The sequence below is a fragment of the Sapajus apella genome, unplaced genomic scaffold (genome assembly GCF_009761245.1).
Source record: "Sapajus apella isolate SASKATOON/1434 unplaced genomic scaffold, GSC_monkey_1.0 scaffold4, whole genome shotgun sequence".
Classification (NCBI taxonomy): Eukaryota; Metazoa; Chordata; class Mammalia; order Primates; family Cebidae; genus Sapajus; species Sapajus apella.
The window spans coordinates 27,405,929-27,550,107 of NW_022436944.1; the positions used below are offsets into that span (position 1 = coordinate 27,405,929).

Consider the following 144,179-nt stretch of genomic DNA (forward strand, 5'->3'; position numbering starts at 1 on the left):
CCCAACCACTACCTAACAGTTTTCTGCCTCCTTGGACTTCCCCACCAACCCACCATGTGTAATGGGGACATGCCCAGGTGATGTACCTGGTTAGCAAATGCAACCTTAGGGAAGGACTCGAAAAGGGATAGGAGCACATGAAAGGACACAAAGGTCAACTTGAAGGTGACCCCATTGGCCAAAACCGGAACAAATTGAGAAATAAGTAAACAAGCAAAGTATTGCATTATAATTCATAAAATAAATATCCGTGAATCTTTATTGGTATAAAAATAAAAATTGCAAAAATAAATTGGGAAGAAAGGATAGTTCTTACAGAAGAATTACAATTAATAAATGCAGAGTAAATGGGAAAATATTTTTTAAAGTCACCATTAGGCAAACACCACAGTAATAATTATTACAGGCAAAGTCTACCAATGGATGCTCAAATTCATATGAGAAAGTTTGAGGAGAAACAAAATACTTGCATAGTCTCAAAATATGTCCTTTAAGATATTCACTAATTATAAAAAGAAAAATGGTAACTTTACAGTGAAAAAAGCCAGCAGATGTCGCCTTAACCAAATGATCAAGGTTAATTATCACCAGTAATAAGACTTATTGACATGATGCACTCCCTGATCCATAGGCTGAGAAGGTCATATCACTGTTGTATGCCTGCCAAAAATACATAGCCTCAATTCAATAGTGAGAAAACATCTAGTGAAACCCAATTGACAGTTATTCTGCAATTTAGCTGACTTGCCTTCTTAAAAGTGGCAAGGTCACAAAAGGCAAGGAAAGGCTGGAAAGACTGAGGAAATGTCACAGTTTGGATGCGACCAAGGAGCCATGGCAACCAAATGTGATGTGAGACCCAGTTAGTGAAAGAACTGGTGAAATTGACATTAGGCCTGTTGTTTCATTAATAACAATTAATAACACTCATTATAACATCAGTAATAGCACCCATGTTCATTTCATGGTTTTGATCACTGTACTATTAGTTACTTAACATGTTACTTTAACATTTAGGGAAACCAAGCAATGCATATATGAGTGCTCGCTGTACATTTTTGCAACTTTTCTGTAAGTTAAATTTTATTTCAAAAGAAAAAGTTTAAAAAAAAAAACAGCTACATGTGTAAGTAAAGTTGAAAGTCTCCTAACTACTGTGGTCTGAAGGACACAGGTGTGAGTCCCCTACCTTCAACATTTTTCACTCCAGCAGCCTGTCAAAATGCCTGAAATCTAATACCACCATTCAAGACACCCTTTTCTTTCTTTCTTTTCTTCTCTTTTCTCTTTTCTTTTCTCTTTCTTTCTTTCTTTCTCTTTCTTCTTTCTTTTTTTTTTTTTTTTTTTGAGACAGAGTCTCATTCTGTCTGCCAGGCTGGAGTGCAATGGTGTGATCTCAGCTCACTGCAACCTCTTCCTCCCAGGTTCAAGCAATTCTCCTGCCTCAGCCTCCCGATTAGCTGGGATTACAGGCAGCTGCCACCATTCCTGGCTAATTTTTGTATTTTTAGTAAAGACAGAGTTTCATCATGTTGGCCAGGCTGGTCTTGAACTCCTGACCTCAGGTGATCCATTACTTTCAACTAACATTTCATGTTTCCAAAAGTTCAAAGAGTCACATAACAGATATTGAATAAGCACTTTCTATGTTCAGGCACCTGCTAGGTGGTGGATAAGGCAGACAGCACCTCTGCCTGCCGAGAGCTTATATCAGCTGTAGCATCTTAGTACGATGTTAAGATGAGTTGGTTTGCTTCAGTTTCTACAGGAGCCATAAATCAGCATCCTAAGAAGAGGTAAATTGGATAAGTGAAAGAGGGAAGGACAAAGCTTAAAGCATATAGCAGATGCTACCTGGAGAAGGCAGGCCTGCATAGGGGCTGCTGAAAGACTCAAGAACTAAACGTGACACTGAGACAGGTAGGTTGGGGCACTGGGAGAAATACAGCTTGTGGAATTGAATACACATGAGATCTGAATTGAACCTAAAATAATAACAACGGCCAACCCCTGGAAAGCACTGGTTATGTGGCAGGGACTGTTCTCACGAATTTATACATGTGATAACTCCTTAGACCCCCACGGCAGCCCTGTAGGGCAAGGTACTGTTATGATCCCTTTTTGCAGATAAAGGAGCTGAGGCACTGAGGGTCACACAACTGGTACCTGCTGGAGTTGGGCCATGGGCCTGGGCGGTTTGTCTCTAGAGACGGTGTGCCTCACACGGATACTCTGCTGCCATTCCCAGAGCTAAGTGACAACACTTTGGCACAGAGAAGGAAGGAGAATGGCAGAGCCAAGATCAAGCCCTCATATCTAGGTCTAAAGGAGAAAAAAAGGAAGATGAGGACAAGTCTTGTTTTGTGTGAGTGCTGCTGTGTCTTAGGCAGGACACCCAGTGCTTTCCCTATATCAGTTATCTAAAATTCATGCTTCTGAGATACCGTCATTCTGATTTTACAGAGGAGGCTTAGAGAGGTGAAGTATTTTTCCCAAGGTCACATAGTTCTAGCAACAGGTGAAGCCAGGATTTAGCTGATTTGTGGAACACTTTAGACTTGGTTGCTCTCAGTCTCACCCTTGGCCTCGCGCTAAATAAACATGTGTTTCTTTCTCTCATTCTTTCTCTCTCTTCTCTCCCCTCACCTTCACTCTTCCTCTCCCCACTTCTCTCCTCTCACAAAGTTAATTATTTAATGCCCATAATATATATCTTGAGGATGGCGTTTTGCAGCACTGAGCTTTAAACTGTACATGTTTAAATACATTTAATCCAATGAATATTTCAAAGTAATTAATCTCCACAGGGTGAGAGAATGCTCAGGTTTCCCAGCATATCAAAATACATCTGAATCAGCTGAGGAAATGATTTGCGCACTCTGCAGTAGGCTGAGAAAGATTCGCTTAAAGACTTAGATCTGACTCCCTGGTGTTAACAATGAGCAGAAAGCCTGCTAAAGAGAAGGATTAAGGCGCCTCCTAGTGATTGTATTTATGCAAGGAAATAATATGGCTAACAACTATTGGGCAAGAGGACTACTTGCTTGAGTTTGCGGGGGTGGGGGGCTTTTGTTTTCTTTTGTTTTCTTTTCTTTTTTTGGAGAGACTGTCCTGCAAATGTGTGCACATACACATATGTACGCACATGCATAATTCACATAATTTTTGTGTATCAAGTGCACATCACCATGGTACATGACACCTGGTTTCTATGCTACTGTTTTATGAGTGTGGAGTATGGCGGGATAACAGGGGGTGAGAATTTGCATGGGTGCCCACCCACATGATTTTGCCCGGACCCTGTAGCCCTTCTGTGAGGTGCTGAGATGACCATATTTGTTGAAGATATAGTTTGAGCCCATAGAACTCGATGGATGGAGTTAATTGACCTGATTTGCAACTCATGACGTTAGTAGTAGTAACAGCTGAAGGATTATAGCTGTGGCGAAATCTATGTGTTTCATATGCTGTATCTATATATTACTATACATAGAGTTATTACTATAACCATACTAATATATAATACAGCAGTTATTACTATATTACTATTATAACTATAACTAGTAATATACAGATAGCTATATACACATATAAATGTATATATATAATCCCATGTAATCCTCTTGCCAATTCTGTGCAAGATTAGTGTCATTAATCCACATTGCTAATGAGAAAACTGAGGCTCAGAACTTAGGCAGCTTTTCCAAAGTCACACAACTTGTCAAAACCAGGCCTGCTGATTCCTGAGTCCACGTTATTCACCTTATACCACCTTTGCACCTCATTTTGCACAGCAGTGAACTTGTGCTAGCAGTATCAAATCAAGTAATATTTATTATTTACCTACTAGAGGCAACCTACTAGTACAAGACACTGCTAGGTACCATTGAGGGAACACATACACACACACGCACACACAAATTTTGATGCCTATCCTCAAAAATTTAATAGTTTTATTGGATAGGATAATAAAGGCTTTAAAATTTCAGTCTTTTTTTAAAAAAAGACTTGAAGCAAAAAAATTATTTAAGGTGACAGAATAACCTTAGAAGATAGGACAGTAGACAGTACTTATTTAATTGCCAAATAGATAAGAATTACCATGGGGAAGGTCAATTCGTGGGTATTTGAGTTGGGTTTTGAAAGTTGTGTGAGCTGAAGAGGCAGGTAGTGCTTTCTTGAAAGGAAGCTACTCCAGAGAGCCATGAAACATGGTAAAGTAGCCAAGAAAACACTACGTTGGGGGCCTGAAGTCCCAGAGACTCAGTCACAGGCCAAGTGAGGACACTTAGGCAAGGCATCCTTGCCTCTTTGCACCTCAATCTCACCATCTGTACATTTAGGCAGTGGGCCCCACTCGGAAGCTCTTTGGCCTAAAATTCTTTATTCTGTAAGTCTAGAAATTTGAACCGAGTCATAGTTCATAAAGGACTACAGAGTGTCAGGAAGTTTTATTGGTGGTGAAGTGACTGAGCTGTCATTTCAACCTGCTCACTATCTGGAGGAAGAAGGGCAATGCCTCCCATCCACACTCATACACATGCTGAAGGGTTCCCTTCATGGTTAATAGCAGCACACCCTCTGGTACGTACTGAAGGACAAAAGACATGCAGAACCATTACCTCGATGGTGGGCGTGGCAATACATAGAAAGATGTTTTTCCTAGTATCATGATTTGGTGCCTTACACACATGTCACTGTGTAATAGAAAAAGCACAGTATGAGTGGCACCCCGACCTGAAGAAACAGCCCACTGGTATACTTTCCCATGAATGGTTTGTAGTTCTCCACATGCACATTCTCAGTTTATCTCCAGACCCTGGAAAATGCTGCCATCGCTGCTTGGAAGAAACATACACACTCATACTCATGCACACACTCCTGTGCACATATAACTTTACTCATAATGTTCACTGGCATTTGTTAGGGGTATGAATCTCCTGACTAGCATTTATTAGGGGATATGAATCCCAGACCATAGCTCAAGAGCACAAGAAACATACTTTATTTATAGGTTAATATAGAGCAGAGCCCCTATTCTGGTAAGTAGGAAGCCAGTTTGGAGCATCTCTCTGACTCTTGATTACATCTAGATTCTGGGGCAGACCGAGGGAGAGCTTATGTAATGTCCTTGATGTTTCCCGTCCATACTGGCTAAGAAGTCCCCTGATCTGTCTGTCAGGGAGCTCACTGTGGAAATGTTCCTTGTTCCCAGCCCACAAGCTTTCTTAGTGGCTTCTGTGCCCAGTCTCTAGCATATAAAAAATTACTCTGCCATGCCCTGCCATGCCACATATGATGCCTTCTCTACTCCCTCAAACACCCCTCACAGCCACCCTCATCCCTCTCTGGGTAATTCCAGCCCTCCTGGGCCTTTATGCAGAAAAAGGGCACATGTCTCTTCAGCTCTTGGGCTCCACAAGTCTATTTGGGGCTTCTGTGGTCTTTTCCCCAGGGATACATCTAAAAACTCAAAGGAGAAGACTCCCCTGCAGGATGAGCAGTAGCTTGACTTTCCTTCCCCTCTCCTCCTTTCCCTCGGAATTCTTTCTGAATTTCAGAAGTTGGGAGCTTTCAGATGGCTTCTTCGTGCAAGAGTTCAGTCCAATCAGGAGAATGCCCTAGGCAGGTGTGTAATAGGGAACATAAAATAAAATAACTGATCTTTGGAGGTGTCAAGATCACACAAAAGACAAAGAGAAACTGAGGAACAATTGGAGACTGTCAGAGAACAGGGAGAAATGACAACCAAATACAGTGTGGTACGTTGAATGGGATCCTGGAACAACAGCAACAATACAGTAGTGGAGGCCGGGCACAGTGGCTCATGCCTGTAATCCCAACATTTTGGGAGGCCGAAGTGGGGCGGATCACCTGAGGTCAGGAGTTCGGGAACAGCCTGGCCAACATAGCAAAACCCCATCTCTGCTAAATACACAAAAATTAGCTGGACATGATGGCACACACATGTAGCCCCAGCTATTCAGGAAGCTGAGACAGGAGAATGGCTTGAACCTGGAGGTGGAGGTTGTGGTTAACTGAGGTTGTGCAGCAGCTCTCCAGCCTGGGTAGCAGAGTGAGACTCCCCCCCCAACAAAAAAAAAAAAAAAAAAAAAAACATTAGTGGAAAAACTAGTGACATTTGAAGGAAGTCTTGAACTTGGTCAATGGTATTGTGTCAATGTTAATTTCCCAGTTTTGATCATTTTTCTATATTTACATAAGATGTTAATTAGGATTATACAGGTAAGGAATATATAAAAACTACAATTTTGCAACTTTTCAGTGGCCACAGGTTTATTGCTAGTACACAGCAATAAATTGATTTTCGTATGTTCATCTTGTATACTACAAGTTTGCTAAACTCATTTATTATGGCTTTTATGTAGATTACTTGGGATTTGCTATATAGACTACCATGTCTCTATTTACAAATAGGGACAGATTTATTTCTCCTCTCTAATATATGTGCTTTCTATTTCCTTTGCTTGCCTTTTTGCTTGAGTTAAAATGCCTATCACTGTGTTGAATAAGAGTGATGAGAGCGGAGATCTTCGCCTCATTCCTGATGATAGCGGGAAAGCACTCATTGTGTCATCATTGTATTTTTCAGTTCTAAAATTTCCATTTGGTTCTTTTCTATATCTTTTATTTCTTTGCTGATGCTTTCTTTTTACTTTTCTAAGACTTTTAACTTTTGTTTCAAGTATGTTCATTCATGCCTCATTGAAACACTTTTATGATGGCTGATATAAAATCTTCATCATATAATTCTAAAATTTCTGGCATCATGGTATTGGCATCTATTGACTATCTTTTTCATTCAGTTCAAAATCTTCCTGGTTCTTGATGTGACAAGAGATTTTCAGTAGAAACCTGATCGTTTCTATTGAAACGATCTTTATTTTATCTGAACCTTCTGTTTTAGCTGACTTCTGACGCCGCTCCAGCAAGGTGGTGAGGGGTAGAAGCGCATCTCATTATTGCCAGGAGTGGGTTCCTCACTCATCCTCTGTGGACACTTGAGGACAGGATAGGGATTCTTTGCTACTGCTAGGTGGGATTAGAAGTTCCAGCTTCCCACAAGGCCTCTACTGAGACTTCCCTTGCTGGGAGGAGTTGGAGTACCTCATTGCTATTTCCCACATGGCCTCTGCTGATGCCATGGGGGTGGCGGGGAGGACGGCTTTCATACTGCTAGGCCTTCTCTAATACTACCCCATTGGGATGATGGAGGGGCACCTCCTTACTGATAGTTAAGGGAAGAAGTCCAGGCTTCCCACATGGTCTCCACTGACACTGTAGAGGGATGGGTCTCCTTATCACTCAGTGAGGATTAAGATCCCAACTCTCTACTTGGCCTTCTCTGGCACTACTCCAGTAGAAGGGTTGGGACACTTCATCACAGCTGGGTGAGGGTGGACATTGAAGCTCATGACTGACTCTTTGTTGGCGTAAGTGGGGTGGAGCAGCATTTTTTGCCTGTCGTGCTTAGCTGGAGTACAGAAGCTCTTACAGTTATGAACTAAAAGTTTTCTCCCTTGCTGAGCTGCCTTTTCCTGGTCCACTAGTTAAAGGGAATAGGCTTTTATTTGGGCTACTTTTGTTTGTGCCCATTGGTGTTTCTATGTTGCTGACTTCTTCAGCTCCAAGTCTGGGAAATATCATACAAAAAAGAACAGCCAGAGAACTCACCATTGTGTCATTGTTTGAGTTCTGACGTCCCTAGATGGTCTTTTATACTTAGGGAAAGAAATAGGGGGAAATATGTCTACTCCATGTTCCTGGAAGTGAAAGTAGAGAACTGATTTTACAAATTTAAAAACAATCTCCAATCATTAGAGTTCCCTAGTCTATATCCTGAGTCCTTTCTTTCCCTACCCCCACCATACTAGAAGGGACACCTTGTGTATCTGTTTTCCCCAGTACATCTTGTCTCTGGGGTAATAACTATAGAATAGCACCATACATAAAAGGAGAGGGGAAGGGGAGTGAGAGCACAAAGCGTAAACGGAAATACCAGGTGCAAAAAAATTAGGTTAATTTTTTATTTTTTTGAGATGGAGTTTTGCTCTTGTTACCCAGGCTGGAGTGCAATGGCGCGATCTCGGCTCACTGCAACCTCCGCCTCCTGGGTTCAGGCAATTCTCCTGCCTCAGCCTCCCGAGTAGCTGGGACTACAGGTGTGTGCCACCATGCCCAGCTAATGTTTTGTATTTTTAGTAGAGACGGGGTTTCACCATGTTGACCAGGGTGGTCTCAATCTCTTGACCTCATGATCCACCCACCTCAGCCTCCCAAAGTGCTGGGATTACAGGCGTGAGCCACCGCGCCCGGCCATTAGCTTAATATTATTAAAAGATACCCTCATCTAAAAATATAGTATCATTATATCCTTTGCAGCAAGATATGATTTAGGTGTTATTATCATTTTATGCTGAAAGACTGAGGTTGCTGAAGGTGTCAAACTTCTGTAAATTAAGAGGGCATGAAGAGATGAAACCAGTTAATTGTTTCCTTTTTATTATGTAAGCAAAGATTTTCCAAGAACCCCTCACCAGCAGACTTCTACTTGCCTCTCACTACTACGACAGCGATGGGCACATGGCCATCCCTCACTGGAAGCAAACATGGAAGAGCTAGTTAATGTTTCAAGTGGATGGCAAAGAGGAGAAGGTGGTTGAGAATGGCTGTCAGATCCACCCATCTTCAGCTTTGCCATCATCTGTGACTATTAATAAGGAGCCTCCTTCCTAGTCAGGTTGACCCAAATCTCCAGGGAGCCTGCTGCATTTTTAAAGGCATAGTCAATATGCTTCCATATTTGAAAACTTTAAAAACGAATCATATTTATAAAGAAAATTAAACTTAATATCTACTTGATGTCTGGAAATCTGTGAAAGACATAGTGTTTAATATATGGGACAGAATTTTTACATGTAACCAAATGGGGCAAGAATTTAAACAGGTTAAAAAGCATTGTATTAAGAAGTGAGCACTGGCTAGGCACAGCGGCTCACACCTGTAACCCTAGCACTGTGAGAGGCTGAGGTGAGCGGATCACCTGAGGTCAAGAATTCGAGACGAACCTGGCCAATGTGGTGAAACCAGGTTTCTACTAAAAATGGAAAAATTAACTGGGCGAGGTGGCAGGCACCTGTAATCCCAGCTACTTGGGAGGCTGAAGTGAGATAATCACTTGAACCCAGGAGGTGGAGGTTGCGGTGAGCCAAGATCGCATCACTGCACTCCAGCCTGGGCAAGAAGGAAGAAACTCCATCTCAAAAAAAAAAAAAAAAGTGAGCACTATAAAGAGGCACTATCCAATATCCTAAGATTACTGGAACTCCATTGGCCACAGGCAAAGATGGGCTGACCACCCACCCTCTTCGTCAGCTGCAACTTATCTATTACAGAAGGCCATGTTCTCTGGACCTGTCGAGTGCTAAGCTGCAAGGTGTCATAAATAGTTCGGTGGGCCTGTTCGTGTTAGCTGTTCTTAAAGTGCCAAGGAGATCCACAGGGGTGGGGAGAGAGGAAGACACATGCTGTCAGCCACAGCCAGGGCTAAATGCCTTGTTTGGCAGCATTTTCCTTCAGGGTAACCCAGCACACAGAGTATCCAAGCTCAGGTAATTTTAGGAAAAGATCTTCCACTCCACATGATTGCTAAATGCCTACCAAGCAAAGTACATTAGAAATAGCAGGCAGATATGAAACTCCAAATGTTGGTGATAACTGTATTTAACCTCTCCTAAAGGAACACTAAAGAGACTTTAATACTTTTGTGGGGGGAACCCCAATGTGTGAAAAGAGAAAGAGCAATTGCTGACAGAGTCACTTTCCACCTAAAGGAACTGTGCCAAAATCAATTTCTAATAGGAGGGAAGGGTAATAAGAGTGCATTGAGGATTACAGTCACATTCTACATCTCTAAAAGCTTCTCTGGACAGACTGTAAATTACATTGACCTTAAAGAGAATGTTCACACTAAGGCTTTGGTTTTTATGAACATTCCTCCTGGATAGTGTGACCTGGCTTTAGATAAAATAAGAAATAAGCCAAGAAACCAACTGAGCCATACAGAGTCAGCAGTCAGGACTGGTTTGATGATTGACTCTGACTGTTTACTTCCTGCCCATACATCTAGAGAGCAAAGAATATTATTTCCATAAATGATATCCAAATCCACATCCAATTTCAAATGATTATTTGAAATCCCAACCTTGCTTTGACAATTGCTAAAATCAGTGTGATATTTGGGGCATTAAAAACAGCAGACACCGACTCTGGGAAACTTAAACCTAAAAGGTGTGTATCAAAAGTATATTAGCTGGGTAACAAGACAGAGCCACGATCCTACCACAGGATCTGTTTGCTCAGCACAGCATCATGGGTGTTACAAGCACTGTAGGTTTCACTGCCTCCAAATCTTCTCCACTGGCGCTGTTGCATTTTGGTGCCCTGGACATGCTCTCCATGCTATGACTCCGCTGCAAATTATCACCAGTCGACCAGCCTCTCAGTTCTGGCAGGAACACCTGTAAGGTGCTACTACAACAACCTATAAGGCTGTACTGAGACCACATGACCACATGTAAGCACAAGATGCCAGGGGATGGGGAATTCTCCATACAGGAAAGGTATACCTGGCAGCCAGAACGACAAATCCACTGTAGATGAGTTTAAAAAAAAAAAAAAAAGAGCTACTCCTATATGATATCCAAATTTCTAAATATATGACGCTATATATAACATTATTATATTCCATATATATATATATATATATATATACACACATATACATACATTCTCAGAAAAATTAGTGTTTTCTGGAAATCGATCAATATTTATGGTCAGGGTTACCACGAGTAGGTTTGGGCCCTGTGAAGACCGTATTTTCAAGTCTCAAGTCCTCAGCAGTAGAAGACAGGCTAAAAATCTTTTTTTTTTTTTTTGAGATGGAGTCTTGCTCTGTCACCCAGGCTGTAGTGCAATAGCATGATCTCAGCTCACTGCAACCTCCACCTCCCGGTTCAAGCAATTCTTTCCCTCAGCCTCCCATGTAGCTGGAATTACAGGCACCCACGACCATGCCTGGCTAATTTTTTTTTTTTTTTTGTATTTTTAGTAGAGACAGCATTTCACCATCTTGGCTAGGCTGGTCTTGAACTCCTGACCTAGTGATCCACCCACCTCAGCCTCCCAAGGTGCTGGGATTACAGGCATGAGGCTAAAAATCTTTACATAGGAATTGCACTGGGCCCTTTTTCAGACTTCCAGGCTCCAGTGATTTGTACCAGTTCCCTGCTCTCTACACCGCCACCCCATCTTCTACCCCACTTTTTTTTGACCCTTCTTTTTAGACATGTACTTCTGACCAAGGTGTTATAGGAGACATGGTACAGAAAGAAGGAAAGAGAAGTAACATTTTCAGAATATTTAATGAGTATTTTAGGAGACTACTTAGCTTAACATTATCCTTATAAGAGGTAGAGCTGTAACTTTACAACACCCATCTGGGTTTAAGGCCCAGCTCAACTAGATATTGTGACCTTAGGCAAGTTATTTAACCTTTGTGACCACCGTATTTCTTACCATAAAATGGGGAGCAAGATGGCAGAATACAAGCCTCCACCTATTGTCCCACCTGCAAGGAAACCAATTTAACATCTATATACACAAGCAAAGCACCTCCATAAGAACCATAAATCAGGTGAGCATTCATAGTACCTGATTTTAACTGAAAGAGACACTGAAGAGGTAGAAAAAAATAGTCTTGAAGCCCCGACACCACCCTTCCCTCACCCCCCAGGAGTGCAACGTGGTATGGAGAGTATTTCTGGGTGCTGTGGGGAGGGAGAGCACAGCAAGAGTGAGGCATTGATGAACCCGGTGCCGTCTGTTAGACCAGAAAGGAAAATCAAACCAAATTCAGCTTATATCCACCCACAAAGGGAGCATTTGGACCAGCCCTAGCCAGAGGGGAATCACTGATCCCAGAGGTCAATTGCTACTGCGGGCTAAAAGGCTCTGCGTTTCTAAGTAAATTTGAAAGGCTGTCTAGGCTGTACAGGACTGCGACTCTTAAATAAGTCCTAGTGCTGAACTGGGCCCAGAGATGATGGACAGGGGACCATGTGACTACTGAGACACCAGCAGGGGTAGCTAAGAAAAGTGCTGGCATCACCCCTCCCCTAACCCCAGAATGCACAACTCATGGCTCTAAAAGAGACCCCTTTCTTTCACTTGAGGAGAGGGGAGGGAAGAATGGAGGGGATTTTCGTCTTGGATCTTTGATACCACAGCAGAATAGGGCACTGGTCAGAGTCATGAGGCTCCTGTTCCAAGCCCTAGTTCCTAAATGACATTTCTAGAAACACCATGGGGCAGAAAGGAATCCGCTGTCCTGAAGGGAAGAACCCAGTCCTAGCAGTGTTCATCACCTGCTAACTGAAGAGCCTTTGGGTCCTGAATAACAAGCAATGATGCCCAGGTACTACGCTGAGGGCCTTGGGTGGGTCTCTAAAACTTGCTGGCTTCAGGTACCAGCTTGGCCACAGAAGAGTAGAGCACCAAGGGGGCTTTTGGGGTTCCCGATTCAAGGACTTGACTCTTGGATGGCATTTCTGGACCTACCCTGGGCCAGAAGGGAGCCCATTGCTATGAAGGATGAATCCCAGGCCAGACAGCATTCACCACAAGCTGACTGAAGAGCCCTTGGGCCTTAAGGGAATATCTGGCAATCTGGCAGAACTCCCCATGGCCTGTAATGGTGTTAGCTACAAAACAAAGCTTTTCTGCCTTTGTAAAGGGGAGGGAAGAGTGGGGAGGATTGCTGTCTTGTGGTTTGAAAGCTGGCTCAGCCGCAATATAATAGAATACCAGGTAGACTTCTAAGGATTTTGATTATAGTCTCTGACCCCAGATGGTACCTCTGGACCCATCTGGGGCCTAGGGGAATTCACCAACCAGGATACAGGCCTGGCTGGCTTTCCTACCTGCAGATTGTAAAGCTGCAAGGCCTCGAGCGAACATATGCAATAGCCAGGGAGTGGTTCTGCAGGACCCAGTCTCGATTACCTGAGCTCTCTGAAGGTGAAGAGCCTTGTGCTGGGCCCAATTCACAAGAACCAGAAGGATGATGTTGCTGGGACTGACTTGCTGCAGATCGACCCTAATTTTGGCTCCAAGGAAGATTTTGCCAGTCTCTTGCAATCTGCCAAAAAAAAGAGCATCCGCGTCATTCTGGACCTCACTCCCAACTATCAGGGTGAGAACTCGTGGTTCTCCACTCCGGTTGACACTGTGGCCACCAAGGTGAAGGATGCTCTGGAGTTTTGGCTGCAAGCTGGTGTGGATGGGTTCCAGGTTCGGGACATAGAGAATCTGAAGGATGCATCCTCATTCTTGGCTGAGTGGCAAAACATCACCAAGGGCTTCAGTGAAGATAGGATCTTGATTGCAGGGACTAACTCCTCCGACCTTCAGCAGTACTGGGTGAGACCCAGTACTGTGCTGGCTTCAGCTCTGACCCAGTGAATCATAGTGGTGGTGGCTGCAGGAGTTAGTGTGTCATTGCACACCCAGCTTTAGGCGGCTCAGAACCGAAAGAGAGAGACTCTGTTTGTCTGGGACAAAGTAAAATAAAAAGAGTCTCTGATAATACAGAGAATTCTCCCAGATCTTGTCCAAGATCATCAAGGTGGTACCTCTATGAGTCTGCAAGAACCATAGTGTTACTGGGCCTGGGGTGCCCCCTAAACAGATACAGCTTAGATCTCAACACCTAAGTTCTTTCAAATATCTGAAAAATCTTCTCAAGAAAGACAGGTACAAAGAAGCCCAGAGAGTTAAAGCTGTGATAAATACCTAATTCCTCAAGGCCTAGACATCTACAAGTATAAAGATAATCCAGGAAAACATGACCTTGCCAAATGAACTAAATAAGGCACCAGGGAGCAATCCTGGAGAAACATAAATTTGTTACCTTTTAGACAGAGAATTCAAAATAGCTGTGTTGAGGAAACTTAAAAAGATAACACAGAGATTCAGAATTCTATCAGCTAGATTTCACAAAGAGATTGAAATAAAAAGAATCAAGCAGAAATTTCTGGAGCTGAAAAATGCAAGTGGCATACTGAGCAATGCATCAGAGTACTTTAGTAGCAGAATGAATCAAGCAGAAGAAAAAATTAATGAACTTAAAGACAAACTATTTGAAATTAAACCATCAGAGGAAAAAAAAAGAATAAAAAACAATGAAACATGCCTACAGGGCCTAATAAATAGCCTCAAAAGGACAAATCTAAGAGTTATTTGTCTTAAAGAGGAAGTAAAGAAAGAGATGGAGTAGAGGCCGGGCATGGTGGCTCATGCCTGTAATCCCAGCACTTTGAGAGGCCAAGGCAGGTGGATCACGAGGTTCAAGAGCAGCCTGGCCAACATGATGAAACCCCATCTCTACTAAAAATACAAAAATTAGCTGGGCATGGTGGCGTGTGCCTGTAATCCCTCCTGCCTTGGGAGACTGAGGCAGAAGAATTGCTTGAACTGGGACCCAGGAGGTGGAAGTTGCAGTGAACCAAGATCATACCACTACACTCCAGCCTGGGCTACAGAGCGAGACTCTGTCTCAGAAAAAAAAAAAAAAAAGAAAGAAAGAAAGATATAGGGGTAGAAAGTTCATTCAAAGGGATAACAACAGAGAACATCCCAAACCTAGAGAAAAATATTAATATCCAAGCATAAGAAGGTCATAAAACACCAAGCAGATTTAACCCAAAGAAGACTACCTCAAGTCATTTAATAATCAAAATCCCAAGGACCAAGGATAAAGAAAGGATCTTAAAAGCAGCAGGAGAAAAGAAACAAATATACAATGGCACTCCCATACATCTGGCAGCAGACTTCTCAGTGGAAACCTTACAGGCCAGGAGACAGTGGTGTGTGACATATTTAAAGGGCTGAAGGAAAATAACTTTTACCCTAGAATAATATACCTGATGAAAAATGTTTCAGACATGAAGGAGCAATAAAAACTTTCTCAGACAAGCAAAAGCTGAAGGATTTCATCAATGCCAGAGCTGTCCTACAAGAAATGCTAAAGGGAGTACTTCGATCAGAAAGAAGAGGATGTTAATGAGCAATCAGTAATTACCTGAAGGTACAAAACTCACTAGTAATAGTAAATACATAGAAAAGCACAGGATATTATAACACTGTAACTGTGGGGTATAAGCTACTCTTATCCTAAGTAGAAAGATTAAATGATGAAGCAATCAAAAATAACAATGACAACTTTTCAAGATATTGACAGTACAGTAAGATATAAATAGAAACAACAAAGAGTTAAAAAGTGGAGGGATAAAGTTAAGGCATATAATTTTTATTAGTTTTTTTTTTTTGCTTGTTTGTTTATGGCAAATAGTGTTGTTATCAGCTCAAAATAATGGGTTATAAGATAGTAGCTGCAAGTCTCATTGTAACCTCAAACCAAGAAACATACACCAAATACACAAAAAATAAAAAGCAAAAAAGTAAATTAATTACCAGAGAAAATCACTAAAGGAAGACAGGAAGGGAAAAACAAAGGCCACAAAACAACTGGAAAACAAATTACACAATGGCAGGAGTAAGTCCTTACTTATCAATAATAAATGTAAATGGACTATACTCTCCAATCAAAACATAAAGTGGCTGAATGGATGAGAAAGCAAGAACCACTGATCTGTTGCCTCCAAGAAACACAATTCACTTACAAATATACACATAGACTGAAAATGAAGGGATGGAAAATGATATGCCATTCTAATGAAAACCAAAGAAGAACAGAAGAGCAGAAGTAAATAGAGCAGTAGCTATATTTATGTCACACAAAATAGATTTCAAGACAAAAAGTGTAGGAAGAGACAAAGATGGTCACTATATAATGATAAAGAGGCCAGTTCAGCAAGAGAATATAACAATTTTAAATACACTGTACCCACAGTGAAGCATCCAGCTGTATAAAGCAAATACTGTTAGAGTTAAAGAGAGAGATAGGCCCCAGTGCAGATTCAAACATCCCACTTTGAGCATTGGACAGACTTCCAGGCAGAAATCAATAAACATCAGTCTTAATATCCACTATAGACCAAATGGATCTAATAGATATCTACAGAAAATTATATCCAACAGCTGCAGAATGCACACTCTTTTCATTAGCACATGGATTATTCTCAAGGATATACCATCTGTTTGGTCATAAAACAAGCCTTAAAACATTAAAAAATATATATATATAGATATATGTGTATATCTATCTATATATATATATATATATGTGTGTGTGTATATATATATATCTCAAGCATCTTCTCTGACCACAATAGAATAAACCTAGAAATCAATAGCTAGAGGAATTTGTGAAACTATACAAATATATAGAAATTAAATAGTATGATCTTGAATAACCACTGGATCAATGAAGGAATTAAGGAATTAAAAAATGTATTGAAACAAATGATAATGGAACACAACATATCAAAACCTATGAAATACAGAAAAAGGAGTCCTAAGATGGAAGTTTATAGCTGTAAGTGTATATACAAAAAAAGAGGTAAAACATCAAATAAACAATCAAATGATGCATCTTACAAAACTAGAAAAGCAAGAACAAACAAGACCCAAAATTAGTAGAAGAAAAGAAATAATAACTTCAGCAGTTTCAGGTTACAAAATCAGTATGCAAAAATTATTAGCATTTGGGAGTTGGGGAGAATACGGTAGACAGGAAACAGAGCTGATGTTCGGCTCCCACATAGACAGACCAAACAGTATATGGAGACTCACACTGTAATCTTTTGCTCCAAGAACCACTGCAGAAACATGCCAGGAAAACCAAAAGAATTCACAGATCCTTTGAAAGAAGTGGCATACCGCTGCAAATACCATGAAACAGGCAAACAACTGTGAGTTCCCAAGGTGTGCGGGGGGCAAACCTGCCTCCAAACACACATCTTCACTGGGGAATCTAAAAATCCAGATCCCAGGAGAAGGATTTAATCTTACCTAGAGATGAAATTGATTTAGGGAGTTGCACAAAATATAAAAATAGAAGTAGCAGCAGGAAGTGTCTTGAAGGCACATCCACCAGCTTGAGCCTAGGGAAGCCATCCCTGAGTATATCTCACATGAGCCCTTGGGGAAGGCAGCCAGTGGTATTAAGGAGAGGTCATAGCGCAAAGGAAGTTCCCAACAGAAACTGGTAGTGGTTTCAGCTGGGCACATATTTTCTCGAGTGGAGTCTAGGGGATGAGTGGGAGCTGCTGCAGGTACAAGTGTAGGAGCACAGGAGTTGCCAACAGGGTGGGCAGGTGGGGAGGGGCAAAGTCCAAAGACTGTGCTTTCTTTCTCTATGGGATAGCTCACAGCCTGGGGCAAGGTCTGAGCAAGGCACCATGGGAGCGAGACCAGGCTTGCCAACTGCATGGGAGCTCTTGTTGTTACCAGCCATCCCCCACTCCCCTGGCAAACTATACGACACAGCAGAAGTGACCAAAAGTCCCTCTGGACCATAACCCCATTAGCCTGAGAAACATCCCCACATGCCCTACAGGGGACACAACCAGCCCCACCCAAGAAGAGTCTGAGCCCAGACCCACCTAATTCTACCCCCACATGATAGCATTTCCCTACCTACCCTGGTGGCCGAACACAAAACGTAGAAACTCTTGGGAACTTTATGGCCCCACCTATCACCTGAGAAACCAAAATACTTACCCTGGCCATTTTAGGGCAAGTTTAGGGAACCGTACTACTAACACAGCCAGCAGTCTTTTGAAAGCACCACCTCTTGGGTGGAGGCCAACCAACTCAGGCCATTACAGCAGCTCATAACAGAATAACTATGACCCCAGGAAGGAGAAGACAACACCTAATTCCACGGCCTGAAATATCCTGGCTAACCAGAGGTCCTGAGTATGTCCACATAACAACCTCACTGCTAGCAAAACCAGCATTCGAAAAAAACCAACACACTAAGCATATCTACAACCACAGAGTCCACTTCAGTTTTCTGCCACCACTACAAGAGCAAGTACTTGTATCCATAGCTGGGAGACCTGAAGACAGATCAATCACATCACAGGACTCATTGCAGACATCTCCCAGCACCAGCCCAGAGCCTGGTAACCCTATTGGGTGGCTAGACCCAGAAGAGCAATAACAATCATTGCAGTCCAGCTCTCAAGAAGGACCATCCCTAGGGGAAGGGGAAAAGCACTACATCAAGGGATCACTCTGTGAAACAAGAGAATCTGAACAGCAGGCCTTGCATTTCAGACCTCTCCACTGAAATAGTCTACCCACATGAGAAGGAACCAGAAAAGTAATTCTGGTAATATGACAAAATGTTATAGAACCCTTTTATAGGATCCAAACCAACAAGAAACCTCTGAATTGTCAGATAAAGAATTCAGAAAGTTGATTATTAAGCTACCCAAGGAGATAGTAGAGAAAAGTGAAACCTAACTTAAAGAGATTTTTAACAAATGTAGGATATGGATGAAAACTTCTCCAGATAAATAGATATTATAAAGAAAAAACATTCACAACTTCTGGAAATGAAAGACACACTTGGAGAAATACAAAATGTACTGGAAAGTGTCAACAGTAGACTAGAACAAGTAGAAGAAAAATCTTCAAAGCTCAAAGACCAGGTTTTTGAACTAACCCAATCAAAGACTCAGAAAGAATTTTTTTTAAATGAACAAAGTTTCCTAGAAATTTGCGATTATGTTAAATGGCCAAACCTAAGAATGATTGGCATTCCTGAGGAAAAAGAGAAATCTAAAAGTTTGGAAAACTTATTGGAGGGAAAAATTGAGGAAAAATTCCCTGGCCTTGCTAGAGATATAGAAATCCAAATACAAGAAACTGAAAGAACACCTGGGTAATTCATCATAAAAAGATCATTACCTAGGCACACAGTCATCAGGTTATCTAAAGTCAAGATGAAGGAAAGAATCTTAAGAGTTGTGAGGCAAAAGCATCAGATAACCTATAAAGGAAAACCAGTAAGATTAACAGCAGACTTGTCAATAGAAACCTTACAAACCAGAAGGGACTGAGGTTCCATTTTTAGCCTGCTGAAATAAAATAATTGTCGGCAAACAGTTTTGAATCCAGCAAAACTAAGCATCATAAATGAAGAAAAGGTATAGTCTTTTTCCGACAAACAAAGTCAGAGAGAATTCACCACTACTAAGTCAGCACTACAAGAAATGCTAAAAGGAGTTTGAAAACTTGAAAGAAAACCTTGAAATACACCAGCATAGAACCTTCTTAAAGTATAACTCTCACAGGGCCTATAAGACAATAGTAGAGAAAAAAAACAGGGTATTAAGGCAACAACTAATGTGATGAATAGAACAGTACCTCACATCTCAATACTAATATTGAATGCAAGTGGCCTAAATGCTTCACTTAAAAGATGCAAAATGGCAGAATGGATAAAAATCCTCTAACCAAGTATATGCTGGCTTCAAGAGACTCACCTAACTCATAAGGACACACATAAACTTAAGGTAAAGGCGTGAGAAAAGATATTCCACACAAATGGAAACTGAAAGCAAGCAGGAGTAACTATTCTTACATCAGACAAAAGAGACTTTAAAGCAAGAACAGTTAGAAAAAACACAAAGAGGGATATTATATAATGATAAAAGGATTAGTCCAACAGGAAAATATCACAATCCGAAATACATATGCACCTAACACTGAAGCTCCCAAATTTATAAAACATTTACTACTAGACCTAAGAAATGAGATAGACGGCAACACGGTAACAGTGGAGGACTTCAATACTCCACTGACAGCACTAGACAGGTTATCAAGACAGAGAGTCTCCCAGCACTTTGGGAGGCCAAGGCGGGCAGATCACGAGGTCAGGAGATCAAGACTATCCTGGCCAACATGGTGAAACCCCGTCTCTACTAAAAAACACAAAAATTAGCTGGGCTTGGTGGTGCACACCTGTAGTCCCAGCTGCTTGGGAGGCTGAGGCAGGAGAATTGCTTGAACCCGGGAGGCAGAGGTTGCAGTGAGCCGAGGCACCACTGCACTCCAGCCTGGTGCCTGGCAACAGAGAAAGACTCTGTCTCAAACAAAAAAATAAAATAAAAAGACAGAAAGTCAACAAAGAAACAATGGACTTAAACTACACCATAGAACAAAGGGACTTAACAAATATTTGCAGAACATTCTACCTAACAACTGCAGAATATACATTCTTTTCCTCAACACATAGAACATTCTCCAAGATATGCCATGTGATAGGTCACGAAACAAGTCTCAATAAATTTAAGAAAATCAAAATTATATCAAGTATCCTCTCAGACCATAGTGGAATAAAATTGTAAATTAACTTCAAAAGGAACCCTCAAAACTGTATAAATAAATGGAAAGTAAATAACCTGCTCTTGAATAATCTTTGGGTCAACAGTGAAATCAAGATGGAAATTTAAAAATTATTTGAGCTGAATGATAAATAGTGACATAAGTTATTAAAACCTCTGGAATACAGTAAAAGCAGTGCTAACAGGAAAGTTCATAGCATTAAATGTCTACATCAAAAAGTCTGAAAGAGCACAGATAGACACTCTAAGGTCACACCTCACAGAGCTAGAGAAACAAGAACAAAGCAAACCCAAACCCAGCAGAAGAAATGAAATAACCAAGACCAGAGCAAGACTAAATGAAATTGACAAAAAAGAAAAAAAAACATAAATGAAACAAAAAGTTGACTCTTTGAAAAGATAAACAAAACTGATAGACCATTAGTGAGATTAACCATAAAAAGAAGAGAGAGGATCCAAACAAGCTCAATTAGAAGTAAAATTGGAGCTGTTACAACTGATACTACAGAAATACAAAAAATTATTGAAGTCTAGTAGAGGAAGTGAATAAATTCCTGGAAACATACAGCCTAAACAAATTGAAACAGTAATTAAAAAAAAGTTGCCGACAAAAAAAGTCCAGGACCAGATGGATTCACAGCTAAATTTTATCAGACATTTAAAGAAGAACTGATACCAATCTTACTGAAACTATTCCAAAAGATAAAGAAAGAGGGAATTCTCCTTAAATCATTCTATGAATCCAGTGTTACCCTAATTCCAAACCATGAAAGGACGTAACAGGAAAACTACAGACCAATATCCCTGATGAACATAGATGCAAAAATCTTCAACAAGATACTAGCCAACCAAATCCAACAGCATATCAAAAAGAATATACCATGATCAAGTGGGTTTCATACCAGAGATGCAGAGATGGCTTAACATACACAAATCAATAAATATGATACATCACATAAACAATTAAAAACAAAAATCATATGGTCATCTCAATAGATGCAGAAAAGGCATTTGACAAAATCCAGCATCCCTTGTGATTAAAACCCTCAGCAAAATTGGCATAGAAGGGATATACCTCAAGGTAATAAAAGCCATCTATGACAAACCCACAGCCAACATTATACTGAATGTGGAAAAGTTGAAACCTGCCCCCTAAGAACTAGAACAAGACAAGGATGCCCACTTTCACCACTTCTATTCAACATAGTAGTGGTAGTCCTAGCCAGAGCAATCAGACAAGAGAAAGAAATATAGGGTATTTCTAATATCCAGAATCTACAAGGAACTCAAATAAATCAGCATGACAAAAAACAAATAATTCCATCAAAAAGTGATCAAAGAACATGAATAGACAATTCTCAAAAGAAGATATACAAATGGCCAACAAACATATGAAAAAACGCTCAGTATCACTAATTATCACGGAAATGCAAATTAAAACCACAATGAGATACCAACTTACTCCTGCAAGAATGGCCATAATTAAAAAATCAAAAAGTAATAGATGTTGGAGTGGATGTGGTGGAAAGGGAACACTTTTACACTGCTGGTGGGAACTTAAACTAGTACAACCACTATGAAAAACAGTATGAAGATTCCTTAAAGAATTAAAAGTAGAACTACCATTTGATCTAGCAATCCCACTACTACTGGATATCTACCCAAAGGAAAAGAAGTCACTATATAAAAAATACACTTGTGCACATGTGTATATAGCAGCACAATTCACAATGGCAAAAATATGGAACCAGCCTAAATGCCCATTGACCAATGAGTGGATAAAGAAAATGTGGTATATATACACCATGGAATACTACTCAGCCATAAAAAGAATAAAATAATGGCAATTCCATTACTGGGCATATACCCAGAGGTATATATATTCTACCATAAACACATATGCATGTGAATGTTTATTGCAGCACTATTAACAATAGCAAAGACATGGAAACAACATAAATGTCCATCAATGACAGATTGGATAAAGAAAATGTGGTACATATACACCATGGAATATTATGCAGCCATAAAAAAGAACAAAATCATGTCTTTTGTGGGAATATGGATGTAGCTGGAGGCCATTATCTTTAGCAAACTCATGCAGGAACAGAAAACCAAATACCACATGTTCTCACCTATAAGTGAGAGCTAAATAATGAGAACCCATGAATGCAAAGAAGGGAACAAAAGACACTGAGGTCTAGTTGAGGGTGGAGGTTAGGAGGAGGGAGAGAAGCAGAAAAAATAACCACTGGGTACTAGGATTAATATCTGGATGATGAAATAATCTATACAATAAACCCCCATGACATGAATTTACCTATAAAACAACCCTTCACATGTACCTCTGAACCTAAGATAAAAGTTTTAAAAAATTGTACATTTGAAAATGGGTAAAGAATATAATTGGATTGTTTGTAACACAAGGATAAATGCTTGAGGGGATGAACACCCCATTCTTCATGATGTGATTATTATATATTGATAACCTGTATCAAAACATCTCATGTATCTCATAAATATGTAGACCTACAATGTACCCACAAAAATTAAAAAGAAAAAATAATAAAATGGGGATACTTTCAGGGTCGCTAAATGAAAAGCACCAAACTCTGTGAAATATGGCCAACTGCTATTATTATCTCTGCCTTCTGAAATCTGGCCCATTTTTAAACTTTTATTATTTTTAATTAACATTTAATAAGTGTACATATTTATGACGTACAGTGTAATATTTCAATACATGTATACAATATGTAATTATCAAATCACAGTAATTAGCATATCCAGCACCTCAAACATTTATCATTTCTCTGTGTTAGGAGCATTCAAAATCTGCTCTTCTCACTATTTGAAAATATACAATAATAATTTTTAATTACGACTACCTTACAGTGCTATAGAACACTATAATTTATTTCTCCTATCTAGCTGTAATTTTGTGTCCATTAACCAATCTCCGGCTATCTCCTGCTACTTCATCTTTCCTAGTCTCTAGTAGCCACCATTCTCCTCTCTACATTTTTTAGATAAACATTTCTAGCTTCTACATGAGTGAGAACATTTAGTATCTGTCTTTCTGTGCCTGGCTTATTTCACTTTACATAATGTCCTCCAAATTCAGCCATGTTGCCATGAATGATAGAATTTTGTTCTTTTTTATGCATGATTACTATTTCATTGTGTGTATATATACCACATTTTCTTTATTCATCTTTTGATGGACACTTAGGTTGATTCCACATCTTGGCCATAATAAATAATGCTGCAATAAACACGGAATGCAGATGTCTTCTTAACATACTGATCTCCTTTCCTTTGAATATATACCCAGTAGTGGGATTGCTGGATCATGTGGTAGCTCTATTTTTAGTTTTTTTGAGCCACTTCCATACTATTTTTCACAATGTACATTTCCACCAACAACGTATAAGAGTTTCCCTTTCTCTGTATTTTTGCATTTGTTGTATTTTTATTTTTTGCATTTTCAAAGATTTTCTGTCTTCGCATTTTTTCATACACCTGTTGGTTATGTGCATGTCTTCTATTGAGAGATGTCTATTCATCTCATTTGAATCTGCCCTACTCTTAAGTGTCTCCTTCTCCATGAAATTGTCCTTAATCTCCTAAGGCAGCAAGTATCCCCAGAAATTATATGGAAAAAAAATGTACATATGTATATTTCTCCCCTTGGGAGAAGATTCTGCTCTAACCAGGGAATACCAATGACTGCTACGAACCATTCACACATATTCTTATCCAGGTGAGAGAGGGAGCAGTGACAGAGAGAATGGAGGCAGAACTTGAGGCAGGTGATTGAACAGAAGCTGTTACAGAGCCAAGGCAATGAGATGCTGGGAGAAAATAAGAATATAACGAAATATAGGAAAAGTTCTTGCCAAATATGTCAAAATTTTATACACCCAAAGATCATCACCCAAAGATAAGTTCCATTTTCAGGGGCACTGGGAAGGCCTCTGTCTCACTTCCTTTTAAAATGTAGCTACTATTCCACTATGCAGCTCCTTGCCAATTAAGCTCTGACCTCTTTCATCTACTGTAAATCAAAATAACTTATCTCTATTTTTGTCTTTCATCTTTAAAATGCTTTTATCAAGACTCAATTATAAACTCCCTTGGAGGCTTCTAGTTTCTGGTAATAGCAGGCTAGGTTATTCAGATCAACATGCTTGCTGAAAACAGCAACAAAAAACGCTGATAACATATATTTAAACAAAAACCACCACCGTAAAATAATCAATAGTTGAAAACACAATTAAAAACTTCCAGGTCAACATTTGGATAAAAGCCTGCTACCAAAATAGTAAAAAGACTATTGAATGATCAAAACCCTTAGAGGCATCTGTCAATACTGCTGTGGTCACTAGGGGCCAGATGGATACTAGTCAAGACTTGGGCCCACAGAAACTGGAGAGCCTTATTGAGTACTCTTCCCAAATTAATACACATGCAAATTAAGGATAAACCAGACCTAAATTTGCCTCCCTTACCCCTCAACCTGAGAGGACTGCAGGAAAACCTGCCTTGGTACTAAGCAAAAAAAGGAACAAAATGTCCTTGAGAAGCTGTGGCCATAGACCAAATTCTTATGGCTTTGTACCATGGGTACACTTAGCCTGGGTGAGCCAGAGACTTTAAACCATGCATGTGCTGTGAGAAGATCTCAACTGTTCTCCCCACGTGCCTGTTAAAAACAAAATAAAGCCTCTCTAGAGAAGGACACACCCAAACTAGGTTTCAGAGTATGCCCCCAAATAATTTGAGGACAATTACCAGTTATCTATAACCAGTAACTAAGGGAACAAGAACCAGCAAAATAACAGAAAGAAGGAATAGAACTACAAAGGCTTCAGCTATTAGACCCAGGTTAAAAAGCAACTATGCTTACTATGTTTATAGAAATAAATGGCAAACTTGCAATTAGCTACAGGTGACTATAAAAAGTCACATATCACGTCTGAAAAGAAGCCAAACTAAAAATAAAAACATAGTAACTGAAATAAAAACTCAACAATTAGATTTGCAACATATTGCTAATACCTGTATAAGGGGAAATAATGAACTGGAGAGCCGGTTGTGGGGGAGTCGGGTGTGGGGTCAGAAGATCATATATACAATGCAGTGCTAAGAGGAAAGAAAAAAACCACATGTAGATATTATATAGGAGGATATAGTACAAAGTTCTAACACTGGCATGCCAGGAAGCAGTGGATAAGAGAATAGGGTAGAGCCTGAGAATTTTTCGTAACTGGTAAGACACCAATTCACAGATTTAAGACTCAGTCAATTCCATGCAGAAAAGAATGAAACGCATGCTTAGATAACTGGTTATGAAAGTGCAGGAACCTAAGACAAAGAGAAAATCTTACAACAGTCAAAGAGAAAATTCCCTTCAAAGGAGCAACTGACAGTAGACTGCCTAACAGCAAGTTGGAAAAGGGTAGACTGATAAAGTTTAATGTGGTCAAAGAAAATTAGCGCTAACCTAGAATTCACAACAACAACAAAGAGTGCCACTCAAGAACGCATTTTGTCCCTGTTCTTAGTCTGTGATCCCCTATAAAGTTCTAGACACTCTGGGAGAGGCTTGAAAAATCCACATTGATTGCATTTTAAGAGTAATGATTAAGGTCATAAACTAAGCAGATCCATGTTTGAGAAAGTTGTAGAACAAGGCCCTGCCACGGCACACAAAGTTGGTGAAAAGGGGTGAGCGAGTAACTGACAGGTGGGAGGTGGCTGACACAGACCACCCAGGCCTACCTTAAAATTTTCCCTGCTGTGAATATAGCTTATTGGTGGAAAATACCTGCTTTCTCCTTTCCTTGACTCCTCATAATTTGGTCCATCAAGGACCAGTTCCTTATCCCTTACCAGCAGGGGTGACATTCAAAATATTTAATAATGGTAAGTACCAGCACACATCAATCAGGAAAGACATCTAATGTAAATCCAGATGCTGGCTGCTGCATAGGATCAGAATCCTGGGGGCCCCCTGTGGTATAAATTATTAATCACTTTAGTGGCTGGATTGTGGAGAAGCCCCTGGAAGGAACCTGATCCGCTAGGATAATGCAGATATTCAAGGCAGAGGCTCTTTAGCGACAAGTATTTCCATATTTTAATACACATATTGGCAATGCTAGTGCATACAACTGAATATGAGCCCTGCTTATAGCCCTTCTTCCACCAGGATCCTTAACAGCTCTCATCCTTCTGCTCCCAGATCATCTGCCTTACGATTCCCCTTTCAACTTTAAACCTTCTGATAATGTTGCTTTCTTATCTGGTTCTACCAGGAATACCCCTTACCATAAAATCCTTTTTTTTTTCTCAGAACCTAGTTCTGAGTTCCCTTGAAATACTGAGACAGAAATTGCATATTCTTTTTTGGCGGACTGTTCATTCCTGAATATGACTGTATCGTTTTGTTGCACCCTAGGGGGCTTTATAAAATGAGACTCTAGATTTACGCAGAAAATAAGAGGTATTTCTTTGCTATATTCAGATTTAAAATAAGCTTTCTTCAAAACAGCAAGCTCCTTTAGTACACTTTATGTTTGCTTAAAATAACTTCATTTATTACATAGTATATATTTATAATAGAAAAATACAAAATACAAATAAAATCACTTGTAATCTACCTTTTTCAGATATTGACTTTGTGTCTGTTCATCTATCACTATGTCTGTATATAAAGTGAATCTTACACTTCATAAAAAAACCCTTTTAGGATAAAATTGTATCTATATTCACTGTCAGTGTCAGATGCACCAAAGAATGGCTATATTTAGCTAAAGGAACAATTTCTTCTTCCTAGAGACAATAGCTTTATTTGGATTTTAGTGAATATATAAAATACTATCAATGTGAAGTTGCTTTGAAATCAAATGAAAAGTCCCGTCATAGGGCCGCTCAGTATGTTTCAGATTATCATCTTCAGATACAAAAGCATATCATGAGTTCAGAGCCCAATGACTTCATTTTCAAACCTTGGGACCTGAACTACATTTGAATTCAAATTCAGTAATGCCCTTAGATCAACTTAAACTGACAAATTCTGTAGAAGAAAGAGGAATAAAGCAATTTGATGAAAATTGCACTAGGCAGTGCCTTGTCACTCCAGATATTTCACTTTTACATTAATTTTTTTTCAATTAATTTAAAGGTAACTGCTATGTGCCAGACAGTCAAGCTATTCATCATTATTATTCATTTATTTATATGCAGCACTGTCACTTGCAAGAACATAATTCTTAAGGAAACATAATTACTCTAAACCTATCAACTTGCTTATATAAAACTTCGTGAAATCTTTTTTCTAGAAAGAAAGCTAAACACTAGTTGAGAGAACGTTCACCAGGAACTTCTACATACCAGGCACACTTGGGCCTCCATTTCTTGACCCCTCATGCATACCAGGCTCCTTGTCCTGAGCCTCAGGAGCCCCAGGTTTATAGAGCATTGTTCTAAGCATAATGAAAGCTCAACAAAAGTTTGCCGATGGAAGGTGGTTTCCAGAGAAAAAAGAACAATGCATGCTATGAAATAAGTGGGAAAAGCTACTACACTGGCACATGAATTAAGTAAAGACAAATGTCCATTAAAACATCCTGGCCGGGCGCGGTGGCTCATGCCTATAATCTCAGCACTTTGGGAGGCGGAGGCAGAGGCGGAGGTGAGCGGATCACGAGGTCAAGAGATCGAGCCATCCTGGCCAACGTGGTGAAACCCCGTCTCTACTAAAAATACAAAACAATTAGCCGGGCATGGTGGCACGCGCCTGTGGTCCCAGCTACTCGGGAGGCTGAGGCGGAAGAATCGCTTGAACCCAGGAGGCAGACGTTGCAGTGAGCCGAGATTGCGCCACTGCACTCCAGCCTGGTGACAGAGCAAGACTCCGTCTAAAAAAAAAAAAAAAAAAAAAATCCTGCAGCCACTCCTCTCATCCACTTCATTTGACAAGAACACAGAATCATAGACTCCAAAGTATAAAAAAGCTTAGAACAGGAAGAGACTTTGGAGTTAATGCTGTCCATTATTTTGTAGGTAATGAAACTAAGACCCAGAGATTCACTTCACCTGACAACCCTGGTGCAGAGAAGTACCCAGAGCCCACTGGTCATGACTTATGGGGTCTATACCCCACGAGTGAAGAGTTGGGTACAGAATGAATCCTCAGGTGGAGCACTGTGGAGGTCACTAACAAACTCCCCAAACTCTACTGCCATATTTAAAAGGTCTAGCAGTTCCCATCTGTGAAATCACCTTCTTTGTTTCATTCAAAGCTCACTTTAAACTCTGACTCCTCTAAAAATGTTCACTAGAGAAACATAAGATTAATGTAATTTTTAAGGTAAAATTACACACAAGTCAAACACATTACAAATAATCTGGATTTTTACACTTTTAGGTAAACAAAAGTGAACATCTTCTGCATTTAAAATCCTACATCAAACTCCCATGGAGTAAATTTAACAAATTCTAAATGTTTAGAAGGTAGTCATATGAAGTGTACAGAACATTGTGCTTGGTCAACGCTATTGTAATCAGTCCAACATTAGCTTTTAAGTGTTAGGCAACCACAAACTCCATTTTTCTTGGAAGACAGTTCAGTGATTCTCCAACTCAATTTAGTCTGCTGATGGCTGCTATTTGACTGACCAAAACTTTCTCTTTCATTCACTTCATACAAAAATTCAGCTGATAATCTTAACATTTCCTCTAATAGGAAAAGTAACTGACATGCGATAATGAATCAGTAATGGAGCATGAAGATTACCCTACTTAACATTCTTCAATGGTTCCCAAGAGCCTGCAGTTTAAAGTCCAGACTTCTTTAACTGGCTATCATAGACCTTCAGAATCTGAACCTCATTTATCTTTTTATACCATTTCTCAATCCTCCCGCTTCTTACTCTCTGGCCCAGGCATGCTAAGCTATTCTTAGCTCTCTGGAAAAGTCAAATGCTCTAGATATACGCTCTTGATATTTACCTGGTTAGTTCCTACTCACACTGCAAAGGTCCATTTAGTGGCCTGCATCCATTTGGAGCACTATCATAATTAAATCAAGCATGCCCTAAATGCAGGAACAATCAACCCACTACAGTGAGACATGTCTCAGCTCAACATTGGCCTTTCTTCAATAATCTCTTGGTAAAATAATTTATACTGATGACCTCCACTTTTCTTTTTCATCCAATAATTTCTAAACCCTTTGTAAACTCGCTTCCCCTAGAATTACTCAACTTTTTTGAAAGCTGCTAGTGTCCTCATAACCATTTAATTCATTGGCAATAGTTTTTGCAACTACTAAGCCTCCTTAAATTCTCTAAAGCTATCAAGATGCTCGTCACTCAGTTACATTTTCCCTTTCTTTTCCTTCTGTGACAGTTATTCTGGGTCTCTTATTCTGATTGTTTCTTCACTGACTCCACTTTTTCTTTCACTCTTTCTTCTTTCTTGATCTCTTTCTCTGATTGTTCCTTCATTGGCTCCACTGTCATTCACTGGCTCCACATCTTCCTCTGATTAAAGATATTCTTCTGGGTTCATTAGATCAAAAACATCAGCAATAGGAGTCCTCCTACTCACTCAATTCAGCAAACTCATTTTTGTATCCAGTTGATTCTAGCTTCTCAGGGAAAAAAGGAGAAATTACCATCCAGTAAAAAGGGTGTTAATATCATTAAATATGACTTAGGTTCACATCTCAGGTCTGTCATTCATGAGCAATGTGGCATGAGGTATACTACATAATCAATTTAGGCCTCAGCTTTTCATCTATAAATTGAAGAAAATAATCCCTATCTTTTAGAATTACTTTATAAATTGCAAAGTAAGGATTCCAATGGCAGGTAGCTACATAGTGGGCATTTAATAAAAGTTTTTCATTATTGCTGTTATTTCCATACTCACTTCCACCAAACTTGTATAGTCCCTCTGTTTCAACTTCTTTCAATGTGTCATACATATCAACAAAAGATACATCTTCTGGAGTACAGATATAAACAGATTTCTTTTCTGGCCCAATGAGTCCCAACTGCTTGAACCAAAGCCCAATTCCTCCCGATTTAAAAATCTTCAGGTTCTAGCCCAAATCTTCCTCTTCAACCGTCTCCCTCATTGTTCTTCTAAATGAATACCATTATCCAAACAAATTGGACCTTTTTTGGTTCTCAAACGTACCACATTCTCTTCACCTCTAAGTCCACTTCAGATTCTACATCCTTCATGTAACTTATCTCCCCGGCTGCATATTTTATCTTCAGAGTATTTTATTGGTACTTCTCTCATTAGGGAACTCATATTCTGCCTGATATTCAATTATTTGTGCACAAATAACCTTTCCTGCTTATAGATTGTAATCCCTTTGAAGGGAGAAACTAGGTTCTTATTCATGTTAGTACTTACCACTTGGCTAAGTGATGACGCGTGTATATTTTAAAATAATAAACAAGGCTAGGTGCAGTGGCTCATGCCTGTAATTCCAGCACTTTGGGAGGCCAAGGCAGGCAGATCACCTGAGGTCAGGAGTTAGAGACCAGCCTGGCCAACATGGCTAACCCCCATCTCTACTAAAAATACAAAAATCGGCTGCGCGTGGTGGCTCACGCCTGTAATCCCAGCACTTTGGGAGGCCAAGGCGGGTGGATCATGAGATCAAGAGATCGAGACCATCTTGGTCAACATGGTGAAACCCCGTCTCAAAAAAAAAAAAAAAAAATCAGCTGGGCGTGGTGATGTGGACCTGTAGTCCCAGCTACTGGGGAGGCTGAGGCAGAAGAATGGCTTGAACCCAGGAGGTTGAGGTTGCAGTGAGCCAAGATGGCACCACAGCACTTCAGCCTGGGTGACAGAGTGAGACTCCATCTCAAAATAAATAAATAATTACAAATAAAATGATAAAAACCCTGACTCTCTCAAGGAATTATTTTCATTTCCTCAATTTCTTATGAAGATGTAGAAATAGGATGGGGAGGGAAAGGTGTATGTAGGGTACTTACAGAGGCACTGCAGCCTGAATTCCCACTTGGAATTCTACCAGCACCTGCAAAAAGGCAGGGCTGAAACAGCTATCCTAGAAATTGACCAGGTAAGACTTTCAGATGTTAGTCAATTTCAGTCAACTTCTGGGGAAACTCTTTACCAATTTGCCAAGCTTGTCTATATTTCTTTTCTTCTGAAGGGCTATTTTGCCTAACACTCCAGTCTCCTCTAAACCAACAAGTAAACAAAACATTTTATTTTAAACCCACAGTTGAACATGTAGTGAAATACACACGTATATTTAATATTAATGTATTAGTTCCTATTTGAGAATTTTCTTTATAATTTATTTCAACCAAAATCCAACATCAAATTTTATGAGTAATATCATAAGGCAGCACCTGGTATCGTGCTTCGTATATAGTACAGATTCAGTATCTAATGGTTAAAAGAGTGAATTTACAGTCTACAATTTCAGGACTTAATTTTGGCTAATTGCAGTGGAAAAAATGGAAAAAATATAGTCCAAGTAAGCATGACACTTGGGGGTTCAGGCCCACAACACCAGCTAGGTAGATCCTTAGGTGCCCAGTAGTATATGAAGATTTAAGTATTCCCAGCTGAACCCCTTAACAATAGAGACACATCATTTTATTTTGTATTACTTAGTACTGTGCCAAATCCAAAAATACTCTCTTGGGTGCAAAAGTATTCAGGAACTAGAAATGTAGAAAGTTCCATCATTATTCAAGCAAATTAGGTATAGTTCATATAATTTTTTCAACTCAGGATCCTCAGTCACTTCACAGAGTAAGCAAAGTATGCAATTATCAGAATTATTAGTCTCAATTTACATTAAGAACACACTGCTGCCACTAAAAGCCAGTTCGAGACTCTTCTTTCTACTATTGAATGCCAAAGAAACACAAAAAAAGAAATAAATGGAAGGATCTTTAGAAAACATGCAACTTGATTTTTTTTTTTTTTTTTTTTTTAAGATGACAAAAACTGAGGCCCACGAAGACAGTCACATTGGCTCAGGGCTTCTACTAAAGCCAAATAATTTCATGCAAAATCATCTCCCTCTGATTAGCATTACCTACACACATACATATATATAATTTTTCTTTTTGCCTTTCTGAAAATCTGGAGGTCTAAAAAGACTTCAAGATTTCTCCAAGTTAAAGATACATGTTTGCACGTGTAACCAGAGGGCAAATTTTATTTGGTCCACGTGTCTTCTTTTAAAAGAAAAAAAAAAAAAAAAGGAACGAGAGGGGATGTGAAGTGCAGTAGGCAAATATTCTCAGACTTTATTGTTCAACCCGTATAGCACTGGCTCTTACTGCAGAGTTCAGTCACATTAATGAAAAGATATTTTCATGTAGTAAAAGGAGCACAAATGTTGAGGTTTTTTGTTTTGAGACAAGAGTCTTGCTCTGTTGCCCTGGCTGGTGTGCAGTGGCACGATCCTGGCTCACTGCAACCTCCGCCTCTTGGGTTCTAAGCCATTCTCCTGCCTCAGCCTCCGGAGCAGCTGGGATTACAGGCGCCCGCCACCAGGCCCAGCTAATCTTGTATTTTTAGTAGAGACGGGGGCGGGGGGGGGCGGTTCACCATGTTGGCCAGGCTGGTCTCGAACTCCCGACCTCAGGTGATCCATCTGCCTCGAACTCCCGACCTCAGGTGATCCATCTGCCTCGGCCTCCCCAAGTCCTGGGATTACAGGCGTGAACCACCGCACCTGGCCCAACTTTGAGGTTTTATCTACCACTTACTATGCAGTCTTGGCTAGGACACATCTTCTTTGAGCCCTAGTTTCCTCATCATTAAATGGAGATAATTCAGGTTTGATGTGAACATTTGAGAGGAAAGTATGTCTAGCACACTGCTGAAGATTGATAAATATTTGTTGAATGAATAGCACAGCCGATGCTCAACAAAAGACACACACACACACACACACACAGTTGGGTAGTTGTAGTCTCCCGAGGAGCTCCAGAACTGGAAGCTCCCGGCGCGCCTCCTCTCAGCCTTAATCACTGCCCTTAATCAGAACTCCCTGGGCCTCGCACCAGGCCTCCAGAACACCCTGGAGTGTCATTTCGCCTTCTCTCGCCGTTCCTCGCCCTTAGGGCCAGAGTCCGAGGAAGTCCTATAGCGCTTCTCGGCCTCCGAGACAACTCCAGCACTGGGGAGCTTGCCCTGCAGTTAGCGTCCAGTGGGGATTAGGCACTTCGTTTTCCTCATTGTTTCAATCTCTATCTTCTGGTCGGAGTCCAAGTTCAGCAGCCCCAGGACCCTTCCAACAGTGGTCTAGGCCACACCCCGCCTTCCCGGCGGTACCAGGTCCATTCCCCGCGGTCTGAGTGGCCCACGTTGCCTAGGAAACTGGGGCGGGGCTTTGGAAACGACGGCCCGGCGCGCCATTTGCGCAGGCGCTCCGGCCCTGGCCTCTGACTCTCGCGAGAATAGGCTCCCGGAAGTTCCACGTCAGTCAGTCTGACGGTCAGCGGGGCTGGTGGGTTTCTCTCAGGCTTGCGTAGCCGGTGACAAACGAGGGTGCCCAGGCTCGGACCAACACAGCCATGGTAGGTCCATTCCCCATAGAAGGGAACGGGATAGGCTACGGCCGATTCCTGGGGTTTCTGGACTGAGGGCCGCGGTAAACAGTGGTCTGGGCTCCCGCTGCGGCCGCCGCCTCCGGCCTTGCAGGGTCTTAGGCCAGTTTGATTCCAGGAAGGGAGAAGGCGATGGGGCCCAGGGAGCCGGGATGATTTGGAGAGGCGGTGCCTGCTAGTGAGGGGTTGTCTCCCCAGTGCTTGGGGCGCTTGCCGGAGCTCCTGCACTCTGCAGCGTGGTCGGTGGTGTAGGGAAATACGGAGGCCGAAAATGTTGAACTCGGTAGGAAGCTTTGGTAAAACTACTTAAATTTGCCTTTAAAACGGTGGCAGTTAATCTCCACTCCTGTCGGCCTTATTCCGGGAATGGTGGTGTGTGCTGGCTACAAACTATAAACTTAAGCAGAGAAGCCAAAAAAAAAAAATGCATATGGGGTCAAAAATGGAATTTCAAATGCTTGGTTTCTCCGCTCTTAGGTTTCGAGGGGGAGAAGCAGCGTTGGGAGGAAGTGGGTGCTGTGTATAACACTGGCTGGCATGCTTTTATGCATTTGCAAATACAGTGGCTGGTCAGAATAGTAATTGAGCACTTTGTTATTATCACCATAACCTTAAAAAACGCCTTAGAATAGTTTGCACAGGAGTGTTATAATAATAAGGAAGGAAAACAACAGCGTAAGAGTATCTTTCGTCTCTGTTAAAAATACCAAAAAAAATTAGCCAGGCGTGATGGCACGCATCTGTAATCCCAGCTGCCCTCAGGAGGCTAAGGCAGGAGAATCGCTTGAACCTGGGAGGCTGAGGTTGCAGTGAGGCGAGATAGCGCCACTGCACTCCAGCCTGGGCAACAGGGCGAGACTCCATCTCAAAAAGAAAGAATTTTACATTTAAATGTTTTTCTGCCTTTAAGAAAAACGTGTTTATGAAGCACAGAATCGAACATTTTGGAGCTTGAAGACGCTAAGGATTAAGTCCCCCCTCTTCAGTTAAAAAATCTTTTTAAGTTTCTGTAAGGCTAGCTGTGGCAAAGTTGGAACTGGAAACAGTAAAAAGTTATGAATACTCCCATAAAAAATGCACAGTGTAACAAACATTTTTGCATAAAATGCAATGCATTCTTCACCACCACAACGCCCCACTCTCCCCCATGGACTTAACATTTTTTTTTTTTTAATTTATTTTATGAAAGGTATGGAACGCTTCAGGGATTTGTGTGTCGTCCTTGCCCAGGGGCCACACTAATCTCTGTGTCCTTCCAATTTTAGTATATGTGCTGCTGAAGCTGGCACCATCCATGAACTTTCTTGGACACCCAGGTTACAGACCCTGAACAAGTCCTCAAGCCTCTTAATTAGAGCACTTCATGTTACTAACTACCTGCTCTAGTTTGGGTTTGATTTGGTTGCAGTAATGGACGTTTTTGGAAAAGGCCCGTAGATCTGCCTAATTTCGTTTTCTTTTGCTGTCTTTACATTTACCAATGTATTTGTATAAGGAAATATTGCCTTCAATTTTTAATGTATTTTAAATCCTTTGTGGAAAATAAAAAACGTGAATTTATTCATTTGCACATTTACCATAGAATATTTACTCTGTGCCGTGCACTTTGCTAAACATGGCTGCCTAATTCTCACAGCAGCTGTGAGAGTTATACGTTTATGAGGTGGTTACTGTAGGTCAGGCACCGCTGTAACTGGTTAACTCTGAATTTAATTCTTAAAGCACCAAGAGGTAGATAAGATCGCTGTTTTATATAAGTCAAACTTGAGAGGTTAAGTAAATTTACCCAATATCGTGCATCTGAAATGAGTGGTGGAACTGAAATTTAAATCCATCATGACTTAAACCCCCATACTCAAATATGTAAGGTGATCTGGAGATAAAGATATGTATAAGAAATGACCCTACCTTTAAGGAGCATCTACTCTAGAAGCAAGAAAATATGTGTACACAAGTGTACCACGGACAATTAAAATGAAATCCTATAGGATTCCCTAGGAAAGAATGCTTCAGGCTAGGGTAACTAGAAAGGTCTTACTGGTGGCAGTGGCATTTAAGCTGACTTCAAAATGCATCCAGCTTTTGGAAGATGGAGGGAGACATTTAGAGTTGAGGATACAGTGTGAGCATCCTAGTCATCTTTGTCCCAAAGTATCTTATTCAAAATAATCACTTAACTGTTTAGAGAAATATTATCACAACTTTTTTTTTTTTTTTTTTTTTTTTTTTTTTGAAACGGAGTCACTCTGTCGTCCAGGGTGGAGTGTTGTGGCACCATCTCAGCTCACTGCAACCCCTGCCTCCCAGGCTCAAGCGATTCTGCAGCCTCAGCTTCCCAAGTAGCTGGGACTACAGGCATGTGCTACTGCCTGAGCTAAGTTTTTTGTTTTTTGTTTTTTCCATTTATAGTAAAGATGGGGTTTCACCATGTTGGCCAGGCTGGTCTTGAACTCCTGACCTCAGGTGATCCGCCTGCCTCAGCTTCCCAATGTGCTGGGATTACAGGTGTGAGCTACCACACCCAGCTGCCTGTTCTGTTTTAAACTGAGATTTTTACTTTGAGAGTATTAGAGGTTTACTGGGGTTGCTCAGAGTTCTCTGGCTCAACTTATGTAGCATCACTTTTACTCAATAATCAATAATTTAAAATGTTTTAAAGTAAAATGTTCACAATTTATAAGTGTCCAATTTCCTCTTTACTAGAGGAAAATTGTGAGATATGCTGGTTTGTGTGTAAACCCTCACCATGGTTCCTGCCTGGTACGTAATAGATACTTCATACTTATTAACTCCGAAGAGATTTAGAAAGAAGTTAAAATTTGTGATAGTAATTTATGGGGCAGAATTCAGAAATGGATAAAGTAGAAAGCCTTTGTTTTTCTGAACTAGCAAGGAATGTGAAGATGATGATTTGAAAGTAGAAAACTGGGGTCGGGAGTTTGAGACCAGCCTGACCAATATGGTGAAACCCTGTCTCTACTAAAAATATAAAAACAAGCCAGGCGTGGTGGCAGGTGTCTGTAGTACCCGGCTACTCGGGAGGCTGAGGTAGGAGAATTGCTTGAACCTGGGAGGCAGAGGTTGAGGTAAGCCAAGATCGCGCCACTGCACTCCAGCCTAGGAGACAGAGTAAGACACTGTCTCAAAAAATAGAAGAAAAAAAAGAGAGAAAAGAAAATTGGAGATAGAGAGGAAAGGATTGATGACAGTGAAAACGTTTTTGAAGAAATTGAAGAGCCAGAGAACTCTGATCTTTTAAAGAGGTAAAGGTTGTTGCTGAAAGTGAAGGAGGTGTGGATAGAACAAGAGTTGAAGTAGTCAGTGACCCAAATTTGATAGCGATCCCCCAAAAAGATGCGTAAAAGCATTGAGGTGTTTTGTCTTAGGAAATTTTCTCTGCTAGATCTTCCTTTTATATTCAAAAGTAACCTTAAATTTCTGTCCCACTTATGATCATCATAGAATATCAGAGCAATAAAGATTTGACAGTAACTCAACTTGCCAAATGAGCTTTTAAGTTGTGTTTAAGACACGTTGAAGAGGAAGTGTATTTTAAATCAGTCTTTTCACAGCATGCCTCCTAGAGAGAATTAAGCCCATTGCTCTAAGATATCATTGTATACAATGAATTAACTTTTCTCCTACAATGGCATTTTTTTTTTTCAGAATGGAGAAAATAGTTATTCAAATCATTGTCTTTTCTGTAGTTCAAAGGAATAATTTGGCTGGAAAAAGGCTATTATAAACTATTAGTATTTTCTGACTTGAGAGAATGTTTTTGTTTTAAATTGTTCCAGTTTTCATTAAGTTTCTGTAATTTAAATCCATTAAAATATTTTCAACATTGCCATTTGACACCAGAGGCTGTCATGCACAGGGATATAACCTTTATTGATCACATATTACATTACCTAGCACTTACTAATATTTTCCCAAGATAAATCTACCACTTTTCCCCGAAGAACTTAATTTAATATTATGCTTTAGGGTTACTAAGACTTCATGAATAACACTTCAGAATATTTTCTGATATGACACTATTGACTGGAGCACAAAATTGTGATTTGTGAATATTTCAAATTTATTTCCTAGTTAATTCTGTGAACCAGAGCTTTTCAAAATGTGGTCTGGGATTTCTTAAGAGTCCCTAATACTCTTTTAGGAGGTCCACAGTTTTAAAACTGTTTTCTTAACAGACTCTATTGACAACTTTCAAAATGTTCATATTTGCACTGATGGTGTAAAAGTAATGGAAGGTAAAACTGCTAGTGAAGTGACACCAAATTGTACTGACAGTATATTCTTCATTGTTACACAATTTTTTAAAAAGCCAGTTTCACTTAAGAATGTCATTGATGAAACAGTAAAAATTTTATTACCTCTTCACACTTCAGTATGCATCTTTTAAATTCTGTTTGGTGAAATGGAGAGTATGCATAAATCAGTTCTACTGCATAGTGAAGTATGGTGGTTGTCTCAAAGAAAAGCACTTGTACTGTTTTAAGTCGTAAGCTTTACTTGAGACAATGAGAAACTGCTTATTCAGACTTGAATATTTGGTAGACATTTTTTAAAAACCTGAAAGAGGTTGGCTGGTCCCTGTATTGTTGCCAATGATAAAATTAGAACTTTCAAGTGAAAATTAGAACTTTGAAAAACTCTGAACTTGATGGATTTCCAGTGGTTAAAGGCTTATCAGTTGACATAGGTGGTGAAATTAGTGAATGTAATTTTTTTATGAAGTATAATGATGTCAGCATCTAGAAGATGTGCATAATTCAGTGAACTGGCATTTTCCACATGATCAATGCTTAATGTTACAAAAACATGCATGAGAGAAAGACCCATTCAAAGTATGGACTAAACCAATGGATTTTAATGTAACAAAGTATAAACAGCTTATTGATATGGTTTCAGATTTTACCTTGCAAGTAACCTTTAAGAAACTACTACTTCTTGAATTTTGAAGAATAACATCTTATTACTTGAAAAACCTATTAAGATATTCCTCACTTTCCAACTAGGTATCTGCGAGACTAGGCATTATTTTGTATATATTAACCAAAACAACATATCACAACATATTGAAGGCAGAAGCAGACATGAGAAACTCTCTTCTGTTAAGTCAGATTGTAAAGAGTTTCGCAAAAATGTAAAATACAGCCAATTTTCTTAATCTTTTTTTAAAACAGTTATTTTTCATTAAAACGTTATTTTAGCTAACATTTACTAGATCTATTTTTGTTGAAAATGAATTATACGTAAAGTTGTCTCAGGTTTAATTTTTAACATGGTAACATATCAACAGATAAAACTCACATGAACAAAAGCTCTTTGGGGTCCTCGAAATTTTTAAAGACTAAAGGAATCCTTAGAGCAAAAAGTTTGAAGACTGCTGCTATAAATCTTAAAATGTTAAATATTCTGTTTTTTGTATGTGTGAGTGAAGAAATAGGTGCTTAGACTTGAAACTGTGTCAACAACTTAGCAAAGTAGTAACTGATTGTTTTATAGGCCTGTTAATGCACTGTTTTAAATGTTTCTTTTTAGCCTCTGCGACTTGATATCAAAAGAAAGCTAACTGCTAGATCTGATCGAGTTAAGAGTGTGGATTTGCATCCTACAGAGCCATGGATGTTGGCAAGTCTTTACAATGGCAGTGTGTGTGTTTGGAATCATGAAACACAGGTAGGAATTTTTCAAGACTTTATTAGAAATAAAATACTATGTTAGACTTTTTATAATGAAAGAGAAGAAATAACAGAATCCAGAAGCTATATACAAACTGCTTTCTCAAATTGGTACACAGTATTTTAAATATGAAGGAACTAACATGTATGAAGGGATAGTTTATAGGAGAAACTGTCCTGGGTATGTATATTTAAATACACAGTATTTAAATATAACAACTCTGACTTAGGTAGTATTAGCTTTTTTTTGAAATTGAGAAAACTGATGCTATTATAGGATCACTTGTGTTAGAGTATTTAATTGTTAATTTCCCATTCAGTAAGTATTGTGTCTTAAGAATGATATTTTAAAATTTATTTTTTCCCTTAAATGTTCAGTGTAATGATATGCAGATACTTCTTTCAGCATTATAGATTATATCAGGGAAATATTTATAGTCAGCTTTTGATTATACACACATCTTACAGATTGTCTGCCTAGATGCTTGACTCATTCTCTTTCACCTGAGTAAATAACATATCCTTCAGATTAGTTTATCTCATATTTTCCAGTCTTCCTAGACTATATTTAAGAATACAAAGCATATAGTTAGCACTATACCATACATTTGTGTCTAAAGTTAAGTTCTTGAAATCCAGGTAAAATTGACATTTGAGGAATTTAAAATGGCAAAATAGGATCAAGGAACCAAAGCCAGAAGTAAACCTAAAAACACCTTTACACTTTTATACTCACTGTAATGAAATAAAATTGTCTGTACACTAAAATCATACCCTGTGTGAGACCTGACGGTTTATAAAACTGTTCTCACACTGCTGTAAAGAACTACCTAAGACTGGGTAATTTATGAAGGAAAGAGTTTAATTGACTCACAGTTCCACAGGCTTAACAAGAAGCACGACTGGGAGACCTTAGGAAACTTACAATCTTGGCAGCAGGGGAAGGGGAAGCAAGCACCTTCTTCACATGGCGGCAGGAGAGAGAACGCGAAGTGGGAAGTGCCACACGCTTTTAAACCATCAGGTCTCATGAGAAGTCACTATCACGAGAACAGCAAAGGGGAAATCCACCCCCAGGATCCAGTCACCTCCCACTGGGGCCTTCCTCTAATTCGACATGAGATTCGAATAGGGAAGCAAATCCAAACCATATCATAGTCCATCAGTGAGATTTTATACAAATTAACATTTTGTTTTCTGCTGTATCCCAGAGCCTAGTAACATTACCTGGTACATAGTAAGTGCTCAATAGTTTATTTGTTCTATGAATGAATAATACTCATTTCACTTATCACTAGTTCAGAATTTCTGTTCTTGGCAATTTCAGATCTTGTGAAATCTTTTTGCTTTGATGCAAATGACCATTTTTTCCCCCTTTTGGTTTAGTTCTTTAGATGTTTAAAATATTTCTGATTTTATGTTTAACAGATATGTTGGTGTCTCTCTCCTTGATTATTCCTAGGGATTCTCTCTTATCAGCTACATTTACCTGTCTCTCAGCTCTATCACTTGACTGTCCTATGTTCTAAAGCCCAGGCATACTTTTCTTATCTTTCTCTAGGCTTTATTGTAATATATCTCTGCTTTATCTGCATTTCCACTTTGCCTCCTTTTTCTCTTCTATCTCTACCTTTTTGTGCCATATAACAGGACCATCTGCTGTACCCTTTCGTAATTCATCTCATTGGTAATTTCACATTTAATTTCCTCATTTTATCCAAGAATGGAGGTTCTGTGAGGACAAGGATTACCCTCATCTTGTTTCCCACTGTTGGTCCAGTGCATGGGGCACTACCTGACACACTGTCAGGCTCAAAGTAGATACTCAGTAAGTCTTTGTTCAATGATTGCTCTGTCTTTGGTTCTCTCTGTTTTTTCCTCTGTGTTTATAGCACCAACAGGAGTTATTTACCACTCCTATATTGAGAGCAAATTCTTGAGAGAGCCAAAAACGTTTTTGGAAGTAAATTCAGATGTATTTGAATTTCAAATATGGAGATATTATATACTCTTTAAGTTGGTACATGTAGTGGTTTAAAAAACAGTATTTTAGGATTTGAAGCCACTTGCTGATTAAATTATATAGGCGAGCCTTTTAACCATGCTGAGCCTCTGTTTATTAATCTAAAGTGAGGATGAAATTATTGCCTTCCCTACATCACAGGATTGTCAAAATGATCAAATAAAATTAGATAAAATTTGCGAATGAAACCTATAAATTACCGTGTAACTATTAGTCATTAGACATACTTTCCTAATCTACATTGAGCATTTGTCTATATTGCATATGTAGCCTTTCTTACTCTTCATTTGCATCAGTCATATCCACTAACATGGTCTTGAACCTTGGCTGTTTGTTCTGCATCTGCTTTATTTTTACTGCTCAGCAGATCCCTGGGTTTGTTGTCTCCTCATGAGCTTTTGTGGATTTTTCTGCTGTGTTATAGATTGCATGTTCTGTCTACTCTCAGTGTATGTATCATAGTCAGCTGGTAGTAATTCTACAGGTTGGAGATGAAGTCCCTCTTCATTCAGCCTGTGTCTAAAGAATCGTTGAACTGTGTCTTGAAAAGCCAGAATAGGCTCAACAGTCCCTATTACTTTTTTAGCACACATGGTTAATGAGTCAGTAAGATTATATTGTGTTTCTTAGTTATTTCATTTTTGCCATCTGATACAAAAAAGGACTGGAAAATGATAGTTTGACTTTCAGAATTTTAAGAACAGGCATCAAAGAAGGAGGACAAAGAGGTAGCATTATTTCTCCTTTTTAAGGAGGGTCTCCTAGTTTTCTACCTTTATGCTATATGTGTAATTCCATTCTGAGCAGCTCGGAGGAACAAATAAATCACTGTATTTTCATATTTTACTAAAAAGAAATAACATTTATATGGAATCATATTGCCAAAGCATGCAAAAGAATTATACCTTATTCATGAGTCACTTTTATGGGTTTCAATTTCAAAAAGACTGACAAGGTGCAGTGGCTCATGCCTGTAATCCCAGCTCTTGGGAGGCTGAGGTAGGTGAATCACTTGAGGCCAGGAGTTTGAGACTACCCTCGCCAACATGGTGAAACCCCATCTGTGCTAAAAATACAAAAATTTGCTCGGCATGGTGGCGCACACCTGTAATCCAGCTACTTGGGTGACTGAAGTATGAGAATCACCTGAACCCAAGAGGCAGTTTGCGGTGTGCTGAGATTGTGGCACTGTACTGCACTTTAGCCTGGGTGACAGAGTGAGACTGTCTCAAAGAAAGAAAAAAAGAAAAACTAAGAGCTAATTCATTCAACAAATACTTATTAAATACTAATTGTGTGCCAGCCATTGTTCTAGCTTCTGCATATACAGTGCGAAAAATATACTGCCTTCGGAGAGCTTAGCAGGAAAGATTGTCACTAAACGTAATTATGAGGTGCTACATTATGAAAGAGAAGTACAAGGTTCCACGGGTGGGTTTTCAAGGCAGAGGGAACAGGAGGAGAGACGAGGCTGGGAGTAGCCAAAGGTGAGGCTGGAAAAGGGAGGGAAGGGCTGGATCACAGAGGATCTGGAATATCATCTTGTGGACATTTGCATTCTCTTGTTTTTAAAAAGTGTTTTAATTTGGAATCTACTAAAAGACAATTGGTCTTGTTAAAAAATTTAAATGTTAAGCTTTCATATTTTAAGCCTGAGAATATAAAATGAGAAGTGATTTTAAAAATTGGATGTTTGAAATATAGCAGAGTAGATTTTGTGGTTATTTTCGAATAGCTCAGTTTGTGTATTCTTGTTACACTTTAGACACTGGTGAAGACATTTGAAGTATGTGATCTTCCTGTTCGAGCTGCAAAGTTTGTTGCAAGGAAGAATTGGGTTGTGACAGGAGCAGTAAGTAATTAATATGAATCTCTATTCCCATTTTCTGAGTTGGTCAATGATTATGTAAATTAGTTGCAGGATTTTGATTACCAGTTTGTTAATTACAGCAATGTTTTGCAGCATAGACTTCATTTCTTGAGCCTGTAGTAGTATTTTTGTGTAATTGATAATAGAGATGATGGTTTTAAAATTTCTGTTTCTAGGATGACATGCAGATTAGAGTGTTCAATTACAATACTCTGGAGAGAGTTCATATGTTTGAAGCACACTCAGACTACATTCGCTGTATTGCTGTTCATCCAACCCAGCCTTTCATTCTAACTAGCAGTGGTAAGAGATGACCTCTTTTGATCATGTGTGTCTCTTTGGGTAATTCATTTTCATTCACTGACACATGCTATTCTTTAACCGCTGTTACAAATAGAATTCTAATTCCAAGCAGCCTTTAAACCATTTAGATCCATTACTGTGCTATTGATGCTGCTTGTGTTTGTACTTCAATGAGATATCAACTGTACTTAGGATTTGTATAATGATTGCTCCAATTCCTGTCAGAGAAGACCTGCAAGTTTAGATGTTTAAATATCTGAACAGAAAGGTCATTTACATATTGATGAGTGAGTTTTTGGCAGATTGCCATAGACCCTAGTCAGTTGACTCTTTGTATTTAAACTAGTTTGGTCCTTGATATTATGTATAAACAGTAGATAGACCTCTTGGAGGACTGGTAAAAGAAGTAACACTGAATTGGTAATAGCTCTTTGAAATGTTTCTAGACTAAAAATTGAGAACTAATTAAAAACTTTTTAAAAACCAGTCTTGTCAGGGCAAATGCTTGTTCTCTACATGTCATTGCTATCACTATTCAGTCATGCTTAGATTCTAATCAAATTTTTATTACTCTTTTGCTTTCTTTAATGCCCACTGAATTTTTAAGTTTTTTCACAAAATTTTTATATTTGCTATTTTTAATCTATTTTGTCTCCACTTTTCTGTAGAGAGTTAAATGCATTTTTAAGATAAGCATTTTGAAAACTCTGTTCGGTTTTGATTCTATTTCTGTAGGTAGTGGATTATGTGATTTGTGTTAGGTTTGCTTCCCCTGAAGACTGTGTCTTAGTTCTGAAGTAAAAAAAATATGGAATTAAAACTAACCTGAGACTTTCGTTTGGCCTAGATGACATGCTTATTAAGCTCTGGGACTGGGATAAAAAATGGTCTTGCTCGCAAGTGTTTGAAGGACACACCCATTATGTTATGCAGATTGTCATCAACCCCAAAGATAATAACCAGTTTGCCAGTGCCTCTTTGGACAGGACTATCAAGGTAGGGTGTTCACATTGTGTGTCAGTTATCATTATTAGTGAACTATACTTGCCTTAAGTGTTTTACTGTTGACTGGCCAGAAATTTACCCATCTTAAAAGTTTTTCTCAAAAGTCTATTTTGAAGTCAGAATAGGACTTCTCATTTTAATCTAAAGGACCTGTTCTGTTTGGAAAAATATTGTGGCAACTCCGTGCTCTTAATGAAGGAGCATTTTTCTTTGTGGAAGCAGCATGTTATAAAAATTTTTTAGGCTTTGGAAACCCAGAATAAGAAAATGCCAGTATCTTTTCTAGGTTACTACTTTCTTCTCCTTTTAGTGTATTCATTATTGACTTCTGCTCATTGTTCATCTATTTTACATTTAAATTCCATATGCCTCTATTCTCTCTTTCTTATCCATTTCACCACACTGCTGTCTGTTATCTTTCTAAAACACAGAATACATCTTGTCAGTTCCTGATCTAAGGATAAAGTCCAAATGCCTTAGTGTGGAATACAAGGATTTCCAAGACTAGCCTGGGCTATTATTATGCGACATCTCCTACTGTCTACTCACCATCCTCTAGAGAGGCCATGAATGTTCACAAAACCTTACTTTATTGAACTGTTCCCTCTACCTGCAGTTCTCTTTGTTTTCCTGTTTTGATATATTTTCCTCCAGAGAACTACTCGGCTTTTAAGGCTTTGCGCAAATATTTACTCTGGAGGAGCTCTTGTCAGACATCCACTTCACCTCTAGACAAAGCAAGTTATGCTTATCGCTTCCACTGCTTTTTGCCTCTGTTTCAGCCTTTCTCAGATTGAATTATAATTACATCTTTTTGGAAATCTTTCTCCCCTGAAATGCTGGATTTGGAGGGTAGAAACTATGTGTCACCTGCTTCCCCCACACATTCAGTAGCAAACAGCAAAGCGCCTTACCTGTCCTAGATGCTTAATACATGTTGCAGTGAGTGCAATCATGCTCCTTTTTTTAATCATAATATTTAAAATAGCTCCCTATGCATAGACTTAAATTAACTTTTGTTAATTACACATTTGCTTTTACCTATGTAGCACTGTTACTAGTTTTCCTTTATGTAAAATGTTATGTGTCCGAATATCTTAGGGCTTTGACTTTAGTTATTTTGCCTTTCATTGGATTATCCTTGCTTTTTTTTTCTTATTTTCTTTTTCTTTTTTTTCTACCAATCAGCATTATATCCTTGTTTTTGACATAGATTAAGTTTGAAATTAGTTTTAAGCTTTTTTACTAAATTAGGTTTATCTTGAGAACAAGAATTGTCTTCAGTTCCAGTAAAGTTTATTTTATACAGTAATTGATAAACATTTGTTACACATCTTTATACTCCTCACAAGGCACCCCATATCGTGGGCACTCAGTAAATATTTGTAAAGATAAAGCTTAATCTTGTGCTGTGGTAATTTTTAACCATTTTCTACATTTTAAATTTTTAATTAAGCAGTAATTATCTCCTTTTTAATATATCTTTATTTTTATGTATTTATTTATATATTTTTGAGTTATGGTCTCTGTTGCCTAGGCTGGAGTGCAGTGGCATGATCACAGTTCATTGCAACCTCCAATTTCTGGGCTGAACCGATCCTCCTGGCTCAGCCTCCCAAGTTGTTAGGATTACCTACGTGTGCCATCATGGCCAGCTAACTTTTTACTTTTTTGTAGAGATGAGGTCTTGCTGTGTTGCCCAGGTTGGTCTTGAGCTCTTGTGCTCAAGTGATCCCTTCCATCTGGGCCTCCCTAAAGCGCTGGGATTACAGGTGTGAGCCACCATGCCCAGCCACTTTTAATATATCTTACTAAATCTGCTTTCATGAGCTGTATATTAAATCTCTAATAAAATAATTTCATACCCTTCAAGTAGTATTTCTCAAAGTCTTAAACACTTAGATTCCTAGACTTCACTGTGGATTGACTGAGTTATAATCTCTAGAGATAAAGCCTGGAAATTGGTGCGTCCTTTAGAGAACACCATAGTGATTTCACCCCCTGAAAATTCAAGTAAAATGAGAAAGAACAAAAACCAAACAGGTTTAAAAATAAAATTTCATAGCTGTTCTCTCCTGAGCTTTGGCATTTTACATAATATGTCAGAAATGTGGTGGATTTGCCTTTTGAAAAGCAAGGCCCCATATTGACTGGCAGGTGCTGTTGCTCTCTGAAGGTGTGGCAGTTGGGCTCTTCGTCACCAAACTTCACTCTGGAAGGACATGAGAAAGGCGTGAATTGCATTGATTACTACAGTGGTGGGGACAAACCGTACCTCATTTCAGGTGCAGATGACCGTCTTGTTAAAATATGGGATTATCAGGTACAATTTTTCATAACCTTCTATATGTTAGATATGTCTCTTACTACTTCTTATAGGACAGTTAAGACTTTGGTTGTCGAAATCTGTTCACAGCATAATAACTTAAGGTATCAGTATTTGCACCTAAACTGTGTTCCCAGAATTCTCCATAAAAATGAAAACAATGCATATCAAGATTTTAAAAATAAAGTATCAGCATGTACATATTTCATTTCATAACAGCATTTAGAAATTTTAACATTTTAATGTTGAATTTTCCTCCATAATCTTCATTCTTATTTGTAAGCCAGCAGATCAACAAATACCAATCATTTTGCCACACAGAACTCTTGTAAACCTAGTTATGAACTCTTGTTAATATGCGTCCTATCTCTAAGATTTTCTTATATTTTGATATTTTTTTCACAACAAAAGTTCTCATAAGCAATTAATAAAATGAGGCCTAGAAAGTGAGTTTTACCTTGAAACATTTTCAAATTTGTACTTATCCAGAATAAAAATATTAAATGCTAAAGCAGTACTGTCTACTTAGCCAGTGATAGTTCGTGTGAGTTTTAAGGGGAAAATCTATTATCCTGAGAATTTGAGGGAATAATATTCAGATGAAAGCCTGCTTGTTTTTTTTCCCCCCTCTTTAAATATGATAGTTATATTTACATTTATTTATTTTATAAAATAATTAGATAAAATATATGTACAACAAGATCATCCTTGTTTCAAATTTCTGTATTGGATATTATTTAGATTGTCATAACTAATTACTATCGTTTATAATGTATCTATACATTGAGGAATTTAAGGTTGTTCTGGTTACATGGTTTTCACTAATAAGAAATGTTTTCTATGTCTTGATTACAGAATAAAACATGTGTGCAGACACTGGAAGGACATGCCCAAAATGTTTCTTGTGCCAGCTTTCATCCTGAGTTGCCAATTATTATTACAGGTTCAGAAGATGGTAAGTTAGAAGGGTATGTTTATTCCCTGTGTTGGTAACTACTGAGTGGGCATTTAAATCAAGTAATGTCTCTGCATTGTAATTGGAGATTTCCAAGGATTTTGATTGAAGTACTAGACTTAAGCTGTAAAGAAAAGAGTAAAGGGACATTATTTTCATCAGCATCATTATCATCATTCTCATGTATTTTGATTCTGTCACTTAAATAAGAGGACCATCAGATGTCCTAGAGAAAAATTGAAAAAGCATGTGCTTTGGAGTCAAACAAACCTGTCAGGCTGTTACTTCATGAATGTGTGGTTTGGGCAAATTATGAAATGGAAACACATATATCCACTTCGTAAGATTATAGTGAGAAGAAATCATGTGTTGAAAGCATCTGGCACATAGGAAACACTACCCAGAAAATCCGGTTATTATTTCATGTTTAAAATTGTAATTCTTAGGTTTTGTTTCTTGTACATTGTCTGTTGTTAGTTTATATTGCTTTTTAAAAACATTTAAAGACAGTAGATCAAAAAAATTGGTCATTAAACTGCCGAGAAGTGTTATCTTTTTGAATAGAAAGACTTCCATGGATGTCTTTCACCTGACACAGTTTATTGTCAGATGTTTGAATCAAAAGGGAATATTTACATTGTTGTTTTTAGGAACAGTACGTATTTGGCATTCAAGCACCTACCGGCTAGAGAGCACACTGAATTATGGAATGGAGAGGGTATGGTGCGTGGCCAGTCTAAGAGGGTCCAACAACGTCGCTTTGGGCTATGATGAAGGGAGCATCATTGTTAAGGTAATTAAACTATCCCTCTCACTAGGTGGACATAGGTAAAGCCATTTTCTTTGTATTTTAATATTGTCATCTTCCAAGTCACCAGTTTTGTAAAACTGGCACTTCTTTCATTGAGCACTAGACATTAAGCAATGAAGATTTAAAGTGGGAGAAAGAAAACAGAGCTCTCTGTTAGGTAAAAAAAAAAATCTGTTTTATTATGCTTTTATTCATTTTTCTTTTCTGTCTTTTTTGAGACGGAGTCTTGTTCTGTCACCAGGCTGGAGTGCAGTAGTGTGATCTTGGCTTACTGCAGACTCTGCCTCCTCAGTTCAAGCGATTCCCCTGCCTCAGCCTCCCAAGTAGCTGGGGACTACAGGTGCACACCACCACACCCAGCTAATTTTTGTATTTTTAGTAGAGATTGGTTTCACTGTGTTGGCCAGGATGGTCTTGATATCTTGACCTCGTGATCCTCCCGTCTTGGCCTCCCAAAGTGATGGGATTACAGGCGTGAACCACTGTGCCTGGCTTCATTTTCCTTTTCATTGCTGAGAGCTGTTTGTCTTTCTTTCAGCTTGGTCGGGAGGAACCTGCCATGTCCATGGATGCCAATGGAAAGATAATTTGGGCCAAGCATTCAGAAGTCCAGCAGGCCAACCTAAAGGCAATGGGAGATGCTGAAATTAAAGATGGGGAAAGATTGCCACTGGCAGTAAAGGATATGGGCAGTTGTGAAATATACCCTCAGACTATTCAGCACAATCCTAATGGGCGGTAAGCCATCACCAAAATTTGTCTCTCAGCTTCTGTGTATGTTAGAACAGATTTGCAGATCCACAGTCCACTCTTAACTTGTGGTTGGCATCTCTGATCATTCCTCTGTGTGCTTTTGCCCTGGCCCCACAATTCTCAGCACAGCTGCAGGTAGCCATGCCAGTTGAACAAGTTGGCATGAAAGATAGAGCATGTTTGCCCTCCTGGCCTTGTTCTATACCACACAATTTTGAATAGTTAAGTAGTACTGTTTACTGTTATTTCACATGCATTGAGTTTGTGTTCTTGTGTGCTCCTTTGAGGGCAAGTATGTCTTATGCTGAGACTTGGTAGGTGCCCTCTCTAAATGCTTGCTGACTTATTGCTCTTAAGAAGAAAAGCTGACTCTGAGATGTGTGTCTTTTGAAAAAGCTTTGAGATTGATAATAATCCTGTTTCTTATGTGTAATTTGAACTGTGAGTTGAACTTCTCCCTTAAGATTTGTAAGTCACCAAACACCTGGTGAGAGAAGAGTTTCTAGCACAGTTAAGTCTAAACCTGTGGAGCTTTAAATATTATTTTACAGTAGACCTGGACATCTTGTAATGCTGTCCTGAGTATTAAAAAGACAAAAAATACAAACCAAGTATGCCGCCTCGTTCAGTAAACAGTATTCAGAATTATTTGTAACATAAGTCTCTTATGAAAGTTAAGAACGCATTATGAGTATTTCCCTTAATATCATAAAACATTTTTTGCCATGAGTTTTGCCTTTGGCAGTCTTTCGATACCAGCCTTTACAGTGTTATAAATAACTTTAAAGAGAGTTGTTTTATATCCATTGGGAAAATTTTAGTTGACTATGCAGCATTCTGTTTTTACTCATTATTTAATTGTTAAAATATATTCTGTGTTTTGATAAATTTAACAGTCTTTAAAAACTGGAGTGAGATATTTTTATTCATTTGAATGATCTGCTTTAAAATGAAGATAGTCTTTGCAATAATATAGTGCCTTCCTGTGGTATAAATGTCATGAGCAAAATGCTAGGCATCTTGGTGCTCAACAAGTACTGGTTGAATAATTGGAATCCTCCTCCCTTGCATCTTCAGCCATTCTCACCTTCCTGTCTCCAGTTGCCTTTATTTATGAGAAGGCTATTCCAGTAACATTTCAGCAGTAGTGCCATATTCATAATTTACTTTTTGATTTGTTGGCTAGAATTTTTCTTGTAACTTTGTATTCAAAGATATGCATAACATTTAAAAGATGTTAAATTGTAATAATGAACTAAAATAACATTTGTTATTAGAATTCTTTTACCATAACATGAATTACTGTTTCTTAACTTCTATATGTCTTTGGTCCTCTGTACTTCCCTCCCTGGCTTCGGTGATTTCTAGGTTTGTGGTGGTATGTGGTGATGGGGAGTATATCATCTACACAGCAATGGCATTGAGAAACAAGAGCTTTGGATCTGCTCAGGAGTTTGCATGGGCCCACGATTCTTCAGAGTAAGTTTTGGCTGTGTGATAGCCAGCTTGCCCTGATTGCAGATGTGTTATGTGCTGCTTGAGAGACTCGAGGCTTGATGTTGCCTGTGCTTCTCCGTGTTAAAAAACAGTTCTCACCAGAGCTGTCCGTTGTAAGATTAGAGTCAGAGGCAACTATGTAGCCTGAGCTGTCTTTGCCCTTTCTTTGTTGTGTGTTGAGCTAGCTCGCTCAAGCTGATATAATAATCCCATTCCTGTGGGGACCCAGCACCCATTTTGTTGATGAAGCCCATGGCAGGACCTGTTGCTTTATGAGCTTAAGGCACAGTAGACCCTCAAGTCTGCTTTGACAGGCCTTGGCGTGCCCTTCCTATCATGTGGTGTCCTGAGGTGCCACTGCCCCTTTATGAGCTACTTGGGAGAGATGTTATGGTTTGATCATTTTGATGAGAAATTTATTAAAACTTATTTTCCGTGATAGTACCCACTGCCTGTTCTTAACTTACTTCTGTCTGAATTCAGAGTGTTCATAAAATGTTCTCATTAAAAGCAGGAAAGATGGTTTAACTCTGGCTTTTTTACTAGTCATTGGCTCTGGTTCCTTTCTTTATTCCTGTTTAGTGCATGTAATAAACATTAGGGGTTTGGTGTTTTCAGACCACACAACTGAATTACATTACAGTTTTTTTTTTTAGTTTTGTTTGCCCCACATTTTATGTTTCATCTTGCCCCCAACAGTGGGGTAACTTAAGCCTCGGCACTGCAAAAGAAGATACATTCTAAAAAATAACAGTAGATGAGAGGTATGGAATTGTTCTGATCTTTTCATAAATTTCCTAAGTACACTTATACAGTTTTGTGTATTCAAAGGTACTTTTATCTTAAGCAAAGTTGCAGTTTATGAATTGCTTTCTCTCACCAAACCTTCCTCTGTTTTGATAGTTCCCTTTTTTCAGCGTTATCCAGCTAAGACCTTGCTCAGCATCTTTCCTGTCGTGAGCAAAGCCCTCATCACATCACTTCCTCACACAATCTCAAATATCTAGTGATAGCCACAGCCCCTTTTTTCAAGGCAGAGGTCTGAATATAAGCAGTTTCCTACGTTGTTGCTGAGTATGACTGACTAATGAGCCATTTGTCACGGTTATTATTTAAGTCACCCTTATTGAGGTATAATTTACAGAAGACAGAATGTACCATTTAATTGTACAGTGGTCCCCCTATCTGTGGTTTCCCTTGCTGCAGTTTTAGTTACCCACAGTCAACTGTGTTCCAAAAATATTAAGTGGAAAAGTCCAAAAATAAACAACTCATAAGTTTTAACTTGCCCAGTGTTGTGTGTTGCATGATGAAATCTTGAGCCATCCCACCTGGGACATGAATCATCCCCTTGTCTAGCATATCTATATTGTATATGCTACCCATCTCTTAACATTATAGGAAAAACATAGCATATACAGGGTTCACTGCTGTCTGGAGTTTCAGGTATCCATTGGGGCTTAGAACGTATCCCCCATGGATAAGGGAGGACTGCTGGTCATGTCAGTAGATTTGGGCAAATGTATGTAATCCTTAACCACCAACACAGTCAAATGAACATTTCTATCATCTGCCCAAAATCCCCTTGGCTCCATTAACAGTCAGCCACAACCACTACCCACAGATTCCCCAGTCCCATCAAACACCAATCTGCCTTCTGTCACTATATGGATTAGATTTGTCTTAAGAGTTTCATATAAATGGAATCATACGGTATGCACTCTTGTGTCTAGCATCTTTTGTTCAGTATGTTTTTGAGATTCATCTATATTCTTCCCTGAATTAGTATTGTGTTTCTTTATTTGCAGAGTACTATTTCTGAATACACCATAGTAGTATACGAATACACCATAATTTGTTTAATCATTCAACTATTATGGACATTTGGGTCATTTTCAGTTTCTAAAATGGTTTGTAAGCCCTAGTAATTCATGTCATACACAGTGTAAAACCCTTTTATCATTTCTCCAACTGTAAGGAGTTCTCTGATCTCTTAGGAAAACAGTACATCAGAGAATCTTCAAATACTATTTTATATTTTTGCATAATTATTGAAAAATATTTGAAGATATTTCCAACATTTGGTGGAATTATGATTTAGTATATAATATGTTATATTTGCCTTCCCTTTTTTCTCCCAGGTATGCAATAAGAGAGAGCAACAGTGTTGTAAAGATATTTAAGAACTTTAAGGAAAAAAAATCATTTAAACCAGATTTTGGAGCAGAAAGTGAGTGTGGTCTACGTATGATACATTTTTAGATGCTTTTTAATGGCTCAAAAATGCCTAAGCAAAACTTTTTTTATGTTCCCTTTAGGTATCTATGGAGGCTTCTTACTGGGAGTCAGATCCGTAAATGGCTTAGCCTTCTATGACTGGGACAATACAGAACTCATAAGAAGAATTGAAATTCAGCCCAAACATGTGAGTTTCCCCTCCATTGTTGTTTCTGGAATATTTTTGTGATGAGTTCTGGGTCCCTAAGGCCAAGAAGTGTCTTTTGTACTCTGCTGTCCCTCTTCCATTGTCAAAAGACATTTAAAATATAAAACAGCACTTAGAATTTATATAACTTTTTATACTTTTGAAATATACAATGTCTACGGCCTCATTAGGATACCACAATCCTGATTTTCTAGGCAGTTGAAGGTAAGTGGGAGTGCCATTTTGACAGAAGAAAAAAAACATGCTTTGAGAACAAGAAGTCAGAGAATTCTTGACTTGGAAAGGCCTTCTTCCACATAGTTCAGAAAACCTTTTCATATGTTTTGATAATAGCTGCTTGAACTTGAGGTGCCATCTCCAGTGACAAAGCGTTTGCCTTTAGAACTGCCCACTGCTTTGACAGTTTCCACTGTCAAGAGATTATCTTTAGAAACCAACCAGCTGTCCTGAGGTCTGGGTTCTAGAGTATGCATTTTCTCTCTCTCTCTTTTTTTTTTTTTTTTAATTGTACTTTAGGTTCTGGGGTACATGTGCAAATCATTCAGGATTGTTGCATAGGTACACACATGGCATGTGGTTTGCTGCCTCCACCTCACGGTCACCTACTTCTGGCATTTCTCCCCATGTTATCCCTCCCCAACCTCCCCAACCCCCTGCTGTCCCTCCCTTGGCCCCCACCCAACAGACCCCAGTGTGTGATGCTCCCCTCCCTGTATCCATGTGTTCTCATTGTTTAACACCCGCCTATGAGGGAGAACATGCCATGTTTGATTTCCTGTTCTTGTGTCAGTTTGCTGAGAATGATGGTTTCCAGATTCATCCATGTCCCTACAAAGGACACAAACTCATTTTTTATGGCTGCATAGTATTCCATGGTGTACATGTGCCACATTTTCCTTGTCCATTCTGTTGTCGATGGGCATTTGGGTTGGTTCCAGGTCTTTGCTAATGTAAACAGTGCTGCTGTGAACATATGTGTGCATGTCTCTTTATAATAGAATGATTTATAATTTTCTGGGTGTATTACGCAGTAATGGGATTGCTGGGTCAAATGGAATTTCTATTTCTAGGTCCTTGAGGAAACGCCACACTGTCTTCCACAATGGTTGAACTAATTTACACTCCCACCAACTGTGTAATAGTGTTCCTGTTTCTCCACATCCTCTCCAGCATCTGTCGTCTCCAGATTTTTTAATTTATCAGATTCATTCTCCATCCATCTTTGATCCCTAGCTGGTGAGGAGTTGTGATCTTTGGAGGAGGAGAGGCTTTCTGGTTTTTGGTGTTTTCATCCTTTTTGCGGTGGTTTCTTCCCATCTTAGTGGCTTTATGTACCTGTGGTCTTTGTAGTTGGTAACTTTCAGATGGGATCTTTGAGTGGATGTCCTTTTTGTTGATGATGAAGTTATTTCTTTCTTAGTTTTCCTTCTAACAGACCCCTCTGCTACAGGACTGCTGGAGGTTCTCTCCAGACCCTGCTTGCCTGGGCATCACCCACAGGGGCTGAATAACAGTAAGGATTGCTGCCAGTTTTTTCTGTTATCTTTGTCCCAGAAGGGTACCTGCCAGATGTTGGCCTGAGCTCTCCTTTATGAAGTATCTCTTTGGGTATACAAGGGGTCGGGGAACTACTTGAGGAGACAGTCTGTCCCTTAGAAGAGCTCAGGTGCTGTGCTGGGAGCTTTGTTGTTCCATGCAGAGCTGCTGGTTAGGTACTTTTAAGTCTGCTGCAGTGGAACTCATAGCCACCTCTTTTCGTAGGTGCTCTGTCCTAGGAAGGTTGGCTTTATTTATAAGTTCCTGTCATGCTGCTGCCTTTTTTCATAGATGCCCTGCCCTGCACAGAGTAGTCTAGTCACAGTCTGCCAGCAGAGGCGTTGCTGAGCTGCTGCAGGCTCTGCGCAGCTGCTATGTGAACTGCCTTGGTAGTGGTGGTCACCCTTCCCCCCACTGAGCTGGACCATCCTGGGTCCAGCTGCACTTGCTGCGAAATTCTCAATCCAGAGTGTTTCAGATTACTTGTTGTGTGTGAGTGGTATCTGCCAGGCCAGATCGCCTGGCTCCCTGTCTCTCTGCCCCTTCCCTTTCAGTTGATTGGGTGGCTCTGTCTCCCAGGTGTTGCAGTTGCCAGTTGAAACAGCTGCCCAGATTTGTGTGAGTTTCTGTGCGCCAAGCCAGCATCAGCTGAAACCACCATGCTGAAAACTCGTGGCACTTTTCGGCCCAGGAATCTCCTGGTCTGTGGGCAGTGAAAATTTGTTTGGAAATGCCGTGGGCACTCACACTCTGCATTGTTCCTACTGGGAACTGCTCTCCAGAGCTGTTCCTATTTGGCCATCTTGGATCCCCAAGCATGCATTCTTAATGGGTGTAAAAATTGGCTTGGGGGGTTTACTTTTATGAATACAGCATAGCCATACATACGTATATTCATTACATATGTATAAACATATACAGCGTATATGTGGTATTAAAATTTCGCTGGGGGAGGTGATTAGAAAAATGTCCAGAAAGACTTCTAGGGAGGGTGAGTGAAAAATGAAAAAAAAAAAAAATGATAAACACTGTTCTAGAGCAATAGGAAATAGACTATTGGTCCTCTAAACTGTAGCACATTGAGTGTTTACTGACAGCTCTCTTTTCCTTTTGGTCTTTCCATTGCTAGGCTAAATAGCATAGCTCTGCCCTGGCCACCCTCCCAAATAATACCACATAAAATTGTTAAGTGAATACTTATCGTCTTGATATAAGAAGATAAATGTTGTTAGAAACCAAGTATATGCAGTTTGTCATATCCACTCACAAATCCAAATCAGTTGTCTATGATTTTGTTGTGTTGCAGATTTTCTGGTCTGACTCTGGAGAGCTGGTCTGTATTGCTACTGAGGAATCATTTTTTATCCTTAAGTATCTGTCGGAAAAAGTCTTGGCTGCACAGGAAACACATGAGGGAGTTACTGAAGATGGCATTGAAGATGCCTTTGAGGTAATTGCATCAGCACAACTTTTGCTTTTAGCTTTGTTTTTAAATGATTTATAGTCTTACAACAGACTTTACTGATTTTAACATTTAGTTATAAATTACGTTTGGGGAGACAGCATTTAAGGGTTTCTGGTGAAATGTGAAAATTAAAATTGACTCAGATCAAAATTTGAAAATATGTTTAAAAGAAATTTGTGCTTTGATTTTAAGAATTCTTTAGACTTACTTTGATATCTTTCAGTAAGGAAATTGTAGTTGTTTTGGTCCTAAGACTATTTAGCTAGTGATTTAAATGAGCTCCCAAATGGTAAATCATTCATTGTGCAGATGTCACAGATTTTGTGAAATATTTAATATTTCATTTTCATGTTTTGAAGGGTCTAAGTTTAGATCAGTGTTCTTTTAGATCACAGTTTTGACCCAACAATGAGAATTCATATTATAAATACTAATTTAGGAATCTGTTCTTTTTTTTTCTTTTTTGAACCTAAGAGTTAAATTGGGTAGGAATCTGTTCTTAAATGAAGAAAGAAATTCCAGCCAGGCACAGTGGCTCACACCTCTAATCCTAGCACTTTGGGAGGACGAGGCAGGTGGATCACTTGAGGTCAGGAATTTGAGACCAGCCTGGCCAACATGGTAAAACCCCATCTCTACTAAAAACATAAAAATTAGCTGGGCGTGATGGTGGGAGCCTGCAGTCCTAGCTACTTGGGAGACTGAGGCACAAGAATCACTTTAATCCGGGAGGCGGAACTTAGCAATGAACAGAGGTTATGCCACCATACTCCCGTACTCCAGCCTGGGCGACAGAGACTCCATCTCAGGGGGAAAAAAAAAAGAAAAAGAAAAGGAAAAGTTTTCTTTCTAGAAATAGGAAGGGTTTTACTTTGCATTTTTTTATTCTACCATATCATCCTCAAATGTATTCAGCTTTTTATTGAGAAATTTCTAATGTTGGATAAAGTAATTATTGTCTTTCTTTCTGCAGGTTCTTGGTGAGATTCAGGAAATTGTGAAAACAGGGCTTTGGGTAGGCGATTGCTTCATTTACACAAGTTCTGTGAACAGATTAAATTATTATGTTGGAGGAGAAATAGTCACCATTGCCCATTTGGACAGGTAGCTGAGTTTCATTTTGCATTTGTCCTAAATTTTAAAGTGTGTTTTTTAAGCAAAATCTGTTGCTGGCTTGTAGCAATAATAGGCTGATTTTTCAGTATTATAGCTTTAGTAGGTTGCCTATTAACCAAAATTGTATTAATCAAATGGGAAGGTTTTGAGCACGAGGCAGTTTGTAGGGGTATGTGTTTGTGTAACTGCAGATTTGAACTTCTAACTTGGTTTCTGTTTCTATTATAGGACAATGTATCTCCTAGGCTACATTCCTAAAGACAACAGACTTTATCTGGGGGATAAAGAATTGAACATCGTTAGCTATTCCCTGCTGGTTTCGGTCCTGGAATACCAGACAGCCGTCATGCGGAGGGACTTTAGCATGGCTGATAAGGTCCTTCCTACCATTCCAAAAGAACAGAGGACCAGAGTTGCACACTTTTTAGAAAAGCAGGTAAGAGGTTTTGTTTTGTTTTTTCTTTTTGTTTTTTAAAGCTAGCAATTTGAAAGCAAATTAGTATGGATTTGAAAAGCTTTATTTCTTAATTGCCAACTCATTTCCTATGGCAATGGAATTTCTCCTGTGAGTTTAAGGCACTTGTTACAGCATGTCATACACCCTTCATACATTCTTCCTTCTCCTTTCACAGTGCCCCCTTTAAATGTTGGAGGTGACTTATCAGTCTTCTTCTGTGCACCTCTTTTCCAGTCTCCTGATATTTTCATTTCTACACTGCATTTTTCTCTTTATCCCATCTACTTTTTAAAAAAATAGTGATTAAAATACATATAGCATGAAATGTACCATTAGTGGCATGCCTTTTTCTTAATGTAGTGTTTTTTAAGCAAAGTTACATATGTGCAAAGCATAAAATAAGTTTTGCAAGGTTTAAGAAAAAATCAGCCCTCCCTCCTTTTTCCTTCCTAATCCCTTGAGGTAATTATTTTATCTGATTCTTTGGTATTTACTTCCATGTTTCTAAATAACATGTAATATAGCAGTTTCTTCATTTCTTAGCTTTAGGCATTTCTTGTGACTTCCCCCTCGGTAGATGAGGATTTCACTTTCTTTCATTCCCCTGTGTCTACCACATACACGCCACTTTCCTATCTTTATCCTCTCAGAATAGTTCTAATGTTGATTGATCAGTACTCAAATGTTTACATTATGGCTATGTAATCACTGCTTACAGGTGAACCATGTAGCATATTATCTAGCTTTCCTTTCCTGCAATTGTTTGTTTCCCTTAGAGTTTATAATTGTCTTTTTCCCCACTTTGCTAAATTTTCTATGTACCTGTGGTTAATCCTCCCTGGACTTTGCTGGTTCTTCAGATGTCCTGAAGATCTCCTTTCAGTTTGTTTAGACTCCTTCAGACGACACTGGTTTTCCGGCTATCTTCATGGATTTCCCCTCACCATCATGTTGGGGCTTCTTTTGCCTATCTCCTGTTGGATCCATTGTTTTCTTAATACCCCTGTCTCCCTTCCTGCTTTGCTCCCTCATTTTGGGGGAGCATGCCCTTCAGCAGTTTCTTGAGAAAAGGGTTGTTAATGGGAGATAAATTGTTCTGTGACTTTGAATCTCTGAAAGTACCATTGTTCTACTCTAAAACATATTTGACCAGTTAACTGGTATAGAACTTTGTTAGAGGTAATTTTCTCTCAGAATTTTGAAGGCATTGTTCTATTGCCTTGTAGTTATTGTTGAAGTCTAAAGCCGTTTTTATCCTTCATTCTTAGAACATGACCTGGTTTTTCTCTGTAGAAACTTTCTGAATGTTGTCTCTGTTGTAGTGAAATGTTATAATCATGGTGGGCCTTGGTAGGAATCAACTTTCATTCATTCTGCCGGTTATTAGGTGAGCTTTTTTAATAGGAAACTCATGTCCTACATTTCTGAAAGATTTTCATGAATCAGTCTGTGGAATTTCCTTCCTTTGTTTTCTGTATTCTCTCTGTCTGGAACCATTACTCAAATCTTGGATGTCCTGCACTGATATTCTTATTCTCTTTTAAAATCTTGTTAATAGATAAAAGTTTCTCATTTCTCTACAGATATGAATATTTTTGTTTTCAGATTTTGAAGTTTTCTCTTCCGCCTATATGGTACGCTTCCTTCAAGTTCCTTTTATTACTTCATTTTGATCTCCATCTTGTCTCTTAGTGATTTTCCTCAAGTATCTGATGTCCTTGGGCCCTCATTTAAGAGTGAAGGCCCAAGCAGCAGATCAGAAGGTCTGAATTTGTGGGTGGGCATATTGGGGTTTGGACTTCATGATATCTGGTTGGCCCATTTGATTAGAGAGTCTCAATGTCAGTATCTTTAGCCAGTGAATTTTTGATGACTTTCCATTTATGTAATGAATTTAACAAGCACTTAAACAGTGGTGCTAGGCACCGTTCCTGCTAACATGTAGCCCTCATGGAGTTGACATTTTAGTATTTTTAAGTCTTTTCCCTTGGGCTCAGATTTTACTGAAAAGCTCCCCAATCACCATCTTTCTGGGGTCTCAGTAGAAGATAGCTTGGAGTGTCAGTATTTAATATTTCATTGAGTCTATGTATCCATTTTCATAATCTCCTGTTTTCCTTTGATACTCCATACTTCTTCCTCCAGGCATGCTTGGAATCTCCTAGTCTAGAGACCCTTTAGTTTGCCCTCTCCAAAGCATAAACCTGCCTTTGTTTGTCAAGAGGTGGGAGAGGGAGCGGATCTAGAGTTTCCAAATGCTTTTAAGGCACTTTGTTTTTAGCACTACCATTCATGAGACACACTGGGTGTAAATCAGATTGTTTCTATGCTGTTCTCACTCCTGATTCAGTATTAGTTTTCTCTGCTGTTTTAACAGAATGTTTATATTCATCCACCAGCTTTCCAGCTTCCAAACTTTTGTTACTGTTTCCTCTCCCTTTCTATGTATCCTTGGGAGTTCATACCTTAAAAAATATATATATACATAATCTCTTTAGTGTGATTTTATTAGTAGTAGAGAATTAGCGGAAAACAGAAGTATGTATATTTAGTCCACCTTATTTCATCTGCTTTGCCCTTGGCTGTATCTGACTAGTTCCAGATATCTTTCATCCTCCACTCTTGGGTTTTATGTTATCTACATCAATGCTAGTGAAGAAAAGTAACTCCAGTTATTTAGAATGTCTTATTTACATTGTATTCATGGATGTATGGGGACAGAGTGGCAGCCTGTATAAGCTGAGAAGTTAAAACATTTCAGACTTGACGATAAAGCCATTCTGAAAATACAGCCAGACAGAACCCAAGTTGTCCAGCTTCTCAATGTTGACTATCCTGTAAGTGAATATTCTCCCTCAGTCTGGTGAAGAGGTAAATTATCCCTGAACTTTTTGTCTAACACATTACATACCAAGAGCCGAAACTCTTGCCCAAAGGGCAGACCTCATCAGTACTGTTTGTCTTGGAGGAGAAGCTAGTTTAATAATTCCAGTAGCTGATTTAAAACAGTGGTCCCCAACCTTTTGGGCACCAGGGACCAGTTTCATGAAGACAGACAATTTTTCCACAGATGGGAGGGAGTGCGTTTCGGAATGAAACTGTTCCACCTCAGATCATCAAGTATTCGAGTGTCATGGAGCTCGCAACCTAGATTCCATCAGATGCATAGTTCACAATAGGTTGACGTTCCTTTGAGAATCTAATGCCATCACAGATCTGACAGGAGGCAGAGCTTAGGCGATAATGCTTGCTAGCTAGCCCACCCACCCACTGCTTACCTGCTGCTATGGGGCCTGATTCCTAATAGGCCACAGACCAGTTGGGAGACCCCTGGTTTAAAAGCTTATTCTTAATGCCTTAATGGAGCATTGGAAGGAAATTTTAGACTTCCTGTCTTTTGGATACTTGCTAATCAACTGGACTTGAGACCAACAATAAAGGAATAGGTATTGACACCTGATCAGTGACAGGACCTGAATATACGGTGTTTGCTATGACCTACAGATGATAGAAAATTGAAAGGTTTTATATTTGACTTCCTTTTCTTTGCCCATTTACTGCTAATAGTCTCATCTGCAAAAAGGCATTGAACTAGATGATCTCTACATCCCAGCCTAGTTGCGTAGATTACCAACAGCTAAGTTTACACTGCTGTGCCTAGTTTTGTTCTTTTGAAATGATTGAGTCAGCTTTGCAAAATTCCTTCCTTTTTGACACATCTGTTTATATTTACATTTCCAGTTTTAAGTTAACTTGAGTTTAGCATTGGCCAGCTTCCATTAGCCTAAAAAAATAGTAAGAATTCTTTCACTGAATATTTTGTCTGCCAGGTTTATTCTTACCAGACTCCTTAAGTTTTCCATCTTCTCATTAAATAGTGGGGTTTCTAGTTTGAGAAGGAAATGATTTGCTCTGTGGATGGTGTGCATTGTAAATATGTACAAAAAACATACATACATTTTTGTATGCATAGATTACATACATATATATATATATATATATATATAATTTTAAAAAATCTGTTTAGGGCTTCAAGCAGCAAGCTCTTACAGTATCCACAGATCCTGAGCATCGTTTCGAGCTTGCTCTTCAGCTTGGAGAGTTAAAAATTGCATACCAGTTAGCAGTGGAAGCAGAGGTATGTACTAATTCATGATTTTTCATAACTGATGGAAAAGTCAGTAGGTACTTGTATGTGTTTGGTGTAATGTTTTGTTATTAAAGTTTTCCCAAATGCAAATAAGTGGCTCATTTTTGTGAAGTCATTGTCTCTCTTTGAACTTTTCAAAAGATATGTTAAACTTTGCATAAGTTAAATTGATTACATTGGAGATATTCTTAGCACTCTAAGAAAAATTGTTTTCATATCTTATGTGAGATCTATTTTGCAGTATAAGGAAAGATGTAAAACAGTATGTAGACTAGTCTGGAAAGTCTAAAGAGTACAGACCTAGCAGTAATTTGCCAGTGTCTCAAACTAGCTAGAAAGATAGATACTGGTTTTAAAAAGGGGTTTTGAAAGACAACCCAACCCTTTTGTCTTTTGGTGTTGAGTAGAGCAGGCAGTCAGAGAAGGATAGTGCTGCTTTGGTGGCACTCACCTTTTGCAAGGGATGCCCTTAGCACATCTGGTCTAAATGGGCTGTTCAGGGAGGCTCAAATGGGAGAAATGTTAATACCAGTTTTGTAATGATATTTTTACAGATCTTTGCTCCCAATTGTGGTTTAAGAGTAGCATTTACTGGTAAATTAATTTTAGATGTGCAAAATAAATTTTAGCTATGTTAAGATCATCTCAACATGCAGCATTTTGAGTTTTGAAAAGCTACAAGTGAAACATATTACTGTGAAATACCTAAGGACATAAACAGTTTGGTACATTTTTAAAAAGTAGTATTAAATCACTTGTTAAAATAATTGGAATCTAATTACCTTAAAATGCCAGTGACATGGTTTTACTTTCCCAGTGTAGTTACAAGATAAAACTATAATGGGTTGATGATAATTATTCACACATCATTAATATTGATTTGTGTTTAAATTCATTTTGTATACATGAATAATTTCCAACGAGCACAGCTCTCTGTATATATAAATATCTTCTATTGTCAGCACAGTTAACAGAATAATGTTGGAAGTGTAAATGCTTATTTCCAAATATATTTTGACTTGGTAACTTTTCTTACAGTCGGAACAGAAGTGGAAACAACTTGCTGAACTTGCCATTAGTAAATGTCAGTTTGGCTTAGCCCAGGAGTGCCTGCACCATGCACAGGATTATGGGGGTCTGCTGCTTTTGGCCACTGCCTCTGGAAATGCTAGTATGGTGAACAAGCTAGCAGAAGGTGCAGAGAGAGATGGCAAAAATAATGTGGCATTCATGAGCTACTTTTTACAGGGCAAGTGAGTATTAATTTAAAAGATTAATTAATTCTACACTAAGGATGGTTTTTGGAGAGGGATGCAAAGAATGAACCCTGGAGAGACCTGATGGATGGCCAAATGGTGTTGAATAGAGCAGGCAGGCAGAGGACAGTGCTGACCGCCTGTCAGTGCAGCAGCCTTGGTGGCACTCACCTTCAGCAAGGGATGCTCCTAGCATACAGTCTAAATGTTTGAACGAAATGAGCTGAACTCAGGGAGGCTCAAGTGGGAGAAATGTTAAACATTTCTCTCAACAGCCCTGCCAGTTAATGGCAGAGGCATTTTACTTTATGATTGCAGGAGGCTATTGAGCTGCTCTAGTGGGTACCTGAAAGGTGATTTTACCCAAATTGGATAATTTGGATCTATTTATGGCAAGAACAAAAGGGGAGAAGTATGCCAGTTACTTTTAGATTTGGGCCTACTATAAAGCATAAAGATGTCACATAATAAGTCTAACACCATAAACCAAATCATATGGACATTAGTAGGCGGTATTATGAAATAAAACACAAAAGTATTTTAAAAAAAAAAAAAAGGGAGTCTCACTCTGTTGCCCAGGCTAGAGTGCAGTGGTGCAATTTCAGCTAATTGCAGCCTCCATCTCCTGGATTCAAGCCATTCTCCTGCCTCGGCCTCCCAAGTAGCTGGGATTACAGGTGTGCACCACCACACCTGGCTTAATTTTTGTATTCTTAGTAGAGACAAGGTCTCCTTATGTTAGCTAGGCTGGTCTCAAACTCCTGACCTCAAATGATCCACCTGCCTCGTCCTCCCAGAGTGCTGGGATTACAGGCATGAGCCCCCACGCCTGACCTGAAAGTATTATTTAACCTTGCCCTACATACTGATTTAATTTTTTTACAATTCCATACTTCATCATAAAACTTTTAATGTGCACCCATCTTATGTATGTGAATGTATTTATGAATTTATATACCTATAAAAATAGACCCACTATTCCTTATTTGTAATTCAAAAATCCTAAAATATTCTGAAAATGGTTTTTGATAACTGTTTTGATGGCAAACCTGAACTGAACTCTGTTGTACTATTTTAGTTGCTTTTATACCAATTTGGTGTACTTTTATTGCATTTAACATTCCTCCGTAAGTTATTGCAGTATTGTTTGTGGCTTTTATTTCTTGCTGAGGATGTTAGGTAATCCATAGTATACATACTCTATCACTTTTTGAAAATCCAAAAATTTCTGAATTCTAAAAACACATTGTCCACTTCATAAAACTTACACAGAGAAAAAATGACATTTTGATATTGTGCTGGGCACCACTGGCTTGTCTGGCCCTTCCCATGTTGGAGACACTGCCCTAGGTATTTGTCTTGTGGAACTGAATTTCTATTGGCATATGTCCTGATGCCTTTAAAATTTGTTAATCTAATTTGCCTTAACTCCTCTTGAAAAGCCCCTTTAGGTTCTTAGGAATTATTAAAATTAAGTAGATTCAAAGTGGTCAGGAAAGCTGTCATATCCCTCGTATCCTTGGAGTGTGTTGATTATGTAACAACCATTAAAAGACAAGTGACAGAAATGAGATGTGTGTTAAGATTGGGGAGATTTTTGGCTTTGCAACACTAAATTTACTTTTCTCTGTGTTAAGTACTATTATTATAGTGTTAGTATTCTTGGTAACAGTACCTCTCCTTTATGTTTAGGGTTGATGCCTGCCTAGAGCTCTTGATTAGAACTGGACGGCTGCCAGAAGCTGCCTTCCTGGCCCGAACTTACCTACCCAGTCAGGTTTCAAGGTACAGAATTTTAATTTTAGGAAGAAATGATTCCAATAAAAACAGCACACTTACTTAGTCTCTTTTTGGTTCCCTGATGTAGGGTAGTGAAACTCTGGAGAGAGAATCTCTCAAAAGTCAATCAGAAAGCAGCAGAATCCCTTGCTGACCCAACAGAGTATGAAAACCTGTTCCCTGGATTAAAAGAAGCCTTTGTTGTTGAAGAATGGGTGAAGGAAACACATGCCGATCTGTGGCCAGCCAAACAATACCCACTTGTCACGGTGAGTGGCCAGGACGTCCGGCTTCATTTATTGTAACTACAGGATGGAAATGTATTCATGACTTCAGATTTTGAACTGCAGTAAATACGTTTTTTAAAATTAAAAGCTGATAATCTGGGGTTTAGGCCAAGTTCATAGGTAAATTATGATTTCAAAATATCTCATTTCATTATTGCTTTATTCTCTGATAGCCAAATGAAGAGAGAAATGTTATGGAAGAAGCAAAAGGCTTTCAGCCCTCAAGATCTACAGCTCACCAGGTCAGTTAGAGTACTTCACGTGAGAAATTTGGCTGAGATGGTTGACTTCTAAACATTATCTCCCACTTCCCAATTCCGATCATCCTTCTCTTGGGGGAAAACTAAATTCCTGAGTAAATTCCCTTGTCTTCATTTGGGCTTTCAGGAACTTGACGGGAAACCTGCTTCTCCTACTCCAGTTATTGTGGCCTCCCACACAGCCAACAAGGAAGAAAAGGTAGTTCAGACATCATAGTCAAACATTCCTCTGTCCTATCCTCCTCCCCATCAATATCTGGAGGATATATAGGCCTCTGTGGTTTAAGTGATATTATCAGTTTCAGAGCAGGGGCTTTGAAATGAGAAGATGCTGTTTTTGACTGTTAAGAAAATTTTAATTCTCATTTGGATCTTATACCCACAGATAACTTTCCTTTAACAGTACTGTAAAACTTAATTCTCTCTTGCTTTTGTTTGCAGACTTTACTCGAACTAGAAGTAGATTTGGATAATTTGGAATTAGAAGATATTGACACAACAGATATCAATCTGGATGAAGATATTTTGGATGACTGATTGTAATGTTTTCCATTTACCTGACTAAACAGATCATTATTATATATAGGTATTGATTGTTACCCTGACCACAGTGCTTTGGACTATGAGAAACTTCAATTTTTATATGTAAATGCTGTGGATCACTGGGAGCACAATGCCCACATCATCTTAAGAGTTTATGTGCAGCATTTAAATCACTGTTTTCCTTGTTAACTAAAACAGACATGGGCTTTGATTTTTTTCATACTATTAGACCATATCTCATAAAACCTTTTGAATTAATGAAGATACTTGTGTTTCCTTTCTCAGTAAGGAAAATAGGCCTCTAGTTTTAGAAGGCTGAGCCGAAACTATACCTTGTCTAGGAATCAGCCCCACTTTTTCTTTGCATGACTAAATCTGCATTTTCAAGTGTTGTCAATCACATTTTTCTTAGAGCTGAATATCCATGCTGCAATTCTCTAAACCCTTTTTATTGACCTCATTGCGTCATTCCACAGGTCTTGCCCTGATTTTGTCTAGCAGCTACCCATTTCCGGATTCAGATGTGAAACCTCTGTTCCTCTGAACTTATTAAGCTGAGATCTGTCTAAATTACTATTTGCCCTATTTGGTAACACACACACACACGCGAAAAGTATCTTTTAACTGTACACTCATCTAACATGATTCAAGAAATTCATAACCAGGCACTCAAATATCCTTGTAGCCTAGGAAAGTGAGTAGGGTAACAATTTTTGTTTACCTTTGGTAAGCAAAATTGGTACCTTTTAATCTCACCGTTTTTAATATTTAGCTCAATATTAACAGACAAGTGTAGTCAGTATTTAGTAAAATAAATGTATTTTAAAAATATTTTCAGGAAGCTGCAGAATGGCTGAGTGTTTCTTGATGATAAGTTTGCAGTGTTAGTTCTATATATGCTCCCTTCTGTGCTTCTGTTTTTGCAAAGACCTGTTTAAATTAAAAAAAAATTTAAACCAATTGGACATATGATATTTATAAATTTTTCAGTTTTAAGATATCATTAGCATTTCTGTAGTAGCAAAGAGTCCTACTTAAAAAGGTCTTTCAAATTTCACAATTTTTCCTGATCATAAATACCCATGGACAGAAAAACAGTACCCAGCACATTTCAAGCAATACTAATTCTAAACAGCAGAAGTATCCCATTAAGACCCTGACATTGTACTAATATTAATACTTCCTGCTAGAGCAAAACAAAACCATTAGGTTAGAGAGAAACCTGGAGGCTAATTTTTCACTTCAAAGAATATTTTCTCCAAATGCATTTTGTTTTATCTGGTTCATCAGAGAAAATCAATACTGTAGTTTCTCTCTACTCTTCCTAGGATGTCATCACAGGCCACTGTCCCCTTAGTAAGATTTAAACAGTATTACTAGGATAGAAGCCAGTATATTTTCCACAAAACCATGTATATTCTGAGCATTAGAAGAGACGAAATTATACAATCATCTCCTCTTCTTTCCTTCCTGAAAAAATCATCTCAGCATTTACAGATAGATATATATAAGCCCATGGTTTTGAGAGGTGGGCAGCTCCAAAATGACAATACAACTAAAGCTTGGTGAAACACAAGCACCACATTCTCCATTTCTTGACACGTGCCCATTTCCCCCAATGTGATGTGACCACACTACAACAGGAAGCTGCTCTGGAAGACACGTGCTACCTTCTCCTCTACCCTGTCCTGTTGGTGACTTGATCACCTCAGATGCAGCTCAGCCCTTCTGGTGCTCCAAAGAACAAGGGGGTTGCTGCCCCCATTGTCCAAACTTCCCTGGACTCCAGCTGCTAGGATGCCCATCACTCAACCTACTTTACTGTATCTACCCCCCTCCTGTTTCTATTGCCCAGGCTGAAGAAATACAGGAACAAACCAAACTGATGTTTTCAAGACTACAGATGTCCCATATTCACAAATCTGTTTAGTTACCATCAATTATGACCCAATTCTGAATTTTTCTCAACTCAGTTACTACCACAAAACCAATGTGGAAAGAAAAAAACTTTACCTTAATTAAATTTATTCCCTCAGCAGCCTGATCCTTGGCCTCTTGAGCCGACTGGCCGTCTGGATGGAGTATGTGATACAGCCGAACCAAGCTGATGGCATCATCGATTCTGAGAATGAAAGGGCTTAATGTTATCTAGGGGTTTTCTTCATTTGCTTCACAGTCCTATAAAAGTATGTGCCAACCTCAAACTAAATTACATTCAGACTTTCCTCAGGCTGAGGGGTTTGGGGAGGGACCTTCAGTTTTATAGTTTCAAAAGCATTTTCAGGAAAATTGACTAATTTAGGTTTCACACCAATGCCGTGAGGCAGGTAGGGCAGGAGTCACTGCAGGAAGTGTCCAAACATGGCTATATTCTTTTTGGAAAAAGAGCACCATTTCTCACAGAAACAACATTCCTAATGGTAGATAATTTCCAGGCCCGCCCACTTCACCAGCATGTAATAGTCTAATCCAACTCAGGGGACAGAAATACAGCTTCATCCTACATAAGTAGGAGGGTGGTGGTCACAGAGATCTCAAAGTCACTCGCTTCTAAGTGATATCTGCTAACGGAGACAAATGCCTCTACAAGAGGCCCCCTAAGATTCCCAGGAAAGACTCTCGGGCCACCAGACTATTCACAGGAACGTATGAATAAAAATTAGCATCTAAAGCTAGCATCCCAGTGAAGCAAATTATACACACACATCAGACAAAAAGGAAAGTCGGGTTCTACATCAGCAATCTGTCTAACTTCAGCATCACACAACTACCTATGAAGAAGCCAGAACAAGAACTCAATTCTTCCGGTTTGTACTTCTTAGAAATGTATAAACAATTTTTATCAACATTACAACTTCCCCAAACCAACCAATCACCATCTTCTCACACAGCTGACACTTTGCTACTATTTGCCATCTCATCACTGGAGAGCATATAAAAATGACACTCAGAATGTTTGTGCTTTTGAGGCTGTGCCATTTATACTTAGTGAACTACTGGCTTGCAGTTGGGAATAGAGGGCTGAGGATACCCTAAGTCAGTGCTTCTACAGCTAGCACTCTTTGACCTTCCCTGCTTTCCCCTTACCTGAGCTAGGGGATGAAGAACAGGATGACAGTTGGAGTAAGTACAGAATTCCTCAAGCCCTGGCAGCCTTAGAGAAATGCTCTGGGCTTATCCTGAGGTTCATCGACCCTAAAGGCCATCTCGGGGAAAACAGAAATCAGAGCTGTTTGTATAGTAAAGCTTTTCAGGAGGAAAAAAATAAAAATGTTCATTACAAATCTATTGTGCTTGGTACAATCTAACAAAGTCCAATAAATGCAGCAATGAACTGTCTCCCCAGTAAAAAAGTAAAATTCCCTTTTAGCCTAGGCATATGGCCTTATAAAGAGCTTAACTGGATTACTACCTATTGGTATGTTTAGGGCTTCACTAGGTGCATGCTGAAGTATAATGCCTGTGCCTCACAGAACAATTTAAATTTAGCTTAACACCCCACCCATACTTCAAGAGCAAATAAATTGTACTCCAAAAAGATTTTTAAAGGATATCAATATGAAAACCAACAGTGGGACCTGAGTCTGAAATAAATGTGTGCAGAATCCTAATTCTTGCCTAAGCTCCATTCAGTGAGGATGTGCACCCTCTACTGTCCAGCCTGGGATCTGCAGTAGGCTCAGTGTCCTGCTCAGAATGACCACAGGAGGGCTTTTACCTAATAGTAGGAAAGGCTAAGTACTCAAACTTCCAGCAAGCATGAACCACTTCAGATGTAAAGCGTACATGTGATGAGTAATACTATAATATCATATATTAATACACCACAATAAAGAACTTTTTCAAACATTTCTGTGTTGCTCTAATTTTTTATAAGAACATACTGTTTTAATAATAAAACAATTTCAGGCCAGGCACGGTGGCTCACACCTGTAATCCCAACACTTTGGGAGGCCCAGGCGGGCAGATCACCTGAGGTCAGGAGTTAGAGACCGGCCTGACCAACATGGAGAAACCCTGCCTCAACTGAAAAAATACAAAATTAGCTGGGTGTGGTGACGCATGCCTGTAATCCAGCTACTCAGGAGGCTGAGGTAGGAGAATCGCTTGAACCCAGGAGGTGGAGGTTGTGGTGAGCCGAGATCGCACCACTGCACTCCAACCTGGCCAACAAGAGCGAAACTCTGTCTCAATTTCAGAAATGATCAAACTCAAGAAACTTTATAACTGGAAAATTCATTCATAGGCGATAATGCACATAAAGACAAGTCACTTGAGCATCCCGATCACCACCAGCCCAATTATGGGGTATGAAGGTATATTTCTGCTCTCTGATTTACATTACACTACATATGCTGGTGAAATGGGCTGGTCTGGAAATCATTATTAGGACTATTGTTTCTATGAGAAAGGATGCCCTTTTTCGAAGCATGGGCTGTATTTTATTCTGAAGATAAGTTCTGTAGAACTCAGTTCCACATGCCTTAGCTTATTGTCTGTTTATTAGGATACTCTGTAAGTCAAAAACAGGTTGAAAGTGGCAATAATCTCAAAACTGTCTTGTAGTTCAGACTTTTGAGTCCGGCAAGGGCTTTTTGTGGAACACTGACCTTTCTGACTACAGCTTTGCTGGTTCCTTGTCATTTCGGCCTTCCTAAACCAACTGATAGAAAGATGCTCAAAAACTATTTTCTCTTCAGTTTTATCACAAGTTGTTTTATTATCGCAAATTGTATTATTTCCAGTTAGAAGCCTGGGAGCACACCAGCCTGATGCTAAAATACAACAGATATTTTTTGTTTCACACTACTCTGAAAAGAAGCTAACTTTTTTGATGCCTTAAAAATCTTGCAAAAGCAAGGGATATCAAAAGTATTTTCATAACTTAAAGGATGGTGTTTACTGAAAAGCCCTAGAAACAGTTCTACCAAAAAAGAACCACAGAGCTTATTTCTACTTCTTTACATTTCCCATTTAATCCCCCTTTCAGTATCTGGAAAGTTCACTGACTCAGGGGCATTAGTGAGCCCAAGATAAGCTAATATTGAGGGTTTACAGCACAGATCCAAAGCCACTTACCAAGAATCTAGCACTGTTTATATAAAAGCAAAAACTAGGAGAGCTAGGTTATACTCAAAGAGCAAATCCATAAACTAAGGTAAGCAAGCACTAGACAATACACTGTTATCATTGGAAAAATACCATAGCTTAAATACAGATGAACTGTTAGAGCAACAAGAATGATTCTTTCACTTACTAAGATCATACTTACAAATCTCTCTGAATCTGGTCAATCAGCAAACCATCAATCCTTTTATTATTGACTAAATACCACACCATTCCACCAAAGTATCTTGTTGAACGTAAAAGGTCGTATTTTCCATGTTTATCTATATCTTCGTAGGTCAGGTGATGAACCTATCCACATAAAATGCAACTCTTCAGAAACATGAAAATAAAAAGTAGGCAGCATTATTCAATGTACACTGATGAGCATGAGTGCTGCCCAAGTAAGTAAAACCAGGTCTACTTACAGTTGCCTCCATACCATTAATCGACAGGTATGATTTAAACCATTCCTAGTACAACCCACCTTAGGTGGAAGGAGGATTCTATTAAGAAAGAATGTTGGCCAGGCACAGTGGCTCATGCCTGTTATCCCAACACTTTGTGTGGCTGAGGTGGGAGGACTGCTTGGGCAGTCCTCATCTCTAGGAAAAATTTTTTAAAAATTAGTTGGGCATGGTAGGCCACAGAACAAGACCCTGTCTTTAAAAAAAAAAAAAAAAAAAAAAAAAAGAAGAATTTGTCTAAGTGACAGCAAGTCTGTCCCTTCTCCACTACAGAAGTATGCAGCAAAGCCTGGAGCAAGACACCAAACATTTATAGCCATATTAACACATTTTGGCAAGCCAACTACAATTTATTAAGCACCAATTACACATATCGAGACCACTAGGAATAATGTAGCACCCACTTCTTGGTCACTATGGGAGAAAAGAAATTAAGAATATTTTTTCACTACTTTCCCTTTCCCCTATCCTTCCCATCAACTACCCTATTCCAACAGCTAGCCTATTCCATCTTATTAACTGAAAGTCTTTCAGTCCTCCTTCCAGATTGATCTTCCTAAATGAAGATTCTGAGGGGTGTTCCTCGGTTCAAAAGGCTTTCAAAAGTCTGCTGAATGAATTCCAGATTCCTCAGCCTAGCATCTGAGGTCACCTATGATGTGACTGCATCCACCTTCCTGGCTTAATCTTTAATCACTCCCCTACATATACACTGAATACACAAGCAAACCAGATCACTGGCCATTCCTCAAGCCCTACTTTATTTCCTGCCTGATGCTTATACTGTTCTCTCCACCTCAAACACTCACCAAACTCCGCCTGCCACAATGTTTCCTGCACTTCTAGAACCCTCCATAACACCCCTACGAAGCCTTTCCTCAAAGAATTTGTAACCTTCTCTTAGTGCCTAGCATTTTAGGTCTGAGGAAATAATTATCTGTTACTTACTAGCTTCTTTCCTCACCGCCATATCTGGACTGTTGGCTTTGGCACAGCATACCTTATCCTAGTTCGTGGCATCACCTATACTACACAAGACAATACTTACACATAGAAAGTACTATGAATACTTACTGGGCTGTAAGACACACACTGTACTTTGGCAAATTTTAGTAAATAACTTGATTCCTACATGGTAAACTGAAAAGAGAACAGGCTTTGTCATCAAACTTGGGTCCTAACCCTACCACTTAGTAGCTATGCAACTTTCAGCAAGCTACTTAACTCTACAAGCTTAAATTCCCTCATCTTTAATCCAAGGTTGTTGTGATAAAATATATTATCTGGCACACATCTGTACTCAATAGATTTTCAGATATTTCTCTTCCCTTTCCCCCTTATCAAAACTTGTGACCAAATTCGTTGTACTTGATTAAAAATCTTACTCATAACCATAATTAAGCCTCTATTTTAGAAACTAAAATATACTCACCTTGATATAATCTGCAGAATCTGGCTCAAACTGGGCAAAGCAGAAATTGAGGACATCAACATGCCTGTCCTGGCTATACACAGTCTAAAACCACACAACAGAGTTAGCATCGTATGGGAACACAAAAGTTCAGCACCCGTCCTGATGCCGTGACAGGCCTGCCCCCCAACATACTGGACACTCTGTGCTCATCAATAAGCATAAAGAAGTAACACAGGCTTTGTAATTGTCACACCTAGATTCAAATTCCAGCTAAGCCAATTATGAAAGCGAGAACCCTAGTACAACCCACCTTAGGTGGGAGGAAGGATTTTATTAAGAAAGAAGTCAAGTTACCATTAGAAATGTTTATCTGGGTCAAGGCAAAATGCTAACCAACAACAATGCCAATTGGTTCTACAAATAAATCATCAACACTGACTCTAAAATATAAAACCTAAGTCACCTTACCGTAATATTTTCTTCCTTGAAAATTACTGGTGTCAAAACTTTACGACCTTCTTTTGGGAAATAAATTTGTATCATTCGGTCCCGTTCTTCCCAAGAGGCTTTGCGTAGTGTGCCACTTGGTTCTCTGACGACAATAAAACGCTCCTAAAATAGAAAAAACATAATCAAGGATGCTTTGTGAGGACTTATTTTTAGTTCCTGTGTCCCACTAAGACCATTATAAAAATTTGCAATCAACAATATAAAAAGCGACTGAGAAACATAAAATGCAATCATGCATATGAGTTCAATGATAATTTTAAACCTCAAAAACTTAGCAAGGTTTGATACTTCCTTCACTAATCACTGCCTGTGCATCTGACAATCAGAAATCTAAAATGAAAGTATTTAGTAAGTACCAACTATGGAGCTAACGTGAGTTCGATACAAAAAAAGCTGATCTGAGATTCGTCTGTATCCATTTAGAGGAAAGAAGTGCTATAAGACCTTTCTAAACTTTCATTTCTCTACCCCAAAGTCTCATCTAAACAGACTTTACTACTTTATGATCTATGTTTGACGTCCTTGGGATAAAAGGAACAAACCCAAGAATGTGGAGTCTTACTTCTGCACTCCTATGATTTCTCATACTGGCATTAGACATAAACATGCCTGACAAGACTGCCTGGCCTACCTGTCTCTGGTCACTTCACTCTTCCAACTGCCAAGTCCCAGGCCATGAGATCACTTCCTCTTCTAAATTCTACCTATTTTTTTATGCCATTCAACTGGGAATTTACCCTGGGCAAGATTTTCGACAGCCCTCAGATATTGCTCTGTAACTGCAAAACGGCAGGAAATGTGAATTATAATTCTTTGCGATACCCAGAGTGGCATACATGGAGCTTTGCACATTGCTGATAATTGATACACACCTGATTAATGTATTAAATTAACCAAATGGTACTAACTCTCAACTTTTCAGAGGTGTAGGAGTCTCTAAATGCATTCTCAATACAATTAAAACTTTCATCAACACTGTCAACAGGAAAAAAAAGCACATGCCAAAATAATACAATTTTCCCTCAGAAGTATTTTGGTAATTTGAGAAACCTGAATTCCAAGTTCCCTTCTCCTTTTCACATTATAAAATGCTTCCCAACCAGCCTTCATAGCACTGTAAACATATATTAAAGCATCATAAAACAAAAATTTTAATTAAAGTTGAAACTCTGTGACGAGTTCATTAGGTCAAGTATACAGATGGCTGTTGATATTCACTTGGGGTGGCTGGCAAAATATTAAAGATATATTAGGAAAAATTATATATTATAGTCTCAAACCTTTTGGAAGGCCAAACAGATTTAATGGGGCAGGCCAAAAGCGGCCAGCTGGTCCATTAAGTTAGGGAGAGGATCAGGACTATAAGAGACTTTCCCAGTTTAAGTCTGTTTATCCTACATCCCTTTGTCTGTACTCTGTTTACTCATGTAAACTTTGTGCTGGATGGCCCTCTCAGGGGAAGATCAAAGGGGAATTACCCATTAATGGTGTTTAGTCTGGGCCCGGAACCTAAAGCTTTTATCATTTGTAAAACCACTCACTTAACCATGTTAATCATCCACAAGTGTATTAACTTAGAGCCTCTGTTGTAAAATTCACACTAAATAAATGTAATAATGGAGAGGGAGTCTTAGTGGATTGGTTGCATTTCACCCTCTAAAAGCAGCCAACGGCCATCCCCAGCCCACTCAAATCACTGAACAAGGTGTGAAAGTGCATTCATTCAACCATGGCTGAGTCAGGGTCTGCAGGCCAGACTTCTGCAGGTGGTGACCCTGACATGATCAAGGTCACAGATGGCTGGTGCTGAACATAGGTCAAATCATTTTCTAAGCATAATCATGCATAATAAAATATTAATATGGAGTGGACCTTCTCCCAAACTCAGCATTCTATAGTGTTCTAATGTATTCTGTGGGCTGAATTGTAAACTCTCCTCTTTTTATTCTTAACTTGCAAAGGCTCAAATAAAAAACTGATATATTTCTAAAATGCCAGAGTGTTCTTTTAAATTGGTAATCAAAGAAAGGGGAGCCAGAGAATAACAAGCACAACAGAAGAAGTGGTGATGCCTGGAAATTATCTGAGAAACATCTGTCATTCTTACTGAAAATTCGGGAAAGTGAAACTCCTTTATGAAGTCTGAGTTTCTTGGCATCATCAAGGAATTTACAGGATGAAAACAGTCTATCTTCTCAAAAAGCTTTTGCTAAAGGTATCAGTCTAACTTAGGCAAAAAGAGTCTCCTGCTTCTATTGTCTTGCCGATTTTTGTCCATTTGTGGTTTGGGATGGGTTTCTGTATCTGTGTATCTCTTGTTCTGTCTCAGCACATCTGGAATCTGGAATATATTGTGTCTATTATCTGCAGGGAAACAGTAACATCATGACTTGGGGCTGGTCTGCATTTCTCATTGCTCTTTTTTTTTTTTTTTTTAATCTTCCAGAAGGGTCTCACCCAGTCAGAGGAAATCTGGTTTGGAAGCATAAGAGACAGCCAGGTCACATCATCCCTCAGGCCCTTCTCCACATGGTATTTCAAAGATCATTCTGCAATTAAACATATACTCACCCGGTGTGGTATGCTATATGATATATCAGTAAACACGTATTTGGCCGTTTCTGTTCCTTCCAAAATCTTATCTTCAGCTAACACATCATTTATTGGTACTCGCTCTTCCAGAACTGGTGGCATTTTTAATTTTACTTTAGCTGCCTCAACTGCCTGTCTTGTAGCCTAATGAAAGAAAATATTTATTAAGGAACACCACAAGGTTACGTAACAAAAAGATCATCCAACAAAAGCAGATACTAATAAAAAAAATGTGAAAAACTGCAAAGAAAAGAAGCTGTAGCCATGAATCAGTTAAGTAAAAAGCCAAACCTGTGAGCCCTGGCCTTTGCCTCTGCAGTGTGGCTGAGACCACCAGCTATAGGCTCAACCATTATCAAAACCACAAAGGAATGATCTGAGACAAAGCCAGGCTACAAAAGCTGCTTGAAATAGAATAAGGAATGTAGTTATTGGGTGCTTACTATGTACCAGATATGGTTCAAATACTCTAAAAGTATTTGGCTCATTTAATGGCAATTACCTTATGAGTTAGGTCCAATTGTTACCATCTCCATTTTACAGAAGAAAAAACAGAAGCACACAGATGTTAAATAAATTGCTAGGAAATTGCAGCACTGGTATTTGAACCTAGACAACCTAACTTCAAAGCCCATTCTCTTAACCACTGACTACACTGCATCATGCCACACTGTTAACAGCGGTTACCTCTAGGAAGTGAAAAGGGGGACTTTTACTCTTCATATAATCTAATATTGGAGATATATAAATTTGCTATGACTATAAATTACTTTTGAATCAGAAAGATGAGTATTAATGCTTTACTTATTCATACATCAAAGTGTTTTTCACAAAGGACTCAGTACCTATGGCTCCAGGAGGACACTGGTGCCTGGGAAACATGCTGTTTCCATGCAAGATCTCATAATCTCACCAAAGCTTCAGCCCCAAGGCAGCTCACAATAGACATTTCTCCAGGAAGGAAGCTGGAGCAGGCAGGAAAAAGGAAGGGTGCTCAGTCTGGCTTGAGAGCAGAGAGGGGACTCTCTGAACACCCAGACCTGATCCATATGCCCTAGTCTGCTCAATTCCAGCCATGCTCCTTGCTGCTCTCTGGCTGTCTATGCACACTTCCTTTCTCAGTTCTTTCTATGCCTGGCACTACCCTTCACTAGTGCCTGTGGAAGAACAGCTATAAGCATCTGCAGGGGCTTCCAGAAATGCCGTTTAACCCATTAAAGAAAGGTACTCTAACAATATTCCTGCATTAACCCACCTCTTCCAACTGTGCCTGAGTCATTAGCTTATAGGTTGGTGGTTTCAGTTCTTGAACAGCTGGCTTAAAAGTCTTCTGCAAGTTCAAGCCTGTCATTTTCGTGAGTATGCTCTGAACTTCTTCATCCATAAATGTAGGTTTCTTGGTCTCTGGGCTACCAGATTCTGCTAAAATCAAGTTTAGTAAATAAGAAGGTGACAAAAATGACAAGCCAACAAGACCTCTAAATAGAAAACTAACAATAAAAAGTATTATCACAATGTCTACCTTGGCACTGCAAGATGCTAATACCTATGAGATTCATTTATTCTTTCGTTCATTTAAGATTTACTGAGCATTCATTATGATGAGGTGATAGACTCAGTCTCTGCCAAAAGGACAGGCTACTGGAGGAAGTAACAGGAATAAAGTATATAATGTTATAACTGTAATGGTTGCTGCCATTTACAGAGCTGTCTCTATATGGTAGGTATAACATACATTTTCAGGAATGCTTACAACCACTCACAAAATAGGTACTGATATCCCACTTTTAGAAATGAGGATGCTGAGGCCTACCAAAAGACAACTAACTATTAAGAGTCAAAATTTAAACCAAGGTTTGTCTGGTTCTGGATACTAGATGGTTTCCAATTTATCATAGTACTCCTTGGTGTAAGTGAAAGATGTGAGGAGACATAATGTGAGAGGTATGGTATACAGGACAGGTATGGGGCTTGGGTGACTGCAGAGCAAGAAACTAAGCATAGCCTGGACTAAGTAAGGATGGACATGACGGGGTCAAAGAAAGCTTCCCAAGAGCCTCATCAGGGCAGAGAAAAAAGGGAGGGAAAGTCTAGGTAAGAGATTGCAGCTAGGAAAGAGAGGCTTAGATCACTGGGCATGATACTGTAGAGACCATGTGGTATCATGGAAGGACCTTTCACATAAGAGGGGAATAAAATCTTAGCTCTGCTTCATACAGTTTGCCTATTGCTTTGTCTAACCTCTATTTCCATTTCCATTAGCAAAAAAGAAAGAAAAAGCCATTTGTTTCTAGTCACCTTTTCCTCTCCCAGTCCTATAAATGTTGGTATCCCTCAAGATTCTGAACAATGTCCTTTGCTCCCTTCTCATTCTTACTCGGTGATTTCTCCAAGCCTCCCATGACTGCAATTGCTTTTTATATGTCAGAAACTCTAAAATCAGAATCTCCAGCCAAGATCACTTTCCATCCAATTACCCAACATCTCTCCTGTACTTATACTACCAAATTAGAACCCATCAACTTTCCCTTGTCTCAAACCTGCATCTTCTACTGTTCCCTATCTCGGCATCATCCAGTAGGTCATACAGGCCAGAAATCTTACAGTCATTCCTCAATTCTCCCTGATCCTCCAGATCTAGCCAATAGCAGTAATAACAACAATAATCAAACAGCTGTAATAATAATAATAAGAGCTGCCATTTATTAGCTATTTACTATGTGCCAATACTGACTGAGCTAAGTACTTTACACACTCAGCCCATTTAATACTCACAACCACCCATGAGGTGAACACTACGATTATCCCCATCATACAAAAAAAAGAAAAAAAAAAAAAAAACACTGGCAGAGAACATACTGATTGTTTGCCTTCATAAATATCATTTTAATCCTCCATTTCCCATTGCCACTACTCTAGTCAAGGTCATCCTCATCTCTTGCATCAGCCCCCCTTCCTCTATTCTGGCCCCATTGCAGATCATTCTCCACTGAGCAACCAGGGTAATCTCCCTAAAATGTAATCAAGATTACTCCCAAGCTTAAAATTCACAAATGGCTTCCAACATCATTTTAAAAAAAACTTAAAGCAGTGTGCTTACTTACACTATGTCTCTCACTAGGTGATGTGCTCTATGAAGACCAGAACCTTGTCTTATATTCATCTCTGGCACCCAGGGTCCCTCAGGGTATCCAGCACACAGCAAGTACTCAGCACTACTGTCTTCACAATCTCACCCATTCGCCCAACTTTAGTTACCATTTTTACTGCGATGTTCCTCAGTTTATATCTAACTCCATACTGAACACCTGACTTTCAAAGTCACCTTAAATTTAATTCATCCCAAATAGGTTTAATTCCTCCTTTCCCATCTCCCGACCTCATCTACTCCTGCACTACCCCCTCCCCTGCCCCCAAAATAATGATTCCAGCAATTAATCTCCATCTTGGTGTAAATGGGACAACCCTCCATTCAAGTCAAAAACTTAAGAAACAATCTTGATTTTTCCCTTTAAACTCATATTCAAAGCCTTAACCAAGCCTTATCAATTTTATCTCCAAAATGAGCTTCCAAATACCTGTGCTCAGTCTAATTTCTGGACATTCATACTGTCCCCTGTGCTTGAGAAGCTTCTTGCTATCTCCTCAGCATGGCTAACCCGATCGCAGCCTTGGTCAAATTTTCCAGGAATCCTTCCCTGACCTCCCAACCTAGTTTGAGTCCCTCTACTGTGTGCGTGCCCTATAACAGCCCGCGTCACAATGCACCAATTCCCCATGAACAGGAGTTCCCACAGGGAAAGGTCTGTGCCGGTCTTAGCTTGCCGTATCTCACAAACACAGTGCTCTGGTAAGGACCGGAACTCAGGCACTGTTGGCCGAGTGAGTGAACGAATGAACAGATGCAGGTGATGACAAACTCTGCAGGTACAGAAGGAAGCCAACTGAATCTGAGGAGGCGCCACGCTAAGTGTCGCAGGGGCTGCCGCGTGGTTTTCGCCAGCCAGAAAACAGGATCTACGTCTCCCAGAAGAACGCCCCAGCGAAAAGTCCGGAAGGTCACTTACCGGCCTCGGAGCTGAGCCAGCGGCGTGGCAGCCCGGCCTCGAAAGAGGAAGGTAGTGCTTGGAGCAGGCCACAAGGCCGGGGCTCGATTCGGTCCCGGAAACAGACCCACTCCACACCCCGAGAACCTCTCAAGAGGCTCCACAACAACGCAGTGCTTCTTAGAGGTGCCATGATTATCAGAGTGCACCGGAAGTGGATGAGAGAAATTTCCGAGTCACGCCCAGTGTCTTGCAGCATTCTGGGAAATGTAGTCTAGTTAAAGGCGGAAAGCGCCGGAAGTCTTCTGGGCCTTTACAGACTGTTTCTACTAAACCACTTATCCACAGGTGGACGGTGTTTATGCCCTTCCCTATGAATAAAGTTAAAACACCTGTTTTTCTGTGCTAAGCACTTATCCTAAGGCCTGGCAAACAGAGTTGTTAGTAAACTCGTTTCCATCGTTCTAAATAACAAATTTCGGGCCAGGAGCGGTGACTCAAGCCTGTAATTACAGCACTTTGGCAAACCAAGGTGGGCGAATCACCTGAGGCCAGGAGTTCGAGATCACCCTGGCCAACATGGTGAAACCCCGTCTCTACTAAAAATACAAAAGTTAGCCAGGCATGGTGGCAGGTGTGTGTAATCCCAGCTCCTCGGGAAGCTGAGGCAGAAGAATCTCTTGAACCCTGGAAGCAGAAGTTGCAGTGAGGCTATTGCACTCCAGCCTGGGTGGCAGAGTAAGACTCCCTCTCAAAAAAATAAAAACACTCTAGCCTGGGTGAAGGAGCAAGGCGCTGTCTCAAATAAATAAATAAATAAATGCACTCTAGCCTGGGCAACAGAGTGAGATTCCATCTCAAATAAATAAATAAATAAATAATTTATTTATTCCACTTCCTGCCAAAACCTTCTCTCCCATCCCCAGGTTTAAATCCAGCTACTTTTTTAACTTCTCCATCCACACTTCTCACACACACCCTAAATCTAACTTCTGATTCCAAGTCCTGATTACCACCTTGACCACTGCCGCCACCAATGCATACATTCGATTCTCTGTCTCAACACTTACTCCTTTCCTTTATAACCGTTTTACAATCTGTTATTTTGCTCTTTATCTGCTTATTTTTCTCACCCCATGAAGACAGCGACTCTACATATTTTATTGCAATATCACCTAGGCTAGTACATCCACATGCACAGCAAACTTTTGTTGAATAAATGAATGAATGATTGATTAAATGATTTTTAATATCTTTTCCCAACTGCCCAGGACGTAGAGGTCTCATCCTTCTCTAGACTATAGATGAGTGCCTGTGCTAAGCACTTCAAATCCTGGCAAACAGAGTTGTTAGTAAACTCTTGTTTGAATTCACTGGATGAATAGACTCATGTTCCAGCCACACCTCTTTTCCCCCAGGACTGTGTATTAATAGCGTTTGGGAAGGGTGAGCACTAGGCTTGGTGCCTATTCAGGCATGACTGCTACCCTGCACTTCCCAATGCTCACTCCTACCTGATAGCCAGTGTCAGAGACTAGTGGTGGGAGAAACGCAGGTGTCTCCTAGCCCATGCCTTTTCTCTGAAAAGCAACCCTTTACTTTCTTCCCATAGCTGAGAGGGCAGGCCTCAGTGGCTATGTTTTTTCTGTTAACATCCTCCTGGACGCAGCTGATTAGACACTTAGTACAGGAGGAATGACTCCATTGGCTGCTGTGTTAGTTTCCTGCGGCTGTTCTAACAAATTACTACAAATATCGTGGCTTAATATAACAGAAATGCATTCTCTCACAACTCTGCATGCCAGAAATCTGAAATCAGTATCACTGGGCTGAAATCAAGGAAGCCGTGCTCCTTTTAGAGTCTTTATCTAGGAGAGAATCTGCCCCTTGTCTCTTCCAGTTTCTGATAACTGTAAATATTCCTTTGCCTGTGGCTGCATCATTTGAATCTCTGCCTCTATCTTGACATCAGCTTCTCTTCTTCCATTTGTGCCAAATCTTTTTGTTTTCTTTTTTGAGACAGAGTCTTGCTCTGTCACCCAGGCTAGAGTGCAGTGGCATAAATCTTGGCTCACTGCAACCTCTACCTCCCAGGTTCAAGCGATTCTTCTGCATCAGCCTCCCAAGCAGCTGGGATTACAGGTTCCTGCCACTGCGCCCGGCTAATTTTTGTATTTTTAGTAGAAACAGGGTTTCACCATGTTGGCCAGGCTGTTCTCAAACTCCTGACCTCATGATCTACCTGCCTCAGCCTTCCAAAGTTCTGGGATTACAGGCATGAGTCACCATGCCCGGCTTGTTTTCTTCTTATAAGGATATATGTGATTGCATTTAAGGCCACCCCAATAATCCAAGATAATCCCCATTTAAAAATCTGTCTTAATCACATCTGCAAAGACCATGTTTCCATATAAGGTAACATCCACAAGTTCCATGGAGTACAATTATCCTTGGGAGGAAGTAGGGGGACATTTTTCAGCCTACCCCAGATGACCAGGACCAAGCAGATTTTTTTCTCAATAATTCAAACTAAGAGACATAGAATAGTTGATGGTGAAAGGTTGAAGTGAGTAACTCTTTAGTGTTTGGGCTGAAGTAGCCTTTTTCAGCAATGTGCTCACTGATGAGTGAGCAGGGAAAAGCCACTGTGCAGAGAAAGGCATGAAAATAGAGCAGATCCTCAGAAACAGAGATGGGAGAATATGTGTGGAGAGAGATGGAGAAAGGTGCTGTCTTGGCTAGAGAGCTTCCCACTTTCCTTTCAATAACCTCCTTTACTTGGGCTACAGTGAGTTTTACTGACAAAGAGCAACCAAGATTCCTGATTTCCACTATAACATGGGACAGATGCTCACAACTTTCAGAGCCCCAGTATCTCACCTGCAAAATGGGCGTAATGATAATACTTACCTTGCAGACTTTGAGAATAAAGTACTTTCAGGATCTGATGTCTGGTGTTTCATAAAGACGGTGTAAGAGGTTGTATGGTGGCAAGTCAGTCAGTTATCTTCTTTTTTTCTTTTTCTTCTTTTTTTTTTTCTGAGACAAGGTCTTTCTTACTTTGTCACCATGGCTGGAGTGCAGAGGCATTATCTTAGCCCACTGCAACCTCCACCTCCTGGGCTCAAGCAATTCTCTCACGTTAGCCTCTCAAGTAGCTAGGACTACAGGTGCACACCACTACGCCCAGCTAATTTCTGTGTTGTCCAGGCTGGTCTTGAACTCTGGGGCTCAAGCAATCTGCCCCTCTTGGCCTGCCAAAGTGCTGTAATTACAGGCATGAGCCACAGCGCCCAAGTCAGTTACTTTCTGAGGAAAGTATTCAGAGGTACTCTGCTTGCAAGAAATAAATCTTTCCTGAGTAAAATTGAAATGGAAGTAATTGGAAGGATATTGAATATCACAGAATTTAAGAAAAAGCTGAACAGCCAAACTTCAGGAAGTACTTGAAAGATGGCAGCTCCAAGAACCCCAGAGACAGGAACTCAAGAAATCTCTCTAGGAGGTTGCTGTCTTAATGGCTTAGTTCCAACTCCGTGCCTTCCATTCAATCTAAGTTCCTGGTGAAAGGCTGATTGACCTGGGTGGGGTCCTGTTCACCACTGGGGGTTGGAGAGGGTTGACCCTGTGACTGACAGTCTCAAGGCTATCTGGCTGCAGCTACTGTTAGGATACATTAGGTCATATCTTCACCAGCTCTGTGGAGCAAGAATGGTTTTCTATTATTTGTAAAACAAAAGTAGAGTGATGTCTCAGTGGGGAGTGCCTTATCCCACTGTCAGTGATTTACCAGGGCCTGGACTTCTGTTTTTTAAAAGAGATCAGTATTTTATCCTGAGCTTTTAGAATCCAAGATGGAGTTTGGGGATAAAAGTCAGGGAGAGGAATGGAGAGAAGAACAGAGCCTAATAAAGAAAGACGACCGTCTGGATGATGCAAGAACCCCCGCGGTCTCCAGCAACCACAGTCTTGTGACTTCTACATAGTCTTCAATTCCCTATCCTTAAGGCCTCCTGCAAGGTCCACATACATCCCACTTTTGTCTTCACCCAGAATTTTTCTTCTGCTGCTCCCTTATTCAGAGTCCAAACTCCTTACATGTTTCTACAGAGACACAAATTCCATGGCCAAAATTCCCCTTTGTGTGCTGAGAAGGGACTAGTAGCAAGGAAAAAAGCAAAGATCCAGTAATGAGAAGGGACCAGTGATGTTGGGAGATTCCTGAGGAAGCTTCAGAGGATGAAGATTCTAAGTGGAGGCATTGGTAGTAGATGCAAAGGGGCCTCTGCACCAGGAGGCCAGGAGTTAAGGATGATTGGAGCGTAGATACGTTTTGGGAAGAGAATCAGAGACGTCCTGCCTCTCTGTCCCTCTTTTTCTGAGCATTGGAAAACAAAATCACTGGCTGAGAAGATGTACAGTTGTGTTGGGAGCTATGGGAATGAGCAGTTTGAAGTATCTGCTGGGGCTGGGCACATGGCTGGGATGCAGCCTGCTGAGCAGTGGGACAGTCTAAGGGACTCAGCAGTACAGAAGAGGGGATAATTCCAGAGAAAGAGAGAAACATTTGAAGATATTCCTGGAAGCCTACATGAGGGTGTACCTGAGCAAAAAACCTTGAACAATGGCAGGAATGGTTGAAGGTGTGATGGCCCAAGCCCCTTCCCTTTCACTCAGAGCGCACCGTCTTCTCATTAGCCCTGTTGGTCTTCATGGCAAATTGGTGAGGCAAACAGGGCAGGCACTGATATTCCATCTTCTATTTGCATAAACTGAGGCTCTGAAGTTAAGGGTCTTGCGCGAGACCACCCAATTGATTCCATGCAGTGACAAGGCTGAACTCTGAGGTGCCTGGCAGCTCTTGTGGTGAAAAAGCTGTGTTCCACATGTGTTCTATGGGGTGAAGGAAAATACCAACACTTCCAGAAATTACATAGACTGACTTCTGAGCCAGAATGTGACCCAAAAGAGAGAAGGAGGGAGACTGTCCTCCACCACGAGACAGTGGGGGTGGATGAATCAGTGTCTCTAACCCTGGAGTTATCAGTTTATCTCCAATTTTCCATGTGACACTCTGTCCTTTTTCTTCTGATAGCATCCACTGAACTACAATTCTACAGAAAACTAACACTTGAAACAGAAAATGATTGCCAGGGACCAAGGCTTACACCAGTCTGTGATGACAGGCAGACCCTCTGTACTATAGCACAGGGACATAAATGTCAAAGGCACTGAGGCTGACTGCTTCCTGCCACCCCAGCTGCCCCCACAGGGACTGGGGCCCAGAGCAATGGCCCCAAGACACAGCAATCATAGATATGATCTGTAATAGATGGCACTTGGCTCCCCTGCTCCCAAGAGCTGGCTGCTGTAAGGTTTGGTATGTGGAACATTCTGTCTAAGGGACATGCTGGTCTGGGTTGAAAGTAATTCCCATCAGCTTAGAACTGGGTGGTCTGTCACTAGGTTATTTTTCAATTTGATCTGGACTCAGGAAGTCCCTCAGACTGAGAACTGGTATTTTCAAAGGTTAATAAGCCCATGAGAAATTTCTTTCATGGGAAAATGTGATGTGCCTGATTGCCCTGACTTACATGCTGTCTCCTGGATCAGGAGCCTGAGCATAATTTCACTTGAGACTTAGGACTTCAGTGTTTTGAAGATTCCTGGGGCCTGGGCTGGGAGAGGCTGGCAGAGGGATGCAGTGGTGGCTGTTTGCAGGAAGCCAGAGCCAGAAAGGGAAAATGTATGTTCTCAGGATGCCCTGTGTGCCTGTGTGTATGTGCAACCACATATGTGTGTGCCCAGCTGTATGTGTCATGCAAGTGTGTATGTGCATAGGTGTGTGTGTTCAGGAGACACATGTGTATGCATTTGTGTATGTGCGTGGCCATTTTTGTATGCATGCAAATGCATGTGTTCAAATATGTGCATGTGTGTGTGTGTACCCATGTGTGTGCAGGTACATTGGTATATGTTGGTTGAGCATATGCGTGTGTGTGTGTGTGTGGCCTTACAAGTGTGTTCAGGTGGAAATACATGTGTTCACATGTGTATATTGGCTTGGGAATGGGATATGTTTAATGGTAGGAGCACAGGCTTAGGAATCAGACAGACATGGGTTCAAATACTAGCTCCACAACTTATTAGCTATATGAGCGTATTTTACTCACCCCTTGCTAGTTCCTCCTCTTTAAGATGGGATGGTAATGACTTTCACATAAGACTGGGGTGAGGGAACAGACATGAAGCAGACGGTGCTCTGGCACCCAGTCAGTGGCCGTCAAGTGGTAAATAGTTTTATCAGTATTACTATCCTCATCCTCCTCATCATCATTCTTGTTCCAGCTCATCTTATTCCTTCTGAATGCTGGGTGGCATTCATTCTCCTCCTTTAGAAACTGTTCAGGGATGCAAACATTTCAGGTTGAAATGAACTGACTTGACCTGGCAGTGCAGAGAAATGAGTGATCAAACGAAGTCCCCTCACTCCTTGTGACTTAGGCTACGTCAGCCAATCACAGTTTTCCCATCAGCTGAATTGTACCAGCAAACATCCTTGCTCAGTGAGTTTCCTTCTGTGCTGGTACTTTTTGTAGGGATGAAAGTAGTCAAATATTTGTTGGCCGCCTTCTGCACACTCAGACCTGAGACAAGCTCTGTGGAAAATACGGAAAGAGAATACACATATTCCTAACCGCAACAATTTCCCAGTGGAGTTGACTTGTTTTTTAATAAATAAATACCTAAACAAATAGGTTTATTCAGGCATAACTGGCATACAACAAACTGCACACACTGAAAACATATAATTTGATGAGTTTTGACATATGTGTGTGCCATATAACCATAACCACAGTCAAGATAATGAAAATATCCATCACCCCCAAAGTTTTCTCATACTCCTTTGTAGGTAATCTCTCCCTGCTGCTCTTCCCAAATAACCCTCTTCCCTGGCAGCCACTGCTTTCTTTCACTAAGGATAGTTGGCATTTTCTAGCATTTCATATAAAAGGCACCACAGGTTTGTATTCTTTTTTGTCTGGCTTCTTTCACCAAACATAATTATTTTAAGATTCACTCATGGTGTCACGTGTATCAATAGTTTGTTCCCTTCTACTGCTGGGTAATATCTCTGTGGTTTATGGACCACAACTTGTTATCCATTCATCTGTTGAGGGACTTTTGGGTTTTTCCCAGTCTTTGGCTATGACAAATAAAGCTCCTATGAACATTTGTGTACACGTCTTTGTACATGTTTTCATTTCTCCTGGGTAAACATCTAGGAATGAATGACTGACTGTGTTTAACTTTTTAAGAAACTCCCACATTTTTCTAAAGTAATTGTACCATTTTACATCTCCATTAACATATTACATGAGAGTACTGTTTCCTCCGCATCTTCATCAACATTGGAAATACTCTTCTTAATCTTAGCCTTCTAATATACATGGCATCTCTGTTGTTCTTAATTTGTGTTGGCCTAATGACTATTGATGTTGAGCATCTTTTCATGTGCTAATTTTCCATTCATAAATTGATTCATCTAATCAAATCTTTTGCCTACTTTAGAAATCTAGTAGTTTCGTTTTTTATTTTTTAATTTTGTGAATTCTTAAACATCAGAATATATACATGTGTGTATGTATATATATGTATATATAGAGATTTTCATATTGGACTTGTATCCAGAATATATATATATATGTGTGTGTGTGTATAAATACACATATATAAATATCAGAATAAATATGTGTGTACACAATATATATAAGTGTTTAACAGTGACAAGGCTGAACTCTGAGGTGCCTGGCAGCTCTTGTGCTGAAAAAGCCGTGTTCCACATGTGTTCTATGGAGTGAAGAAAAACACCAACACTTCCAGAAATTACATAGACTGACTTCTGAGTACACACATATATATATTCTGATATTTATATATGTGTGTATATATGCGCGCACACACACACACACACACACATATATATTCTGGATACAAGTCCAATATGAAAATCTATATATATTACGTGTGTCTGTGTGTGTGTTCTGGATACAAGTCCAATATGAAAATCTATATATATTACATGTGTGCGTGTGTGTGTGTGTGTGTTCTGGATACGAGTCCAATATGAAAATCTATATATATTACGTGTGTGTGTGTGTGTGTGTGTGTGTTCTGGATACGAGTCCAATATGAAAATCTATATATTTTACATGTGTGCATGTGTGTGTGTGTGTTCTGGATATGAGTCCAATATGAAAATCTATATATATTGTGTGTGTGTGTGTGTTCTGGATAGAAGTCCAATATGAAAATCTATATATATATTACGTGTGTGTGTGTGTGTGTGTGTGTTCTGAATACAAGTCCAATATGAAAATCTATATATATTACGTGTGTGTGTGTGTTGGATACAAGTCCAATATGAAACTCTATATATATTACATGTGTGTGTGTGTGTGTGTGTGTGTGTGTGTGTTCTGGATACAAGTCCAATATGAAAATCTGTTTTCAAACATTTTCTCCCATTTTGTGGCTTACCTAAGTTTTTATTTTGCTGAAGTCCAGTTTATCGACATGTTCTTTTATGGATAATCCTTTGTTTAACCCAAAGTCACAAAGATTGGATCCTATGGTTTTTCTCCTAGGGACTTCTAGAAACTTCATAGTTCATAGTTTTATATTTTACATTTAGATCCATGGTTCATTTTGAGTAGATTGTATAAGATGTTTTACATAGAGAATCATGTTGCCTGTGAATAAAGACAACTTTAATTCTTCTTTTCAATCTGGGAAGCTTTTTCTTTTTCTGTTTTTGGGAGGGCTGGTGCACGATCTGGTTACACTGACTAGAACCTCGAGGAGACTGTTAAACAGCAGGGATGAGAGAGACATCCTTGGCTTGTTCCTGATCTTAGAGGAAAAGCATTTGGTTTTTACACTAAATGTGTCGTCTGTGGGTTTCTCATCTGTAGGTTTTTGTCCTTTGTCAAGTTGCAGAAATTCTCTTTTACTTCTAGTTTGTTGAGAGTTTTTTGTTTTTTAATCAGGAATGAATGTTGGATTTCATCAAATGCCTTTTCAGTATCTTTTGAGATAATCATGGCGTGTCACTTTTATCATTTGTGGGGTTTCTGTAAGTTAAACCAACTATATTCCCTGGATGAACCCCACTTGATAAGGACATATAATACTTTTTTGTATATTATTGGATTAATTTGATAAAATATTTTTAGAATTTTTTACTCTACGTTCATAAAAGATATTAGTCTGCAGTTATGTTTTCTTGTACTATTTTTGTCTGGTTTTTGTATTGGAGTAATATTGGCCACAGAATAAATCAGAAAGTCTTTCATCCTCTTTAATTTTGGAGGAAAGTTGTATAGAATTAATATTATTTCTTTCTTAAATATTTTGTGGAATTCACCAGTGAAGCCATTTAGGTCTAAAGTTTTCTTTGTGGGAAGGTTTTCACTGTCATCCTATTACTTGGTTATCTGTCCAAATTCTTATTGCTTTATTTTCCCCCTTTTCTGCTTTCTTCCAAATTAGTTGAATTTTTTATTTAAAATTCTGCTTTCTTCCAAATTAGTTGAATTCTATTTTATATCCTTTATTGTGTTATATTTTCATTCTACTGGTTGTTTCAGGAGTTATAGTATATATCACTAACACAGTCTGCTTTCATGTGATAGCATACCACTTCAGAGCTAAGAACTTACAACAGTATTCTTCTGTTTTTCCCTCCTAGCCTTTATTCTGTTTATCATGTATTTTACTTTTATACATATTATAAAGCCTGTAATGCACTTTTACTATTCTTGTTAAACAATTATCTTTTTATCATATCTTGTTTAAAAAGTCAATTATATTTTTATTCTCTCATCTTCTTTTAGAGAATATGGAAAAATTGACAAAAAAGTGCAGAGCATTCCCATATATGACCTTTTCCTCCAACAGACACACACCTAGTTTCCCCTATTATTAACATCTTACATTACTGTGGTACATTTGTTAGCACTGATAAACCAATATTGGTACAGTATTTTAAGCCAATGTCCATGGTTTGCATTAGTGTTCACTCTTTGTGTTGTACAATTCTATAGCTTTGATAAATGCATGATGTTGAATATCCACCATTGAAATATCATTCAGAATAGTTCCACTGTCCAAAAATCCCTTGCTTCACCTCTTCATCCCGTTTTTCCTCCTCTTCAACCTCACGCAACCACTGATCTTAACACCGTCTCTGAAGTTTTGCTTTTTCCAGAATGTCATATAGTTGAAATCCTATAGTATGCAGCCTTTTCAGACAGCCCTTTTTCACTTAGCAAATATGCATTTAACATTTTCCCATATTTTTTGAGACTAGATAGCTCATTTTAAAAATTGCCGAATCATATTCCATTGTCTAGATGTATCACAGTTTGTTCACCTACTAAAAAAACATATTGGTTGCTTTTGATTTTTGGCAATTATGAATAAATCTGCTATAAACATTCATGTGCAGGGTTCTGTGCAAACATACATTTTCAACTTATTCAGGTAAATACTTAGGAGTGCAATTGCTGAATCATAAGACTGTGTGGCTCCAATGTCTTTTATCTTGCATCATTTCTGATAAGAAATCTGTTGTCATTCTTTTGTTTCGCTATACATGGTGTCAATTATTTTCCCTCTGTCAGATTTTAAGATTTCTAAAATTATAATTAGCTTGGAATAATTTGATTATGAAGTGCCTTGCTGTACTTTCTTCATGTTTCTTGTGCTTGAGATTTGTTGAGCTTCTTGAATCAGATGTATAGTTTTTATCAAATTTGGAAAATTTTTGTCCACTATTTCTTCAAATATTTTTTGTTCACTTTTGTATCTCCTGCTGTCCTTTGGGGACTCAATTACATGTATATTAGGCTACCTGAAGCTGTCCCACAGCTTACTGATGCTGTCTCTTCTTTGTCAAAAAAAAATATTTTCTCTATGCATGTTTCATGCTGAACCATTTCTATTGCTGCGGCTCCAGATTCTTTAATCTTTCCTTCTTTGGTGTCTAATCTGACATTAATCTCACCCAATGTGTTTTTACCTTAGAGATTGTAGTGTCCATCTCTGGAAGTTTTGATTTAGGTCTTTTTTGTAAGTTCTCTGTTTATGCTTAACTTTAAGAGATGGAATACAGTTATAATCACTTTTCATGTCCTTCTCTGTTAATTCTATATGTGTGTCAGTTCTGGGTTAGCGTAACTTATTCTCATGCTGCATTGTGTTTTTCTGCTTCTTTATATGCCTGTTAATCGTCATTTGGATGTCACATATTACGAATTTTACTTTGTTGGATGCTGCATTTTTTGGTATTCTTACACATATTCTTGTACTTTAGTTCAGAGTGTAGTTGCGCAAATTGGAAACATTTGCTCTTTTTGGCTATTCCTTTATGATTTGTTAGGTGGGTTTGGAGTAGTGCTCCATCTAGGGCTATTTATTTCCCATTACTGAGGCAAGACCTTCACAAAGACTTTACCCAATGCCCCATAATTTAGGAGTTGTTCCATTCTTGTTGGTGGAACCAGGGACTGTTTTCAGCACTCTCTCTCTCTCTCTCTGTGTGCTGTTCACTGTTCCTAATCCCTGTGGATGCCCTCCCTGACCCCCAGCTTTCAGGCAATTTCTTCATACACATGCTCTGATCAGGACTCTGCTGAGTAACTGATGAGGATGTACCCTTTGCAGATCCTGAGTTCTCTCTCTGTGTAGCTCTCTGTCTCTTTGGTACTCCGATTAGCAAACCCTAGCCACCTTGGTCTCCCTGAGCACTCAGCATTACCTCCTGAATGCAGGAGGTTTTCCAGGCTCTGCCTGGGTTCCCCTCTCTGTGCCATCGCCTGGAAAGTCCCTTAAGGCAGTGAGTTGTGAAAATGGTGGAGATCCTCTTCTTTATATCCTCTTTTTCAGCAATCACTGACCTTCACTACAAGCCACTGTTCAGTATCTTAAAAACCAGTTTTATATATTTTGCCTGTTTTGTTTCTTTGTTTCAGGTAAGTCTGGTTCTTGTTCCTCTATCTTGGATGGAAGTGGAGGTCCTCCTCAATGAAGTTGGCAGGACAAAAACACCTCAATGATACCATTAGGGAGTAACTTAAGATTGGAGACCATGCATTTTCTAGACCTAGAATTGTCAAAGGATATTTTTCTTCTGGTTTAAAAACTACAGTTCATGAGGACTCACAAAGTAATGCAAATCATGAAGGAATTGTAAAAAGCATGAAATTCCAGGAAATTGGAACTGCCACTGAATATTTAGGATGGAGGGGCTCCATGGTGGAGGATTTCCTAATGAATGGTTGGGGTGAGCTAAAGGATGAGGCAGGCTGCAGAGAGGTGAGCAGCAAGACAAAGGCAGGTTTCCCGGTTACCTGCTGTCACAGTATCCTAGCCCTGCATTTATGGTGCTTATGAAGTTTAGTTAAATAATTGTTAGTTTACTTGGCTTTTATCTATTTTACCTTACTGACTAAAGGCTCCATAAGGCAGAGCCTTTGGCACTATATCTTCAGTAGTGCTTCAGTGTGTTTCACACATAGTAGAAGCTCAATAAATACCCATTGAATAAATGCGCCAGGTGTGGTGGTTCACGCCTGTAATCACAGCACTTTGGGAGGCCAAGGCAGGTGGATCATCTGAAGTCAGGAGTTTGAGACCAGCCTGGCCAACATGATGAAACCCTGTTTCTACTAAAAATACAAAAATTAGCCAGGCATGGTAGCACATTCCTGTAATCCTAGCTACTTGGGAGGCTGAGGCAGGAGAATCGCTTGAACCTGGGAGGCAGAGGTTGTAGTGAGCCGAGATCGTGCCATTGCACTCCAGCCTGGGTGACACAGCAAGACTCTGTCTCAAAAAAAATTACAAATACCCCATTGAATAAATGAATAAATAAATTAATAATGATGAGTAGAATTAGGAGAGCAGGCCCCAGGCCTCCAGGCAAGGATAAGAAGAACCAGCCCTTCTAAGAATTGGAGAGCAGCAATGATGATGAGCTGTGGGGTGGACAGAGCCCACAGTTCACCCTTGTGTGTGCTCAGTACTTAGCGGCTGCTCACAATTATGCAAGTTTGCAGAATGTTCTGTTGTCCACTGCACTGTATCCAACTCTCTAAAACTTGCCAGCATTTATTTCACTAATGAATCTGAAATTTGGGTAGGACTTGGTTGGGACAGCTCATATCTGCTCTCTCTTGTACCAGCTGGAGTAGCTCAAAGGCTGTACCTGTGATCATCCAAAGGCTCATTTGTCACATGTCTGCCAGTTAATGCTGGCTGTCAGCTGAGGTCTCAGCAGGGGCTGTCAGGCAGAATACCTACACATTGCTTCACATTCTGGTGGCTGGATTCCAAGAGTCATCATCTTAAGGAGAAAGCAAGCCAATCCAAAGCCATATCGCCTTTTCTAACCTGGTCTTGGAAATCACACAGCATCACTTCCAACTCACTTTATTCAGTAGAAGCAAGTCGCTAAGACCAGCCAGTATTCAAGGAGAGATGACTTGGACTCCACTTTTTGAAGGGGTGAGTGTGACAGAAGGTGTGGACGTGTTTATAGACTGCCCTGCAGAGTGCCTGTGGAGTGCCAGCGCATTGCTTGGCCAGTGTACTGTGAGGAGGCCCCAGCCCAGCTGAGGGGAGGCGATGCAGACACAGGAGTGGGTGATGATGGGACCAATGTGACAGCCTGGCATCAGACAGTTTGGGGCTCCTAGCAGGGCTGCAGTATACCAGGAGACAACAAGCTCCCTCACCCTGAGAGCTGGGTGCTTAGTGGGGGAGGCATCCCTAGAGGAAGAGGTAATTGAGGTGTGGCAAGAGGGGAGGACACTTCCGGGAAGGAGGTACAAGGTAAGGCTGTGGGGTGGTACGTGGCCTGTCCAAGCCCAAACAGCTGCTGAGTGGCAAGTGGTTTGAACCTGCATTTATGTGTGGGAAGAGCCCGTCTTCTTCCAATGCAGCAGCAGCAGCAGCTCTAAGAAGACAATGATGATAATAGCAATGGTTCTTCCCAGGGGAGCCAGGGACCCACAGGCTTTGGAATTAATGTGAATTCGGGCTCCCGTCTTGTACTAGTGGGGTGAATTTGTATGTGTTACTCCACTTCTCTGAAACTCAGTTTCTCTTCTGTAAGATGGGTTGATAATCCCCATCTTTTGGTGTTGCCATAGGGCTTAGTGATAATCCTCATGAAATGATTAGCAGCGTGGGCTGCAGAGAAGGTTCTCAGTGAGTGGTATCCAGTGCTACCTTGGCAGAGCACTTTACCATTTTACATTCTGGCCTTTTCATTTGTTCCCCAAAATCACTTGAGAGAGGAAGGGCTGGGATGATCATCCTGGATGGAGGTGAGGAGCAGGGGCAGCGTGGACAAGGCAAGTGTGGGCCAAGCGGCAGGCAATGGAGGTGGCATGCGAGCACCTGGCCAGTTCGGAGATGCTCCGGGTTCCTGGACAGCGGCCTCCTCCGCGTGGTGATTGAAGCATGTTCTTCTGGCAGGAAGCGCTAGGTGGCGCTGTGGGACCGCCGTGGGGAGCTAGATGCTGGAGCAGGGCGGGCGTCCTCCCAGGCGGCTAAGCCTTAAGGTGCCCTTCCCAGCCAGGCCCTCAGTGGAGCTGGGGCAGCCCGCTCCATGTTCGGCATCTCTCGGACTCACACGGAGACAGAATGCATTCTCCTTTTCATGCAGCCTCGCGATACCTTCTCCGCTGGGACTGCAGACAGACCCTCCACCCTCCCTCCTTCCTGCCACAGAGGCATAGGGGCTCTCAGGACGGAGAGGGCTGTGGGAGCAGACAGCACCCGTTCTAGGAGAGAGGGTGACTTTGCTGCAAGGACCCTGCCTAGTCCCTAAATGCCAAAAGCTACATCTGGGCATGCAAACCCCTCTTTCTAATGCTGTAAATTTAGTGATAGATCTCCACAACCATGTCTCTGGGAAGACTTACTTTTGTACCGGGAGGGAGCCACATTTCCCTCCCATCTAGTCTGGCACTTGGAAGCCCCACCTGTGCCCACAGGTGTTTGCCATGAATATTTCAGGGTGTGGTAGAGGAGACAGCCTGTGTCAGGTGCATGCCCATCAAATCTGTAAGGCAAGCTCAGCCTCCACAAACTAGTAATTTAAAGTCAGAGTGGCAGTGGTAGCTTCTCCGAGGCTCATCTGCAGAGTGGGGACAGTCATCCCTACTTTGTGGGGTTGCAATGAGAAATAAATGATGTGTCTCGTGGAAGCGCTTTGTCTGTGGGAAATCTCTAGGCGCCTGTGAGATGTGGTTATCACTGAAAGATAATGCCTTTGGATAGCCTTGGGGTATGTACACAGTGTCTGATGTGGGCAGTGAGTGCCAGGGAGATGACAGGAGGCTGGAAAGGAGACACGGGCCTGGAGCCAGGTAATCAAGGTTAAGGGTGTGAGACGAGTGGGACTCACACAAGCACAGTGATTGGAAAGTGTCAGTGAGTGGGACCTGGCCCACATGGCCGGAAGGTGAAGACAGGGCCAGACTGATGGGGTCTTCGGTGCCTGGATGCTGAATCTGAACCCAGTTCTGCAGCCATCAGGGACTATTTAGGATTCTCAATCTCCGTCTAAGAAGGGGCAGCCCCCAGACAGGTCCCTCCAGCAGCAGTGGGAATGGGAAAGGGGCAGCCAGCTGGGAGGCTCCTGTAATCCCTGTGCACTTCACCCTGCTCTTAAGTGTGAAACACGTGGTTAGAAACACTGCTCCTCCTCCAACTTCTCCTGATGGTTGAAATGGGCTGGAGGGTCGAGGTCCACTGGTTTTTTCTGTCTCTGGAGGACAGGCCCAGCTGGCCACATCAGACTGCCTTGACAGCTGATCCAGTGCTGTTCACACACATGCTCCACCTGCCCTGACACATGAAGAATGTCTCCAGGCTTCACCTCCCACCTCCCTTGAGGCAGGAAGCCCATCCCCAGACATTTCTGAGCTGTCTCAGAGAGAAGCCGGGTCATGGAACCATGGCAGCTCCCCACCCCCAGCACACACACACACACACACACACACACACACACACACACACACACACAAAATGAAATGCATGGTGGACAGGGAAAGCCACGCAAAACCACAGGGCCATGTGGTGTGCTCACATGCCAGACACACATGAGAAGGAGGATGTGCTGCAGCCAGCCTGGGCTCCTCCTGCCAGAGTGGCAGGGTTGGCTTTCCTTCCATGGCAACCTAATCCTTGGAACTGTCGGCCAGGAGGCCTTAGATGTGGGCCAGAGGTCTTGGCCAGTGGGCTCTTCTGTTGGGAAGTAAAGGAAGCACCTGAAATTGCTTTCCATTCTCTGTCTGTGGCTGAGAATCTAAAATGCCCATCATTTTTTGATAGCTTTGGATGAAACATCCCTTCAACATCAACTCTCAACCCCAGCAACAGAAAGCTCGCAGAAGGAGGAGAAGGGCAAGAACTGGAGGAGTTGAGTTGGCCTAAAGACATTCGTGGGACGACCTCTCTGGAGGAAAGCTGGAACCTCAGTTGATTTCTGTGCATGCGATCTTTCTTCCTACAGGGAGAAGGCAGAGGAAGAAGGCAGAATCTGGGGCAATAGGAGGCTTGGTTTGTTGGATTCTGGCTCAGCAAGATGTATGTTCTGAGATCGGGGAGCAATTTTATGTCATGTGATTTTCCCCTCATGGTAGCCTGGCAAGACACTTGAGCCAGAAAAGAGGCTGAGAAACCAACTCCCCTCTGTGTGAGGAGTCTGCGTGCTTCAGTTTTTCCTTCTGCAATATGGAGATAACAGTACACAGGCATTTCCCAGGGTTGCCATGAGGAGTAACGGATCGATGTTAAAGATTTGGAAAAGGGCAATACACCGTTTAGTGGAGGTGGTGTTTCCCCCCAGTGGAAAAAATAAACAGTATATTCTTACTAAGTGCAAGTACAACCTCAGTCCCCAAAGCCGAATGAGTCTAAGAAATTAGCCAAAAGCAAACCTGGAGGGTGAGAGCTGGAATTCTCAGTGAGGCAGCCTTTGAAGTGAGGGCTTTTCCTCCCTCTGATGGCTCCGGCAGCTCCCCCGGCCCTGCCTGATGAAAGGGAAGACAGGCTCTGTTGTGGTTTGACACATGCTCCAGATGTCAGGTTGCAATGCTGTTCAGCAATTAGCTCTCAGAGGTGGCAGCTGTGTGGAGTGGAAATGGCCAGGTTTAGAACCAGGGTGCCTGTGTCCCAGTGCCAGCCATGCCCTACGTTAGCTCAGCACACTTGGGGGAGCGGCTCAACTTCCCCAGTCAAATGGGGATGAAGCCAGCACAGGCCTGCTCCTTAGGATTGCTAGATTTACCAAATAAAAATACAGGACATCCAGATATATTTGAACTTCATATAATCAACAAATAATCATTTAGTACCAATATATCCCATGCAATATTTGGAACACACTTATACTAAAATATTATTCAATATTTATCTGAAATTCAAATTGAGCTGGGCATCATGTATTTCATCTGGCAACCCTACTCTTTCATGAGATTCTACAAGGAGTCCACTGGGTGAAGCGGCTTCAAGAATGCAAACATTTTCAAGGTCACGTTAGGAGGTATTACAGAAGGACTGTGAGCAGCAACTATAGCAACCAAAGTGGCCTTTCACTCTGAGCCCTCTAACACCTCCTGCCCTTCCGTCTCTTCCTCCACTACAGTGGAATCTCTTCATTTCTAAGGGCCTCGCTAGCTCTTCCAACGCCTGATCCTCCTCACCAGCTCTCACTTCCCCCATCCCACTGTCCATCCCCAGGGTCCTCAACAGACCCACTTGGGCTCTCGGAGGCTGCTGAAGTTGTCCTCTGCTCTGCCGCCTCTCTGGTCTCAGTCAGCTTAGGCTGCCCTAACAAGATGCCCTAGACTGGGTGGCTTAAACAGTCATTAATTTCCTGAGTTCCGGGGGCTAGAGTCTGAGGTCAGGGCACCAGCACGGTCAGGTTCCGGCGCAGGCCCTCCTCCCCCACAGAGGTTGCCCTCTTGCTGTGTCCTCACATGGCCTCTGCTCCGTGTGTGCACATGGGTCTCCCTCTCTTCCTCTTCTTACAAGGCCACAATCCCAAGAGATTACAACCCTCCCTTATGACATCATTTAACCTTAATTACCTAAGACTGTCTCCAGATACAGTCTCATTGGGTGTTAGGGCTTCAACATGTAAGTTTCAGGGGGACACAATTCAGTCCAGAGCACCCCCCTCCACTGTTATAAACGTTGGTGCAGTGGGAGGCCCAGGGGCCCATTTACCAGTCTTCCTGCAGTCCGCAGCTTCCACCACCAGCCCATTCCCTCTCCAACCGAACTGAGGCCTTCCAGAAATCCAGCCCCCTCAGGGAAGCACAGCCAGTGTCCAAGGTGGGGCTGGCTCTCTACTGCCCCCTTTTGGGGCCCCAAGTGACTTTCAGGACACAGTACATCTGGGGATGGAGGTGGGTGGAGAATTATGAGAAGGATGAGGACTCTGGGGTCTTTTGCTTTTGTTCTCTCAGTCCAAGGAGCAGTCAGGGCCGAGTGGCCCACTGGGAAGGACAGGGGATGAGAAACAGGAGCCTCTGCCCTGCCTTCCCAAAAGCCCTGGGCCCATCCCTTAGCCCTGCTGGCCTACAGTTTTCCTTTTGTCAGAAAGAGAGACAAACCCATGCCTGAGCCACCTCTCAAAATCATTCATTCATTCATCCAACACACAGCCTGCTCCCAGGATTGGGGCACACACAGGGGAAGGACACATCCTTGCTGTTGCGAGGGCTCCAGGCCACAGGGAGGGATGGAGATAATGCAGCCACAGTGCAGTGAGAAGAGCCTGGACAGAGGCAGGTTCGGGACACACAAGACGGCATGGGGCAGGGGGAGGGAGCTGGCTCCCAACTCGAGCAGACAAAAGGGAGCAGTGATGCAACATGCACCAGTGATAAAAATTTAAAAGTCAGCCATCTCACATGCTGGCAAGGATATGGTACAGTAGAAACATCACATTCTGCCAGTAGGAGGCCCATTTAGTTCAACTTCTCCAAAAACGCTAGAGACATCCCTTCCCTAAGACCCAGAAATCCCACACCTAGGTATGTGCCCACATCCACATGTGCACAGGGAGATCTGTACTGGCGCAATCCCAGCAGCAATGCTCATAGAAGCCCCAGCTGGACACAGCTCCCCAAGGGCCAGCAGTGATAGAATGTGAATGATTAAACAGTGGCACATTCACACAACAGAATGCTACACAGCAACGAAAATGAACATGAGGCGGCTGCATGCAATAATAAGGACAAATCTCAAAAGCACAGTGTTGGCAAAAGAGGCCAGATGCATAAAAGTACATACTGCATGGCTCCATTTTCATGAAGTTTTGAATCTGCAAAACTACATTGCTTTAGGATGCACACATGGAGGTAACAAATCCAAAATGAAAACCAAGACTAGCGCCAAATCAGAAAGGTGCTTTGCTTCCATCTAGTGGTTTCTCTAGGACGGAGGTTCTCAACTGGGGATGATTTGTCAATGTCTGTAGGATATCTGTCAATTTCTGGAGGGGTATATTCGATTGTGATGAGCCTGAGGTGGGGTGGGAAGCAGGGTAAACATGCTACTGGCATGTACTAGATGCTATTGGCCAAGGATGCTGCTAAATATCGTACAATACAGGACATTCCTCCCTACCCCACAGCCCCAACACCAAGGAATGATTCTCCTGCCATGGCATAGTGCTGACCTTGAGACATCCTGGTCTAGGAGAAAACGGAAGATGCTCATATGTGGCTTCTAAGATCCTGGCCATGTACATAGGTGGTCATCTAAAATGCATCCTTTAAGTTCTACATAAAGATTTTATGTATGTTAAAATAATTATAGGGAATGCAGTTGGGTGTTTGAGAAGGTCAGCAGGGAGGCCCATGAGATGAGGTCAGCCTTGGCATCTGGCTGCAAGGGGAGCCCAGGACCAGAGCTATTGCTGGGACACCCCTCACAAGGCACTTCAGATACCTGGGCAGCCTGACACTGGCCCCAACAATCTCCCAAGAAACTGGCACACAGAGGGGCTCCCCATGCTTAGGACAAGTGCCCTGCCCAGTGACGTGAGTCCTCTGGGCTCTGCTCTACTGTGGGGTGCCGCAGAGACAACAGGGGGCCAGGTGGAGAGAAGGCCTGGCTGGCTGCCCCGCCGCCACTCTCAGGAGGGTCTGGGGGTCACTATAGATCAGATTTGTCTTTTTTGGAGATCCATATAAATGAAATAACCCAGCACATACTCTTTTGTGTCTGATTGATTTCACTCTGCATGATTTTGAGATTTATTGTGTATACTGGTTGTTTATTGTTAGTATTCCATTTGTGCCAAAATGTCATGACTTATTTATTCCTTCACCTATTGATAGACATTTGGGCTGTTTTTAGGTTTTTACTATTAAGACTAAAGCTTCTATGAATATTTGCAGAGGAGATTTTATATAGACAAATATTTTCATTTCTCTCAGGTAAATATCCAGGAAGGAGATTGCTGGGTCACATGATAAGCATCTGTTTAACTAGATAAGGACCTGCTAAACTGTTTTCTTAAGTGGCCTTATTTTTTGAAACCCACCAGCAAAGTATGAGGGTTCTAATAGCTCCTCATCCTCGTCAGCACTTAGTATCTTTAACATTAGCCATTCTAGTGGAGAGGAGGTGGTGATATCTCATTGTAGGTTACTTTGAGTTTCCCTCTGACTAATGACATTCGGCATCTTTTCATGTGCCGGCTGCCCATTCAGATATCTTCTTTTGTGAAGCGTTTCTTCAAATCTTTTGCCTTTTTTTCGTTGTCTGTATACTTAACATTGAGTTAATTCCTCCCAGTTTATGGCCTGTCCTTTTGTTTCTTAACAGTGCAACCTGAAAACCAGGAATTGTTTTAATCTCTCATTAGGGCCCTTCTTACATGTGACTGTGTACTAAGGGCCAGTTCTCCTTACCCTGCCTCACTCCAGGGTTTCCAGGTTCTCTTTTATCGCACAAGTTCTCAAAGGAGAGAAGCTGGCTGGAGAAACCACCTCTGTGTCAGCTGAGAGGAGCCCACAGAGGCACTCTGTTTCTTCCCCTGGCCCAAAGCAAACACAAAGGCGCAGCTCTGGGGGCTCAAAATAGGGACCCTCTTGAAGCTGCTGAGTCTTCAGCCACTTGAACCAAGTCCTACCTCAGTGCCAGCCCTCAGGCCATGACACCCTTCACAGGCATCTCCTGGCTGAGTCCTCACTGCCACCTGTGAGGTGGAGTCACTGTTCCCATTTGATGGATGAGGAATCGGAGGCGAAGACGAGTGTGTCTGTCAGCAGACAGAAAATGTCTTTTTGACAAAGTGAATTTCATATAAGGCACTGTTAACCAGGGCTTGCAGAACAGAAATTCAAAGGGGAATGCTAACACATGGCAGAGGTAGTCACAGCAGGAATACGTGAAGCCCTCTTACAAATCGATAATAAGGAAGCAATGTAATTGTTTCGAACAGGCAAATGATTTGAGCAGACACTTCAAAGAAAATATAGGGATGGCAAATAAGCACATGAAAAGGTCCTCAGGGTCAGTGATAACCCCTAGGGCTGAGGGAACAAGGGTGAGAGTGTGGGCTTATAAAGATGCGGACACTTGGGAGGGGGCTGCAAGGTTGAGACCCAGATTTCTAAGGGGGTGTCTCTGAGAAGACCCCTAGGACAGGCTCTGGGAATGGGTTGGAAACTCACAGCTGGAACCAGTGGCTGCTGGGGTGCAGGGCCATTGCTGGAGTGTTGCTAACAGGAAATAGACACGAAGGAGCAGGCCCCTTCTCCCCGTCAGACAGTGGTGCAGGCTCCCTCTGGCGCCCCCTCTTGGTTGAGACTAACAGGGAGCTCCGGCAAGGTGTCCTGATTTGTGGAATCCCAGCACACCACAAAGAGTTGCTGGTTTGGAGCTGAAAGACGTCGGCTTAATAACTAGCACCATAGATTAAGTCATTTGCCCAGGGAGTATAGGTAGTAAGTGGCAGAGTTTTAAACCGAGGAGCATATGGCTCTGAAGCTGGTGCCCAGCTGGGGGTTAGGAGGAAACACTGGGCAGTGCCAGCCCTGGAGGACAGGCTGAGAAGTTCGGTGTGTTGGGCACTGGAGCAGAGGCAGAGGGCTGGGCAGCGGCACCACAGTGAGTACCAGAGACCCAACACGGCTCCTAAGCATGTGGGGTATATGGGCGACACCGTATATGCTGCTGAACTGGGCCCCCATCTCAGCCCAGATGTGGCAGGAAGACAGCCAGAGTGAAGTGAGGTCCCGGCTCTGGGCTCTGACCCATGAGTCCTGCGACACCCCTGCCTGCCTGAGCCAGGAGCCGCAGCCAGGGGACAAGCAGAGCAGAGCCCAAGGGGCTAGACATTCACACTTCCTTCCTCATCTCAGACACCGCCCCTCTTCTTTGGCCAAAGCCTTCCCAGGACAAAGCCATTGAGATCCCAGATGGAACATTCCAAGATTTTTTTGCAGTTTTCTTCTGAAAGTAGCTTCTCTACTGTGGTGACCACAAGCTGGCCACCATTCCACCTCCGTGAGTCCCTCCTTGAGTCCCTTCTTGAGTAGCTGATTCCTGGAGAATGAGACCACACCCCAGTCTCAGAAGGTGTTAGGAGGAGTTCCTGCATTGAAATGTGAGTTGCTTTTCCCTGGCTCCTGCCAAATCCTCCAGCCTTCCCCAAGCAGGTCCAGCCCGGGTGGTCAGCAGCAGAAGACTCCCACCTGTGCGCCTTGCTCCTCCCCTTTCAGTCTTCCTCTGGATGTGCAACTGCTGAACAGCGTTCACGAGCCCACATCCATGCGTGGAGTTCCTCTGAGCCAGCCTTCCACTGGGGAGCCCTGCATCCCAAGCTTTCAGGTCCTCTAACAACTGTCTCTTCTCTCTATGATGGGGCTGCACCTGGTCTGATCTCTGAGCTGTGAAACATCTAAGGATTAGGGGCAGTGGCTTTGTATCCAAACAGCTGTAGATTCAAACCCTAACTTTGCCATGAGCTAGCTATGGGGCATTGGGCAAAGTACTGAGTTTTTCTGTGTTTCATTTTATTATTTATCAAACAAGGCTAACAATAGTATGCCCACTCCTGGCAACTTGTTAGGAGGCTTGGATGAGTCCAGGCATGACAGCCGCAGCATGGTGCCAGGTGTATGGCTGGTACTCAAGCAATGGAGCTGTTGCTATTAGGGTCAGCTTCAGATCTGGGACTTCTAGGGTCTCCAGTCCTCCACTCACCTCCAGGGCACAAACATCGTCTGTGCTTTTTAATTTCCCACTCTAGCCCTGTAGGGAATTGCACCCCCTTATCTATGGCCCCTCCCTATCCAGCCTTGCCAGCCAGGGCATCAGCCTCTGATTCCCTGCAGGGATTAAGCCATGATCTGGCTTTGGACAAGAGGAGTCATTGACCCTATCAGAGACATCTCAGACACTGGGCTCATCCAGGTGCCTCAATGCTCATCAGCTCAGGGACAGGCCCCCTGGGCTGTGGCTTCTGAGCCTGTTGGCCTGTAGTCCCAGCTGGCTCTCCTCATGTGCTCTAGCATCCGTGGTCGGCGGGATGCCTGCCTCCTCCGCTTTGATCCGGGCAGGGGGGTGCTCAGCAGTTAGTTTGGGACCATCTCTGTGATGCATTTTGACAGCCTTGGCCAAGCATATGCTTTAAATCCTAATGAGAAAAGGTCTTTTTAAGTAAAGGGAGCCCACAGCAGCCTTCAAAGGGTTCTCTGGACAAACTAGGGAGTATGAAGACCTCTGGCTCTGTATCATCCTGCACCCCGATGTGCAAATGCAGTGCAAGAGAGGACCTCTGGCTTGTCCTTCAATCCAAATGGGTGACAGCAGAGTTGAGTCGCAGCCTGACTCAATCTCACCTCCACCGGGTTCAACCTCCTGAGACCTTTTCCCAGGTTTCCTTGTGCTCCCACTCTGGTAGCTCCTCTGAACGGGTCCACCTTGGCTCTTTATTGTAAACTGCCTTAAGCAGACCTTGCATTCTTCCTAATGGCTTCAGAAGGAGTTAGATCATTTATAACTGACTCACCTGGAAAAACTTAATGAGATTTCAACTCAGTACTTCTGAAAAATAAATGATATCCAGACAAAAGGACTTAGAGTAGATGGAACATTCCAAACAAAAAGATTCCACTCTTTTTTCTTCTTCTTTTGTTATTAGTCCCCCTGTTCCAATTGATACAAACATATCATCGAGATGCAACTGCCACCCTGGGGTCGCAGCTCTCTGGCTGACAGCAGGGTCAGCCCTTGTCCCTGAAGCTGCTTATAGCCAGACTACGCCTCCAGGAAGTCAGAGAAGGAAGCTTCCCTGGAGCCGGCATGTCCTTCTGTGTTTAATTTTCCCATAAGTCAGCTCTGATTACGGGGGATGGCCTCGTGTTTCATATATTCAGAGCCAAGTTCTGCGGAGCACCTTGCAGGGGCGGGGGAGCCCCCTGGCTGGCAGGCGAGGGCAGAAGGGTGGCTGCTCACCAGGTCACCCCCAGCACACACGTCTGCTACCTATCAGATCTCATTGGAGGAATGACCCGCCGGACGCTGAGCTCATCTGACAGCCTCCTCCTAATGAGACCCAGGGCTGCTCCCAAGCTTGTGTGAGAGGCTGGATGGAGAGGAACCCCCCACAAACTTGGAGAAACATCTCCAAGGGAAAACAAGATCTCTTCTTCTGAGTGTGCTTTACTGTGTGAAATGGTGGACCCCAGGCACCTCAGAAAGCAGATGCCTTTATGCTCCACCATCTACCTGAGATGGTTATTCTCAAGACCCTCGGGTAAAGCGGAAACTTTCAATATTTACTTGTGACACTTGGCATCTCCAAGCTCAGTTCAGTTCTCACCTCCAAGAACTTGCAGTTCTCCTGGGGAGGCAGGATCAATGCCTATGGAACAAGGTGTGCCAGGGAACACCATGAAAGGTCCCAAGCCAGTTCAGTGGCTCAAGGTCATCATCATGGACCAAAGCTCTTTCTAGCTGTTTATTTCTTATCCTCAGCATGTCAGCATTTCTGTCCCTGTGCATATTGCCTCATGGTCACAATATGGCTGCCACAACTCCAAACGTCACATTTTTTTCTGAGACAGGGTCTTGCTCTGTTGCCCAGGCTGCAGTGCAGTGGCACAATCATGGCTCACTGCAGCCTTGACCTCCCAGGCTTAAGCGATCCTCCCACCCCATGAATAAGGAAACTGGTCCAGAGAGGTTAAGAGGCTTGCCAAGGCTCCCCAGTAGCTTGGACTTCAGATGTGGGCCACCATGCCTGGCTAATTTACGTATTTTTTATAGAGACAGGGTTTTGCCATGTTGCCCAGGCTGGTCTTGAACTCCTGAGCTCAAGCTGTCTGCCCACCTTGGCCTCCCAAAATGCTGAGATTACAAGAATGAGCCACTGTGCCTGGCCAAACATCACATTCTCACACATCTGCAGTCAAAGCAGGCTCATGTACTGGAAGGGAAATTTCTCCTATAAGCTTGATAATGGCTGGTTCTTGTGCCCAGTTCACAGACCACCCTCGGGGCCCACCTTCCCTGAAATGAAGACATCTATAATCATATAAGCAGATTTCTATTAGCAGGGAGAAAGGTTGGGGTGACATTGGTCTGGAGACCAACAACGTGAATGGTTCAAGTGAGCCCAAGCAAGGAAAAGGAGCCAGGGCAGTAAGCGCCGCATGACAGAAGCCGAGGAGACAGCAAGGAGTGTTCAGAGTGGGCCATTGCTGAGCCGCAGTGCGGAGGATGATGGCGGTGCTGGTGATGACGCTTGTGTGATGAGGGTGGTGGGGATGGAGCCACACATTCTGAAGCACTTGCTGTGTCTCACCCTTTATCATTACCCGGCATCCCACACTTAATCCTCCCACAATTCTATTATTTTACCTGCAAGGGAACTAAGGCTTGGTCCCCTACACTGGCAGGTGCTGGGGCTGCAGTCATTATTGCAACCCTGGCTGCTGGTGTGGGCTGCTGGGAACATTTCAAAGCGGCTGCTGTGCATAGATTCTTCCTTTTATTTCAGTAGACACAGGGTTTCCCCATGTTGGCCAGGATGGTCTCGATCTCTTGACCTCGTCATCCGCCTGCCTCGGCCTCCCAAAGTGCTGGGATTACAGGTGTGAGCCACCGCACCCAGCCGGAATTGTTCTCTTGACCCCTGCTGGCCTCCCCAACAGAGCTCAGGGCTGAGAACTTGTGGTCTTTCTTTCAGCATGGTCACAGCACTGGTCTCCCCCACTGGGCTGACTTGGGCCCGGCTCCATCCTTAGTAATGGTGCACACCCTGTTTCTCAGCCACACACACCACCTGGCCCAGTCTCCCCATCTGGTCTCTCCTCTGGGGTCTCCATGACCCTCACAATGGCAGCCCCATGGCAGCTCCGCCTCCTATTCTCATAGCCTTGGGTGACAGCTTGAGGACAACTCCAGATTCCTCCAAAGGAGCCAAAGGAGACTGTCTGCTTTGTGGTAGTCTCCCTGTCCAGCCACAGCAGACTCTGTCTTTTGGGCAGTGGCATCGTGTTGGATGCGATGCTGTCTCAGAATGAGCAAAGTTTCCTCAGTCTAGCTCCCTGGAAATCATACGTAAGCCCTGAAATCAGACATAGCCTCCGACTTATCTGTCTCTTCTTACAACGCATCTCTCCTGGGTTTCTCTTTGGGATGGACTGTAGGAAAAAGGGATGACACTGTCCAACCACTTCCCCTGCCTTCCTCCTCTCTCTTTCACCCAAGACTGAAAGAGGTTTCTTTCCCCTTGCAGCTTAAAGGGGTTCCTCTAGGCACCCCCTCTTCCCTGCCCTAGAGATATCCACCTTCTAGGCTATGCCTGTTCTTTCCTCCTCTGAAGCACTAATCCCATGGCTCTGCCTCAGTGGGTAGGTGGGATTTCAGAGAAAAAAAGCCACACTACCCATACTGCAATATAGGCTGAGAGGCATTTAAACAAAGCATCCCTGGTATATTCACATCTGCACACCTCCTGGGACCTTTCTGCTGAGGCGAAGCCTGCTGTTTCTCAGCCATCTTCCAGTTCGTTGACTGGAATTTCTTTCTGAATGACAAGCCATGCTTAGCTCCCTCTTGCTGGGCTTGTCCGGAAGATGACGATGCTGGCTCCCTCCCTTCCTCCCCCCTCCCCTCCATTTCAGCCAGCTCTGCTTTCTGGCTGGGCCCCCAGCCTGCAGTGCTTTCGCCAGTGCAGAGCGGCCCAGCTTGGGTCACGGCTGTCCTGCACATGGGCCAGGGCAGGGCCACTCCAAGCTTGTGATCAACGTGGCTGGGCTAGACAAGAAAAGTTTCCTGGAGGAGGTGTGCCTAAGGGCTCAGCCCTGAAGGGTAGATAAGAAGCAGACTGGGGAGAGAAAGGGGATGTCTTGCTCAATGACTCAGAGGCAGGAATGAACTGGTAAGAATATGTACTTGCCCGAAACTTCCCCCGTGAACCCTTACTTGACCTTCCAGACCCAGCTCCAAAGGGCTCCAAAGTTCTGTTGACACTGCTGACTCCTACTCTATGCCAATGGTGAAAAGACATAGGCCCTCCGCGATCAGAGGCACAGGGTACTCCTGCCATCCTGGACCCTGGCAGCCCCCCAGCTCCATTCTGCATTTTCCATAAAGTCTAAGAGTCCAGGCCTCTCAAAGGGTTTTTGAGTAAGGACCCCATTGTAGCTCTCAGAAATTCACCCCCTGGACTTCAGATTGATTGATTTTGCACCCCCAGGAGAACTCTCTGCTTTAGTCACTGGAAAGCAGGCCCATTCTCGTCCTCATCCATGTTTCCATATTCATCAATTTGCTGTGTGGCCTTGGCAAGCCTCTTAGCCTCTCTGGACCGGTTTCCTCATTCATGATATAAGGATCACAGGGTGTCCCTTACAGGTCTGAGCATCCCATACTTTCATGCATGCAATGCACTCAGCACACAATATGTATTCAGTGTCAGTAACTATATCTCTTCAAACCTCATCTGGTAAAGTGGGACCTACTTCACCAAGAAGCTTATCTTCCTCCCTATTCATCCATGTAAGTTTGTGCCAGGCTTCCTGGCAGCCATTACCAAGTACATCACAGGCGAGTGTGTCTACTCCCAGAGGCCTCATCCCTCCCAGGGCCTCTGGTCTTTCTGTAGTCCCCCGAGGACTCCTGTATTTCCTCCTCTCTCGTCCCTTGGGGACGGCAGAGAGTCCTGGGAACACTGGGCCTCCTTCATCTCCTGGTTCTGTCACCACCCTAAATTCTTCCAACACATCTCCCTGCTTTCGTTCCTGACCTCTTTCCCCCAACACACTCACACACATGCACACACATGAACACAATCACACTCATGCATGTTCTTGGACATGTACACAGATAAAACCACAGGCTCACTCATGCGCCCTCCAGAAATCACGTACTAAGTTCTGACCATACCAAAATGCCTTAAATGCACAGTGAAAAAGCAGGTTTAAATGGCACTAGAGGATGAGGATGCCAGTCCCCTCACGCCTGGAGTCAGGATGAATTAAGTGGAACAGAGGTCACGTACAGACAGGAGAGTGAGAGCTTTACCTCCGTAATGCAGCTTGCAGACAGAGGAGCTATGCTGGGAACAGCAGCTCTCTGGTCAGACAGCCACGGGGTTCAACTCACTGCTCTGCCATTTCCCAGCTGTGTGACCTCTGGCAAGTTACTTAACCTCCCTGAGTCTCCATGTCTCCTCTGAAAAATGAAGACAATAGGACCCACCTTGGAGTGGGGTTGTAAGAGTTAGTCCAGATAATGCATATCAAATGCTGAGCACGTGGCAGGCATTCAGTCAGCAGAGCAGCTTTGTATCATCATCATCAGGCACTCAGGGACTGGGAAATAAATGAAGGTCAGAGGAGCCAAGGAGAGCTGTGTGGAGGGGTAGACACTGAACCGGCCTCACAGAGGGGCCAGGGAGTTAGTGGAAAACCATGTGGGCCTGGGAAACAGAATTGGCCCCTGCATGGCCCAGACTGGCAGAGGTTTTATCCTGCAGCCAGGAAGGCATTGAGAGGAAATGCTAAGTCTAGAGTCAATCCTATTAAAAATCCTCCTACCCCAAACTCATACTGACTGGAGGTCCTCAGCATCTGTGAGCATCTTGGGTATGTTACAATAAGCATCAGTCCGGAAGGAGGCTCAGGCCCAAACCCCAGATCAGAGCCCTGATGAAGGACCCAGCATGGCCCCAAATCACAGTGGAATCTAGAAGAACAGGAGCTTGGAACCAACAAACCCAGCTTTGAACCCTGCTTCCCACTACCGGCCATGTGACCTCAGACAAGGCAATTCACCTCTCTGAGCCCGCTTTATGAGATGGGGCTAGCACAGTGCCTGGCAAACAGCAGGTACTCCATGATGACAATTGTCAGCAACCATAACTCCGGTGCCAGTCCACCTCCCAGTTCTATTTCCTGCCTGAGCTTTTAATTCCTCTTTCTGAGGACCTGGGCCCACGTGGCCACTGTCCCTGATGTCCCTCCCCTCAATGTGAATGTTAATGCTCCTCTTCTCTCTGGAAGAATTCAAAGGGCCATGGAAACTTGTTTATTAGGAAAAGCTGTGGGAGTCTGTCCTGCTTGGTGGAGGCGCTGACCTCTCCCATCCTTCCCTGCATATTTCTCCCCAGCGACATCTTTTCATGTTCCCTGGCTCACTTGGGTGAGTCACAGATCTGTAAATCCTGACCACAGAAAACTTGGCAAAGTGTGTTAGGTGTTTATTGGAAAGGGAAGGAGGCACATGATCAAAACATTGGCCGTGGCTTTAGTCTCTGAAACTTGCAAGAGCAAGTTTTAAAATTTATGTTTGAAGCATCTAATCAGATTCATGGAGCACTCTTTAAAAAAAAAAAAAAAAGCATAATAAGAATAAGATTGTATAATACTCCTCAGTGGCAGTCAGATCTGTGAGCTGCCTTTGCATGGGGCCAGATATCTCCACGAAAATGAAGAAATTTATGCAGTTTTCAGTTTTCCTATTGATACAAAACATCGTTTAGACACAGCCCCACAGACACATACAGACTGTAGTTCTCTGCAAAGCCCATGCTGCTCATGCCTCCATGCCTTTGCACATGTGGCTCCCACTGCCTGCAACTCCATTTTACTTGCTTTAGGAAACATTTGTGGCTACTCTGTGTTCGGCCCTGAGTTGGGCACTGGAGACAAAGAGATGAATCACAGTCCCTGACCTCCAGAATTAGTGAAGAAGAGAGGCTAACAGGAGGAGACTCAAACTGAATCTTGACAGACAGGCAGTTCTCCAAATGGACAGATAAAGAGGGGCCTTTCTCATATGAGCACATCTACTCATTCTTCAAAATACAGCTGTATCTTCTCCTCCGGGAAAGGACCCCTCTTGCTGGGCTGGCCACTCTACAATGTATATTGTATGCTCCCTCCCATGCCCATCCTCACATCAAAACCCATTTCCTGGTTAATTTCACTGCCAGGTGGTCCAGACTAGGGGTTTTGGAGAACTGACATGGTTTCTTCTCTCTGCATCTCCCATGCCCAGCTCCCCATCTGCTGAATGGCACGTTCATTAGGTGTTTGGTGTTGTTTTTAAGCTGAGCATCACTGTCACTGGCAGACAAGAGCTGAAGCAGCCATGTGGTGTTATGAGAGCCACACCTGAACCGTACCCACCAGGCCCCTGTTACTTTAAGCATCTGAGCCCTGAAGGAGTCTGGGTGGGATTAACCCTGGATCCCAGCCTCATTCCTGCATCGTGGTTTGGTGGTGGTATTGGGAGGGGTTACTCAATCAAGGAGGAAATATGCTTTGAAATGAAAGCACTTCCCTTTCTGATCTGACTGGCTCCACCGTGCTCCCTGCCTTCTTAGTATGCATGTATTCAGCCCCATTTCAAGACTCACCCTCAGTATCTTCCCCACCCTGATGGGCTGAACCGGGCTTCCTTGCTTCACCCCGCCTCCAGTCCTCTCCAAAGACAAATTGCTTACATCTGTCAAGGCTTTTCTGATTAATAGAGGAATACGCGATGGGATGTCATCAGGGGTTCAGGGGCTTTTGATCAAAAGGGGAGGGGGAGCCAGGCCACACATCCCTGCTGGTTCATTTATCAGGTCGGTTCAGCACCTTTCCTCCCAAGTGCCCTGACATAGGCCTCCTCACCAGTCCACCATCAGCTCATGTGCTCCCTATGGGACTGGAGCAGAGAGGAAATGGTGTTCCAGTAAGGGGACAGTGGGGAGCAAGACACAAGCAGAGAGGGAGAGGAGCAAGCTGAGGGGGCACAGCCTGGGCACGGTCCTTGGGGCAGGGGACTTGAAGTGCTTTTCATTCTGGACAGCTACTGGGATGACCGTGTACCAGGCAATTCTCCTGAAGCATGGAATAAAAAGGAAGGAAGGAAGGAAGGAAGGAAAGGGGAAGCGGAAGGGGAAGGGGAAGAGAAGGAAAGGAAAGGAGGGGAAGGATGGTAGGAGGGAGGGAGGCCATTGGATAACTAAACCAAAGAGAGAATGACGGACTGAGGGATCTAAGAAAAGAATGGATAAAGGAGGGGAAAAATGATTGAATTAGTGAGTCAATAAATGTCTGAAAGCAGTCATAAATTAATGATTTATAGCAGTCCTTACAAAAGTGGGTGATTTTGCATAGACTCATCTCTCATTCTTTCTTCAACTCAGCCATTGGTTGCTGTTAAACGACCCCACTTGGAGGAGCAACACTAAGGCCACTTTGAAGGAATTCAGGCTTCACCTCCACCCCATCTTCTCCCATCCAAGGGACCCTCTTCCTTACCTTGTGGCCTAGGCCCTGTGAGCTGGGCAAGAGAAGGGGCAGCACAAGGTTGGGGCCTGCCTCTCAGGTCATGCTTTTTTTCCCGCAGAGCCAGGTCCCTGAGGAGCAGCTGGTATCTGTCACAAGCTCTGTGTGTCCTCAGGCTGCAAGGATACTGCCTACTGTGTCTCTTAAAGAACACTTCTATTGGGAACTTTGCAATGGGAATTCCATATAGGGTTTGCTTTAGAGGCTGCTAAATTAGACTCTGAGGATTTAGATTAACCTAATTTAATGAAACGGATGACTGGCTGGGTTGAAGTTCCTTGCTACAATTTTTTTCTTTCAACTCACTCAACAATTATTTCCCTCAAGTTGGTTGCAGATGCAGCCTGCCCAGGAATTATAATCCATTCCTTACTGAGCAGCAAGGAGGCCAGGGAGATGCCAGCCGCTCTGCATGCATACTACCCAGGCCGCGGGGCTAGCGGACAGCAGCGCTGTGGGCTATGTCTATGCCACTGCTCAGAACTTGCAAAAAAGGCCCCAGAGTCTTGCCGGGCTAGGCTGGCTGTCCTGGGACCTGGCAGGCAAGAGTCTCTATGGAGACATAGCTGGCTGGCTCCTGACTGGGTGGTGGCTGTCTCTATCCCGTCCTCTTAGTTCAGAGGGAGCATTCCCCTCACAGATACTCAACACACACAATCATGCACAATCACAAAAGACACATATGGACTCAGCCAAGATGAGATGTACATGAACACTCAGTCAGACACACACAAACACACACATCTAGATACAACCCAAACAAAGAGGTACTGAAAGACACATACATACCCCCAGACACACCAAGCTCACCCACCCTAATATCCCACTGTCCTTAGCCTGGAATCGGATTCAATTCAATCCAACAATCACTTACGGAACGCTGTCTATGTGCAAGTACTCAATGATCAGACCCAGAAATATTCATGGCCTAGGACTGAGGATCACAGAGACACACAATTCATTCAGTCAGTGCTTAGGAAATGCTCCAGTGTGGAAGGCCCTGCAGAGGGCAGTGGAGGGCACGTGAGGAAGCATCAGTCCCAGGACCGGTGCTCACAGATCTCACGACAGGGATAAAGGAACATCCATCCTGGTTGTCACGCAAAAGCAAGGTTTTAAAGAAGGCCTCCTCTGGCCTGGTCCCTGAAAGAACCTGCCTGCACCTTCTAGATGCCCCCATTCAGTTGGGGAGGCACACAGGTAAACAAGCCATGGCACCTTCATAATCCAGGGCTGTTACAGAGGGGGCTGTGGAGTCCTGAGGAACCTGAGGGTTCTTGGAGGACTTCCTGGAGGAGGTGAAGGACTAGATAAAAACAGCGGGATGGGCACTCCAGGTGTGAGAACGGGATCAGGCAAAAACCCAAGGCCACCAGGGAGAAGCTATGTTCAGAGAAGGGCAGTTCATATAGTGGGACCCGGACATGGGGAGCATCTGAAGGAGTCAAATCCCAGATTTGCTGTCCTAGCAAGTCAGCACCAACTTACTGGTAACAACACTGCTGTAATTTGTATTAAAAATACCTTATCCCTGGAGTAGGCAGCTGCTTCAGGATTTTCTCCCATGCTGGCCAAATGCATTGGCCATGCTGCTGACCCCCATCTTGCCCCCTGGCTCCCTCCCATGCTGGTTTCCGGTCCTCTCAGAGGCTGCTGCAGTGCAAGAGGAAGAAGTGCTCTGGGATAACTCCCCACTGCTGTCTGCGGGCCTCATACCCCGCCAGTGCCCAGGCCCTGGCCTGCAACGGGGTTTCTGAGGCCACAGTCTTGATTTCATTTGTCCTGGGTAGATGCAGAGGCTTGGCCCATTGTGACACCCTGTACAATGGTCGGTGCTGAGAGAGATTTTGTGCTACATGCCTAGAAAGGCCAGATAACTCCCTGAGCAGCCATTTCCCAGGGACGCGGCCCCTGGCCCAGGTTTTCCCCTGGAGTTGCCCCTCTCTTCCCTCTTCCCCATTTTTCATCCTTCCTTTCAGCTGGCTAACTGTGGCCCTTCCAGACCAAGCTGATATGTCACCTCTCCCAAGAAGACCTTCTGAGCCCCCATTCCCACTGCCCCAGGGGAGTTAGACACACTTTCTCTGTGCTCCCCTGCATGGCCCTTACCAAGCAACACAGTCACTGTCTGTTTCTTAGAGATCTCCCCAGAGATCCTAACAGCTCTTCCTGTGGCCCAGCCTCCCTACAGAGCCTATGTGCCAGCTATTTATCGCTGCCCAGAACCTAGTGATTCAAATCAATAATAGTTATTTTTTACCACTAAGGTTTCCAGAGGTCAGGAATTTAGCATAGCTGGGACACTTTGTCCACAATGTCTGGGCCTCAGCTAGAGTCTGGAACCATCTGAAGGACATTCCTAATGTATGGTGGTTGATTCTCCCTATTGACTGCAGGACTCCATGGGCCTCTCCATGTAGCCTGAGCTTCCTCCCAACATGGCATCTGGGTTCCAAGAGCAAGCATCCCAAAAGAGAGTGTGGGGTTGTGGGGAGAAAGAGAGAGACAGAGAGAAACAAGTGGAACCTGTATCCTTTTTATGACCTAAAATCACAAGTCATGTAACAGCACTTCAACCATATTATATTGGCCAAAGCAGTCAAATACCCCCATCCAAATTCAAGGGGAGTCAATGCAGTCCCCCTAAGTGGAAGGAGTATCTGCCACACTGCAATAAAGATATATGGGGTGAGATACATATAGGGCATGGCTATCTTTGGAAAATATGATCTGACACACCCTACCTGTCCTACATCATGTTCTGAAGGGTCTCATTCTCAGCAGAAATTCCCAAACTCCTTGGCCTGATACACTTATCCCCTCCCCAGATCTGGACCCCTCTCCACCAGGCCAACCTCACCACTTCCTGCTTTGAATCCCTGGACAAGTTACTTAAGCTCCCTGGGCCTCAGTCACTGCAACTTAGAACGGGGTGATCATAATGCCTGGCATTTAGGAGCAGTTCAGTAAAGAGCTGTGGAATGCACGAACGATCAAACAGTACCTAATTCATAGGGATGTTTTCAGAATTCACGGAAATGTAACGAGAAAGGAGCAGAATGAACAGCAAGCGCTCAGCAAATAGTAGCTCAAAACAGGTGGGAAGACTGAAAGGCTGCACTGTGACGTTTTTTGCCATTCACAGCCAAAGTTTCTTCTTTTTTTCACATAACCACATCTCTGTCTGATCTAAGCATTATTAAGAAACAGTAACAAACAAAACACAAAACCAAAACAACCAGCAACAGTAACCTCGTAACTGTTCCCTGTGACCACACACAGATGCCAAGCATAGCTCAGCTGAGCCGGTCCGGCCACCAGACAGAGAGCGATATATCCTGATGCTATCCAGCGAAGTGAGCCTGAGAACACTACTGTGGGGTGAGTCAGACTCCAGAGGAGAGACAGGGACTGCCAGGATGAGCAGAGGTGCTGTGTGTCGCTAGCTATGGCCAAGAATTGGCATCCAGGGTGATGGCCATACGCATGCAATGTGCACAGCTCCAGGGCTGGAGATGCAACATGGCCCCTGAGTCTGAGGGGTTTTAGGGGTGAACCAGAGCACAGGCAATCACAGGAACAGAGGGAGGCTATGGTGAGTTCAGGCTTCCACAGGGTGGAGCCTCACTGTCAGCCACATCACGTGGTGGTAGTTGCTTTGCTTGCCTAAGCAGGAATCTTCCTCAACACTCTATGGCTATCCCTGGAGGCCAACTCCTCTTTCCCTAACCCTGAATCCCAGTGCCTTCACTGTTGATTCCGCAAGGCTGCAGACCTAGGGCTGGGCAGGTCCCAGGCTGCTCTGGCTGTTCATCCTACTGACTTCTGTGTGGATCTGAGTAGCTCTGGGGCAGGGCCCACCACACAGGACGGGTACTCAGAAGTAGGAGGTACTACTAGTGCTGGTGGAGCTGGGGCCACAACACCCTGCGTACAGGCTCTGTCCACTTCCTCCCAGGTGAGGCCTGCCTGGGATGCAGGCCCTTTGGATGCTCAGCTCCAGATAGGTGGGTGTCCAAGAGAGGTGTGGCCTGGACTTGGTGGGCACTCTGGACCCTGCAGAGCATCCTGGATGTCAATGTTTCTCCTGACCCTCCAGTCGCCCCTCTAGACCTCAAACCTGGACCTGAACTCAGATCTCTTCTGGCAGGGAGGCTCTGCCTTTTCCTGTGCACTCAAAGCATCAGCTCCTTCCCAAGGCAACAGTCTTTGTTGTCCTTTGCAGAGGGAATGAAGGGAAGCTGGGTAAGTATCAACTCTTGGCCAGCTGGGTCACTCTATCGGTGAGCTTGCTTTTTCCTCCAAGGGTCGACAACGAGGCTTTGAGAGGCCAGAGTCTCCCAGAACAACAGGCAAACTGGCTCAGGGGGCTGTGTGGAGAAGTACCCCAGCCAGAAAAGTTGTGCACAACAACTCCATGTGCAAAACAGCTCCCCAGAGTACAGGCAAGCTGGAAAGCTGCCCCCATGCCAGTGCTCTGAGGCAGGGAGTTTTCTAGGTCAGTTCAGCGCATGAGAGTCCCTGACATTCCCCAAGCCCTCCCCGCCCTGGTGCCCTGTGAGAGTGGTCCCTGCCTTCACAGTCTGGAGAGACACCATCCAGGAACATTTCCCTCTATTTACTGTTATGGCTGGTTGGTTGGTTGTCTTCTCCAACTACACAAGTAGAGCCAAATCTGTAGACAATCTTACAAGCATCAAAAACTGCAGAGAGAGTCAACTAAAATTATGATTTTTTTCTTTCAGTCTCCCCCTCTCCACCCTGGTTTACTTTCTTTACATAATTGAGATTCTAAAATAGAGTGAGAACCATCACTCTACGGTTCTGTGTTCAGTTCCTCCTATTCCACCTATGGCTTGACATTATCAGCAAGGTTTTTCTCATGTCATTAAATTCTGTTTGTAAACCCCATTTTTTTAAGACAGTCTTGCTCTGTTGCCAGGGCTGGAGTGCAGCAAACCCCATTTTTAAAGGCTACATAGTCTTCCTTCACTGAGCTGAGGCAGGGTTAATCTAAGCATTCCCCTAGTGTAGGCTTTGTTTGTTTTGTGGTATTGCAAAAGTAATATGAAAAACTTTGCCTGGATTTCAAAATATTTCTTTGGGATAAAGTCCTAGAAGTGGTATTATTGGGTAAAGTATAGGAACACTTTTGGGGCTCTTGATCTCTGTTGCCCAATCGCCTTTGGGAAGACTGAATGCTTTTACACCTGATAGAGAAGTCAACACATGGTGCTTACTGGTCTGTGATAGAGGATCCCTCAACCACAAACCTCGCTGCTCTGAATCCAGTTATCTTGCCACCACTATCAATTCAGGGATTTGCAAGGACCAAACAGTCTCCTTTCTTCCCACCCCCAAAGGCCACCTTCCCCACAAAATCAAAGATTTCTGGAAAGAAATAGTCTTGGAATATTTGAATATTCTTGGAAAGATTTCTGGGACCAGGAGCTAGGCAGACCAGGTTCCAGAACATTTGTCACCAGTGAGCCGATGACAGTCTTCAGTGGTCAAGCAGGAGGCTTGAACTGGAGGGTTCCTAATGCCCCCCAGCTTGTGAACCAGTCTGGCAGTATAGGAGTTAGTTTCCAGGCTGTGGTATCAAGCCAAATTGGTTCAAGCCCCAGCTCTGCCACTTGCCAGCATCGTGATCATGAGCAAGTTACCTGACTGGCCTAAGCCTCAATCTTATAACATGTAAAATGGGAATGAAGGAAATCAAGTGATGGTGAAGATTGAATGTAATTAAAAATTAACAATTTTTAAAACAGTGCCTGGCACAGAGTACATACTCCATAAAGGGCTTGATGCCAAGGCGTGTGCTTGCTTTCAATTACAAACATCAACCCAGCTGGAGGGGGTCTCTAAGGCTGGTGTAAACAAAGTCAGGGAACAGAGAAAATGCTTGCAGCCCACAGTGGCCCACGCTATCTGGCAGCGGCCTTGCCCCATCTCTGTCTGGCCCAGGCAGTTCTTGGCACTTGCTTTGCATCTGACCAGAGGTCTGGCTGTGCAGCACCCCTCAAGCAGGGCGGCTCTGAAACTTGATGCTTCCGTGGGAGGAGAGTTGAAGGCCACTTCACCAGGTGGTTATCAAAGGCCTGGCCACCACAAAGGCTTGGGAACCTAATCTCCAGAAAGAGATTGTCTGAACTCAGCTTGCTGGGGAACAAGGACACTGACTCTGATAAGCCCCAGCAGTAGCCAAGGAGGAACTGGACCTGGAGGTTCGGGAGGGCCTTGATGACGCATCCTGTAGACATTTCCTGGGGGCGATGGTGAGCCAGAAGCCAGACACACACTCTAGGTGGTAGAGGGTTGGGGAAGATGGGGACAGAGTCCTCTCTCTGGGATGAGGATGAAAAGAAAAAGCCATGATCGCAAATGTGCCTCCTTGTCAGGAGCCAGCCCCATACCTGGCAGCCAGCAAGTGAGCCAAGCCAGGATCTCCAAGGATGGGTACAGGGTTAGTGAGGGGCTGCACAGGCCCTCGGGAGGAAGGGGTCATGGCTCTGGTCAACAAGGCCTGCCCATGGCTCTGCCCTTAGTGCTGCAGTCAGTTTTGCTCACCAGCAAACCCCTAATTCCAGGATAGAATATCCTCATGGGGGGAGACTGGGTGGGAGTGATGACTGGCATTTTACCATCTCAACCAGAAACTGAGGTTGAGAGCAGTCAGAAAATGTGTCTAAAATAATCAGGTGAATTAGGGGCCAAGCCAGCATGTGAACGTAAGCCTGTTTCTCTGAGAGGGGCTCAGAGGTCTGGGACAAAAGAGGTTAAGACCCTCTGAACTAGTTACTGATGTGTTGAGCAAAGCCATCCTACAGAAATGAGGTGAAATGACTGTATGTAATAGGAATTAAATTTCTGCAGTGAATTCTCTCACTGTTTCTTAATAGGAAGCTTAAGAAAGCAAGTGCTAAAAGGCATTTTTCCTTTCTCGATGGCCTTGAAATTCAGCATTCAGTCAACAATCATTAATATCCACTTTGGTGGATTCTGTAACCTACCTGGCCTCCACTGCTTTTTTTCTCTTTCCAAACAGAACCCTGATTTCATGCAGGAATTGGTCTCCCTGACGCCTAGCTCCTTAGAGACACAATAATCATCCTAGACCCATGCCTCCCAGATGGTGCACCAAGGCATCCCCTGTGCAGTGAACTCACAGTAGCACCAAGTGGTATTTTTAATTTTCAAGAAACACGGTGACATCCATTGGAATCATAAGATCAGTTCAAGGTACTTCACAATATTAACATTCATGATGTCATAGTTTTGTGACACCAAGTTTTCAGTGGTTGCTGTCATAAAAAATAAGTACTGCACAAATATCTATGTAAATAAGAAAAAAGAATAATGGGTCCAGTCTACTTCCCAGGTTTGAGAAGTTGTGCAGAGCCCTACAGGCACACATATCCCATTAGCAAATAATTGTGGGCAATTAAGAATGATATAAAATATTACTTTTCTTTCCATTTATGTGTACTAGTTCTTCCAATGGCTGCTAAATTGTTAGGACATACTTATTTAATTATTTGTACCTAACGACTTAATAAACGGAACTACTGGGTATTTCTTTTGGCATAGGATGCTGTGGAAAAAATACTGAGACACTAAAGGTGCCATAACCAAGAAAGTTCAGAAACCTCTGCCCTAAGCTAATCAGAACATGCTGTTTTGCTGGCACACGTCCATGGTCCAGAGTGGGTCCTTGTCCCTAGCAGACTGAGGATAAGGACACCTGTGCCAGGGTTAGGGAAATGTATTCTTTCATTTATGCTGGGCAAGAACAGACAGGAACGCAGACCCAAGTGTGAGTGTTCACTATGTGTGATCACTGGTGATCACAGGGGAGCCGCCCTTAGCATGGCATCCATGCTGAAGACAACAGAGGAGACCCAGGTCCCTGATGCCATTGCTGAGCTGCTGAGCTGCCCACCCTGCCTCTAAGCTTCCTGTAACATGAGATAAAACATTTCCTTATTAACATGGTAGTTTGAGTCATGTATTCTGTTACTTGCAGCCCACAGCATTCCAAGGGATAAACAAATCTACTGTGATTGAAGCTGGGTTAGGAGGAGCTGGGGATGTGGAAAGGAACAGCAGAGCCTCTGTCCTCGGGAGACATGAGACAGGAGCCATTAGAACTCCTTATGACTAAGGTCTGTACAAAGCTCTCCTAGGATGGGGCAAGAGAGTTGGCCTTTCCTGGGTGAAGTTGAGGGCAGTCCCTCCAGGAGTCTTTTAGAAGGGCACTGTCCCCACGACATGGCACCTGTGCCATCTTCATAGACTTTCTAGGCACACTGCACCAGAGGTCACTGCTCTAGCATGTCTTCCTGACCACGAGCTTCTTGAGGGCTCCTGAGAACTCTCCTAGCTGAGCCCCAGACATACCTAGGTTCATCAACCACAATTAATCAACCAAAATGAAAGGCCTAAAAGAGAAGGTAGACAATGAGGTGAGGGGAGATGGAGGGCTTCCAGAGAGAGAGAGCAGCACAGGTGAATGCAGAAATGTATACTGACATAACGAGTACTATGGGCCTGGGCCTTGCTGGCACTACACATCAGTGATGAACAAAGCACATGTGGCTCCTTCCCTGAGGGAGTGCACAGCTCATTAAACCTTCTGGAGGAAGCAGGCTCGATGGAGGCGAAACACGTAAGCACAAATCATGGGGAAAGAAGGGGACATTATGGGGCAGAATAGCAGGGAGCCTATTTTATGTTTGTTTGTTTGTTTGTTTGTTTAGATGGAGTCCGCTCTGTTGCCCAGGCTGGAGTGCAGTGGTGCGATCTTGGCTCACTGCAACCTCCGCCTCCCAGGTTCAAGTGATTCTCCTGCCTCAGCCTACTGAGTAGCTGGAACCACAGGTGTTTGCCACCAAGCCCAGCTAATTTTTGTCTTTTTAGTAGAGATAGGGTTTCACCATGTTGCCCAGGCTGGTCTTGAACTCCTGACCTCAGGTGATTAGCTCACCTCAGCCTCCCAAAGTGCTGGGATTACAGGTGTAAGCCACCACACCCAGGGAGCCAACTTTAGATCAGTGGTCAGGGAAGGCCTCCCTGAGGAGGTGACACCTAAGCAAAAACACAAAGGAGGAGCCAGCCAGGCATGGCGGGAGAAGAGCACTGCGCAGTGAGGGCTGTGAGGTGGGCATGCACTCAGCAGCTGGGGGAACAGAATATGTCCAGGCCAGAGCTGTCAGATTCAGTGGCACACGTGCACATATGCACACACACATATACACACAAACAAAAGTTAAATGTTGATTTCAGATAAATAATGAATATTTCCTTAGTATAAGTATGTCCCAAATATTGTACAGGATATATTTATACCAAAAAAGCCCCATTGCTTATCTGAAGTTCAAATTTAACTGTGCATCCTGTGTTTTATTCTGCAACCCCAGTCCACTCTGACCAGAGCACAGTGAGCAAGAGGGAAATGGCCTGAGAGAGATCAGAGGTGGGGCCAGGGCAGATCCTGCAGGGCCTGGCAAGGGCTGGATGTTATCAATGCAATGGGAAGCCAGAGATTAGTGAGAGCAGAGCTGGCACACGAGGACATGACACTGATATAGCAGTATGGCACGGTGGTAAAGCTGCATGGACTCTGGACCTTGACAAGCTAGGTTCTGGTCCAGCCTCTGCTGCTGACAGCTGGGTAGTCTCAAGTGAACGATTAAGCATTCTGCAACTCAGTTTCCTTATCTATGCGAAGGACATGATGGAAGTGCTCCCCGCAAGGTTGTGTGCAAAGCACCTAGAACAATCCCCAGATCAGTCAGTCTCTGCTTTCTGCTTTAGTAGGATTGCTCTTTTCTGTTCTGGGGAATTTTTTGTTGTCTTTTTTTTTTTTTTTTTTGAGATGGAGTCTCACTCTTGTGCCCCAGGCTGGAGTGCAGTGGTGCAATCTCAGCTCACTGCAACCTCCACCTCCCAGGTTTAAGTCATTCTTCTGCCTCAGCCATCTAAGTAGCTGGGATTATAGGTGCACACCACCATGCCTGGCAAATTTTTGTATTTTTAGTAGAGACTGGGTTTCACCATGTTGACCATCCTGGTCTCGAACTCTTAACCTTGAGTGATCCATCCGCCTTGACCTTCCAAAATGCTGGGATCACACGTGTGAGCTACTATGCTCAGCCAGGATTGTTCTTTAAACAGATCTTCTTGGCTGCTGTATGGAAAGGTGGAAGGGAAAGGAAGGAGACCAGGCAGGAGGCTCCAGGTGAGAGAGATGATGGTGACCGCTGAGGTGGAGGGAGTGGTTGGACTCCAGGCTTATTTGGAGACAAGGCTGCAGGACGCGGCAGGGTTCAGGGTCATGGATGAGGTGGGATGATGTGGTCAGTGTTGCTGGAGCACGGTGCAAGCACCTATCAGGGAGGAGTGAGAAGTAACATTCCTTCTCCCGAGACTGCTCCAGAGGTTTCTACAGGCAGGTAGAATGGAGCTGTCCTGCCCTTCTGGAAGGGCCAGATGAGGATAGAGACAGGCTGTCACAGAGGCCAGGAGCCCTGGGCATGGAAAGGGTGGCCTCTGCTCTGCAGTGGTCTCCACACTTCTCCCTGTCCTGCAGAGGTAGAACTTGGCCCAGATTTAGTAGTCACATGAAGCTGCCATCTCCATGGATCAAAATTGGCTCTAAATGCAAATCAAGAAGGAAATTACAACAATGCAAGCATACTTGCCTTCTATTTCTGGCACCTCAGTAACTGCAGAAAGTTCTGACCAATTTAAATGGTTTATCATTTCAGGAAAATTCCACTCCTCTTCCAGGGTGACACCCAGCTTGCCAAGCTCCTGCCCAAACAGTCAGACATTTCAGATGTATATCATTGCCAAAGCAAGCATAGACGGGAAGCCACCATTCACTGCTTGCTGCTGACCCTCAGACCCAGGGGCCACGTGGCCAGGCCTGGCAGGTCCCAACCCCTCTCCCTGTGGGTCAGGGCTCAGTGCCGGACTCTCGGGGCAGCTGCAGCTGTCACACTCTGATCCAGTATCCTACAGGGGTCACCAGAGACTACCAGAGACAGTAAACACAGGGAAGCCAGAGAACTGCTGATGAGGCTTGAGTCCCAGAAACACGTGTCCTAGAGGCAGCAAAGATGGAAGACCACTATACATTCACAACGAGCCCTGTCTCCTCGTTCATCTCAAAATCCAAAGTGGAGAGATACATACTCTCAGCTAACAGTGAATAAACTCATCCAGCGTACGCCTTCCTCACCCTACACACGGAATATTATAACAGCTTCCAAACTGTCTCCTGGCCTCCAGGCTGAGATTGATTAAGCATGTCTGCCATGAGCACAGGAGCAGGGAATGTACCAGGTTTTTCCCATTCACGGACTGGCAAATCTTCTTGGAAAACAAATGTGATTAGTGTTCCTTAGTTCAAAGAGCTGAGGCGGTCCCCTGCTGCCTCCAGAAAAAGCTAAGCTTGGTGCCTGAGGCTCCTCCCAATCCATCCCACTTGCCCAGCCAGTCTCAGCTCCCACCCGTTACCCACCGAACACTGTGCTTCAGAAGACTGGCTGCCTCCCGGCCGGACTCAAACATACCTTCAACATTCCCAGGTGCCTGTGCTCACCGGGTTCCACCTGACTAGAATGCCCTCTTTTCCCCTTCTGAAGACTCTTAGACCCAAGTAAAGTCTACTCCTCCAGAAACCCATCCTTGGTCACCCAGCCCAGCAGCCACCTTCTGCTCAGCTTCTATAGCACCTAGGTGTTTGTGCTTTTCCATGGCCTGAAAGAAATCCTTGACATTTTTTTTTTTTTTTTTTTTTTTTTTTTTTTTTTTTGAGATGGAGTCTTGCAGGCTGGAGTCACCAGGCTGGAGTGCAGTGGCATGATCTCAGCTCACTGCAACCTCCGCCTCCCGGCTTCAAGTGATTCTCCTGCCTCAGCCTCCAGAGTAGCTGGGACTACAACAGCACACTCCACGACGCTCAGCTAATTTTTGCATTTTTAGTAGAGATGGGGTTTCACCATGTTGGCCAGGACAGTCTCTTAACCTAGTGATCCACCCACCTCAACCTCCCAAAGTGCTGGGATTATAGACATGAGCCACTGCACCCAGCCATCCCTTGCCTTTTATGCACACAGAGCTTGTCTGCCCATCTAGACTATAAGCTCCCTGAAGGCAGGGATGCTGCCTTGTTCGTTCCCTTGGAAGGGAAGGGAAACATCTACTCTGTGTCAGGAACTGTGCTAGGAATTTTCATCCATTCTTTTACTCAACCTGATAACAACCCCATGTTGTGAGTACAACTATCTCCATTTTATAAATGGAGAAAATCAAAGCTCAGAGAGGTTAAGTGACTTGCAAGAGGTCACACAGCTAATAAATGCCTGGGCTGGAATTTAGACTCTGATCTCCCTGAATTCAAATTCAGTCTTCTTTTGACTTGCTGCTGAAGCCCTCTCAAGGAAAGCAACAGTTACACAGAGGACCCTGGAGAAGGCAATACTGAACCCCATGGATGTGCCTGACACATAGGAGATGCTCAATACGTATCTGTGGTTTGACTCACAAAGCCCTCGCTGCGGAGTCTGTGAAGCCGGCTGTGGAGGGACTTACTCAGCCACCCGCAATCCTACTTCCCAGGTAACCACTAATTCTGCCCACGGAAAACTAGCACAGTCAGGAAGCCACTCAGATCATGAATTTTCTGCCCTTTTATTTCACGGCTGCCCCCTCCCTCCACCCGCAGGCTTCAGGCTTCAACCATCCCGGACGATCCAGCCTAGAGCAGCTAAGGCTGCCACACTGACTGCTCCAGCCCCACAGAGAAGCCAGAAATGTCTGTCACTTGTGCCCTTGGTTTATCTTTAGAAGAATGACTGAAAGGACCCCCACTGCCCAGGATGATTGTTTTGACAGGTTTTTATTGCGCATAAAATTGCGTCATTGTTTTGTTTAACATTGAAAGGAGTTAAATTGCTATGAACTTAATGCGCCACCCCCAGTAAACCATTAGGTCCCTTCTGTGTTCCTGACTTTATAAGTCTGTTTCCCTCAGAGGAACATCTGTTGTATACTTAAATGACCTTAGTTCAAAGGCACGATCAACAAAAAATTTCTTAACTCCACTAGGAAGCATTCGAGGGGATCGTTTCTCTGCACTGGTCGCACAGGATGAGGGGCTTCTCTGTTAGCAGCTGTGTACATCTGCCCGTGGGGGCAGAGGCCCCTCTCTTTCTGCACATCATTAAAGATGCTCAGGCCTGCTTTTCAGCCTGTTTCCCACTCTGACCCAGGCAAGTGAGTCTCGCCAAAGTCTCCATTTTACAGGCATCGAGAGCCAGGGTTCCACTCAAATGTAATTTTTACCCCATGTGTGGAGGGAGTGTGATGAAAGACAAGCACGGAGTGCTCTGCTAATCCTCGGAAAGAACATGAATGAGCATTAGGAATTTCGAGCAACTTGACAAATGTAGGAAAAACAAATTGTTCTTAGCCAAACACAGAGGAATTTGAGGAGAAAAACGAGCCTGTTGCAGAGAAAGATTACAAGAACACCATCATGGAGGCCATAAAAATCATATTGGAAACAGAGAGATGGCATCAGCCTTTCTGGCTTCCACATTATTAGCTCATCCTGACGTTATCCCCATTTTACAGATGAGTCAGCAGGCACTGAGAGCTCCCAGCTCGACCAGAAGAGCACCCAAGCCTCTGACTCCAGCCATCCTCTTTTATAGGCAGCTCCTGCACAGGGTTAAAATGAACCAGCCGCAGTTTGTAGAGATGAAGATAATGATGATGCAGATAATCACGGTGAAGTATTCCAATGTCTCTTTCCCTCCAGCTCCTCTGCTAAGGACTGAGCTCCCTGTGGTCTCCATGAAGTTAGCCAATCGTCTCTTTGTTCTTAGGATTTGGTCAGATTTCCCAGGGAATGTGACTTTTGAGGATGCTCTGAGGTTGGGTCCAACAAACATCAGGAAAATACAAAACTGCATTTCTCCAGGAGGATGAGAAAAGGTGAGTTGTCCCAGTTAAGCAAAACTGGAGTTGCTCAGGGGTTGTATTGCCCAGGCTGGCTGAAGAGTTGTCATGGAGAAGGGGCCCCAGCTGGGGCTCCAATCTATGTCTTGGGGCCTCTTCCCTAAAAGAGGTCTTTGTGTCTGCATGCACATGTGAATCTTTATGAGTTGTTGAAACTTTTTTGGAAGTTGGTGGGTTTCTGTAAGGCTGGTTCATGGACTTGTGCCCTGTTGCAGTTGGGAAAGTCACGGCTAAAAATAAATTTGGGTTTTGCCTTATTTGGAGAGGACTGGCCTGCATCATCTCTCCCTTCCTATGTTGTCTTTTAGAGCAAGCCGAAGGGCTTTAGCATGAAAAAAGAGTAATTTTTGAAAGTATAGACCAAATCCTATGGCCACGATTTTTAGAGACTGCTAGAATCTTTTTGCTGGACCAAAATGTCACAGCATTTATTCTATGGTGCTGGTAGCCTGTGGGTCCATCTGGATCTGAGGAACCTCAAGGGTTTTATTTAATTTTGATCCCTGAAGTATTCATTGAAATGGTATATGACCCACAACCATGTTATTCTTTCATTTGTCCATTCATGTATTCATTTGGTCAATCAAAGGTAATTGAAGACAATCTGTGTCAGGCTCCATGATGGGCCGTGACTTTCCCAACTGCAACAGGGCACAAGTCCATGAACCAGCAGAAATGAACGCCTCACCATTCTGCTCTCCAGGACTTTACCATGTGGCTTCAGAGGCCAGTAGTCAGAACCCTGGAACTCAGTGCTGGGGGCTATGCTAAGGTTGGAGGGTAGAAGTCAGGGGAGAGACAGAGAAGAGCTCCTAACCCGGCCTAGGGAGTGAGGGAGGGGCTGCCAGGCCCGAGTTTTAGAGGAACTTTAAAGGATCCCGGTGAAGAACAGAAGAAGGAAGATGGGAGAGAATTCCAGGAGAGAGGATGGCACATACAAAGGCCTGGGTGCTGGGGGGACTCTAAGCACTTCCTGGGGCCCCTCCAAAAGGTAGAGAATGACTGGCACATCCAGGTGCAGAGGCAGCAGTAGGGTGAGGCTGGCAGGGCTAATACAGACAGAATCTGCCCCATACCGACGCGATTCACCTTACTGCACTCTCTCCAATCCTGTCTTGTCAGTCCATGTCTTCGCTGACACTCTGATATTCTGTTACTCATTTTGATATTCATTTGACATTTGATATTCATCATGGATTTTTTTCATTAATTTTGGTTTTTAAAAAATGGCACTAAAACATTATTTATTTTGACTGCTTCGTTTTTGGTTCCCCCTTAAATTCTGTACCCAAGGTGGGTGGGCACCTCATTCACGTCACCCTCATCCTGGCACATTCAAGAGAAGAGGCCTAAGAAGTAGCCAGGGATGACCCTTTCAGTTGAAGGCAGTTGGGGGCCACCGGGGATGGGGAAGCAGGGAAGGAAGCCCAGCAGACACATTTTAGAAAGCCTCCTGGCAGGAGCAGGGTGAAGGCGGGCAGGAGGCAGAGGGCTTAAATGCAGAATCCCAGGTGAGAGACGATGAGGGCCCAAGTTAAGGCCAGGAAAATAGAGTTCAGGAGGAAGGCCTGGTCAGGAGCAATGCACACTGCAGATTCAAGCAGGCCCAGCATCCAGCCTCCCTAGGCTGTCTTTGGCAAGGGGTGGGTGGAGAATACTCAGACCTCCCATTGGGCAGAGTGAGGTGTAGGGGTTAAAGCAGTCAGATGATCTGGTTGCAGCTGCCTGGGGCCAAGCTGAGCCCTGCCGGCCCAGTCTACACGCTGAGCTGTCCTATCCCCTGCTAGATTGGAGCCATTTGCAGGGCTGTTACCACCCACCCCCTGCTCTGCCCCCACCCCACCCCCTAGCTAGCCGAGTAGGTCCTGGGCCCTTAGGCAGGACGGGGCCCCAGGAGCAATGATCTCAGCTCAGCACACAGTCACAAAGACACACAGGCAGGCAGGTGGGAGGGCGAAAGGAGGTCTGGTCCCCATTAGGGGCCATGTGCTTGTGGTGTCAGGCCATTGGGGCTGCGGGCTGGTTAACAGGCATGGCCACGGGCTGCTGGGAAGGAGCTGCTGCCTTGAAATCGCATTGATTGGCTCTAATTTTCCCTGCTCCACACAGGGGGCCCAAGGGCAGCTTAATGCAGGCTGGCAGCCGTAGCAGCCCAAGACAGGATGTCTCTCTTAAGAAAAGACAGGGGGCTTCATTCTCTCTAACTGGTGCTTCCAGGTAATGCAATTGACTGTCATTAAATTCCACCTCTTCCAAGAAGTCTTCCTGCCCTTTCTAAACCCTGGGCTCTGACATCAGGCACATCTGGGTCCCTTCCCATCTCTGAGTCCTCCCCTTATCCCCCGACCCCCTTGCAAGCCTCAACTTGTTTCTCTAGCTTCAAGAATGGACAGGCAAGACCCCCCATGGCAGACACGTGGTGGCAATGATGGGGTGACATAATGATGAGGAACCTACTCTGCACAGCACTTCTCTTCTCAGAGCAGGCCTGGCCTTCATGTCCAGGTGGCTGCCCCGTCCCAATACCACACCCTAACCCCACTGGATCTGATACACTCCCCTGAAGCTACAAGGGAGGAACCTGCTTTTCTCCTTTGAGCACACAGGCCACTCACTCCCCACCAAAGAATCCAGACCTCCATACCTGAGAGCGAATCTTCCTCTTCTATTTTCTTGCTCACTGCCCACTGTTCCTTTATCTTTTCTCCCCTCTCTCCCTCTCCACCTCCCTGTCACTGGCTTTCTTGGGTAGCACCTCAGGGCCAGCAAATGCTGGGCTGCTGGCTTCTCCCTCTGGCCCTTTACTCCACCTTCATCTTCTTCATCTTATTCTCCAACAACCTCTACCCCTAAGCTTCTAGCTCTTTCTTTCTTCATTCAACAGTATTTATCAAATAGATTTTAGTGCCTGCCATGTGCCAAAGACTGTGCTAGGCTCTGGGCATAAATGGATGGACCAACATAGGGGATGTCCTAACCACATCCTCTTGCTTTCTGTCATTTCTGTCTTCCATTGGGGGTCTTTCCTAGGCTAGGAGGGCGATCTGTCACCACAGAGGGGAGCAAAGCCAGGCCCTCGGCAGACCATCCTTTCCTCCCTCCTTCCTACTCCAGGCCACACCTGCTTAGGGACGTAGAGGCCCTCACACCCATCTCCTCCCCTCTCCCTAGGGGGGCTGTTCCTTCCCCCATAAGGTGAGTGAATGGGGAATAGGGCACCTCCTTTTTTGGAGAACTTCGTCATGGGGAGGGGACAGTGGAAGACCAGAGAGGCACAGGAGAGGAGCAGGGAGGACCGAGTGGTGAGGTCACCACAGAGTCAGGCCCATAAAGCACTGCTGCCTCCGCTGGCCTGGCCAGCAGCCCCGGAACATTTCAAAGGGCTTGATAAAGAGCGTGGCAACCTTGTCTCCCCCACACCGCACAGCACAGCATTACAGACTGGGAGAGGCAGTCCTCCTGGCTGGCTGGCCCGCAGCAATATCAAGGGTAAGGTGCTCCTCTGCTGGGTCAAGGTGCTCCAGGCTCCTTTCTGAGCCCCAGAACTGGCTGTCTTCTGGCAGCCAAGCAGCTGCAATCTCTGCCTGGTCCTGTGAAGCACATCTGTTCACAGTCAGGGGTCAGTGCCCATCCAGGAGTGAGGTAGCATCCACTCAGACCCCCAAGTGTATGTACCCGAGTCTGCACGCATCCAGGCACACGTGTGCACACTACAGATGCCTGCAGAGACACAGAGGCACCATCACATGTCCACAGGCCACAATGAACACTCAGAGTCACACACATATACTCACATCAGTAAGAATATATCTAGTCCAGGAATTATATAGCCAGGTGGATTGGAGTAGCAGGGAGGAGTTCTTTCAAATGAAAAATAAAATGTGGGCAAAGGAAATTCTGAAACAGCTTTAAAAGAAAAAAAAGCAGAAGGAGCTAAGCCAACATCTTAGTGCTCCTGATGCTATCAGATTGGACTGAACTAACATGGGGGCTCAGTCCTTTTCCACAGGGTTTTGTTCTCCTCTTGGGGCACATCCATCCCTCTGCCTGGCAGGGCCCAGCAGTGGGGGATAGACAGGAGCCCTGGCCTGGGCTCAGAGCACCAGAGCAGAGGCAGTCCTGCCCAGGCACGCCCAGGCCCTCGCTGAGCCTTTCATGCACAGGGATTGTTCCGGGCTCTGAACTGATCCAACAGTCAACCACTGTTTACCTGTCTGCCCAGAGGGACCAGTACTGTAGGCTAGCACATGGGCTCTGGGGCCAGGCTACTTGGGTTCAAATCCTAATTCTGCTACTGCCCAGTGGGTTACTTGGGGTGCCTGGACTCTGTGAGTCTCAGTTTACCCTTCTCTAAAATGGATGTGATGTTCCCATTTTACAAGGCCTTTGTAAGGATTCAATAAGATAATGTGCTATTATCTTACTGAGACCCAAAAAAGCTCAAGCAATGTTACAACTCCTATGGTTAAACCTGCTAAAGTGAATGTCAAGACACCTCACTCCCTTTAGTGTATTCAGCCTGCTCTTTCTGTTCAGCAGGGAGGGGAAGGCAAAGCACTCAAGGCAGTGGTTCCACAGTGTGGCCCCCGTTCAGCAGCAGCAGCGGCACATAGAAACTGGTTACAAATGCGGATTCTAGACTCCACCCCACACCTACTTAGTGCATCAGAAACTCTTGGGCAAGGCCCAGTATTGCATGTTTTAACAGGCCCTGCCGAAGATTCTGATGCGTGATCAAGCTTGAGAACCACTAATAAAGGTCAGGACGTGGCACTTAGGCAGTAGAATTCAACACCTACCTGTGTGAGCCTTTCATGGTTGTTGCCTAGAAATCTCCACCACCAAGCTCTGAGGGGAGGCCCTGAGTCCCAGACCCTGGCGTCCACACCCTGTCCCTGTCTGACTCCCTCTTGGTCACCACAACTGCCTCCATTCTGCCTGCACCAGCTCTCCCCCACCCCCACAGCCAGCATGCTGGGGGGCCCCACCTCAGCCCTGCATCCAGCCTGAGTCCAGCTGGGCTGGACCCAGCCCTGGAGTGGGAGACACAGGCACTTGACTTCAAAGCCTTGTCAGAGAGAGCCTGGTTTGCAGTGGAGGTCAAAGATAAACCAAGGAACAATTCGGCCAGAAAATGGGCAGTTGGGGGGAATGGTTGGAGGGGGGGACAGGGGAAAGGGAGGGCAGTAGGGGGAGTAGGGTTCAGCTGTTCAGAGCGCCAGGAACGAAAGGCAACTGAAGCTTGTCTCTACAGACAGGAAGATGAGGAGCCTTCCTGCAGTGAGGCCCCACCTAGGCACCCGTTGGTTAGGTGACCTGAGAAAGGGTCCTAGCCCCACCGCACCCCACCTCCACCCACCGCACAAGTTTGAATTGCATCTGTTCTGTCCTGATGCCTTGCATTTCCTCTCAATAGCAATGTGTGGTCAGAGCTGCGACAGACACTTGACTTTACTGACAAGCACCTTCGTGGAGGTAACACAGTTGGGTGGATGGAGTAGAGCAGGAGCCGGGGGGACCCAGGAGTCTAGCACAGGTGCTGCCGTCTACACTGCATGGAGCTGCCTGTGCCACTCCCTGCCCTTCTGGGCAGCTTCGGGTGAGGTCTGCATATGCCTGCCTGAGTGAGATCCACAGTTCCCTGCACTGCCATGGCCACATCTGTACCCCGGGCACTCCTCCCATTTATGCCACAGGTGTGCCCCTTGGGAGTACAGGAGTGGGGTGAAGGTCTGTTAGTTCCATTCTACACCAGAGCAGTGGGACAGAGGGGAGTATGGGAGAATATGCTAGGGTGAACCCCCAAAACCCAGCGTAGGTGATGATGGCTGGTGAGCATACTGGGGAGACTGCCTTGGACACTGAGCCTGCTGGAGACACCATGAGGAATGGGCTGTCCCCCAGGTGTCAGTCAGGAGGGAGGTGGGCACACCACGCATCCATGCCACTGTGTGCGCCACATGTGCACATGTAGTGCCTTGTATAACCCTTAGAGTCCTCTTTCAAGGTAGGTGTTCATTTCTCCTTTTTACAAAGAAGAGAGAGACTGTGTGGGGCCCAGCCTGTCACAGTTAGAAAGCAGCCATGCAGGGATTAAAGTCGGGTTGAGCCCAAAGCCTCAGGCCCCCCATTAGCCTCTGCCAGGGTGGAGAAGCAACAGAGCAGCCCCTGTGGGCAGCAGCTATGATTCCTCCTGAGGGGCCACCTGCTCTGCCTGAGTCCTCATCGTGGGGAGGACTCTCACGCCTGCACTGTCCTTGGCAGCCACACAGAAGCACTCGGATCTTTGGTCATCCACCAAGCCTGTACATGCCCTCTACATCCAAGGTGAGGAGAGGTTGTTATCACCATTGCTCCCATTTTCAGGTGGAAAAAATGGAGTTCAGGGATGGGCCCGGCCCAGGTGTGCCCCAGTGGGTGGGTGAGGAAGCTGGACTTGAGGCCCAGCTCAGGTGGACAGGCACCCTGAGCTAGATGTGCTAAGACATGAGTGAGGGCAGGGGTCCTGAGGAGGGTGTGCTAAGCATATTTTAGTCCTCAGTGTTAATCAACATTTTAAATTAATGTAAACTTCACAGTGCAGAAGCATACATTATAAGGCATGCATGTCTCCTCGACAATAGTCCCCTCCCCAGAGGTAACCACTATTGTAAAATGGCCAAGACTCCAACTAGAACTTTTCTATGCACTCACAAACATCTACAAGCACTTCTAGACTAGATTCTTGTTTTGTTTTGTTTTTGGAGGCAGGGTCTCGCTCTGTTGCCAGGGCTGGCGTGCAATGGTGGGATCATAGCTCACTGTAGCCTTGAGCTTCTGGGCTCCTGGGCTCAAGCAATCCTCCCACCTTAGCCTCCTGAGTAGCTGAGACTGCAGGTGTATGCCACCACATCCAGCTAACTTTTTTATTATTAATTTTTGTACAGACAGGAGTCTCACATTGTTGCCCAGGCTGGTCTTGAACTGCTGGCTTCAAGCAATCCTTCCATCTTGGCCTCCCAAAGTACTGGGATTACAGGCATGAGACAAAGTGCCTGAACAGATTTTCATTTTTAAAGAAATGTTCAATACTACATATGTTGTGCTGTGACTTGTTTTTTTTAATTTAATATTTCATGGAAAGATCCCACATCAGTATATAAAGCCCACATCATATTCCTTTTCGGCAACACAGGCTATCCAGGAATAAAAGTCATGCGGTCAGATTACTCACAGAGGCCAATGCTGGGCTATGGCCAGGTCCCATCCATCTGTGGGCTGAGGGCATAGCAACGGACTCAGCTGCCTGTCAGACTGCCCCACATCTCAGGCAAGGCTGTGAGGCCCAGATTTCCCTTAGGGTGATGGTGGCACTTGTGTCCCGCTGCCTGGCCGCACCCCCCCACCCCCCATTCCCCAGGCTCCGAGAACCCTTGTGCTGGCTTGAGTCTCTCCAGTCTGGCTTCACTGGGACATGCTGGGGCAGCTGAGGCCTAATGTGCTACCCTTTCTGGGCATCCTAAGAGAAGGCAGTGTCTTTACTCAAAGAAGCAAGGTCTGAATCAAGGCATGATGGCAGGAGAGGTACAGAGACAGGCAGGGTGCAGAGGCCTGCTAAACTTCATGTGGTACTGCAGAGCTCCACAGCTCCTGCCTTCATGCTGGCCCACCCTGCACTCCTACCTTGTGTGAAGATGTCTGCTGCCCACTAGGTCGGGCTTAAGCACTTTGGATCAGTACATTCAAAGCCCCCCAATCTGACCCAGTCTCCTGGCAGGCATCCTAGCCTTGAGGTCCCCATTCTCCTCCACAGGGAAGGGCTTTGATGCAAGGGGCCCTCCAGCCCTGGCAGCTGTAGGTTCCAGGCTCACCCTTTCATCTTGCTCTCCATCTAGCTCCAAGATGGCATAGCTGAGCTCCCATCTGACCCTCGACTGCTCTGCAGGCTCCTGCCTCTCTGTCTTTGTTCTTGCTCCTCCCTCCCCTTGGAATCCCCTTCCCTTTCATCAATCTGTTGAAACTCTACCTGCACCCCATCCTCTGGAGAATGGTCCCAACAGCCACCACCACTCTCCCCACTCAGGCTTCCCTGACATCCGAGCCATCTGTGACAATCAGCACCCTCTGCCTGGCGGGCCCTGTTCCTGTCCACTCCACCAGACTGCATGTCCTCAGGACAGGGATCGTGCCTTACTCACTCCCATCCCCGAAGCCCAGGCAGGGCCTCGCACAGAGCAGGTTCCCAGTGGTTTCTCGCCCAGGTGGCTGCAGCCCCGGGCCCAACTCCTCCTTCACCAGCAGGAAGCACCTCCTTGGATCACAGGGAAGCCCTTATGCCACAGTATAAGACTGTGCTGATCACAGAGGGAAAAGTAGTGTGGCTGTTCACTGTGGATGCCCTCCTTGGCTCCCAAACATTGATGAATTATATACTATGTGATAAACATCATGCTGGTTAGATGATCACTCACTTCAAAGAGTCTGTAATCTAGCCAAGAAGGAGATAGTGTCCTGGTACAGGAAAGCCTCGTGTGTGTGTGTGTGTGTGTGTGTGTGTGTGTGTGTAGGAGGGGCTCTGAGAACACAGCAGACAGAGAGTTGAAAAAGGCTTCTTGGAGGAGGTGAAATTTCACCTGTGTTTTGCTGAATAGAAGTTTTCCAGGAAGAGAAGGTTGGGGGAGGACATTCTAGGCAAGGAAACAACCTGTGTGAAGTCACAAAGTGGAACTGCATAGGGAGCCTCCTGCCACAGCACTGCCCGCTCTGGCTGTGACAGTCTCCCCTGCCAGGCCCAGGCACGCTGCTCAGAAACATGTGCCAAGCTATGCTGAACCAAGGAGTTCCCTGCTGCTCTGCTGTTGCTGAGGGAAGGTTCCTGAATCAGAGAATGGGACGAGACTTCCCAATGCTCTGACAGCTCCTGAGGCATTTTCCACAGCCAAATGTTGCCTCTTTTCTGTGCCTGGGACAGCTCTTCTCAGGGGCACCGCAGGCCACATCTCTGGGCCAGGGTGCCCCCGCTTGGCTCCAGTTGGAGATTCAGGCTTTTAGAAAAGAGGAGCAGCAATTGAGGGCACCGGTGAAAGCAGCTAGGGCTCAATGTCTCAAGCCCTTCCGTCCATGTTCAGCCCTTCCTCTCACTTGCTAGGTGGCAGTGTCTGCGTCTTTTTCCCTCTCTGAGCCCTAGTCCCTGAAATTGCAATATAGCTAATTCTGATCAAAGATCTCTACAAACATGATTGGGACAACCTGGTGCACTGAGAAACCTGTGCATCTTCTTAGCAGTCTGCACCCGCTGCTTCCCTGGAAGACATTCTGCCCCTCTCCCCATTATCTCCTCAAGGCAGAGCTGGGTGGGCACAAAGTTAAGGGACCACACATCAGGCAGTACTTCCTCTCCTCCCTTCCTTCTTCTCCTCCATGCCGCACCAAGTCTTTGACCTGGTTCTTCTCCCTCTGGGGAGGCCCCTTCCAAGCACTCACATGCCTTCCTAGCATTTCCTCATGAACCAGGTGACCTCTGAGAATTCTGCCATCTCATGCTGCTCAGAACTGACCGGTGGACAGAGCAGGGAGGCCAGTTAATTGCTTCAGAGGCCAAGGTGGTCAGAGGCCCTGGCCAAGATCTCAGACCAGCTAGGTCCAGGCACACAGCTGAGAGCTGTCCCAGACCTGCTTGCAGCAAGCATTGCCCTGTGGCACCCACAGCCCAAGGGAGGAACAGGCACATGCACCTCTCCTGTCCTCGCTGCCAGAGGCGCTGGCAAGAAAGCAATCGGGAGTGGATGCTGCACACTCACAAGCAGCAGCATCTGCCAGTGACGTGACCTGGCCCATATTTCCCCAGCAGTGAAGAAAAGAGAAATCATCCCCCATCCTTACCCACTCTAATTGCCTTCCTTCTGCCTGCAGGGAGGGAAATTGCCTCATTCTGCCGGAACTCTGCCTCCAGGAGGCTTTCAGGATCTTCTTCCAGAAGAATGGCTTCCTTTGACATTTGGCAGCACCTGTGCAGTGCGCATCCTCAGCGGAGAGGCAGAGTTGGTGCTGGGCGTGGCAGGGGGTAGGGAAGGTGTGATAAGCAGAGACAGCGGCCGCCTCTGTTGTACAGCCAGCATTGAAGAGCCATTGCGTAGATAATTGGGGCAATGTCCTGGTACACTGAGGAGACCCACTTCCAGATGGCACTGAGGGACCACTTAGAACAATCAGCCAAGGGAGGTGACTCCGCCTGCTATTTTTAGAGGGTATCACATCTGGAGGTGGTATCTTTCAGCTGGAAATGTCTACACCAAAGGCAGGGGGATTTGTATAATCTTCCATGATCGACTCATCAAGATTTCACCACCATGTTTTCAGCTTTTCAAATGACAAATCATTCTGGTGTTTTGTGCATGGTGCCTGGGCCTAGAGCAGCTTCCAGATTATCTTTTTAATCAGTGCTTAATGCTGCAGTGGAAGGAGAGGAGAGAGCCATGCAGCCTTGCTTCCTGCAGCCCGGTTTTCCAGCTCTGTCCACAGAGGGTGGTGCTGAGTGACTGGGAACCAAATCTCAGGCATGGCTGGGTTGCTTCTCTGGGCTCATGGGTCTGTTTGCAGGGAATGCAGCAGAATGCTGTCCAGGATCCCCAGGCAGTAAGTTTCAGACAATGAGACCAAGGGGATACGAATTTTGGAGTCAGAGAGATGTGAACTCAAATGCCAGCCCAGCCATTTGTTGTGGCCTTGGATGAGCCACTTCACTCTGCTGTGCTTTAACTCTCCAGGTTAAAAGGGGAGGAGACCTACCTTGGAGAAGAGGAACTAAACACACTGCAGAAGATGGTATGGATTTTCATACTAAGACCTCAGTAGACAAAGTTGTGCCTTTATTTCCCAGCATAGCTTTGCACTTAAATCTGGGTCCACTGATGGCTAGAAGCCCTTGGGTCACTTTGTAGATCCAGCCTCTTCCTTTCTTTCTCAATCAATTCTTGGTCAGCCTAGGTCAATCTAGCACTCCTTCCCTCTCTCTCCCTTCTTTGTCCCCTACAAGATGGAAGTTCCAGGCATTAGAGGGAAGAAACCCTCTCCCTCCAGCTGCCTCTGCCTAGGACAATGGTCAGCCCAGATGCCCTTGCCTGGTCTTTGGTGATTGGTCCCTGGCCACACTGTGACTCCTGTTGCCACATCTGCATATTTCCAGTTCTCTGCTCACCAAGTCCATGTGGTCACTTGGTGTCCCTCTTGTCCTGATAGAGGATGTCTCCAGATCTGCCTGCCCTTCTCTCAGTTATGTCCTCTCCCAGGGGGGCCCAGCAAATTCACAGACACTCCCCTACACTGTTCCAGGAGGTTCTTGATGTCCCTGCCAGACATTTCTTCCCTTTCTTTCTCACTAGCCTGACAACCACCCCCCCACCACACCTCTCTCCACGAAGTGTCAACTGACCACCAGTTTACTCCAACCAATGGCCTTCCTCTGCAGCACCATCAAAGAACCCCAGCTCCAACCCTACATCCGAGTGCCTGTGTGTTTTCTCACAGCTCATACTGGTGGAGCCGGGTCCCCATTGGGACGTCCCGAGAGCAGCAACAGTCCTCTCCTCCAGCCTGGCCAGGGCTCAGCCTCCAGTCCAGCCTGTGCTATGCCATGCGGTGCCCCCTGTGGTGGGCCAGGGTTTTTTCTATTAACTTCCTACTCTCTGGTATTCTCTAAGCCTTATACAATCAACACAGATCACTCTTTGTTTCTAAATTTTAAAGAATGTCTTTCTGATTTTTCTTAAAGTTAAAGCAGTCTTGGATGAAGAGCAGTCCTCGAGCCCCCTTACCAATAAGGTAGGATTGAAGTATGATGAAAAGTGTGGGCTTTTAGCTCAAATTCTGACTCAGCTCATTATGTTGACCTTGGATGGGTTTTTTTCCCCTCTTTAACTTCAGTGTCCTCAACTCTAGGTGGGAATAACAACCACACCTCCCTCCCGGGACTGTAGGGATCTCAGCATAGCACCCTGCTTGGAGTAGCTGCTCAGATGAGGGTGAGCACTGCTGTCACTGTTATTGTTATCTTTGTCCCACTCACAGAGCCAAGTTGGATGGACTCATTCCCAGGAGCACGTGCCTTCTCATGCTCACCACAGCCAAGCCACTGGGTGCTCTTCATCAGCAGGGCCCCCCATGGCAAAGGGCACCATTGTGATGAGTGGAAACCCCAGTTTCAGGTAATGGAAGGATCTCAGGCTCCTGGGAGAAGTCAGATCCCCACACACCACCACGGTTCACCACTGGAGCCACCCCACATTCCCTTCCATCTCCCATGCCTTCTTCCGCCTGTGCAGTCCTTATCAGTTCCCAATTCTTTTTCACCTCCCCAAATCCCATCTATCTCTTGCAGACAAACCCACTGTCTTAAAGTAGCCCATTTCATGTCCACCCAGAAATACATCTTTCCAGTCCAGCCTAGAAAACAGCTATAAACAAGGGAGAAAGCCACAAGAGAAGCCCCAAGGAGCATTTTGGGCATCCATGTAAGGACAGGCTCAAGAGACCAAGGTGCCATGCAGAAACAGAAGCCTGGGGCTTCTGACATCAGGGCCAGCTCCGGTACAGGCATGAGTCCAGGAGTGCCTGCTCCCAGGCTGCCACAGCAGGAGCTTTCTGGGGGTAGATTTTCACATCGGTCAGAGGAGGCTTCCTGGAGCCTCAGGACCTGTGGTCATTGGCCTTCAGGGTGGCAAAAAGCAGAGCCAGGCAGTAAGGAGGCAGTGGGATATGTACCCCACCCAGGCTGCTACTTATGGTGGGCTCACAGATGAGCCATCTCTGGGAGCCCAGCATGTCCCAAGCCATGGCCTGGCCCAGAATAACAGGAAAGAAGGGGCTGGATTCTTACCTAAGCCACTTGGAGCTGTGAAACATGGGAAAGAGAAACTCAAAAGTGGGCAACACAGAGTGAAGGTTCATCTAATCAAGAGCTGGAATTTCCATACCAGCTCATATGATCTTACATTCATTCTGGGAGTGTGCAGGGACTTCTGAGCCCTGTAATCACTTGAAAAGTTTGAAGCTCAGAGACATCAGTGATTTGTGCAATGTGTAGATGTACGATTTGGGGGAAGTTTAACCTCTCTGGCCTTCAGTGTCTCCAGTTAAAGCTCTTTTTTGCAGGGCTCTTGCAAGGAAAAGAGAGGAAATATACATACAATGTTCAGCACTGTGCCTGGCCCCCAGCAGGTGCTAAGTACCTGATCATAATCTTTATCAGTTCTAGGGAAGGTCCAATTTAGCCTGGTAGAGTTGGGGCAGGGGTGGCAGGGTTCACACTCCTCTTTGAGAAAAGAGACTTTGGCTAGGCATCGCTAGGATTTCCCCTGCCCAAGAAGTCTTTAAAATTTATTCCATGTCCCAACAACTCCAAAAGGTGAATATTATTCTCATTTTATCAATAAGGAAATATACTGAGAGGTAAAATAATTTGCTAAGTGTCACATAGTTGGGAAGCAATAGAATGGGCTTTAAAATTAAGTCTTCCTAATTTCAAATTTAAGTTCTTCCCATACACCCCACTGCTCCCAGAGCTCCAAAGCTAAATTCAGAGATAACTTCCAGCCAACTCACTTTAACCACATTTCTTCAGGAACTCATAGCCAGTAACAAAAATTTATTGTGAAATATATCATACTTATAAAAGAGTATTATTCCTTGTATTATATACTTTAAGTATTATAATACAAGGAATAATAAAATTTATATATACTTGAAAGTGATGTGTCTTTTATGCAGTTTCACTAAAATATATGTGGTTGTAAATTCCTATTTTTCTTGTTTATGATTTGTTATGCTTCTAACATTCAAGTTTTGGTGTCTTTTAACAATTCTGGGAAAATGTCAGCCATTATTTATTTGAACACGGCCTCTTCCCCATTCCTTCTATAAACATCTCCTTCTGGAATTCCAAGGACCTCTGCACACTTCATGTCATAACCTTACTTTCTTCTTGTTCTTATCTTTATCTCTCTGACCTGCATACTGGACAATTTCTTAAGAATTATCAGTTTATTCATTTTCTCTTCCACTGTGTCTAATCTGTTATAAATTCACCGAATTTTTAAATTGTTATACATTTTCTTAGTACTTCTAGTTATTTTACAAATCTGCATTTTTAAAAAGGGTCCTGTACTATCTTTATATTTTTAGACATTTATTTCTTAAAACACATAGTTATTTTTCGTGGCTGATTATTTTAATATCTGAAGTTTTCATAGGTCTGATTCTATAGTCTATTATTTCTGTTGGTTTGCACTCACCATGCCTTATTTTCTGGTGTGATTTTATGATTCTTGATTGGAACTGAAATCCTCCTTGGAATTTTACATCTGTGAGAAATTTTTGAGGCCTGGGCTGAACATGCCATCCTGCAAAGATAATTTGTTTTTGTTTCTGCCAGTCACTTGTGGGAAGCACCAACTTGGGTCTCTGCTGAATTAGATTTTCTGCTTAAGGATTTCAGACTATGTATGAATTTGGATCATGTATCCATGTGAGAATCAACTTCTGGCTAAGTATTCTCAGAAGAATTAATTTTTTTTCTACATGGGACCAAATTGTCCTTGCTCTCTTCTATGCAGCAGACTGATTTCTTAGTTACTTTAGTATTGAAAATGTCGCTATTGAGGCCCCAGCATTATGCAGGGGTCTTTTATTAGACAAGCCATTTGAGCATGCCCCAGGGCCCCAGTATTTATCTGTTTTTTCTCATTCCAGCTCAGCATCAACATGCAGGCTTAAAGTCACCAGGAGAAAGCAGATCCTGGAACAAAACCAGCACTGTGCTTCATCACCCTGTGTCTACACTCCATGCAGTATCATTCTCTGTGACCCCATGCTTTGTCAACTCAGTCATGTATTATGATTTTTAAAATATTTTGTCTAATACATTATTGTTTTCATTTGGAAAGTTTTTCAGGGTATTTAAGGCCCCACTGCTCCAGAAATGGAAGTCCCCACACAGAGATTTTGGACAAAAATATAAAGTGTTTCCTGCCTCAAAGCTAAACGCAAGCAAATTTAGACTGATGGTAAATATTTTCTAAGATACCACTTTCTCTTTTCTATCCTCCTTTCAGCAATTTTCCCCATCCTTTAATGTATTTGTTTCTCACTGTTGCTCTTCCCTTTCCCTCACTAGAAAAAAAAAATGAAAAATTCCTGATGAAGTGTTAATTACCAAAGCCAACTTACCTCTATTCCTTAGTATGCTGTGTAGTAGGAAATGTTTAAAATTTTCTTTTCCTTCAAGATTTAAATTTTGAAAGGATCCTGGGGTTGATGGTTTGATTGAATGGTGTGACTCTCTGATTTTAAATTCCAGGATGCCCTTTCTGCCAGGAAAGAGCTTTCTCCAATTTTTCCCCAGACCAGACTGCTTAAGGGCCATTCCTTTGGTCCCTAGAGTCCACAATGTGTAAGGATGGTCAAGGAGTTTGTCAGCCTGGTTGTGAGCTGCCCAGCCACTCCTTCAGAGTTCCAGGGGCATCTGAGCCCCTCACCTGGCAGACCCACCAGAAGCTGTGCACACGTTAGCACAGTAGATCTGGCCAAACCTGCCAGTGGGATAGACACTGAGCACATACCAGATGGCTCTTTAGAAGCCCACACAGCTTATTCTTCTCTGCTGGTTCTTACTAGTACTTCTCATTCTCCCTGCTGCTTCAGAGGAAATAGAGTCACTGATAGATGCAGAAAGGAAAATGGATTCTATTATTTTCAGGTCAGAGAGCTTTAAGCCCAGCCTCTGATAAATACTCAAGGCACATTTCTCTGTGAGATCCTGAAAGAGCACACAAAGCCCTCACATAGCCTCTGTCCCAGACAGAATCAGTGCCCCCAGATACCCCCTGCCCACCCTTGTAGAGCGTTGCTCTCTCTTTCATCCTGGTCACCTACCTATATCAAGTATACTCAGGGGGCCTGGACAGCTGCCTTATCTGCTCCTTCCCCTTTGAGAGGGGGTTCAGGGATGTAATCTGGGCAGCCTCTCAGTAGTAGCTTGAGAGACCTCAGGTAACATGTGCATAAATGCTCTCTGAGACCCACTCTCTAGTTTAGGGTCCATTTCTCCCTGTTAGTTGGGTTAGGGGATACCAGGGGCTAGAAGGAGTAGACAGAGGTGGTGGGAAGGTGAGGAGCAAACCCAGGCCTCTCTTGGGCTCAGCCTGTCAGATAAACCTGGCCCACTCATACATGTGACTGGATGGTGTTCTAGTTATACAGTGCTGCATAACAAGCTACCCAAAACTTAGTGGCTTAAAACAATAATCATCATTAATTTCATCTATGAATATGCAAAATAAATAGAGCTTGGTGAGGGCAGCTCATCTTTGCTTATCAGCTAAGGCAACTCAGTTGGAATTGGAAGATCCACTTCCAAGAAACTTACATGGCTGGAAAGTGGGTGTCAGCTGCTGGCTGGGAATTCATCTCAGGCTGTTGGCTGGGGGCTTCCTCACAGCATGATAGCTGGGTTCCAAGATGTCAAGGTAGAGGCAGCAAGGCTTCTCATGACTTAGGCTTGGAAGCCCAAGACACCATTTCTGCTGCATTCTAAGTCACTAATGCCAGCTCATACTCAAGGGGCAGAGGACTAGACATCTCTCAACTGGAACACTTAGAAAGATGTGGCCATCTTTAGTTTACTATGCATAGGTCTGGATGAATAGGAATGTTTGTTTCATTGTTGGGGGGAGGGAGATGTTGGGGGTGGGCAGTCATTTATCCATTCATTCAACAAGCACTTTTAATTTTAAGAATCTCCTCAGGGACATTTGAGACAAAGTCCCACTCTCAAGAAGCTCCCAATCATGTAGGGGGAAGCAGACACAGATGGATACATGTGCATATTTATTCACCTATTTAATATGCATTGTTTCAGCACTGATTGAGTGCTATGCTGGGTGCTGGGGTACAGGGTGGCCATATTGGACAGGCCCTGTCTTCGTGGAGCTCACAGTTTGTCAGAGAAGACAAACACCAAACCTGTTATTACAAAAGTGTGTGATGAGGGCTGAGGGAGTTGCTGCATGGGGCTGGGAGGTCTCTAGCAGGCAAGTGTGACAGTCTTTCTGGAAAAGAGATGTTTAAGTAGAAACTTGCAGACGATGTGTGTGCAGATGAAGGGAAGGAAGCAAGTACACTCCCAGTAGAGGGAGAGCAGCCCATGTGAAGATTCAGAGGCAAGAAAGAGTGAGAAGCATTTGAGGACTGCATAGACAATCAGTGCAGTATGTACCTCGGTGTGGATATCCATGTGTATGGATGCTGGAAGTATGTGTGGGTCTCTGGATGTGCATGTGTGGTTTTGTGTGTGGTTAGAGCAATGCCAAGAGCTTCCTCTCTGCACCTTGCTTTAGCTGATGAAGTGTCCCTACTCTGCAATTCAGAGGTCTGGGAAATAGTATACCCCATCACTGTTACCACACATCCCATGTGTACCCATAACCCATCCCTTTCCACACCTTAGCTCACACACAGGAATATGTTAACATGGCCTGTGATTGGCATGAGCACTGGCCAATCAGAAGAGGTGGCAGCTCCAGTTCCA

General features: G+C 43.1%; 2 protein-coding genes and 1 non-coding gene across 5 annotated transcripts; 1 reads left to right on the forward strand and 2 right to left on the reverse strand.

Annotated features, from left to right (window-relative positions):
• The first annotated feature begins 33,818 nt into the window (after window positions 1-33,818).
• On the forward strand, window positions 33,819-66,823 carry COPB2 (COPI coat complex subunit beta 2). Its single transcript, XM_032264958.1, has 22 exons — window positions 33,819-34,003; window positions 39,584-39,721; window positions 43,512-43,598; window positions 43,793-43,919; window positions 44,767-44,915; window positions 47,101-47,247; window positions 48,106-48,205; window positions 48,856-48,998; window positions 49,555-49,754; window positions 51,138-51,248; window positions 53,408-53,496; window positions 53,585-53,691; window positions 56,555-56,698; window positions 57,687-57,817; window positions 58,058-58,265; window positions 62,314-62,424; window positions 63,475-63,689; window positions 65,385-65,477; window positions 65,560-65,740; window positions 65,932-66,000; window positions 66,146-66,217; window positions 66,460-66,823. Exons 1-22 carry the CDS (start codon window positions 34,001-34,003, stop codon window positions 66,553-66,555), a joined length of 2,721 nt encoding a protein of 906 aa, XP_032120849.1. The 5' UTR covers window positions 33,819-34,000; the 3' UTR covers window positions 66,556-66,823.
• LOC116544803 lies at window positions 35,219-35,322 on the reverse strand. Its single transcript, XR_004266041.1, has one exon. It is a non-coding gene; the product is annotated as a U6 spliceosomal RNA (small nuclear RNA).
• Window positions 66,824-67,301: 478 nt separating the features above from the next.
• MRPS22 (mitochondrial ribosomal protein S22) lies at window positions 67,302-80,951 on the reverse strand. 3 transcript variants are annotated; one of them, XM_032264968.1, is made up of 8 exons: window positions 80,718-80,951; window positions 77,906-78,072; window positions 76,630-76,794; window positions 74,017-74,160; window positions 73,567-73,650; window positions 71,834-71,979; window positions 68,575-68,683; window positions 67,302-67,491 (listed from the first exon to the last, which is right to left on the reverse strand). In XM_032264968.1, the coding sequence occupies exons 1-8, from the start codon at window positions 80,887-80,889 to the stop codon at window positions 67,396-67,398; spliced, it is 1,083 nt and encodes a 360-aa protein (XP_032120859.1). In that variant the 5' UTR covers window positions 80,890-80,951; the 3' UTR covers window positions 67,302-67,395. The 3 variants fall into 3 exon arrangements, with proteins under 3 accessions (XP_032120859.1, XP_032120868.1, XP_032120878.1); XM_032264977.1 differs by having other exon boundaries at window positions 77,906-78,069; window positions 80,718-80,908; XM_032264987.1 differs by having other exon boundaries at window positions 77,906-78,082; window positions 80,718-80,897.
• Window positions 80,952-144,179: the final 63,228 nt, after the last annotated feature.

Bases quoted from the DNA above. Each gene is read 5' to 3' on its own strand.
- COPB2 (XM_032264958.1), top strand. The intron at 63,690-65,384 runs GTGAGTATTAAT...CTTTATGTTTAG, and splicing joins AGCTACTTTTTACAGGGCAA to GGTTGATGCCTGCCTAGAGC. The intron at 65,741-65,931 runs GTGAGTGGCCAG...ATTCTCTGATAG, and splicing joins AACAATACCCACTTGTCACG to CCAAATGAAGAGAGAAATGT.
- MRPS22 (XM_032264968.1), bottom strand. From the start codon at position 80,889: ATGGCACCTCTAAGAAGCACTGCGTTGTTGTGGAGCCTCTTGAGAGGT. The intron at 76,795-77,905 runs GTGGGTTAATGC...TTCTTTCATTAG, and splicing joins CTCAGGCACAGTTGGAAGAG to GCTACAAGACAGGCAGTTGA. The intron at 68,684-71,833 runs GTAAGTATGATC...TTTCATTCTCAG, and splicing joins GACCAGATTCAGAGAGATTT to AATCGATGATGCCATCAGCT.